The sequence below is a fragment of the Kogia breviceps genome, chromosome 1, assembly GCF_026419965.1.
Source record: "Kogia breviceps isolate mKogBre1 chromosome 1, mKogBre1 haplotype 1, whole genome shotgun sequence".
NCBI lineage: Eukaryota > Metazoa > Chordata > Mammalia > Artiodactyla > Physeteridae > Kogia > Kogia breviceps.
In genome coordinates, this window is record NC_081310.1 from 88,531,010 (window position 1) to 88,651,264 (window position 120,255).

At 37.6% G+C, this 120,255-nt stretch overlaps 3 protein-coding genes and 1 pseudogene across 3 annotated transcripts; 2 read left to right on the top strand and 2 right to left on the bottom strand.

Moving 5' to 3' along the window:
• Positions 1-19,948: 19,948 nt before the first annotated feature.
• LOC131758906 (olfactory receptor 10R2-like) lies at positions 19,949-20,432 on the top strand. Its single transcript, XM_067025236.1, is given in 2 exon segments — positions 19,949-19,984; positions 19,986-20,432. Coding segments are annotated over 2 exon segments (483 nt in total).
• Positions 20,433-24,056: 3,624 nt separating this feature from the next.
• On the top strand, positions 24,057-26,675 carry LOC131758960 (olfactory receptor 10Z1-like). The gene is given in 4 exon segments (XM_067025245.1): positions 24,057-24,201; positions 24,204-24,530; positions 24,533-24,604; positions 26,620-26,675. Coding segments are annotated over 4 exon segments (600 nt in total).
• Positions 26,676-31,072: 4,397 nt separating this feature from the next.
• On the bottom strand, positions 31,073-97,678 carry SPTA1 (spectrin alpha, erythrocytic 1). The gene is made up of 52 exons (XM_059076765.2): positions 97,494-97,678; positions 96,061-96,300; positions 94,850-94,975; positions 93,049-93,189; positions 92,108-92,254; positions 90,137-90,270; positions 89,437-89,581; positions 86,733-86,887; positions 85,656-85,791; positions 85,453-85,554; positions 84,378-84,515; positions 83,672-83,782; positions 82,067-82,144; positions 81,767-81,922; positions 80,211-80,415; positions 78,636-78,817; positions 73,425-73,668; positions 72,008-72,130; positions 70,202-70,419; positions 69,291-69,383; positions 67,437-67,574; positions 66,069-66,220; positions 65,256-65,442; positions 63,970-64,071; positions 59,259-59,350; positions 58,216-58,360; positions 56,337-56,518; positions 54,215-54,314; positions 53,903-54,100; positions 52,911-53,054; positions 52,268-52,371; positions 51,653-51,815; positions 51,259-51,390; positions 50,609-50,746; positions 50,319-50,423; positions 49,066-49,274; positions 47,770-47,890; positions 47,049-47,170; positions 46,423-46,555; positions 45,808-45,906; positions 44,860-45,022; positions 44,180-44,256; positions 42,309-42,518; positions 39,658-39,954; positions 38,718-38,830; positions 37,539-37,556; positions 37,019-37,070; positions 34,412-34,599; positions 33,463-33,516; positions 32,929-33,075; positions 32,001-32,145; positions 31,073-31,462 (listed from the first exon to the last, which is right to left on the bottom strand). The coding sequence occupies exons 2-52, from the start codon at positions 96,295-96,297 to the stop codon at positions 31,337-31,339; spliced, it is 7,227 nt and encodes a 2,408-aa protein (XP_058932748.1). The 5' UTR covers positions 96,298-96,300; positions 97,494-97,678; the 3' UTR covers positions 31,073-31,336.
• Positions 97,679-102,519: 4,841 nt separating this feature from the next.
• LOC136793539 (olfactory receptor 6K2-like) lies at positions 102,520-103,333 on the bottom strand (annotated as a pseudogene).
• Positions 103,334-120,255: the final 16,922 nt, after the last annotated feature.

Below are 120,255 nucleotides of genomic sequence, written 5' to 3' on the forward strand. Positions count from 1 at the left end.
AAAGAACAAAGCTGGAGGTATCACACTCCCTGACTTCATACCATACTACAAAGTTATAGTCATCAAAACAATATGGTACTGGCACAAAAACAGACACATATATCAATGGAATAGAATAGAGATCACAGAAATATAACTATATACCTATAATCAGTTAATCTACAACAATGGAAGCAAGAATATATAATGAACAAAAGACAGCCTCTTCAATTAGTGGCACTGGGAAAACTGGACAGCTACATGTAAAAGAAAGAGATTAGGACATTTTCTCATACCATACCAAAATAAACTCAAAATTGATTAAAAACTAAATATAAGACTGGAAACCATAAACCTTCCAGAAAAAAATATAGGTAGAACATGCTTTGACAGAAGTCATAGCAATATATTTTTTTGGATCTGTCTCCTATAGCAAAAGAAACAAAAGCAAAAATATACAAATGGGACCTAACTAAACATAAAAGCTTTTGCACAGAAAAGGAAACCATTGGCAAAATGTTTTCCCTACTGTATGGGAGAAAATATGTGTAAATGATGTGACCAATAAGAGGTTAATATCAAAAATATATAAACAGCTCACACAACTCAATATAAAAAAAGATTAAAAAATGGGCAGAAAACCTGAATAGACATTTTTCCAAAGAAGACATACAGCTAACAAACAGGCACATGAAAAGTGCTCAACATCGCTAATAATCAGAGAAATGCAAATCAAAACCACGAGAAATCACCTCACACCTGTCAGAATGACTATTATCAAAAAGTCTACAAATAACAAATGTTGGCAAGTATGTGGAAAAAAGGGTACCCCCACACACTGTTTATTGGAATGTAATTGGTGCAGCCACTATGGAAAACACTATCGAGTTTCCTCAGAAAACTAAAAATAAAACTACCACATGATCCAGCAATTCCACCACTTGGCATATATCTGAAGAAAATGAAAACACTAATTCAAAAAGATACATGCACCCCAATGTTCATAGTAGCTTTATTTATAATAAACCAACCTATGGAAGCAACTTATGTGTCCATCAAGAGATGAATAGATAAAGAAGATGTGAGGTATATATATAAATATATATACACACAAGGGAATATTACTGTCACAAAAATAATGACATTTTGCCATTTGCAATAACATGAATGGAACTGGAGGTTATTATGCTTAGTGAAATTAGTCAGACAAAGACAAATATTGTATGTTATATTTATTATGTGGAATCTAAAAAAATAAAACAAACAAGTGATTGTAACAAAACAGAGAGACTCACAGATACAGAGAACAAACTAGTGGTTACCAATGGGGAGAGAGAAGGTAGGATGGGCAAGATGGTGGTAGGAGATTAAGAGATATAACTTACTATGTATAAAATAAATAAGCTATCAGTATATATTGTACAACAAGGAATATAGCCAATATTTTATAATAATTGTAAATGGTGTGTAATCCACAATAAAATGGAATCACTATGTTGTACACCTGAAACTAATATAATATTGTAAATCAAATAAACTTCATTAAAAAAAAGCATGTGTAGGAAATAAAAGTTGATGTTCAAAGATGGCCAAGTGATACATGAAAAGATGCTCAACATCTCTAATTACTAGACAGATGCAAATCAAAACTAAAATGAGGAATCACCTCACTCAGATCAGAATGTCCATCAGCAAAAAGTCTACAAATAATAAATGCTGGAGAGGGTGTTGAGAAAAAGGAGTGCTCCTACACTGTTGCTGGGAATGTAAATTGGTACAGCCACTGTGGAGAACAGTATGGAGATTCCTTGAGATACTAAAAATAGAGCTACCATATGATCCAGCAATCTCACTCCTGGGCATATATCCAGAGAAAAACATGGTTTGAAAGGATATATGCATCCCAATGTTCATTGCAGTGCTGTTTACAATAGCCAAGACATGGAAGCAAACCAAATGTCCATCAACAGATGAATGGATAAAGAAATACATATGGTACTTGTATATTGTGGTACATATATACAATGGAATATTACTTAACCATTAAAAAGAATGAAATAATGCCATATGTAGCAACATGGATGGCCCTGGAGATAATCATACTAAGTGAAGAAAATCAGAAAAAGACAAATATCATATGATATCACTTATATGCAGAATCTAAAAAATATGATACAAATGAACTTATTTACAAAACAGAAACAGCCTCACAGACTTAAAGAATGAACCTATGGTTACCAGGGGTAAGAGTTGGGGGGACGGGATAGATAAGGAATTTTGTATTGACATTTACATACTACTATATTTAAAATAGATAACCAACAAGGACTTACTGTATAGCACAGGGAACACTACTCAATACACTGTAATGGCCTATATGGGAAAAGAATTTGAAAAAGAATAGATACATGTATATGTATAACTGGATCATTTTGCTGTACACCTGAAATTAACACAACATTGTTAATCAACTCTACTCCAATATATAAAAAATAAGTTGAAGTTCCAACAATTAGGAAGTAAAAGCTGACAGGTTCTAGAGACCAGAGTTTATAAACAAATATAGCATCAATTTTGCTATAATCTATTGGAACAAATAGTCATTCAGCCTACTCAGATTAAGGGGAAATGTATAGCTTTCAGATGAATCTTCTCACTGAAAGATTTCCTGAAGATCTAGCCATGGTCCCAATCTGTGACATAACTGAAGGAGAGAGAAGCCACCAAGTCCTAGTCATCAAATTCTTACTTAATACCTTGGAATTTTCTTCTCCTCTTCATGCCTGCAGCATCTCTGATATAATTTATACAAGAGTAGGTCACACGAGCCCCTGAGAGAGACATCTATGAGTGTCTAGTATTTCCCCATTTCTAGCCCAAAGTGTCTGGACTCACTGGCAGAGGGAATAAATATGCAATGTGAAATTAAGAGGTAGACTCCTGAGAAGTCTAAGCTAATACCTAAAACAGGGCACTATGACATCTTACTCCAGAACCCAAATTTTCTTTCTTTATTTATTGAACAAATATCAATCATGCTCATGTTATATTCCAGGAACAAATAAGTTTCTCATGTGTCTGAAAGACCTATGTTGCTTCTGCCCTTCTAATTTTCTGTCTTCTATTCTTTGTATCGTTCTTCCTCTCTTCTAGCTTTCAGAAATGTGAATATGAAATGGATATTTTTCTCAAAACTAAGAATAAAAATTTAGTCATTAGGTAGGGATACTCAAAGGGAGTAATTAACAAATTACCTGTCTGTTTTAACAAATAGGACCAAGAAAACCTCCACCTCTCTAATAAGTCCCCAGAGAATTTCTGGGAGGAAACCAAATAATTTCCACAGTATATTAGAAAGGGCCTTTTCTTTGACCAACTAATTCTCATAGTGTATTACCATAGTTCTACTTGCTAATTGGGGAAATTATGGACAAGCATTGGGCAAAGTGTGGTAATTAGATCCCTATGGAGATAAACATTTCAATTACTAACCAAGACATTGAAGTCATTGTTAATGTAAAAAGGAAGACCATTGTCATATTCATTGAGGACATACCTAAACTATTCAAGGTACAGGTGATATTTTTGTGTGGAGCAATGTAGATAGTTTTCTTATAATGGTCCAGAGTTTGTAGAAAATGGTAGAAGAGCCCTTGGACATTATGACAGTGAAGATAATTTTGGCAAATTTCACCTAGAAACCTTCATAGAAGATTCCAGGATGTGTCCAAGAATAAAGACACCTGCATGTTACTGTGCACTAAATTCTGATTTGCAAAAAATGATATCTTTTTTTTTTGATATCTAAATAAATCTTTTGGAATTTAACATATATATTCTACCCCTAAATGCACCAAAATTACAGCAGGAGTATTAAAAACATAAAAGCACTCATTAAGAAGTCAAACAAGAAAGGACAACACACAGGAGATATTAAAAAATTATAGAAGCAAAAAATTTAGTTCCAAGTAGAAGAGTGAGTGCTGAAAATAGAACAGCACAAGGTGGGAAATAAATGAAAAGCAATAAATTCACAGCACAGAACTGTCTGAACATCCTCCTCTCAACTGAGTTTCTCAGATGACACAAAATGAGGAAGATTGGTTTAATGTCTTCCTAAAGAACACGGCTTCTCAGACAGTGCTTCTTAAATCATCTGTCATGAAGGACCAGTTAGTTTTCTTTTTCCATTTGATCACAAGGCAATACTTCAGCAAAGTGCAATAAAAATTAATTGTTAGAAAAAAGAAATGAAAAACATAACTGTTCTATTCTTTGTTCCAAAAGATGTGTCCGCTGATTAGATGTTTCAATAATACCAAATTCTATAAAAGTTTCTTAATACTTACAATTATTTTGTTTGTTTTTTTCCTTTTATTGAGGTATCTTGGCATACAGTACTGTATAAATTTAATGTGTACAGCAAAATGATTTGGCTAATGAAAAGATTATTATATTAAGTTTAATAAGCATCCATCACCTCGTATACATACAAAGTTAAAGACAGAAAAAGTTTTTTCCTCATAGTGAGAAATCTTAAGATTTACTTTCTTAACTTTCCAATATATCATACAGCAGTGTTAATTATATTTATCATATTGTACCTTAAGTCTCTGTTACTTATTATCTTATGACTTGACTTTTGTAGCTTTTGACCACCTTCATCCAATTCCCCCTCCTCCCACACACCAACTCTGGTAACCACAAATATGATCTCTTTTTGTATGTGTTTGTTTGTTTATTTGTTTTTGAAGTATAAATGACCTACCACACTATGTTAGTTACTGTTACACGACATAGTGATTCAATATTTCTATAAATTTCAAAATGATCACCATGATCATATTATATGACATGAATGATATTACACCATACAAAGATACTACATAAAAATTGACTATATTCCCCACACTGTACACTTTCATACAAATTCTCAGAGGAAGTGTAAAAAAATGCATAGAATAGAAAATATTATAATTAATATACTCATATAAAATATATTGCATCCATGAAAGTATAGTACATTATGTTCACATTTTATGGAAATAAAATACACTGACAGGAAAGCTGACAAATCATGATTGACATATTGATAAATCATCACAAAGTGAACAAGCATGGGTCAAAAAATAGACTATTACAAATACCTCATTACTCATTCACTCTTCTTCAACAGAAACAACAGTCTTGCCTTCTAATATCATGCATTAGTATTTGCCTAGTTTAAAAGTTTATAACAATAGAATTCTAGAGAATGTATCCTCTAGAACTATTTTTATAGTTTTCTCCAGCTTTTTTTCCCCCCTCTCTGACTATCTGCTTTTTTTGTCATGGTTTTGTTCATCATGTTTATTCAATCTTATTTTTCTCCAGGTTTACACTTCATTTATAAAATGGTTTCTCTTTTTCTTTTTGAAATTCCTCCATTTGGTACATTATAGTGATTCACAATTTTTATAGGTTATATTCCATTTAATATTATCAATATTAAAAAATATTGGCTATATTCTCCTATTGTACAATATATTTTTGTAGCTTAATTTATACATAATAGTTTGTACCTCTGAATCTCCTACCCCTATATTGACACTTTCCCTTTCTTCTCCCCACTGGTAACCACTAGTTTGTTCTCTATATCTGTGAGTCTACTTCTTTTTTGTTTTATTCACTAGTTTGTTGTATATTTTAGCTTCCACATATAAATGATGTCAAGCAGTATTTGTCTTTATCTGCCTGACATTTCCCTTAGCAAAATGCCCTCCATGTCCATCCATGTTGTTGTAAATGGCAAAATTATATATATATATATAATATGTATATATATATTTTTATATATATACGTATTATATATATATATATATATATATATATATACACATACACCACATCTTTTTTTCCCCATTCATCTGTTGATGGACATTAGGTTGCTTCTATAACTCGGCAATTCTGAATAATACTGCTATGAATATTGAGGTGCATGTATCTTTTTGAATTAATGTTTTTGTTTTTTCTGGACATACACCCAGTAGTGGAATTCCTGGGTCATATGGTAGTTCTATTTTTAGTTTTTTGAGACACCCCCATACTGTTTTCTATAGTGGCTACACCAACTTACATTCCCTGAAATGCTTTTAATTTCATTCCTATCTGCTTCCTGATGTTTCTCTGTTTCCCAAACTTCTCTTTCTCCAACCACTCATAACTGAATTATTTTGAATTATGATCTTTGTTGTTATTTCACATATTCTATCACTTCTAAATTTCTTTTAGCTTATTTTGAAATATTTGGTTAGTTTTCACCAATTTTATGAGTATATCTTCCCAGCTTTTGCAGGTTGTGTTCCCCAGGAAGCTCACACTGAGAGCCCTTGGCATATAGGATGTCTATTAATAAACGCCTGGGATTAACACCTGTGGAATGAGGGAGATGTATTGGACATGGAGAGAGGCTATACTGAAGGCACTCCTAGTGTCAGCCTCAGCAAGCCCGACAGCAAGCTCTATAGAGGTGTCCTGAGTTGGGTCAAGATGCCCAAGAGTTTAAAAACCTGCATCAGTCAGTGTTTGGGTGTGGGCTGCTACAGAAAAAGACAGTAATTTGGGTGAGGTGTCTATGTTGCTTCCAAAAAGCCTGAAGAGGCAGACGGCTGAAGCCTGCCTACCCACAGCACTGCCATCAGTTGGGGCAACAAGTCCTTTGTTTGCAGGAAAATCTGCACAGTGCATCTTAGTTTTCACTACAGAGGCATAGTTATTTCCTATAGGGATGTTGTTCTGCTGTTTGTTTTTGTTTTCTATAATAACTTTGAATGGGACCTGAGCATGCTCTTTTTCTGGGTTCATGTTTCTGTGAGACTGATTTTCTTGTACTCTTAGAAGGGGAGGCTGGTCTAGCACAGTATTCCTCATTTTGTAACTGTAGGGCTCCCTCTTGTGTTGTCATTAAAATGTATGCAACTCTTAATTGGAGCATGTGCACTTTCCTTGTTTTGACTGATGTTCTCAGATTGGCCAACTGATGTTTAAGCTATTGCCTTTGGATGTTGTTTTTTGTCCTTGTTGTTCTCCTGATATTAGGACTGCCAGAAAAATTGATCTTTTCCTCTGCTTTTTCTTTCATGATTCTTAATACCATATTTTGAGTTCCTTGAGTATATTTTGTTGATTTGTTTTTGAGATGTTGCCTTGGGGGTCTTAATTTACCTTTTGCATTTACATTTTTCCTTATCTTACTTTTAAATTAAGGGATAATTTATGTAAATAAAATTCAGATTTTTTAAGCGTAAGTTATTTGTGAGATTTTACAAATACATTCACCCATTTAACCACCACGCCAACTAACAAATACAAGATTTTTGTCACCCGCAAATTATTTTATGCCATTTCCTAGTTGACTTACCTCAACTAGTTCCCTACCTCAGGAAAACACAGTATTGATTTCTTTTATCCAGCTTTATTGAGATATATTGGCAAATAGCATTGTGGAAGGTTAAGGTGTACAAAATGATGCAAAATGATTACCACAATAAAGTTAGATAACATTACCATTATATCACATAATTATCTCTTTTTTTTTTGGTGAGAACATTTAAGATCTTCTCTCTTAGCAGCTTTGAATTATATAACACAGTATTGTTAACATAGTCACCATACTGTATATTAAATACCCAGAACCTATTCATCTTCTAAATGGAAGCTTGTACCCTTTATTCAATATCTCCCCATTTCTCTCAACCCCAAACCCTGGCAACCATCTTTCTAGTCTGTATGTCTATGAGTTCAACTATTTTGGATTCCACATATAAGTGAGATCCTAGAATATTTGCCTTTCTGACTGACATATTTCACTTAGCATAATGCCTTCAAGATCTATTCATGTTGTTACAAAAAGGCAGGATATCCTTCTCTTAAATAGATGAATAAAAAGAATTTTTACAATATATTTTATAGGGAACTAATATATATATATACATATATTTACTTATAATTTTTTCGATCTTTAGCTCTTTTTAAATCTGTGGTATTTCTTGTGTCTTGTCTAAGAAACACTTTCCTAAACCAAGGTTAAAGAAACATTCCTTTATATTTACTTCTAGAAGTTTTATAGCTTTAGCTTTTAAGTATGCTGTGAGTTTAATTGTTTATGTTTCATCTCTTAACCAAATACATTGAAGCATAATTAAATAGAATAAGACACCCATTTAAAGTATACAGTTTGATGTGTTTTGACGATTCTGTATACCTGTGTAACCACCACCATGATCAGGATACAACACATATCCATCACCCTGAAATTTCCCTTATGCTCCCTCCCTATCAGTCCCCTATATCACCACCAGTCCCAGGAAACCAATGATTGATTACTTTTTGTCACTAAAATTCTGTTTGACAGTACTAGAATTTCTTATGAATAGAATCACATAGTATCTACTTTTTGCTTTTTGGTTTCATTCACTGGAAGTATTTTTGAAATTTATCCATGTTGGGTGTGATGTAGTAGTTCATTCTTTTTGTTTCATTTTATAAGTACACTACACTTTGTTTGTCCAGGCACATGATGATGGACATTCAGTTTTTCTCAATTTACAGGTCTTAGGAATAGAGCTACACAAATATTTGTGTACATGTATTTACATAACTGTATGGAGATACTTTTCATTCTATTAAGCAAATATCTAAGTGTGGAATTGTTTATTTATATAGTAAGCATATGTTAACTTTACAATAGATTGCCAAACAATTAGGCAAAATAGTTTTGCTATCTTACACTCTCAACAGCAATGTATGACTGTTACCAATTACTTGACATACTCAATAAAACTTGCCAGTCTTAATTTCATCCCTCAAGTAGATGCACAGTGTTACTGAATTGTGGTTAGAATTTGAATTTCCTTGATGACTAAAGCTGCTGAACATCTTTTTGTGTGTCAATTGGCCATCTCTGTATTTTCTTTAGTTAAGTGCCTCTCAAATCTTTTATACATTTCCTAATTGGAATGTCTTTCCAGTTTTTAGATTGGATCATTTGTCTGTTTATTGAATTGTAAGGTCTTGTATTTTCTAGGTATAATTTTTTTTGTTACATATAGATTATGCAAATTTTTTTAACATGCTGTGATTTGCTTTTACATATTTTATCAGTGTCTTTTGAAGAGGGAAAGTTTTTTATTTTTAGTTTTGCTAAAGTACATTTTATTGACATTGACTTTTATAGTTCATGTGTTTTGTCTCATATTTAAGAAATATTTGCAAAACCTAAGCTCACTAAAATTTATCCAATGTTATTTTCAAGAAGTTTTATAATATCAGCTCTTGCAGGCAGGATATAATACATTTCCAGTTGATTTCTTTATACAGTGTGAGAAAAGTGCAAGTTTTTTCTCCCCTATCCAAATGCACCATTGTTGGAAAGATTATCCTTTTGAAACTGCAGAACACATTTCGGGACTTAGTATATCATGGGTTCTTCTGTCTCCACACAGAAAGAATTCATTAAGAGGCAGAGTGACAGAGAAAAGAGGAAAGAGTTTATTAGTATAGGACACTTGTGAGAGATACAAGCAGGTGGGCAAGGGACTGCTGCGCCGAAAGCTTAGTGAGCTACATTTTTATAATCAAAGGAAAAGTGGGTAGGGAAAGACCACCTTCTTCCACATTCTTGAGTAGAGGTCAATCTTCCATTATTAGCTCCTCCTCCACATCAGGCAGGGGAGTTTCTTGTCCCTACTTTGTCTCTTTACTCTGTCCCTATCACTTTCACCATTGAATTGCCTTGGCTACCTCATAGAAAATTAATTTACTAAATCAATGTGGATCTATTTCCAGACACCATATTTTGATTTATTTGTCTACATTTATACAAAAAACAAACTGTCTATTTAAATGGAACTTTATAAATAAGTCTTGTATTTCCCGCTGGATTCTGCTCTCTTGGTTCCTGGGGGAAGCCATCTATGAGAGGGTGATATACTTCAAAACTTGCTGTGAAGCCACCCTCTGGGGTCCTGGAAGAAGCCATCCATCCAAAGGTTCTTCAGTATGGAAATCTCTGGGAAATGCCTGTGGGGATGTTACTGCTGAAATTGAGAGGGAGTGCCACTGGGTGTCTCACATGCTGCTAGTCTCCAGGCAGAGGTAAGCACACCAGAATGAGGGAGAGAACTGTCTTCTAACTCTGGAGTCCGTTTATCACCTTCTACTGACAAAACTTAGTATAGTGTCAGCTGGCAAAGGAGAAATCTTACAGGATCCCAGTTAGAGCAATCAAAAGAAATTTGGAACTGAAATGCAATTACATTCTTAATTTTCACAGTCTACTTAGAGTTAATATTGTATGACTATACCTGAAATGTAAAAGCTTTGGAATGACATAGATCCATTTACCCCTATCCTATTCTTTATTCTAAGGTGTATTACATCTCTATACATTAAAAACCCATAAGAAAATGTAATAATTTTTGCTTTATTCATACATATTCTAAAGAAATTAAGAAAAAATAATCTTTTATGTTTACTCAAATATTAATGATTTTAATGCTCATCATTTCTTCTTGATGATAGCTTTTTAATGTCTATACTTATTCATAGTATCCTGAATGTAAAGATGAGGTTTTGGAGCAAGGATAGATTATTATTATTTACAGCAATAACTGAATAGGTTTCTACTGACCTAATCCTGAGGTTATGTGATGAGAGCCAGATGTCAGCCTACACATATGAGGCTCTGCACTATATAATAGAAATCCTGAAATTAGAAAGCTGGAGCCTATGTAGGAATTGAATTGTTGTTAACCTCCCCCATTGAAATATAAACACATAATTATGGGAAGATAAATCTCTCACTAATTATTTAGCTATATTTTAGGTTTCAAAACTTGTCCTTTAAGCTAGATCTCAGGTTTCTTTACTCAGAAAGCCTAACTAAGAGGAAAAATAAAAATGTTCACTTTATGACATCTAACAATTTGTATTTCTGTCTAGTATAATTTCCCTTTTCTTGAATAATTTCCTTTAGTATTTCAGGTAGTACAGATCTGTTGATGACAAATTCTCTTTGTTTTTTAACTATATAAAGCTGTTTTTATTTTGCTTTTATTCTTGAAGAATATTTTTAGTGGAAATATAATCCTGAATTGGTAATTTTTTATTAATTATTTTTCTTTCATCATGTTTAGGATTGTGTTCCACAGTTCTCTCACCCCCGTGTTTTCTGGTGAGAGCCAGCATTAATTTAACTCCTATTTCACTCATTATATGATGCTTGTCCCTCATCTTTTTTTTTTTCTTTTGTACTTTCAAGGTTTTTTTTTTAATCCTTTCTTTTAAGCAGTTTGACTATAATGTGCCTAGGCATGATTTTCTTCATATTTATCCGGCTTGAGATTTGTTGGGATTCTTGAATCTATAAATTCATGTCTTTAAGAAAATTTGTGAAATTTTTGGTCATTATTTTTTTCAGGTAATTTTTCTGCCTTATTATCTATCTCATTCCTTTCTAGAACTCCAATTACATGTGTGTTACACCATTTAACATAGTTTTCCAGGTGCTTGAGGTTCTGTTTGCATTTTTTTCATTGTTTCCCATCTTCTTCACTTTGGATTCCTTCTTCTGATCTATCTTCACATTCACTGTTTCTTTACTCTGTTATCTCCATTCTTCTGCTAATCTCATCCAATAAAGTTTTTTTTCTAGATAATGTATTTCAGTTCTATCTGTTTTTCTTTTTTGTTGTTTTTTTTGTGGTTTCTATTTCTCTTCTAAAATTTCTTATATGCTTATAAGAAAGCACATTTTCCTTTACATCATTGGACATAGTTATCAAAGCAGTTTTAAAGTCTTAGTCTACTAATTTCAAAATTGAATTATATATAATTAGATCTACACTGACTGCTTTATTTCTTGAGAATGGCCATGTACTCCTGGCTCTTTTTATGTGAAACAATTTTGGATTTAAACTACAATCTAGTGAATACTATGTTGTAGCGACTGTTATATTAAGCTGACAATCATTGGTCTTTTTAGTTTTAGCAGGTAAATAGCTTGGTTGGACCAAAACTAAAAAAATTTTCACTTAGGTGGTAGCTCAAATCTCTGTTTATTTCTTTTGTACTTCTGGACTGCTTTGAGTCTTTCTCACGCATGTGTGCTTCAGGAGTCAACCAGAAATTTGGGCAAAATATATACAGAGATTTTGAAATTATCTCTCTGGCTCTCTCTTTCCAGGATTCTCTCCTACCCTTCCAGCAGTTCTAGTTACCCCAGACTCTATTTTCTGGTTCTTCATGCCAGAAAGTCTGTTGGTTTTCATTTAAAATTTTAAGCTTTTGGGCTTCCCTGGTGGCGCAGTGGTTGAGAGTCCGCCTGCCGATGCGGGAGACGCGGGTTCGTGCCCTGGTCCGGGGGGATCCCACATGCCGCGGAGCGGCTGGGCCCGTGAGCCATGGCCGCTGGGCCTGCGTGTCCGGAGCCTGTGCTCCGCGGCGGGAGAGGCCACGGCAGTGAGAGGCCCGCATACCGCAAAAAAAAAAAAAATAAAAAAAAAAAATAAATAAATAAGATAAAATTTTAAGCTTTTCACAAACAGTGGTGAATGTGGTCTTCATTCAAACTAAAACTCTATCAAAGAGAAATCATGCTGTGTACTTACCTTCTTCCAAGTGTTGAATACATTCTAGATCTGTCTGCTTTTATTTATTTATTTATTTTTAATGTTTTATTTTATTTTATTTATTTATTTTATTTTATTTTTTTTGCTGCATTGGGTCTTCGTTGCTGCATGCAGTCTTTCTTTCGTTGAGGCAAGCGGGGCTACTCTTCATTGCAGTGCACTGGCTTCCCACTGCAGTGGTTTCTCGTGTTATGGAACACAGGCTCTAGGCATGCAGTCTTCAGTAGTTGTGTTGCACAGGCTTAGTTGTTCTGTGGCATGTGGGATCTTCCTGGACCAGGGCTCGAACCTGTGTGCCCTGCATTGGCAGGTGGATTCTTAACCACTGCACCACCAGGGAAGCCCCTGCCTGCTTTTATTCTATCTCCAGTGTGTTCAAGTACCTGCTGCTTTTGCTTTTTCAAGAGTTTGTAGTTGTTATCTTCAAGACGTTTGACACACCAAGTACTTAACTCATTCAGACCAGAAGCGAAATTCCTACTTGCCTTTACTTTTATGAAAGTTACACCCCCAAATTTTAATAAAATATTTTATACAATTTAAATATTTTTCTTAATTCCTACAGAATCATTGATTCAGCTGAAAATTAATGCAGGAAATATAAAATTATATAGGTGTTTTAAGAAGAAAATTTAATTTGAGAAATTGTGTGCCTACAAATTATTGGAAAGTTTGATAGAATCAGAAGTCTGTCACTGGAATTATTGATTTAAGAGAACTTGACCATAGCTGAAATCTACAGGTCAAAGAAAAGCTGCTGTAACTTTTTTTTTTTTTTTTTTTTTTTTTTTTGCAGTACACGGGCCTCTCATTGTTGTGGCCTCTTCCGTTGCGGAGCACAGCTCTGGATGCACAGGTTCAGCGGCCATGGCTCACCGGCCCAGCCTCGCCACGGCATATGGGATCTTCCTGGACCCGGCACGAACCCGTGTCCCCCGCATCGGCAGGCGGACTCTCAACCACTGTGCCACAAGGGAAGACCTGCTGTAATATTTTTACTGTCTTCTCACAATACTCACAAAAGTAGGGAGCAGAAACTGAGTCTAACTCCTACAGTATATTCTCAGCACTCAGGTTCTTATTATTTTGCTCCTCTATATAAGCAAGATAAAAGAAAGATGACCTCAGTTTTGCCTTCCATTTTACTACCATGAGGAAAACCGAGAAAAGAATGAAACTGAAATAGAGAAGAAAGAAGAGCTAAGAAAACAAATAAATTGAGCCTGTGACAATGTCATAGCCTATTATTCATAATTTGCCTGCAACTCATCATTTGATGTTCTGATGTTTGTTCAGATATGGGAGTGATGAATTGGATTCCTTTTATCTACTGAGTTTAATATAACTTGGTTTTTCACCTTTTACAATACACAATTAAGTACAATAGACATAAATTATACTGGAACCATTTGAAGTGTATCAGTCAAGGGACAAACCCTACCTCCTCCATCCCTTGCCATATGTTGGGTGAAAAGTCCTGTGAAATCAATCACACATTGCTCCAATTTCTATCTAGAAAGAATATTGATTAAATTCAATAGTTAGTTGTGTGATACTGAAAATCTTTTGAATTGTATGGTTAAGAGTGGAGTTTTAAGAATTTCATCTTCATTTTTTCCCCTGTTATTTGGATAAATCCAGCTTATTGCAAAAGAAATCTAGCACAAAGTGTGAAGCTAAGTAAGTGAAAGACAGAAAAACTATTCATTTATTCAACAAATATTTATTGAATACTTATTATGTATCAGGCAATATCCTAGAGATGAGCCTAAAAAATTTAGCAAAACAGGAAAAAATTTCCCATGGAGGTGGAAAATAGAGATATAAATAAAAAAAAATTTAAATGTACATAAAATTGTGATATATGTTAAAGAGAAAAAGTAAATTATAGATAAGGATGTTTTTCAGAGGTTGACTTCTGAGTCAAGACTCAGTATAATGTTGTAATGCAAGTCTCTGAATTGAGCCATATCTCATGAGATTTGTCTTGAACTTCCCAGTGATTTAAGTTAATAGATTCCCTTTCTTTATGCTGGATTGTATTGTGCTTCATTCACAAGAAATTCAAAGCTACTGATTAACATATGACAGTCTTCATTTTATAATTTTTAAGATTTCTTCTTTACACTTTTCCATTTCCATTTCTATCTATCACTTATGTTCAGAGTACGTTTTGTATATTGGTCTTGGTTCTCCAGAGAAACACAACAAACAGAACCTCTTCATATACATTCTATTCACAAGAATTGGCTCATACAGTTATGGAGGTTATCTTAAGTCCACAATTGTTTCAAGAAGTGATTCTGAAATGTGACTAACTGCAGTATTTTTCAGATTTATTTCTGCTCCAATACCTTAGAGGAACATATTTCTTTAAAGGCTTATGCAGCACCAAGGCTGAGGACTTGGCCAGCGCCCCATGGGGAAATGTTTATTTGGGAAGAAGCACTGAGCAGATCAGCTCTCCAAGAAATCCAGGAATTCAGCAGCTATTAGGAGGGACTGTTGTGCACATCTGAAAATTGCTGGAAGCAGCAGTAGCTACTGTCATATCTCTGTTGGTAGCAGAAAATGGTATAACTGGAAATAAAAAACTGAGTCAGTAATCTTCTCACTTGGGAGTTTCTGCTGTTCTGAGAACAAATGCTGGAGATTGCCAACAGGTACTTCTCTGCCCATAGCCACTGATGAGATCTGCAACAGAGTCAAATGTGAGAAGACCTTGATGCTAAGTGCCTGCAAGCCTTTCTGACCTCTCCCTTTGAATCGCTCATGACTCATGAGGGAGGGTAAATTTTTCTTCATTATCTCTCAGAAGAGGAAGAATAAAGATTTCTAGAAAATTTAAAGATCTCGAAATTGTGTTGGTTGAGACCAGCAACAGAGAGCTTGACTTTAACTTCATTTCAAATACAGGATATGAAAACAGTGACACACAAATGTGGAACAGGCACTTAACTGTTTTTCCTTCAACCCCCACAAACTCTCTCATCTGCTTTTGGTCAGTCCAACAGAGAACTGCAGGAAAGAATGAGGATAATTAGGGGACTAGCCAAGCCCTCTAGGATGCTACTCAAGATTTTTTCATCTTATTCCCTATCCTTGAGGCCAACACTTGATTGGAGGTCTTTTCATCTCCATCAAGCTAGGAAGAAGTGGAGTATCATCCCTGTGACCTGCACCTAAACAGTCCATAACTTTCCTTCAGTTCTCAAACCTGTTCTTTGCCACTGTTCTTCAAGGTCTCAGTTTTGATAGCTAAGATATCGCCCTTCCTCATCGCACACTCTATGCTCCTATGCCCCTATCCTTGGTGCAGAAACTGAATTTGTAGAGTTCAGATGAACCTATACTAAAAAGAAGAACTTTGCTTCTTCTTTCGCAATGATAAAGCACGTTTTATTTGCCCTGGTGAAGTCCAAGGAAGAAAAGGGTTTCTCCCTCACCTAGCAACCTTAGAAAATACAGCCATGTGTTACCTCTTATAATATGGGTTTTCCATATTTACTTCTCTTTTTCTTAATTTGCAACAGCCTTCAGTTTCTAATGAGCTACCAGGCAACCTAGGACTAATTGCCAATTAATTGCCAATGTCAGTTTTCTCCTGTTCCCTTTTTATCTTATTGGACCTGTGAGATTTAAGATCCATGTTGTTTTCTGCATCCTTTTTACTCATTGAAAGGATTGGAACTGTGCCAAAAATACGGTTGCAATAATAGCTCCCTGGAGTTTTGATAAGTATAAATATAAACCAGCATGTTGGTGCTACAACTAATAAGAGACAAAAGAAAAGTTCTTCAATGATGCTTTAGGGGCTACTTCTCAGATTTCTCAGCAGAGGAGGTAGGAATACAGAGTTTGGGGGTATTGAGATGTTAGTAGCAGAAAGAAATAGAATACAGTTATTTCAAAATAGAAATGATAGTAGTAATATTAATTTTTTACTCCGATTTGATTAGATTTCTAGGTTTCACTGACTTCTAATAGCTTTGTGCTAGGGAACTTAGAGAAATCAGCCCTGTTGGGTTATTTTATGTGAAAAATTGAGTAAAGTTAGTGTTTGGGTCTAGTGATAGAGAAGTGCCAGTCACCAATGATAATTTTAGAAATGTTCTAATTATCCCATGAGCTTTAGTCTATCTATTAATGATGGTTAAAAAAGAGCATGTAGGGAGAGCAAGGTACAAATATATATGATAGACTTAGAAGAAGGAGGATAATACAGTGCTTTGAGGTGATAAACAGGGCACCACCAATGAACTGTAGTAGGCACAGGCATGGCTACAAACATGCGTTATGAAATATGCTTCCCAATCCCATGGAACTGATTCCCTCTCTATCAACCATCTCTGAAAGACTGATTCCTTTCGAAAGACTTTCCTGAGTGATTGAAAAAGAAAGGACAGAAACTGCTAATTTCCTATCAAGAGTGAATTTTCTACATTTACTTCATTTAATGTCAATTCTCGAATGTCACATGAAACTATTCTCCGTTGAAAATAGTGTATTAGAAAAGTCTAATAAGCAATGAGGAAGTAGAAGAAGTGAATGCATAATTGAGTTATCTTCCCTTACAGATCTTCTGCTGTTTTCAGACCTCACAATCGTAACGTTCTGTGGACAAATAATCTACTGCATAAGCGTCGTAGATGGAAACTGAGGAGGTAAATAAATTACATTCTTCAGGGAATATCCTGGTGGTTTGTTTTGTTAGCCATCTAGTGATGCATTGAGGTATTTTGAAGAACCAGAATAGTAGTAATAGTAATAATAATAATAATAAAAGCAATGGTAGGGACATTCATGAGAACTTGGGTCTGGTTAATGTTCTACAACTTCTTGGTTGTGTGACACGTTATTATGTAGGTAAAATAATTTTAAGTTTGCAGTATGATCTGGTAGGTTGTGAGCTGAATCTCTGTTCCTAAATAGTTCTTAAGTAGCAATTTGTATTCATATGCTATGGGAAATACAAAACTGCTACCAAGGCATTTACACTCTGGTGTATGAAAAAGTAGAGGCTGGTACTTTCATGATACATTTCATACACAATAGAAAGTAGCTAAATAATTTAAGAGAAGGGAAAGTTGATATCACTCTTATCATTGGAGACCAGAGTAGTCAGAGGTTGCAGCTTCTATTTGGGTGATCAAGAATGAATAGAAAGTGAATAAACGTTTTCCAGGTGAAGGGGAAAAGATGAACAAAAGCACAGAGGCGATTTGCAAGATGAGAAGACATAGTCTTTCCATTTGTTGAAGAAGGCAAGGTGATTTACTATTATTTAAGAATGGGACTTTACTTAACGGTACTTTACTTATACTAAAATAGATATGTATCGGGGATGGGATGAATTGGGAGATTGGGATTGACATATATACTCTAATATGTATAAAATATATAACTAATAAGAACCTGCTGTATAGCACAGGGAACTCCACTGTACAGTAGAAACTAACATAACATTGTAAAACAACTATGCCCCAATAAAAATAATTTAAAAAAATTTTAAAAAGTAAATATGGAGTAAATGGAAATATTATATCAATAAATTAACACATTAATGAATAAATAATTTGATAGAAATAATGACTTGTCTACTCAGAAAACCTGTCAAATCTACCAGTTAACCTAATGGTCACTATGCTCCATTCAGATAGAAAAATGAAACTGATACTTCCGCTTCTCTTGAAAGTGAGGGACCCTGAAGTGAAAACACTCAAAGATGGTCTAGATTAAGAAATATACCTCAAAAACGTAGGATTAACAGTCAGCTGGTTTCTTCAATTGAGCTATTATACATTAGGTAAAAAATTTTATTTTTGTATTCCATTTCTGTGCCTTATGTTTTCCAACTATTAGGCTGCTTTAATTTTTTTTATTACTTTACAAATTCAAACTTGATTTTAGCTGAATTAAAGCAGAAAGGATTTGCTTATCCTTTAGTAAGGAGTAATTGGAGGAGCTGAAACTCCTTGAGGCCAGGTGTGTCCCATGCAATGGTGAGTTCTGTTGGAAATCCAGGGAAAATGTGAAGAGTTGTAATGGTTCATACTGAAGTAAGGTCTGATTGGTTCGATTTATTTCCTTCTGAAGTCTGAAACTACAGTTTCAGCAGAATTCTAAATCAGGTCTATATTCTTGGCAGAATGGTAGGCAGTTAGAAAGATCAATTACCAACCTGACTGTAAGAACTTTGTGTTTCTCTAGAGCTACTTAAAATGAACTAAGGTCCCACCCAACTCCCATCAATTGAGTGAGTCAAATAGATTGTTTGATTAGGGGAAAGGATGAACTAAAATCAACACAATATTATTGTCTCCATAAATAAACACAAATAGGAGTTGGGTTTGCATGTTGGTCCAGTAGTTTTTTGAAAATAAAACAATAGGATTAAAAAATAAAACCTGAAGCAGACGTATGTTTAAAGTATCTCCAAAAGGAAACTTAAGAAAAACTAGCACTACTTCCTGAAAATTAAATAACTTATGTAGCAGAAACTGACATTTACTAGAAGTTCACATGATGCCTGTGCTCTGCTACGTGATTTAATTTTCATAAGAAAACTAGTAAAGAGGTGCTCTTAGTATCTTTATGTTACAAATGAAAAAGCTGAGGCACAGAGGATTACACAGATAATAAATGGTAGAGTTAAGTTGGTATGCAGGAAGTTTTCAGACACTTTCATTCCCTAATTGGTATTTGAAATAGGGAGTGTGAAAATAATTTCCTAGAATTAAACACTATGAGAGATGCAGAAATGTCACCGGGAACATGTAATCTGAGTTTTTGGAAACAATTCCATAAATTGGCATGATTGATAGAGCATTTCCTACTAGCATTAGTCCTTACCCCTTCTCCTATTTAGTATTCTTCAACCCACAGTGGAACTAACTATCTCCACCTCTCATGGTAAAAAAATGTTTCTTCATTCTTGTTCTCTGTAGATGAATATTGGGGAACAAGTCAACCAAACTAATTTCTCCTCTGTCACAGAGTTCCTGTTGCTGGGATTCTCCAACTTTGGAGAAATCCAGCTCATCTTCTTTGCTGTTTTTCTGTGCCTATATCTGATTATCCTGAGTGGAAACATCACCATTTTCACTGTCATTAACCTGGATCACAGCCTCCACATACCTATATACTTCTTCCTAGGGATCCTTTCCATCTCTGAGAGAGGCTACACCTTTGTCATCCTGCCCAAGATGCTTATAAATCTGTTGTCTCTGATGAGAACAATCTCATTTATTAACTGTGACACTCATATGTTTTTCTTCCTTGGCTTTGCTGTCATTAATTGAATGTTACTTGGTGTCATGGGTTATGACCGCTATACCGTCAATCTGTCATCCACTTCGGTACTCTATCCTTATGAGCTCGCAGGTATGTGGAGAACTGGCAGCCACTTGTGTTGTGATTGGTTTTTTGTTCCCACTGATAGGCTCCCTCTTAGTCTTTCAACTACCTTTCTGTGGCCCTAACAAGATTAACCAGTACTTCTGTGACATCTCAGCAGTTATCCAGCTTGCCTGTACTGATACCTACATCAACGAAGTGGTCATCTTCATTGGTGGAGTTCTAGCACTCATGGTCCCCCTGGCTTTCATTTGCATTTCTTTTTTTTTTTTTTTTTTTTTTGTCATTTGCATTTCTTATGGCTTCATTGCTCATACCATCCTGAGGATCCCGTCAGCTGAAGGCAAGTGAAAAGCCTTCTCCGCCTGGGCCTCCCATCTTACTGTAGTCATTGTTCACTATGGCTGTGCCTTCTTTGTCTACCCGTGACCATCATCCAAGTACTCATCCAACAAAGATAGGCTTGTGACAGTAGCGTACACAGTTGTGGCTCCATTGTTGAATCCCCTGATGTATAGCCTCAGGAACAAGGATGTCCAGATGTCCATTCAGAAAATGACTGCCAGAAGAGGATTTTATCCTAAAGCTCTATAATGAGAATACTTCACATACACACAAAAAAAATCTTTTCTGAGGACATATCAATAACTATAAAATGATGATACTGTTGTCTTTCATTTACATAACACTTTAAAACCTCATAGTGAAAGATTCTCCGTGATATTATTTTGATAGTCTTTGTGAAATGCATTCTTAAACTTGGGGTAATACTTAATCAGATGCACATTTCAAAAGCTCTTAAACTTGAACAGGGAGGTATTTTGATTTTTCAGAATACTTAAATTAGAATGATATCGGTCTCTTCCAGGAAGGATAAGTAACACTGTGAATGGTAATTCAGTATAGAAGGTTCAGTCATCACAAATTCTCAATAGTTTAGCAAAACCTTAACAGGACCCTTCACAAAAAATCATGAGAAAATGAAATAAGTCTAGTTGAAAATTATTAACATAACCATGAGCTATTAGTGTTGGAATGGACCCAAGCTTATCACTTCCAACTGTTCTGTCATTGCAGGAATCTCACTTGCAGTATTTCAGCCTCTAGTTTAACCACTGTTAAATATCTCTGTTATAAAGCTCCACTTTTATATAGCTTCTTCCTTTTGGTCCCACTTATTATCTCCAGAGATGCATATCTTGTGTCTCATATTTCACTTACAGAGCAGCAATTCAAATATTTGAAGATGAATGATGTATGCTTTCCTAAAAACACCTTTAACCTAGCTGATGACTCCTTTGATAAATCCTAGTCATCTTTGGATTATTCTCAAGCTACTTTCCATTCTGTTAGTAGCATTCTTCAAAAGAGTCACCAGGAAATGGGTATAATACTCCAGGTAACTTAGGATAATCATTTCCCTTGTCTTGGAAGTCAATTTTATACTAATACAGCCTGAATTTCTTCCCTAACATTTCCCTATAAGCTCTATTGCCTGTGTATCCTTCTCTGACCTCTATGTCTTTTAGACTAAAGGATTTTTTATTATATACCCACATTCCTATCTTTATGAAGCCTATTTTGATTAGTTTAGTTGTATTGTTCTTTATCAATTATCACCAATTATCAATCTTCTGTTCTCTGCAGAAGGTATTGCACATATGCTCACTTCTACTTAAAACAACGATGAACTACTCTCTCCTCCCATAACCCTCTCAGTCACTCCTTCCAAACACAATGTTACCTGATAACATTGCATCATACTTTAGGGAAAATGTAAGGTATCAAACTGAAATCCCCTCTTTTTCTTGTCATTGCATCTGCAAATGTACTTGTACCACAATTATTCTAATATTTTCTTCATTCCTATTACAGCAAAATAGTCCTTTTTAGCTTTCTCAAGTGCCTCTTCCTTTGCAAATTGTCAGCATTTTGTCTGTTTCTTATTTATCAGTGCTCCCTGAGTCCCTTCTCCATGCAATTAAGTTTTCATTTTTTCATTTTAGAAAACAGGGGTTGAGGATTTGAAATTATGTGAGTATATTCAAAATATGAATGTATCTAAAGTTTTTCAGATTGTACACTTTCAGGCTGCTTATACAAGACCATACATGCCCTCCAATATATAGATCTAAAGAAAGCTAGAGGAACTCAAAGGAACTGATCATTTGAGTTGATCAACTCATCCCCTAGTTTAAGACATTTTTACTTCTCTCTGATTTTGTATTAGGGAAGAACAAATCTGCCTCCATATTAGAGCTATTTCTTTTAACCGTTATATCCTATTGCTTTTGCTACAAGTTAATCACCAAAGGGATGTTACCTATAAGCTTAAATTATACATAATGGCCCATCTCTGGGAACCCTGTCTCATATGTAATGAGCTATAAGCTAAAATACCTTTGTTCAGCTCACAGGAAACACCCTAACCAGACCTACCTGTGAATGGCTGCAGGAAGGAAGAAATTAACACATCCTGGAATCAGGACTTTACCCACTTCCGTTTTAGTATAAAACAAGCCTGAATTCTAACTCTGGTAGGATGGTTCTTTGGGACACTAGTCCACCATCTTCTCAGTCTGCTGGTTTTCTGAATAAAGTCACTATTCTTTGCCCCAACAAATCATCTCTCGATTTTATTGACCTGTAGTATAGTGAACAGTACAAGCTTGGACTGGGTAACAGTTTGTCAAGTTTTTTAGGTAGGAAAAAGCAGTTTCAGTATTGATATTGGAAAATGAAGATGTGGGGGGAATCAACTGACTGATATCAATTTAATAAATTGCTAAAGCCAGCTTTCAGTTTCTATAAATTATTTACTCTTTCTTTAACTATTTACTGAGTACTGGTTATATGATGGAAGAAACAAAGGTAAAATAAACATTGTTCCAGTTTAAAAATATTGAATCTACTACATACTTCCCCAAACTCCTCACACAGATAAGAATAGTGGCTCTTTTTTTTTTTTTTTTTTTTTTTTTTTTGCGGTACGCGGGCCTCTCACTGTTGTGGCCTCTCCCGTTGCGGAGCACAGGTTCCGGACGCACAGGCCTAGCGGCCATGGCTCACGGGCTTAGTTGCTCCGCGGCATGTGGGATCTTCCCGGACCAGGGCACGAACCCGTGTCTCCTGCATCGGCAGGCGGATTCTCAACCACTGCGCCACCAGGGAAGCCCTGTGGCTCTTTTTAATTAAATAAAAGCTGCTAATAGTTATATATACATACATATATATATATGTATATATATGGTAAATGATGCTCCCTTTCTCTTTTTCTTTAGTTCCCTTCCTAAACATTTTTAAATTAAAATATCATACATGAAATTTAATAAATATCAACAATAAGGTAAATAACAATAAACCCAGCAGTTTTGGGATTTGATTTTACTGTGATTGAGCCCCTCCTTCCTTCTCACTGTGGCTTCTCCTTTGCCTCTGGATGTAGGGTATCTTTTTCAGTGAGTTCCAGTGTCTTCCTGTCGATGATTATCCAGCAGCTAGTTGTGATTCTGGTGTTCTCGCAAGAGGGAGTGAGAGCACGTCCTTCTACTCTACCATCTTCGTTCCTCCCCTTCTATTTAATTTTTAACATGTCACTCTGCAATGGCTTTTCACTGTGTTTCTTGCTAAACTCCAGAACTCCGTACTCCACAGGCCCTCCTTTCCATGTGCTGCCTCTCCCCTTCCCTGCAGATCCTAACCAGTGCAGAGTTTTGAATGTGTAAAATGTGCATAATTATGTGTGAGTGCTTTGCATGGGTATGCATATATATATGTGCCTGCATATGTGTAGTCATGTATGTATGTGCACATATGTGCATATTGTGTATATTTGTATTCATGTATGCACACATACACATGTGAGAATAGATCCATACATCCTTGTGTCTAATAAGTGTATTTCTGAAGTTTATTGCTGTCTAAAAATGAGCTTTCTCTTTGAGTTAGAACAGGTACAAAGAAATGAGAATCCACCTCATCTTGCCTTCTAAAGAAACAAGGCATATTCTGGCAAGATGGAAAGAATCAAATCTATCAGGGATGTCATTCAGAATGGAGCAGACCAATGCAACTTTCTACAGGGGATTTGTATTCCTGGGCTCCTTCAGCTTTGGGGAACTGCAGCTCCTGCTCTTCGCATTGTTCCTCTCCCTGTATCTTTTCGCCCTGACCAGCAATGTCTTCATTATCATAATCATCGGCTTGACAGCCATCTGCACACCCCCATGTACCTCTTTCTTTCCTTCTTACCTTTCTCTGAGACCTGCTATACCTTGGGCATTATCCCTAGGATGCTTTCCTGCCTGGTCAGGGGTGGGCAGGCCATCTCCTACGTGGGCTGTGCTGTCCAAATGTTCTTCTCTGCTTCGTGGGCCTGTACCACCTGCTTCCTCCTGGCTGTCATGGGCTTTGACAGATATGTAGCCATCTGTGCCTCACTACACTATGCCAGCTGGGTTGGCACCTCCTTCTTGAGTGGGTATCTCTTTGGGCTGGGAATGACACTGGTCATTTTCCACCTCCCATTTGCAGCTCCCATGAGATCCAGCACTTTTTTTGTGACACGCTGCCAGTGCTGAGCCTGGCCTTTGGAGATACAGGTCTGAGTGAGCTAGGGATCCTTATCCTCAGCCTGTTGGTCCTCCTGGTCTCCTTCTCCTTCATCACTATCTCCTACACCTACATCCTGACAGCAATCCTGAGGATCCCCTCCAATGAGGGGAGGAAGAAGCCAGAAGCCCTTCTCTACTTGCCCCTCACACCTCACAGTGGTCATTGTTTTTTTTTTTTTTTTTTTTTTTTTTTTTTTTTGCGGTATGCGGGCCTCTCACTGTTGTGGCCTCTCCCGTTGCAGAACACAGGCTCCGGACGCGCAGGCTCAGCAGCCATGGCTCACGGGCTTAGTTGCTCCACGGCATGTGGGATCTTCCCGGACCAGGGCACGAACCCGTGTCCCCTGCATCGGCAGGCGGATTCTCAACCACTGCGCCACCAGGGAAGCCCCACAGTGGTCATTGTTGACTATGGCTGTGCCTCCTTCATGTACTTGAGACCCAAAGCCAGTTACTCTCTTGAGCAGGACCAGCTTATTGCTGTCACCTATACTGTGGTGACTCCCCTCCTCAATCCCACTGTTTATAGTCTAAGAAATGGGGCTGTGCAGACACCCCTGAGAAATGCTTTCTGAGGGAGATTGCTGGGTAAAAGCTACCCTAATGGGATAGTCTCCTCTATGTAGGCTGGACATACACCAGAAACCCAGGCCAATGGGCCAGATATTCATGGCTTTAGGCCAAAGCTACCCCACCTCCAATTCCCCGAGAGAGCCCCATCCTGTCTCTTGCATGCCCCCCCGGGCTTCTGGGGAATGCAGATGCAGGACTTTCTGCTCTGGTTACTGTGCTTAACTCACACTGATCTCAGAATCTGAATTTTCACTTTCAGCCTCCCATACACCACACTTAGTTCCTGAAACCCAGTTCATTAAGAATTTTCTAACTGAGCTAAACAAGATGAGGGGAGTTTCAAGTGCCCAAGTTCAAAGCAGGGCTGGCTGGGGCCCTGCCAGGGATACTGTAGAGATTTCTAAAATCATTACATAATTAGATTATCTGACCAGTAATGTTCTTCCAAGATCTGAAACTCAGTGACTATCAGGTTGGCAAATCAGTTTGAATGCTTTCCTAAACGAAGAGGTCAGTTATTATTATTTTTTCTCTCCCAAAAGGTGTCTTTAATCTTTTTATGTAGTTGTCTTCTTTATCTCTGGCTCATTATTACTTTTCCCTCTTCTTTTTAATTGGCTCTTCTAGTTGGGTAACTTCTATTTCAGAAAATAGATTTATTCCCTATTTTCCTCAATAATAGTTGTTGCTCTATAATGGCCTCCTAATCTTGGGTGTAAGGACCTCCTAACTTGAGTCACTCCCTAGTATGGATACTACTTTTTAGAATCTATGGTGGAACTCTCTATCCTGCCTATTTTACTTTCCACTCACAATATGTCATGCATGGTACGAGACATTTCTAGGGATAAGTAAAGGTGGAATGAATTCACACAGTTGTCAGGAAGGAGTTTGAAACAGATTCTGCCACTTACAGTGTGACCCTGGGTAAGTTATTTAATCTTTCTCAGCTTCAAAGTCCTCACCTGTAAAATGGTTGTAACTTCGTAGTTTTGTGTTGCTGACTAAACAGGGTCATATGTGTAAATAATTTAGTGGAATAACTGGATCATAATAATCTTCCAATAAATGTCAGCTGCTACTATTAATAATGTGCTAAGCAAAGTGATACTGGTTTTTAGTTTAGGGAGAGGTTATTCTTGGTGGAGGATCAGAGCAGATTTCATGTCTAAGGTAGTACTTGAACTTGTTCTTAAAGAATGAGTAAATTTTGAATGCAGTAAGTGCAAATAAAGTACATATATTCTAAGAAGACAGAACAGAATAACTACAGTCTCAGTGGCAAGACAATATAGGCTTATTACAGAGTGTGGTGAGTTGTCCAGTGGGACAAAAATATCTCACAAATGATGGGTGATGTTAACTTGGGTTAAGATTTCTTTGAGGAGAGCATTGTGAATACCTTGCTTCAGACTTGATGCTTTTGGCAGTGGAAGATAAGACACAGTATACCTTTAAGCAGAGTGGAGTGGAATCTGGAAAGTGATTTAGGAAGATTAATCCAGAAGCAGAGAGGATGATAAATCTCAGCAAGCAGAAAACAGAGGCAAGAAGATCAGTAAGAAATCCATTGCCATCATTTAAAGAAAGGCAAAAAGACCTGAACAAGGATAGAGGTATTGGAAACTGAAAGAAATTGAAACATAAGAGATTCTGAAAATGTAGGATTCGTGTGATTCTTCAATGAGTTAGAAGTGGGACAAGACTTAAGAGAGAGGAAAGAACTTACATTGGGGGGATGTTTTTCAGATAGGAATCCATATTTTTCCATGCTCTCAGGGAAGAAACACATCCTCTAGGGAGAATTAAGTGGAAATCAAATTTGGCAGGAAGAAAGCTAGTCCAAGAGAAGAGAATAGATTGTAGGGAAGTAGGAGATTTAGTTAAATGGCAGAAAGGACTTGGGTTAGGGGAGAAAATCCATGTACTCTAGGCTCCTTTTCACTAGGTCTGGAAGTAATCTCCTTATTGCATTGAGGTATTTGAGCAAATTCATTTCCAAAACGTATTCAGTTCATCTAGCATAATATTCCCTAAATGCACACAGCAATGATGGGTAAAGATGTTCTAAAAATTGCTGTGTAATACTCAAAGGTCAATCTACCTTCCAAATGTGGTAGTCTTAAGTATGAAAGGGTATAAAAATCACATGAGGTATCTTTAAGTATATGTTCCTGGGAGCCATCTCAATAGATCTTGACACAATTGATCTGGGGTGACAGGCAGAAATAGTTTACAAAATGTGCCTAAGTGATTCAAATTCCCTCCCTTGATTACGAATATGGCCATGTGCTTAAAGAGAACAAATCCTCCTCCCAGGTATATACACACATATACACATAGCAAAGCAGAGGTCCCTCTGATGTGAACATGACCACATATGCCCAACTCATGGTTCTTTAAAGAGTCAATTAATTCCATAAAGCTCTGGAGTCAGATTTCCTGAGTTTAAAGCCTAGCTTTGCCACTTTTTAGATGTGTGACCTAGAGGAAGTTTATTAACATTTCTGTGCCTCCATTCTCAATGGCAAAATGAAATTTTAACAGTATCTATTTTGTAGACCTTTTTGTGATGATTAAGATTAAATCTTTAGAACAGAGTCTGCCATACATGAAACACCCAATGTGACCATATTTTATTATTTGGAGTTTCTAGGCAGTATCACTTTAGCCTGGCATATTTGTTACCTAGTTCATTCTGGCAGAAGCCAGCGCCGGCAGTGTACAGCATCTTATATTTCATGATATAGCCAGCCAAAGAAGAGTAAAGTGCTGTTACCTGGCACAGTGTCTGACTGGAGAATGTAGGAAGATGGACCTAGATCCAGAGACCTGAGAAGAGTAGGTACTGGGAAATGGATCTGGCTATAGGAAGAAAGAATCAGATGGCTTCCAGGCAAATGTTTGGCATCAGGGAAGCCCATAAAATGTAAAAGGGAGAGTTCTGTTAAGGTGGAATAGTTTTTGAGTCCCAACCAAGCAGTAGGAATCATAAAAGAAAAATCAAGAATGTAGCCACAGGGCTGGGTCTCAGAGGCAGGCTCCCCTCTATAAATTGTAAAGAAGAGAGTTACCAAGGAGCAGCAGGGATTCCAGTTCAAAGTAAGTAAACAGAAGGTCAAGAAAAGATCACTATGAAATATGAGGAACTTAACCCTGAGATCAAGAGGAAAATTTGATACAAGTTCTAATTGTTATAATATTATAAATTGAATATTTATAGTCCCCAATTAAGTTATGTATGATAATTCCCATATTACCATTTTTTGCTTGAGTGCATGGGTGGTCAGAATCTGATTTCAGAAGATGCTGTATGTAACTCTAACAGTACCATCTTCTTAGGGAATTTTTGTTGATTCTTTAGATAAATACTATCTTCTTTAGCCTCTATATTATTAATCTCTTTTTTTTTTTTTTTTTTTTTTTGTGGTATGCGGGCCTCACTGTTGTGGCCTCTCCCGTTGTGGAGCACAGGCTCCGGACGCGCAGGCTCAGTGGCCATGGCTCACGGGTCCAGCCGCTCCGCGGCACGTGGGATCTTCCTGGACCGGGGCACGAACCCGTGTCCCCTGCATCGGCAGGCGGACATCTCTTTTTATGAGATGGTACTACTGGTCCTTTACCTTAAAGACTCACCACATGCCTAATAATCTGATTAAGGACTTACAGATACTTGGCAGGGTTCAGGAGAAGAATGGAACCATAGTCATCTTTGCCTTTGGTTATTACAAACATACATTTTTTAGATTTTCCATACTCGGGCAGTGTGATATTAAATGATACTGATTTTTTTTTTTTTTTTTTTTTGGTACACGGGCCTCTCACTGTTGTGGCCTCTCCCGTTGCGGAGCACAGGCTCCGGACGCACAGGTCCAGCGGCCATGGCTCACGGGCCCAGCCGCTCCGCGGCACGTGGGATCCCCCCGGACCAGGGCACGAACCCGTGTCCCCTGCATCGGCAGGCGGGCTCTCAACCACTGCGCCACCAGGGAAGTCCAATGATACTGATTTTTGATGGCCTACTGGGCTATGAATATTTTCAACTGTAATCATATTTGGTAACTCATAATTTGGTAACACAATTTAGACATTTATGAACATTTTTTGAAATACTTTTTTATTGTCATATTTCATAGTACCCAATTGTTTAAGCAAAAATCAGTAAAAACACTTATACATTATTAGCAGCAAAGACAGCTTTATAGTTTTAACCAAAATTTATTTAAATGGCTCCTGTGACAGGAATTGTCCCTTAGCAAGGACTAATTTCTATACAAAGAATGGGATTGAGACTTGAAATGGTAACCAAGTGGCAATATACATGGATTGGGAGATGGAAACTGTTCGTGGGGGATACAAAAACAGCTAGGCAGTTTCATACTGAGCAAAGAAATGAGCTAAGTCTTCTCACAAGCAAATGAAACCATAAGTTTTTACAAGTCCGAACAGAATGTCAGTATTCAAACCTGTTCAGATCAAACCTGGTCTGGAAATTATTTGGAAATAGCACCACCTCTTGTTTTTTTCTTTTCTTTTCTTTTTTCTTTTTGAGCTATTGTTTTTATTAGAGTATAATTGCTTTCCAATGTTGTGTTAGTTTCTGCTGTACAATAAAGTGAATCAGCTATATATATACCTATATCCCCTCCCTCTTGGACTTTCTTCCCCCACATCCCACTCGTCTAGGTCACCACAGAGCACCAAGCCGAGCTCCCTGTGCTATACAGCAGGTTCCCACTAGCTGTCTATTTTACACATGGTAGTGTATTTATGTCAAACCTAATCTCCCAATTCATCCCACCCTCCCTTCCCCCTCTGTGTCCACATGTCCATTCTCTACGTCTGTGTCTCTATTCCTGCCCTGCAAATAGGTTCATCTGTACCATTTTTCTAGATTCCACATATATGCGTTAATATACGATCTTTGTTTTTCTCTTTCTGACTTACTTCACTCCGTGGAAGCAACCTAAATATCCATCGAAAGATGAATGGATAAAGAAGATGTGGTACATATATATATATATAAAGGAATATTACTCAGCCATAAATAGGAACAAAATTGGGTCATTTGTTTTTTTCCCTTAATTCTATAAAAATTCTACTGACTCAACACTAATAGGAGATAGAAGTAAATCAAAACAAAGAATTTTTTTATCACATTAAAATTTTGGAGAAAATTCAGGGACATACAGGACAAAAAGAAGACCTGCCATGCTCATATTTTGCTGTTCTGAGAGTAATAACATTCACTCTAATGGGGAAGTATGAAAAACAGACAGATTGAGAAGAAAATGTGTGCTGTGCTGGTCTTCTCTGTGTGATTTCATTTTATAGACTAAAATATTGGAGTTTCCCAGAATATCAAATATCTCCATTTTCAAATGTAAGAATTTAAACACATTTCAAGCTCAAGAAACACTGTTTGTAAGTTATCTTAGATCTTATGTATCTACTGTACCCAAGCACTTATTTACAGTGTAATTAGCTGCCTATATGTAGATGACAGTACAATTCTCAGAAATATAGAAACTCAATTGAGTCAGGAACATTTTACTTCGTATTCTGCTATGAAAAAGAACTTTAAAAAAATGGGATTTTTTCTTTTCTTTTTTGTGGTACACGGGCCTCTCACTGTTGTGGCCTCTCCCATTGTAGAGCACAGGCTCCAGACATACAGGCTCAGTGGCCATGGCTCAAGGGCCCAGCCACGCGGCAGCATGTGGGATCTTCCCGGACCAGGGCACGAACCCGTGTCCCCTGCATTGGCAGGCAGACTCTCAACCACTGCGCCACCAGAGAAGCCCCAAAATGGGCTTTTTTTTAAAAAAGGAAATACTTTATTCTATAATCAGAACAAACACAAAATAATAAGGATAGGTAGAACTCAACAAATGAAAAATAGAGACCTTGTTTAATACCCCTCAGCAGTGACTATTACATATAAAATAAACCCATGGCCTCCTCTCATCCAATTTTGTTAATGCCTTTATCTCCCAAGCTCGAGAATTTTTTCAGGTCCTGCAATAAATGTAAAACACACACACACACACACACACACGACTATCCACCCTCTGTACTCGCCTGTCTCCTTCATACCCCAATACTTCCCACAACACCAAGATTCTCTGACCCAGGAAAAGCTGCTTATCACTTGCCAAAGTAGGAATTGATGAGGCCAACATAATCATAGCCAGCAGGGTGGCTTCGGCCCCGTGGGTCCATGTATTGCTGCATATGTGAGGCACAGAATGACACTTGTTCTGGGGTTAGGGCCTGAAACATAAAAACAAAACAAAACAAATACAGTAAAAAGGATTAAAAATAGCTGGCTCTTTGGGGCTTCTAATATGCCCTAAACTCAGGAAGTGGAGAGACTTTGGAAGAAGAAGCCAGCCCTGGTCCTATCACGTGCTTTTCTTATAGAAAGAAATCTATAATTTCTAATGAATAAGACCAACTCATCTCTTCAACTTAGTTCTTATCCAAAGAGTCCCATCTCACTCTGACTGCACTATTTACACCATTCTCTAAATTTGGCTTATTAAATAAACAGGGTAAATAAATAGCCTTAAAAACCAAGTAGCATGTTTGGGATTGACACTGATAGTCATTAGAGATTGACTGTAGGTTTTTGAGTTGTGTCAAGGCAACATGAGTGGTCAAAGCAAATGATATCCAGTGCATAACACTGAGAAAAAAGTGGGGGAGGGGAATGTGGTTGCCTATGGTAAGTAGGCAGCCAAGCCTGAGATGAGCAAAATGTAGATTATGATGAGAGTGTAATGAGAGTGGATGCAAACTGGAATCTGACCTGCTTCATGTCCTCTTTGGTAATATAGGCCTTGCCCTCTGCCAGGGCTTGGAAAGCATCCTCCAGTTCATCGCTGGACTTGATGTTCTCTGACTCCTTGTCGATCAGGAAGTCGGTATAGTCGGTTTGTGAGATATAGCCCTTTCTGTTGGAGAAATAGATCAGGAATTGTCCCCTCTCAAGACAAAGAGGAAGACAGATCCCTTTCTCATCCTACTAAGTGTCTCAGAGACAGAGAGAAGCTGGATTCTCCAAGTGCCTGTCCCATCTCAGCTCTCTGAGACTATGGGCTATGATCTCTATTTGACCCACATCCTCATGCCCTTACAGCCAAACAAACAGTTTCCTAAGTTCTAGCCTCTGTTTCCACAAGAGTCAGTCCGCCTGACTCTCTAAGTAGAATTTGGGGATTTTCCACAAGCACCAGTCTCTAAGTTATCTCAAGCTCTTCAAGTTGAGTTGAAGACCTCTATTTCTGATCTTCTTTTGTCCTTGGTATAAGAAAGAATTGGTCCCTAATAGTAACATAATCCCTCTATGACTCTGTTTCACCCTCACAAGCACACAATAACCCCATCTGCAGGAGCTGGCCTTTGAATAATCCATGTCTCATTAAGATCTTACACAAGGGAAGAAATTATTCTCTCAAGTTCCTTTCTTAGAACCAGCTGAAATTCATAGATCAAACATAAACCAGGAATTGAACAAATTGCTGAGCTGGTGCCTGAGTTGAAGTTAGTGCCATGAACTTCTGAGCTAATCCTAAAAGGGCAACAAAAGCTGCTCAATTCATTTATGGTAGTCTGTATATTCCTACTATCAAGATGAATTAATTTCATACTTTATGGATCATTTTACTTTCTGTGCTTTCCCCTCCCACCCCAAGCCTCATTCCCTGCTATGGTGTGGCCCTTGGTCTTCCTCCTACCTCCCTGGATCAACAGCATCCAGGAATTTCTCAAACTTGGGCTCAGGTTCACCTTCCTCCACCATGGGCAAGTAGTAATTGAGCCCTCTCAGGCAGGACCGGAAATCTTTGTGACTTAAGCGACCTGTCAAATTCTCATCAAAGTGCCTAAAGAATAAAAACATTTTATCAAGTTCAATAGGAATCAGATTAAAAAAGAAAAGAATAGTTCTTGTTGTACTAGTTGGGGCTTTAGTAACATTCCATAAGCTTATCAGTTGAGTGGAGAGCTTGCCTGTATTTCCACACTTTTAAAAAAAACCTAATGGATGGAGGGAAATGAATAAAATGTTGAACATAAAATAAATGTATTTCCTAAAATCAAGAAATCTCATAGACATACTAAAAGCCAAGACTTGAAGCTAAATAACATGTCTAGATCTTCATTTAAGATCCTAGTAAACCACACTGAGGGAAAAAAAATAATAGTTACTTGGAAATTCATTCTGATTGTTTGGAAAACAAAGAACCAATCAACTATGAAGTTATACTCACCTGAAGGCTGTTTCAAACTCCTGTAGTGTCTCCTCACTCAGACCAGTGATGTCTCTGAAAGAAAAAACAAAAATTAACCCATGAAATAAACAGAGAAATAGAAAAAGACATGCCATAAGAATAAGAGAGGAATTTTAGTGACTATTATGCTAGTCAAGTGATCTAGTTCAGGGGTTGGCAAACTATGGTCTATGGGCCAAATCCAGTCAGTCACTCACTTTTGTATAGTCAATGAACTGAGAATGGTTTTTACATGATTAAAAATAATCAAAAGAAGAAGTCTGTTTCCTTAAACATGAAAAATTGTGAGAAATTCAAATTTCAATGTCCATAAATAAAATTTTATTGGAACATGTCCATGCTCATTCATTTATGAATTATTAATAGATGCTTTCTCTTCACAACAGCAGGTTGAGTAGTTAAACCAGAGGCTATATGTCTCACAAATTGTACGATACTTATTATCAAGATCTTTACAGAAAAAGTTTGCCAATCTCTGATCCAGGTAACTAATGCTGCCAAAAAAGCTAAGGAGAACTAATGCTGCTCTGATATAATTAATTTATTTAGAAAAAAAATGAAATTTTCTCTTCTGCTCCATAATTTGAATATTTATTTCATTCTAGACATTTCAGTGGGAATTTTACAAAAGGGAATGCTTCCTGAAGAGGTCATATAAGATGGTGAATAGACTCAGAGGAATGGATGGTGAGTAGACACAGGGTGATGGGAGCACTGTGTCCCAGTTTATAATAGCCTCCTATAAAAAAGAAATAGTCATTCTGTGGGTCAGTAAAGAGAGAGAGAATATCAGTTCTGGGGACAGTGAGTGTACTATCACTGAAGCAACTCCTGTATACGTACCCCAAACTTTAGCTCTTGGAGCTAAGTTTCTAATACCTAACACCACCCACACCCTTGCCCAGCCCTGGCCACAGGTTCTCCATACCTGGCTTGGATCTGTTGTTCCAGACTGTGTTGCCTTCTCATCCCAAGCTGGTAAAGCTGGTCCCACTGCTGAGCCAGTCCAATGGTGCTGTATTTAATGTCCAGGACCAGAGCCTCTTCTAAGTTTTCCCCCAGGTCCTCAATCTTGGTCAGCTTACGCTTCATTGCTTGGATCTCCTTCTGCTTCCTCTGGAAAAAGACAAAGAAGAGAAGCAGTCACCCAGGGTACCAGGTCCAGCCTAGGGATGATACAGAAGGTAAGAAGCTGATAAGTTTAGACTTCCCTTCATTGTTCCTTTTCAATTATCTTCAGGAATTTTCCTGTCCTCTGTAAAAAATGAACTACTCAGGAAAACCACCTCACTTATATTTGTATTTTTCATGTATAAAGTGGTGGAAAGGTTAAATGATATGGCTTCTATCATTCTGGTAATCTGTAATATATAAATCTAAGTGTCAACAGTTATATACTGCAGATAAAGAAGAGTAGGATTTCCAGCATCCATGCTTCCAGTGATCTGAATCATGAATTATTTGCACTATTGATTGTGGTTGAGCTCTGAGGTCCACTTAAATTTCCCAGTGTTCACACTTCAGTCTCCTTCATTGGCTCGGACAGACTTCAACAAGACACTTCTGTCATTCAGGCATATTATATGCCAAACATCTACGTTTAGGTCATGTTTTCTGAACAGGGGAATGTCGTTTTCTGAACAGGGGAATATCTTTTCCTAAAGAGGGGAGGAGTGAATTGGTTGTGATGAGGGGGGTAGTTATGAAAACATATTACATATTACAATGGCTTGGGGCCCTCCAAAAATCAACCCTGTCTGACATCTTTTTAGCATTAAGTTCTCTCATTAGGGACAAATTAGATTTCATTAGTTAATTTTTTCTTCTGGTGGTGGGGGGAAAGAAAATAAGGTTTAAGGTTAAAAACACTGTTCTAGCCCACTGCTTTTTTTTTCTTGCCATTTTATTTTATTTTTTTAACACTTTATTAGAGTATAATTGCTTTACAATGGTGTGTCAGTTTCTGCTTTATAACAAAGTGAATCAGTAATACATATACATATGTTCTCATATCTCTTCCCTCTTGCGTCTCTCTCCCTCCCACCCTCCCTATCCCACCCCTCTAGGTGGTCACAAAGTACCAAGCTGATCTTCCTGCTCTATGCAGCTGCTTCCCACTAGCTATCTATTTTACATTTGGTAGTGTATATATGTCCATGCCACTCTCTCACTTTGTCCCAGCTTACCCTTCCCCCTCCCCGTATCCTCAAGTCCATTCTCTATTAGGTCTGCATCTTTATTCCCATCTTGCCCCTAGGTTCTTCTGACCATTTTCTTTCTCTCTCTCTTTTTTTTTTTTAGATTCCATATATATGTTAGCATATGGTATTTGTTTTTCTCTTTCTGACCTACTTCACTCTGTATGACAGTCTTTAGGTCCATCCACCTCACTACAAATAACTCAGTTTCGTTCCCCTTTATGGCTGAGTAATATTCGATTGTATATATGTGCCACATCTTCTTTATCCATTCATCTGTTGATGGACACTTAGGTTGCTTCCATGTCCTGGCTATTGTAAATAGAGCTGCAATGAACATTTTGGTACATGACTCTTTTTGAATTACAATTTTCTCAGGGTATATGCCCAGTAGTGGGATTGCTGGGTCATATGGGAGTTCTATTTTTAGTTTTTTAAGGAACCTCCATATTGTTCTTCATAGTGGCTGTATCAATTTACATTCCCAGCAACAGTGCAAGAGTGTTCCCTTTTCTCCACACCCTCTCCAGCATTTATTGCTTCTAGATTTTTTGATGATGGCCATTCTGACTGGGGTGAGATGATATCTCATTGTAGTTTTGATTTGCATTTCTCTAATGATTAATGATGTTGAGCATTTTTTCATGTGTTTGTTGGCAATCTGTACATCTTCTTTGGAGAAGTGTCTATTTAGGTCTTCTGTCCATTTTTGTATTGGGTTGTTTTTTTGATATTGAGCTGCATGAGTTGCTTGTATGTTTTGGAGATTAATCCTTTGTCAGTTGCTTCATTTGCAAATATTTTCCCCAATTCTGAGGGTTGTCTTTTCGTCTTGTTTATGGTTCCCTTTGCTGTGCAAAATCTTTTAAGTTTCATTAGGTCCCATTTGTTTATTTTTGTTTTTATTTCCATTTCTGTAGGAGGTGTAGCCCACTGCTTCACTCAATTATTAAGAGATAATCTAGATTCAATTTTATTTTCTTACCACATCAAATAATAATAGAAATTTGTCAATGTTACAAGTTGTAGGCCAGGAGCTTTTGCATTTGTTCCCTTACTTAATCATTAGAGTAAGTCTGTAATGTAGCTATTATTGACTCCATTGTACAGATACAAAAATTGAAGTTGAGATTTAAGCAAACTGACATCCATGTCCATGAAGTGGTGGCCAAAGGTTAGAATGCAAATTGTTGGCAGGGTTGACACCAGAGCCTTAAGCTTTTGACTTTTGGGTCAGGGGACTTAGCTCAAAGAATCACCAGTTTCCTTTGAGTAATTTTTCTTGCACTCTTTGTAATTCCAGCAATGTTTAGAGCTAATGAATGAACATTACTTACTTTATTTGCTTCCAGCTGGGATTCCAGAGTTCCTGTTTCTTTCAGCAAAGATCTAGTTAAGAATCAGAGGAAAACATTACTTATAATATCAGAGGTCAGCATTTTACACAAACAGACCAACTCAAAACCCCTACACTTCTATAGTTCTTCCAAGATATATGGCTTTTCTGAAATGAATTTTCACAATGCCAAATTTTCACGAGACCAAACCTTCTCTGTTTATTGGCAACCTATGAAAAGGAAAGTAAGGCTGTCCTAGTTCTTCTCTGCCTATGAGAAAGCTTCCATACTTCCCTCCTAGTTATTATTCTCAAATATACCCTTAACCTAATGTAGGCAAGACTTCACTTAGTGGGGTGTAGGCCCAGAATGATACACACTTTGCTTCTCTTTCTTACCCCACATTTTACTAGGGACCATCAGATTGCAATGGGATGAAGATGTTTTAGTACTAAGGCCTCCTTAACTAATTGTTTCAGAATGATACAACAAAACAAACATGATAACATAAAATACTGACCCATCAAGAAAATAATCCCTGGATATGGAGGTCCAGAACAGGAATCAGAAGAGAGAAAAGTGAAATCACATGTTAACATGGTTTACTTAAATGATCTTCTTTCTTCAGATTTATGATACATTCTAAATTCTTTGTACCTAGAAAGTATGAACCTGCTCTACCCACTGTCCCCAAAGTGTCCCCCACACTGACAAGCTCAGAACCTTCTGTGCATCTCTTTACTTTAGGATGAAGGGCTCAGGTGTCAGGTGATATGCTCAGTGTTGGGCACCAGGGCTGCCAGGGGAGGAGGGACCAAAACCAGAGGCAGAGGAGGGTGAGCTGTATATCCTCTGCCTTATGTCAGATGTCTTAGTTAGCCATGATACAGAATTTCTTTTTGTTCATTGTATGATTTATCCTTGTCAACGGGTTTGTAGGAACAGTAGCATGGATTGCCTAAACCAACACTTTAACTCCACAATGCTGACCCACCTGCTGAATACAATCTACCACCTTTGACCATTTACTCATTTATTATACCCTCTAAGTCTCCTCTTTTCCAGGTCATTTGCCCCAGAAGATGTGACAAATGTTATTTTAATGTATAGAAAATTTTGCATTTAATAAAAGCAATTAGGATATATTATCTCACTTGATTCTCTTCACAGTTTTAGTAGTCAAGCAACATAATAATTTCCTATGAAGTATTCACAGTGTACTCTGCTCTAGTTGTGCCAATAAATACATATGTGACCTTGATCAAGCCAATTTATCTAGTGAACTTCTTTCCACATTTGGAAACAGTGGTAATAGGATCAGCTCTGTACACTTTTCAAGGTTGCTCTGAAAGTTGAGATAATGGATCATAGAAATACTTTGTAAAGTACAAAGGGGAAGGTGAACATAAGGGACTGTTATTATTTTTGGACTGTAATTATAGGCAAGAGGGAAAAAATGAGCATATCAAGGAGAGAATACAGAGTGGGCAAAGAGATGAAATTCTCATTTCTCAATTTTGCAATGATTGATTTAGAGTACAGTCGATTCCAAGTACAAAGCACAGACAGGATATGGTGATTTTAGGACAGCATAAATACTGTAAGAGTTCCCCTTCCTTCCCTCAGTTATGTATTTCATCCCTATAGTAAATGGAAAGTATAGCATAGGGATCATGAGTTTGGGGGTATCACAGCACACCTGGTCTGCACGATCCAATCAAGGAAGGCACTGGCATTCTGTTCAAATTCTTGGCACATTTCAAAGTTCTTGACCTGTCTTGCCTCTTCATTTTCCAGCTCCTGCTCCCTTTCCTAAAATCCCAAATCACAGATAGTAATGTGCACATTGCAGACCTTTCTTTGTAATAAAACAACTGTTTCTGAGGCTTACCTGTACATTTCCCTCTTCTAAATCTCACCTATCTTCCAATACTATTGCCTGTGTGCTCACTTTTCTTCCAGCCTACCTCTTCTCATCTCAGAAATGTGAAAGAAGCTTAGCCAACTTCCCATAAGCACTTACAGGTGTTACCAAGCCCAGTAACAAATAAACTAGTAACAAAGGCAAATCTTTCCTCAACTCAATTTTTTTCCAGTTGAAACTTCACTTAAATGAACATAAAAGTAGCTTTAAAGGAAAAGATAATGAGTTGCCAGATGAAATTGGTGATTTTATAGTGAAATTTTTCTTTGTAAACTTTAAAAATACTTTTCATAGCTTCAGTAATGAGCATTACTATAGACAGACAAAAATTAAACACAAACACATTAAAAAGGCACTTTTGGAGATGTGTATAAAATAGAGAATGCCTTGGAGTATATACACTGTAAAGATATATACAAGCCTCATGAACTTCTCATAACCTATTTTTAGAGCCATCTCCTGGAGCTTGTGTTTGCTTCCTTGAATCACCACTCAACACCCAGATGCTTGAGACTCTAACCTATAGGGCATAGGGTTATGCCTGTTGTGAACATATTTCCAATTTTTTTCTTAGATTGCCTCAGTGCATGACTGCTGTCCCAATATAATTATTAATAGTGTTCCTTTCTTTTTCAAAAGTCCCCAAACTTGGAAAATATATCAGGTGATCATGCTCACTATAGCCAAAGGAACTCTCTGCTTTGCCCCAATCTACCTTGATGATGTCAGATAGGTGATTCCAGATCCTTTCTAGCACGTCCACTGTTAACCAGGTATAGGGGCTAGAGGACACATTTAAGGCCTTAATCTGCCGGTCTAGCTCTAGCAAATAGTTGAAGTCTCCTTGGGCCCTTGCCAACGAGGCCAAGAAGGCCTCATGGTCCTTCTGCAGCCGCCGAATTGCATCCAGTGAGACACAGCGTACAGGCTCTGACAGGTCCTCCTCAGCATTCTCACACCAGTTGTTGAAAGCTGAAGCCTTGTGTGCAAATTCCATGAACAGATCCTCGGCCTATAGAGGAAAAAAAAAGACACCTCCATCTTTTCTGATAAAGCTTGTCAGCAGAAAAGAAGACTGAGGATTAAAAAAATGACTGTCTTCAAATATTTTCAGGGCCAACACTCTAAGAGGGCAGAACTAAAACCAATGGAGACCATGTGATCATATGGATGGACATGTAAGTTCAAGGTACAAGCCCTGATCCTATCATTTTCTCTTTTTCTTCCAACACTTACAGATGAAGTTCGATGACTTCTAGGATTATATTAGCTATAAGATTCCAAAAGTGGCAAGGGTAGATTTCAATGATAAAATTTCATGATTTCTTGTTCTGACGTTTGTGTTCCAAGTCTACTTGGCACATAGTAAACATTCACAAATAAGTGTTAAATGAATGCATGGATAATTGATTGAATAAAAAGTATCAATTTGTGGGATAGGCATTTCTTCTTTCTCTCCTCTGATCTTCTGCAGACCACACTTTTTTGATGTCTCTTTGCATATACTGAGTTCTCATCCTACGTTCCTTATAAACCTTGTTCAAGGCTCATCTCATGCCTGAATCCCCTGCTTAAACCCATTTCCTACCCTCTAACCTGTATCCTTATCCATGCAATACTCTTTGGAGTTATTCATATGCTTTGAATAACTTTGAATTTCTAAATGAGAGAAATAGCATGGTTTGTCCCAAACAGTAGGTAATAGAAAAGTTTTAGATTTAAAATGCATCACATAGGGACTTCCCTGTTGAGTTGGTGGTTAAGAATCTCCCTGTCAATGAAGGGGACACTGGTTTGGTCCCTGGTCCGCGAAGATCCCACATGCTGCAGAGCAACTAAGCCTGTACGCCACAACTACTGAGCTTGCACTCTAGAGCCTGCGAACCACAACTACTGAAGCCCATGCACCTAGACCCCGTGCTCCACAACAAGAGAAGCCACTGCAATGAGAAGCCCGTGCACCGCAACAAAGAGTAACCCCCACTCGCCACAACTAGATAAAGCCTGCGTGCAGCAACGAAGACCCAACGCAGCCAAAAATAAATAAATTTATAACAAAAAATGAAATAAAATACATCATATATTTTGGGTCAGCAGATTGTACTTTCAAAGAGATTTATGTTATACAGATATGAAAATCAGTTTACATCTCTAAACATAGGGGTTAAAGAGGAGAAAATTGACCCAAATGGAAGGAGATTGCAAAGCTATTACACCATTACACCTTCTCTGTATTCATTTCAGCAATCTATACACTAAAATAGACCAAACACAGAGAAAACTAATATTGCCCCTACCCAAGGAGAGCATGAAAACCTATAAATAATGTCATATTATTTTCATAATATTATGTATCAACTGAATATTTTATAAAGATTTTAAAATCATAAAATAAAATAACAAAACTCTTTGCAGTTTGAAAATTAAGTAAAATAGAATTAGAACGTGAAGTATCTTCTTATGTAGAATGTGTGTATGTACATATATGTGTGTGTGTATATATATATATAGATATGGATATGCAGTTGCCCATTAATTGCTTTAACTTTTCACTTAAGATTAATTTCTGTAGGTTCCATGTCCTTCAATAGAGTAGAAATTAATTAAGGGTCTGATTTTGTATTTGTGTGTTTTCTGATTCCTGTAACTCCCTACCTTAACTTGTTGCCAGGTACAATACTTCTTATGGTCTAGAAATACTCAGTAATTTCACTGACTATCTTGACTTCCTTTTACTATTAATATTTTTATCATCAATATCCAATACCTTAGCAGCCACCACTAGAAAGAACATTTTAAAACTTATATTCATATAAAACATGGTGGTTTATATTGCATTTTCAGATCTATTATCTCTTTTAATAGTAATAACATAGAACCAGATATGATGGTGATATTACCCTATTTTATAAATAGAGAAATCAAGGTTCAGAAATGTTAAGTGACACATGCAAGGTTTCCCAGCTAGGAAAGATGAGAACACAAGTTATACTTGTCTAATATTCCTTTTATTTGAGTTAAAAAAAAAGACAAGGACAACCTTGACTCCTACATGCCAGTATTAGTTCTTCCATACAGTAAAATCTTCTATCCCTTGTCTCACCTACCTGTTTCTGTTATATGTACCTGGCTTCCATCATAAGTCAGCTGGATAACTGATAAATCAGTCAAAAAAATACTCTCTATCAATCTAAAAAAACAAATTACTTCTTGCTCATAAGAATGTCTTCCTGATTCTTTGCAATGTATTCACTTAAATGTCTATAGTATTCAAACATGGTTTCCAGTATCTATTTCTGGATTTCATGGCTAAGGTACAGATAATCAAGGTCTGATGGTGTTTCATCTTTTTTTTTTTTTTTTTACCTTCTGTAGGGGTAGCTGTTTTTCCAGCAATTCCTGTCTGTGGGCTTCAGAAGCTTCCAGCAGCTGTTCCCAGAGCCTCAGCAGGGCAGCATGGCGCTCCTTAATGGCTTCGGTCTGGCTGTGCTCAGCAGCCACCAGCTGGTCCTTCAGGTCAGTTATCTCAGACAGTCTCTCTTGCTGGAAGCTCTGCAGACTGGCATGCAGTGTGTCCTGAGAAAGACCCATAGAGAAGCTGTGAACGGAAAAATAATGCAGATTCCAAGGGGTCATTCATACCTGAGTTCCACCAGATTGGACCTACACAGGAGTTTAGAGTGATGCCTAAGGAAAATGAAATAAGACTTAGAGACTTCGGTAAACATTTGGGATTGGAATTATAGCTAAATTGCAGTGTTTTAAAATTGGATTTTAGATTAGATACAAAATTAATATTAAGGGAGTATTGGAGGGAGAATGATGTGATATTCCAAATTTTTCCAAAACAAAACTAAATCCTTCTTAAGGCTCACATGCTAAGACTCTTTTATATCACTTATTCGATTTTGCATTCTAATTAGAAGTAGTGCACTACTAGAAATTGTAGAAGTATGCAAACTAACAAAAGACCTTTTACAGGTGCCAGTTATACAAATGATTGTGTGTGTGTGCGAATGATATCAGAATCACAAAATTCAGGATGTTTCACTTCCAGCTTTAACAGGGTGGTATGTATTTGGCCAATTGTCCCTTTGAGAAAAACTTTTAATGCTGGATAAAGTACAAAAAATCAGCTGTTTGAAAGGGATCAGAATGTAACTCAGGTAGGGATGTAACTTGAAGGATCAAAATTCCAGGGAGAAGGAAATAGTAGCAAACTAAGAGTAATACTCTCTGTCACTTTTCCCCTTGAAGTATAAGCTGTATAGGGTGAGGTAGTGGAGGAAGCAGAAGCTCAGATCTTTTGATCAACTCATGGAACTAAAGGGACAAAAATTGGAGTTCTGGGAAACTGAGGCATCCACAGTTTGAGGAAATCATGAAAAGGGAGCTTCAGAAAAGGAGGCTCAATAATCTCCCTGTATGTCCCCCTCAGGGTATATATAGATTCCTAAACACAAGTCCTAGAAGTCAAGCAGAAAACTGTAGCTAAGAATGTAAAATCTAAAGAATCTAAAGTCTAAAGAATCTAAAATCTAAGAATTTTCTGCAGTCACACAGTGCTGAGATCAGGACACATCAAGTAGGAGCAGACTTAGTGAAAGAGGTTTAGTTGAAACCTCTAAAGTCCCTAGGTTTAAGAGCAAACTGAAAAAAGCTAGTCCTCAGGAAAACTGAAATCACATCTTGAATCATTACTGAAAAAAGTGGGGTTGGATTGGGGATAATTTCTAACATAATTATGTTAGAAATAACAGAACATTTTTAATTGAATGATAACAAAAATAGCATATGAAATTTGTGAGATGCAGCTAAGGGTTTACTTAGAGGAAAATGTATATCCTCAAATCAATATACTAGAAAAGAAGAATGGTTAAATATCTAACAACCTCAATATCTATCTTAAAATTTAAAGAAATCAAGTAATATCAAAGGAAGTTAAAAATAATAAAGATATAAAAAGATATTAATGGAATATAGTACAAAGATACAACAGAGAAAAATTATATGCCAGAAATTGGTTCTCTAATAAAAATGAACACCTACTGGAAAGACTGATGAGGGAGAGAAAACTAGCAAATTATCTCTATCACAAAGGAAAGGGGAACAATATTACAGGTCCTACAGACAATAACACCACAAATTTAGGAATGAAATAATCCTGTGTGAAACTTCTGTGCGATGTGGGTCTTGGACTTCATGGGTATCTATCAACAAGGCAACCCTGCTCTCACCTGCTTTGCCAGGAGAGTGAGGAAAGCAGCGAGGTCTGCAGCATTGCCATTGGTCTTCAGACTTGTTTCTTTCTCAGCTGAAGAGCAAAGATAATTAATAAGAAGGGAAATAGAGTTGGTCTTGTATCAGCCATGGTAAGGAGAAAAGGAATATTTACTGTTGGCCACAAGAGAGCCTCCTGACTCTCAAAGCAGATGCTTCATTGGAATATGGGGGATGTAGGGTCTAGTGAATTGTTTTTCTAGACTTATGCAGGATAAAACTGACTGAAACAGAGCTGGAGCCAAGAGGACTTTTGAATGTTTCATAAGGAAAACTGCAGACTAGAGATAAATTAAAAGTAAATCAAACACACAGTTTATTGCCTAGAATGTTTTGCCATGGCCCTATCTTGCTGAATATCACATGTGAAATCACCAGTTTCCAAAAAAGATGTTCTCTGGAATTATAGTACTTAGTTACCCCCTCAGCATGTGTCTCGGTGTGTTTGTGTATGTGGGGGCGTGTGTGTGTTTGCACATGTGTGAGTGTAATTGTAATTGTGTCCAGATGGGATAGGAGTGAGTAATGAAGGGAGTTTCTTTCTTCCCATGGTAAGCAACAGAGCCGCAGGATCCATTCTATAAATGGAATTATCAGCGTTTCTCAAGCTTAAGACCCTGGGCCTCACACATCATACCTATCCAAGCCTCAACAACATCAGCCTTCCAGTTGAACTGCTGAAAGTCATAATCATCTTCCAGTTGTAACTTCCAAGCAGCCATTGCCTTGGACAGAGAAGGGGTCTTTTCTTTTAGAGCCTCTATTTTGGTAGAAATCTTCTCTTTATGCTGACCTTCCTCCTGTAACACCAAGGTCAAAAGGAGGAGAGACAGATATACTGATGAGTGTCCAGGGCCAGAAATGTGAATTCTTTAGTACTATTAAAAAGCTCGCACCTCTCCCCTTCCAAATATATAGCTACTCTCTTCTAGGTCTAGTGAAATTATTCTATTATTCACTTATAAAAGAATAATATCTATTTCACCCAGATGATTATTTCTACCCCAGCATTTGGTCGATCTTCTCATGTTTGTCCATATAAGTGTGATCATCTTAGTTGGCATAAGCATCTTGAAGGTACAGAGTCATCTCTGTTTAGGATTCTTTTGTATTCTTTAGGATTCAGCATTTAGATCACTGAGCCTCCGTTAAAACAGGCAGTTAAACAAAACTGATTCTCAAATTACAAAGAGGTTTCAGTGGGGTCCTCATCTCTAGAGGCATGCAAAGAAATTTCTTCACACTCTTACAATACTCTATGACCAAAGCAAGTCACGTATAAGATATTTTTAAAGGCCATATTCTGCAGAGGATAAGGATAAGGATAAGGATAATCATTTGTCAACAAATGATTTTTTTTTAATCTAAAAAGTTTACCTATAAGAACTTGAAAAAAAACAATTTCCACAAAATAGAAATTGAATAAATAATTGTTTGCTGAAACAATAACAGCAATAACAAAAAGTCAGCTTAGAAGAGATTATCAATGTTCTATGTATGATTTTAGCACTGCTCATGATTCTACATTTGGGCCAATCCCTTTTTGAAAATCCTTTTTTGACCCGGAACCCCTAGCACAGCTCACCTTGCTCAGGATATCTTCTCCTTGAGCACACACATTTTGCACTCGGATCTCGTGGACAGCGAAGTCATTCTCCAAAGCTTCGAGTTTCTTTAGCAAGCTCTGTGTAAATGAGTCAGTGAGAATCAAAACTTCCAAGACTAGACAATCTATCCCACTTACATTCTGATTCCTTTTGATGCCATTCACCAGGGATGATTAAACTAAATTGGCAGACTAGATGAGTGTCCACTTACTCCTGCATAGCTCCACTAAATTCCTCTCCCCAAACTCTTCACTTGCCAGAAAGGCAATCTTACCAGAAAAAGAGCCAAAGGAATACAAATGACATTGTTTCTAACTTACTATGTGACCTTAGACTTTTCTGGATTTGGGAATGAGTGTTGATCAAGGTAATACATAAGGATTTCCCCGCATTGAAATTTATGTAATTCTAGGAAACATTCCATCTAGCAGAAAAATATTAAGTATCAACAACATCGTATACTAAGAACTGACCTGAAAGTTTTCTTCTTCCACAAGAAGAAAGATTCTAATTTTACAGGTGAAAATGTTGACTACTTAAGAAAAGATTCAAATTAAAGAGAAGAAAGTTGATCCATTCAGCCTGTTACTCACCTGAGTAGCAGCCAAAGTGTCTCCAGAATCCCCTCGGGTAACCATAGCTTCCTTTTCACTGATCCAAGCTTCCTCCTCCTCAGCATTCTCCATGAATTCCAAGTATTCTAGGGACTCTCCCAACCGATTCCCTCTGTAAGAGGAAAGTAAACCCCAAAAGATAAGAAAAAAACTAGTAAGCAGTGGGAATGTAGCAGAGTAGAACTATCTTGTAAGATTTTAATTGGCTATAAGACTATACGGTTATAAGGGAGAAAAATATCCCTTCATTCTTTTATTACTAAGCACTGCATGTAATGTTAAAACTGGGGAGATGTATAAAGTAAAATGGGGATGTGGAGGATAATGTGGTATGAAGGATAACACATTTAGGGCAACAATGATAAAAGACAGCTGCAAGTAAGCACAAGAGTAGAGGTATATTTAGAACACAGAGGCAGTGTCATTTCTGCCTGGGGTACATGGGGAAATGTTCATGGAAGACTTGGCATTTGAGCAGGCACTTAGAAATTAGACAGAGATTGGTAGCTGGGGAGAAATGCTGAGCAAGCACTTAAGTATCTTCTTCATACCAACCGAATACCTGCAATCCAAAAAGAGAACTGGGCCTCATAGCCCCAACTCACCGAGCCTTGGTCAACTCTTTGAGTTGGTCCCAGTGCTGAACAAACTGATCCAGCCTCTCCTGGATCTCCTCTCGCCCCACGGCAGCCTTGTCTCCCAGCATCTCCGCCATGTCCAGCACATTCTGAAGAACACACCCCCTCCATGTCACATTACCCCACAACCTCTCCCCATTTATCCACAGTTTCCTGGCAAAGTATCTAGCCCTTCACACCCTCTGGCTCATTTACAAACTGGAGGTACTCGAGGTGGTCCTGACAATCCTGGGAGAATGAAGAAAGCTGCAGTAAGATGTAGTAAGCTAAACTTCACCAAGTATTCGAACAAATACCTTGACGTTTGCATGAGGCTACTTTCCAGGATCTGCTTTATGCATTATTCGTGGTCACAGCGTGACCCTGCTGTCAAGCCAAGACTCAGGGTTGCCCTCTTTCCATACAGCTCAGCTCAGGTACAGCTTTTCCAGATGTCCCTAATTGTAACCTAATTGTCAGCAATTGTGCCCTGGACTAAAAGTGCTCCATCCACGGAAGAGCATGAGTTTCCATGCAGATTCTTCTATTCATAGGAGACAAAATGTGGAGGAGAACACTTGTGAACTCTACGACTAACTCTCTATGTGACCTTGGCATGCCACCTTCACGTTTTGTAGCCTCAACCTATTTATCCATAACATGGACTACTATTAGATTATCCCAGTCTTTTCAGGTTTCATATTCCTACCTGGATGGTGGGTTCATGTGCCACCAACTCCCCTTCTAGGCGTTTGTGCTTCTTCAGTAAGTTCTGAACCCCCTGCAGATCCCTCCCATAATCCTGGGATCGCACTCGTACCAACTTCTCCCTAAAACCAAGGGAAAAAAAAATGTAGACTTTAGACATCTGAGGTCATCCTAAAATGAAGGTTTTCTAAGAGTGTGTGTTTGGCTGGGGGTGAGGTGGGGGTAAATTCTGGAACACTGTGGTGTCATTAATCACAAATTTAATTAGAGGCAGAGGCTTTCAGCAAAATATCTGACTTATGGCAATACAAGTTAAAATAACATACTGATCTCTACCATATGCATAGCTATAACAGCCTTCCCATTACTTCTTTTGCCTGTCTATGTGTGTATCTTCTCTTCTTTGCTCAAGAACTTACAGTAATGTTTCTCTTTCAAAAAATGTGAAAATTAGAGACACACACACCTACATATATACATATACAAACATATATGCATATATGACCTTTGTCATTTTTGTCTATTAATATCAGTAACTAATTTAGGTAGAATAAAGAGGGACATTATAGGAATCATGGCCGTTGGATAGGTTCTGAGCGTAAAATGTTTGAATATCACCATGAAGCAGGGTAAAAGACTTCGTAGACAAGATTATATCATCTTACTATTTCTAAAAAGGTTCAAAAATGTCCTACTAGTTGCCCTATGCACATTTCTTTCCTCTAATTCATTGATTACAGGTAAGAATCAGCAGGTTTGTAGAAGAGGAACATGATGAGGTAGGGTGGAAGTAGGGCAAATAATTTAATTTCTAAGATTTTCCAATCATATTTTTTAACAACAAAAGTAGAATTAGCTATAATACCATAACAGGTACTATGTAACATTTTATGTCAGTGTCAAGTTCAGTGGTGTATTACAATAGATACACAAGATACAGAAAGAATCACGACAAAGATCTCATCAGTCTGGTAAGTTGTAAATGCTCAGCTGTCTCATTCAGAATGAGCATTATACATTCTATGAACTATGCAAAACAAATATATACAGTTTCTTAATTTTCTTCCCAGAATGTATGTGAACTCCCTCCATGCCTGTCTCCCTCTGCCTGCATACAGTGAAAAAATTTGGGAAAAATAAAACCAATATTCACTTTAGGCTAAGGCAGACATGATTAAGAAGTAATGCGAACTGCCAGAAGCAACTATGTATTTCATTTCAGCATCAAATAAGAACATGTTTGGTGGATTATCTATTTTCTTGGACTATCCATGCAATGTGAGCTGGCAGTGCATACTCTATCCAGAATTCCTCATTGTCTAGGTCCTGGAAGAACTGGAACAAGGCATAGGCCTCTTTCAGTTTCTCATGGTGTTCAGCTGCCAATTTCTGGACATTCAGGAAGCGCTCGTTGACATTATCCCTTTTCTCCACAATCTGGTCAGTATTGAAAGTCCCGCTGGATATCAGATCTGTAGCCAACGTATTCAGGTCCTTGAGTGCATCCTAGAAAGCCCAAGTATCCTCAGTGAATAGTATAGTATAGGTATTAAGTAGACCCTGATCTTTAACCACCACTAGTTCAAGTTCAAAGACTGGATCAACTAGATCATTTTTGAAGATAATGAATTTGACCTCATGCTCTTTTAACTCAGATTGGATAAGGGCAAGACCAGAGGCAATATGGATAGCATGGCTACATTATTCGGACTATACATTTGGTCTTCTGATGTTTTCCCCTGTATTTTCTTCCTCTCCCCATATGGAAAATAAGACCTTGGTGAACAATGCTGTGTCTCCAAGCAGAACTATCTTTTCACAGTGCAGAATATGACACAGATTGATAGACTGAAATATTCAAGAAGAAGCTACTCTATTGGTAATATTCTTAGGCCCGTCCCACCCAGAACACAGCCTTCTTCTATGTCTCTTTGCATTCTAAGTCTGCCTCCTAGTGATGTCACAGGTAATATCATCAAGTCCTGAAACTGAACTTAGAAAGCCTTTGACTTCTTGCCCTTTCTGTGTTACCCAATAAAACCGATAACATAAAATGCTCCAGTGTGAAATGAACACCTGTCTGAATGTTTATTACAGCTCCAAGGACACATCTATGCTTGATATTAGGATATAACTCTAATGCTCCATAGAATTTTCAGAGTGTATTTATAGTTCAACTCCATAGCATGTGTCCCCTATTTTTTTTTTCCAGTACTTCTGTAAAATAAACTTCTATTTTCTCTCAAAGACCAGATCAGATATTCAGCTTTGGAAGAGAGTGAGTTTATATGCCTAGGTCATTAAAAAGTAAACAAGATCATTTTTAGGATCTACTTCTTGGAGTCTTAGAATCTATTCAACATAATTTAATGAAAATAGGTTAATGGCTCTGAAGCCCATGGACTTGACCTGATTATAATGACTGATGGATGAGAACACTAAGTTCAGTTTTGCAAGACTATGTTCTCAAATGGACTCCTAAGACAGGAGAGAGAAAAGTCACAAACATTTCCATTCTGGCCAGAGGAGTGGGATTCCAACAATACTTACCTTTCTGGCCAACATCTCTGTTTCTAATAGCTGATGCTTCTTGAGCAAGTTTCCTGCTGAAGCCAAATCCCTGGCGTGATCTTTCATGGACAGCAGTGTCTCTGCCTGGGAATGGAAGGATAAACAAATAAAGCTGCCAGACGCAAGCTGTCTTTAAGGAGCCCAAGGTTAGCAAATACATCCCCAAACTTTTCCCAAGAAGAGTCAAGGAAATTGTTCATGCAAAAGTCTGTTTATCTGACAAGTATTTATTAAGCTCCCATGCCCACACCATTTCCAGGTATAATTACCTCTGAGAGCCAGAACTCAAAGTCCCGGATGCCTGTGTTGAACCTCTGCTGGCGGCTAGCTTCATCGAGCTTCTGTCCTTTGTCAGTTGTTCTCTCAAACAAGTAGTCCCAGTTTTTCTCCAACTCTTCTACTTGACCCTAGCCTCCCAAAATTGAGTGGTCATTATGGTGTTTAGGGTCCTGTGACAACTTGAAAGGATAATGTAGGGAGGCTCTGGAGTTAGGTTCTAATCAAAATCTGCCAGTACTGAATCTTTTATATTGATCTTTTAAATCAGTTATGCTGGTTTAAATCTGGGAAAGCAATGGGAGGTGTTAGAAGAAATTTTGAACAAAGGGTCATGGGCTGATTATGGAGGCTGATGCCTAAATATCAAAGCTCTTGGTAGTAGGGATAGAAAATATAAGGCAAGCATGATAACACATAGGAATTAAGTCTAAAGCTTTCTTGGAGGTCAAGGTACTGAGTATGATGGGAGTGATAAGGTCTGAGCATCACTATTTTCCTCCTCCTTTGTGCAAAAATCAAAGGGAAGGCAATTAACTATGAAACATATTCCATATCCCTACACATGGAAACATTGAAAGAGTATAAAAGATTTCTCTTCATGTGCCTTTGTAGCCCAAAACCCATTGTGAGCAGAACCTACCTTCATGGTCTCTTCATTGCCTTCACAAGCCCTCCTCTCAATCAGAGTGTTCCCCAAGGTGATGACTCCTTTCACCTGCTCAGCTCGGCCATAGACCTCATTTTCAAAGGTCTTGTGCTTCAGATATTTTCTCTGAAGGGAAAGCAGAAACTAAATTACCACCTAATTTAGGAAGCAAGCTGAGATAAATTCCGTTTAAAAGGAAGAGTTAACATTTCTATCATAACAAAGGTGATGATAACTTCTGAAGAATTCACTCCACATTAGAGTAAGAAGTCCCTGAAGGCAGTGAAAGTTCTCTGAACAGTAAGGAAATGTTCAGTATCACAAGGTGACCATTCATCCAACAATCTGAGTATGCTGAAGTTTTCCAAGATTCTTATCTTGAACTTGCCTGAATGTTGGTGGGGTCTTTGTAGGATTCATCACAGGCTATGGGCAGCATCTCACTGATCCATTCTTCTTGGTCCTTGAGGTCATGGTAGAATTGTTTTAGGTCAGCATAGTCTCCAAGTTTCGTTCGCTCAGCAATCAGCTGTTCTTTGAGAGCCTTCCATCTGGAAGTTGAGGCTAGATTACTCTCTGTCCTCTACCCTTCCACCAAGCTTTGATGTCATATTCATGAATCTTCTTATTTGCTTACCTGCCCTTTCTCCTCTCATTAGTTATATATTTATATGTCATATATATAACATAGTTATATATTATTTATTCATATATTTCCTTAAATATTACATATTATATTATATATTATTATATATTAATATGTTATATATAACACAGTCTCATTATTTTCTGATATAAAATAAAGTGATTAAGTCAGGTAATTTCTAAGGTAACTTCCAAGTCTTTCATTCTATGAGTCTAGATCAGAACATTTCCCAAATTTTCAAGATAGTTTTAGGCATTTAGAAATGAGAACTCAGTGTTACCACCATCCTCAATGTTAACAAAGAGGCCACTTTGCTACATCTATCTATAACTCACAAAACAATTGCTTGGGCCTGACCTGTCTAGTACCCGTTGGCGCCGAGCAGCAATCTCTTCCTTGGCATAATGGTCATCAGCTATGAGCTGCTCAGCAAAAAGTTCTAGCTCAGTGATCTTCTTTTCCTAGATAAAAGAAAGAGAAAAAGCCCAGATGCACAGAAATTAGGCCCCTAGTGCAATCCCAGACTCCCTCCTAGAAAAGGACGATGATATCTTTGTGGCTTCACAAAGGGAAACAAAACCAAGGCCAAAAGGTAAATGCCTTATGGGGAGGTGGATTTTAACTCAACAGAGGACAAACAATAATGATACTGAAATGAGCTACTTCCCATCTCAGTATGGTGCTGAGTTCCCTGTAGAAGAGAAACTTCCCATGGCCATTGTAGAAGATGATTCCTACATTGGATGGGATGTTAGACAGTATATAAAATAGCTTCCAGTTTTAAAAGTCAAGTTTTAAAAAGCTGGATTTAAAGTAAAAAGTCCAATGTCACATGTGACTCAGCTAAGACTAAGCCACCATGTACCCTGCCTACTTCAGAGTTTTCTCTAAGAAAAGAATCAAATGGGCATTAAAATAAGTATAAACCACAAACATGTGTAGAATTTCTGTTATTATTACTAATTGCTATTATTGGAATTCTGATGTTAGTTGTTATTACCTGGGCAGTGATTGCTTTGTCCAAATCATCACGTTTCTTCATCAAGGCCTCCAGACTGTCTAAGGAACCCTTATCATCTGACCTTAGGTAATTCTCACGTACCACCATCCAGCTCTCAGCCTGATCACAGTTCCCTCGGAAAAACTATGGGGAATAAAGTTGAATGTATATGATATATTCATTAGATATATTCAATATATTATATTCATTATATTATATATATATGATATATTCATTCCAGGTGGACAGAGGAAATTATCTCCCCAGTCTCCTGTGATATTGATATAAGGGACCCTGTAAGAGGTGCCAATATTCTTCCAAGAAACATTCATACCATAAATCTTAGCTATACTGGACCTTTTACTCTTCCCTGAAAACATGTTTTATGTTCTCATATAAGCTATACTCCATTCTTGGGGTACTATTTCCTATATCCTATACATAAATACTGGCTGGTTATTTCTTTAAGACCCTGGTAAACACTATTTTCAGGGTAGCCTGTGACACTCTCACTCCCTTCCCTCAAAAGTGTTAATCACTCTGTCTGCCATAATCTCAAAACACTCATACATTTTATCAGTAATTATCTTACTGTACAAGAATGACCTGCCTACATGTCTAATTTCATTACTTTTAGAAAAGGAACACTGTCTTACTAATCTTTGTGTTCCCAGGGCCCTGCACACAGTAGGTTCTCAATAAAAATCAATCAAACCCTCAATCAATCAATAAAGTATAATCACCCAATTTTACGCCCTCATGTCCTGGGACATACCCCCATTTTGTTTGGCTTTTTTAACAGGAGTAAAAAGTAAAGAACACCACAATGAACAGTCTACAGAGCAGGAAATACGATGTCAGATAATCAAGAGATGCCCTTATGCTTTCAGCATGGAAGTCCAGTGAAATAAGCACCTGTATTAACCATGTAAAATTGCATAGATGAAACAGTGTGCAGCTAATCCTGCCTAGTGATTGGGAATTTGCAGTACCTGCAATTCAAGACACTGATCTAGCATCTTCTTGCGTTGTTTCCAAGCTTTCTCCAACTCATCTCTCTCCAGTTTGACAGCTTGAAGCTTTTCTTCAATTTCAGGGCTGGCACGATGTCCACTGCTTATAAGATCTGTACCGAAGTCTTCTAAGGCTTGGAAGGTGGGAGCCTCTGCCTCCATTTCAGCAAGATGCTCCTGTGGCAAAAAGAGGGCAGAGACTGGTGAGGCCAGTGATGTCTCACCAAAGTTGTAAAATGAGGAAAGGTCGTGAGGTTATGTGATCAGGGACTACGGCTTTTGTAATCATACCTGGTGTCGCTCTATCATGATCTCTGTGCCAGTTAAATCCTCAGCTAGCTCCTGGGATGATACCATGCCACCAATGCCACTGAGCCAATTCTGTTGGTCCCTAGAGAAAGAGACATATTGAGATTGACAAGAGTACATTGTAACTTGCTATAGAACTGTCTGTCCTTGGGCTTTTTCTCCTCTAGAAAACATTTCCATATCAGGTTTATATAACAGAAACATTATATAACATTATATAACTAGAAAACATTTTCTATCAGATTTATATACTTCACAAATTTTAGATTTGTTGTTTTCACTTTATTACTTAATAATAGCATTCCCTTGCATTTGAAATTTTCTTCACTTATTATCTCTTTTGATTCTTGACATAATTTTGTGTAGAATTCTGGGAATTCTTTTCTTTTCATTTTGGAGATGCAGAAGTTGGCCCAGAGAATGTAAGCAATTTGCCTATGTGCTAAAACTAAAAGAAGACATCTGGAGTAGAACCCAGACACTGGAATCCTGGACTGGTACATATTCCATTACTCCTAACAAGTCCTGTTCCTTTAAAGTGGATAGATCTTAGCTTTAAAGATCTATTTTAGTATAGAATCTCAGGGAAGGCATGTCTTTCTTCTTACTTTTATTCCCAATAGAATCCAGTACATGTTTCTGTCCAACACATACACACACATAGCACCTCCACCCCCTACTCCTGTGCTATTGACGAAATCAGGGCCATTTCCCACTCTTTTAGCAGTCAAGAAATTAGACAAGCAGAGCTCAAGTCCATCTGCTTCAGATGGTAAATGTCAAATAATCATGCATTGACTTAAAAAATTATATATGATGGTCAGATTAAGCATCTCATGAAGAATGCCCTTACTCTTGTTTGCTAAATAAGAATCAGTAGCTTTAGGGCAGAATGGTCTCTTCTTTTGTAAACTTATTTATTCACTTATTTAAACAACTAAGTTTTATTGGGTGTTTACTAAGCACCAAACATTGTGAAAGAGATATATTTGTGCCTTCCAGGAGTTCACACTTTATATTGAAAGAAGAAAAAAAAAGCAAACAAAACATAGACACTAATACATATTTTTTAAAAGTACTAAAAAGCAAGACTGTCCTAAAGAGATAAAATAAGGTGTTAGAGTTGCTCTGAGGGTGGGGATGTTACTTTTGAAATATTGAAGCGTAAGATTTCATAAAGAGAAAGAGGCAGCATTTAACTTGGAATCTGAATTACAGGTAGAACCTCTATATACAGAGATATATGAGCATACATATGATTTGGGGGAATGCGTATGGATGTTATTTATTTATACTGTATGAAAAACTATAGCTTTCCAGAGACCCTGAATTGGGGAGGGGTTTGACAAGGGCAACTGCAATCATTTGCCAAAGTTGTCCCCTTTTTTCTTCAAAAGTGTTACATTGCAAACTACTACTTCCTGAACCCTCAATTCTAAATGATCCTCTCAGCAGACTGATATGATGGGGCAGAATGTGAGAACTGTTCCACAGATAAAGTGTGTATTTGCTAAAACATGATCATGTCTAAAGTCTTTAGCAAGGCAGTGAAACTTCTCCAGGACTTGATTTTAACATTTCTGAGTTTATCTCTTGCTATTTTTCCTTACCCCTGTGACATACAAAACCCAGGCTCTAGCTGTCCCCACATCATGGATATTCTGTACCTTTCTTATTCTCACACTTTTGTTTGCATAGTTCCATCTATTTGTTAGGATGTGTGTTTTGGGCTGTATTATGTTCTACCATGGTTATCTGTATTCTTCTTTGCTTCTCCAGTAGACTAACCGCCCCCCCCCCCCGTATCCTGTAATTCCTGACATAACACCCTATATATAGTATACACTCTATAGAAACTTACTTAATTGGCATAGATAACCTCACATTCTTTCAAACTGAAATATTTCAGTTTGAAGGAATTGGCTTGAAATATTGAAAATGAGAATTTTGTGCCTTACTGGAGGTACAATCTGGACCTAGAGGTACACTCCAAACCCAGCAGTGAAGAGCACCTGTGCATAGACTGCTCCTAGATGCTCCACTCATGGGCCAGACTTGGAAATTGCTCACCCCACCTGGTGGAAGTCTGCCTCTGGAGCTTTACCTGGCCTGGCTGAGGAACAGGAAGAATTTTAGGTCCTCCTGTAGGTTCTCCTTACGTTCCTCTGTAAGCCCCAGCAGGTCATTCCAGGCCTGATTCAGGTCCAGTCGCTGCCTCTGCAGGTCATCGGTGGCATCTGGGTGGGACTCGCTGAGCCGATCTGCTGTCTCCCCCAATACAGCCACCTAGGAAGTCAAGAGTTCTGGCAATCATCATGGAGTCACACCTGAATCCTAGCAAAGGAAGAGTTCCAAGCCCTGGTGATGCTCCTTCCTCAAATAGACTTTAATGAGGTACAAGAACACCTTGCTACTTTATAAAATATTGTACATTTAAGAATAAACCTTTGTAAAAATAAACAAACAAACAAATAAATAAATATATAAGAAGGCTATCAGGCAGGGTGATTGACTCGGTTGGTGGCAAGTGTCTAATTTTTTTTTTTTTTTTTTTTTTTGCGATATGCGGGCCTCTCACTGTTGTGGCCTCTCCCATTGCGGAGCACAGGCTCCAGACGTGCAGGCTCAGCGGCCATGGCTCACGGGCCCAGCTGCTCCGTGACATGTGGGATCCTCCCAGACCAGGGCATGAACCCGTGTCCCCTGCGTCGGCAGGTGGACTCTCAACCACTGCACCACCAGGGAAACCCAAATGTCTAATTTTTAATGTGAAAATCTTTTCAATGTAGACATTTTCTGTGCTTCTTTTTGCTTTACATGATAATGCAAGTTCTATGGTGTCTCTGATTTTTCCAGAGTGTATTTGGCAAGCTCTAGAGTTCAATTTTTGGTCAGAGTAGGATTAAGCTCCTTCAATCCCTTGATAAGGAAACTCTGTACCATACTCAGGCATAGACCTGGCCATTTCCTGTTTATCTGAGGCTGCTGACCTCCAACTAACTTTGGTAAGTTCTGGCCTATTGGAACTCACTAAAGTACTTGCTAGTAGGAAGTTCATTTACAATATATTTTCCCTCAATGTAATTTGGTGCAGCCACTGTGGAAAACAGCGTGGAGGTTCCTCAGAAAACTAAAAATAAAATTACCCTATGATCCAGCAATCCCACCCCTGGGCATATATCCAGACAAAACTATAATTCAAAAGATACATGCACCCCTATGTTCATAGCAGCACCATTTACAATAGCCAAGACACAGAAACAAACTAAATGTCCATCAACAGATGAATGGATAAAGAAGATGTGGTATGTATACAAAAGAATATTACTCAGCCATAAAAAGGAATGAAATAATGTCCTTTGTAGCAACATGGATGCAACTAGAGATTATCATACTAAGTGAAGTAAGTCAGAAAGAGAAAGACAAATACCATATGATATCACTTATATGTGGAATCTAAAATATGACACAAATGAACCTATCTATGAAAAAGAAACAGAATCACAGACATAGAGAACAGACTGGTGGTTGCCAAGGGGGAGGGGGTTGGGGGAGGAATGGAATAGGAGGTTGGGGTTAGCAGATGCAAGCTTTTCTACATAGAATGGATAAACAATAATGTCCTACTGTATAGCACAAAGAACTATATTCAATATCCTATTATAAGCTATAATAGAAAAGAATATAATAAAAGAATGTATATATATATATGTATAACTGAATTACTTTGCTGCACAGCAGTAATTAACACAACATTGTAAATCAACTATAATTTTTAAAAATTTAAAATGTTTTCCCTCCATGTGAATGGTCCTGGGGCATGCCCTCTTAGTGGACTTGCCTTAGGGACAAGGTAAAAGTACAAGTACAAGTATTCTTATTCTATAAGAATAAGAGACTCGACAATAAATCCAAAGAAAAGGACATTAACAGGTATAAATATGAAGATGAACGTGTTGGAAAAGCTTAAAAGCACGTCTCACCTTTTCCTTCAGGGGTATGAGGTCTCTCTCAAAGCCCTCATGCTGTCGCTGAAGGGCCTGAACACTGAACAAGTCTGAGCCAGGGTCAGCAGCACTGAGGGCCTGGGACTTCTTCTCAATCTGTTCCTTGGTGTCATCTGCTTCTCTGGTACATGAAAGTGAAGAGTTTAAGAATAATAGGCATATTAGAGGCACACTAGCTGAGTTCACAAAGAAGTCATCACTATCATCATCATCATCCTTTTTAATGTGTTAGAACTTAGGTGCATTTAATCTTTACAACAACTATTTGAGGCCTAGTTACTATTACCAGTCCCATTTACATATGAGAAAACTAAAGCTTAAGAGGCTAAGCAGAAAAAAAAAAGTTAACTATTCTTTCAAGGTTATATCACTGCCAAATGGTGGAGCCTAACTTTCAACCAGGTAGCCTGATGGCAAAGCTCCATGCTTAACTGTTACGTTTCATAATTTTCCATCTTAAGCCATTCTAAACAAGACCTGTCTGCATTTCAGTTTTCCCTTCTCTGAATACTCAAAAATACATCTATACACAGTAAAGGTGTCTGGTTTTCATTAGGGAAATTCGTTTGTTCATTCGTTGTTCATTCATTTGTTTGCTTACTTAGCTGTGTGTGTTTCTTAGTGTAGACACAGATTTGGAAATCAGACATAAAAAATTGTTGAATCAACAGTTAGAGTCAATGTGATGTTCCTTGCCCTCTACTGTCTACTTCTAGTTCAGAAATGTAATTACTTAAACCTCTTGTTTCAACTTCAATTTTCATTCACTATCATGAAAACATATAAAGACTGCTAATTATGTATGTACCAGGGCCGAAGCCTAGGTACTAGAAAATTGAAGTTCGTTATCTGGGAGTAGCCTATGTGCCAAGTGAGGAATCTATTACTGAAGTGCCTGATTTCTGATTTTCTCCAGGAACAAGGGTTAAATTTATAGCTATGGATCTACTATACTAAGTAAAATTGGCAGTTCTTGAGTGGGTTCTAGAGTAGCACCGCTTTTCAGGTAAAATTCTTACCTGTGAAACATTTGGACAGCATGGGCACTGCCCAAGAGCTGGCGCTGTTCCTCTGCCAGCCTCTGCAAGGACCCCCAGCGGGCATTCAACTCCTGAAAGAGGCAAACAAAGACTTTAGCTACGAAGCTAACTCTGACAGCTCAGTAGTTTCTAAAGACTAGATGGTTGTAGCTAAAACTTCCAAAACTATGTTGAATAATAGTGGTGAGAGTGGGTAACCTTGTCTTTTTCCTGATCTTAGTGGAAATGGTTTCACTTTATCACTATTGAGGACGATGTTGGCTATGGGTTTGTCATATATGGACTTTATTTTGCTGAGGAAAGTTCCCTCTATGCCTACTTTCTGGAGGGTTTTTATCATAAATTGGTGTTGAATTTTGTCGAAAGCTTTCTCTGCATCTACTGAAGTGGTCATATAGTTTGCCTCCTTCAGTTTGTTAATATGATGTATCACGTTGATTGATTTGCATATATTAAAGAATCCTTGCATTCCTGGGATAAATCACACTTGATCATAGTGTATGATCCTTTTAATGTGCTGTTGGATTCTGTTTGCTAGTATTTTGTTGAGGATCTTTCCATCTATGTTCATCAGGGATACTGGCCTGTAGTTTTCTTTCTTTGTGACATCTTTGTCTGGTTTTGGTATCAGGGTGACTGTGGCTTTGTAGAATGAGTTTGGGAGTATTCCTCCCTCTGCTATCTTTTGGAAGAGTTTGAGAAGGATAGGTGTTATCTCTTCTGTAAATGTTTGATAGAATTCACCTGTGAAGCCATCTGGTCCTAGGCTTTTGTTTGTTGGAAGATTTTTAATCACAGTTTTAATGTCAGTGCTTGTGACTGGTCTGTTCATATTTTCTGTTTCTTCGTGGTTCAGTCTCGGAAGGTTGTGCATTTCTAAGAATTTGTCCATTTCTCCCAGGTTGTCCATTTTATTGGCATACGGTTGCTTGTAGTAATCTTTCATGATCCTTTGTATTTCTGCAGTGTCAGTAGTGACTTCTCCTTTTTCATTTCTAATTTGATTGATTTGAGTCTTCTCCCTTTTTTTCTTGATAAGAATGGCTAATGGTTTATCAATTTTGTTTATCTTCTCAAAGAACCAGCATTTAGTTTTATTGACTTTACCATCATTTCCTTCATTTCTTTTTCATTTATTTCTGATCTGATCTTTATGATTTCTTTCCTTCTGCTAACTTTGTTTTTATTGTTTGTTTTTCTTTCTCTAATTGCTTTAGGTGTAAGGTAACATTGTTTATTTGAGATGTTGCTTTTTTCTTAAGGTAGGATTGTATTGCTATAAACTTCCCTATTAGAACTGCTTTTGCTGCATCCCACAGGTTTTGGGTCGTTGTGGTTTCATTGTCATTTGTTTCTAGGTATTTTTTAATTTCCGCTTTAGCCACAGCAATCAGAGAAGAAAAAGAAATAAACGGAATCCAAATTGGAAAAGAAGAAGTAAAGCCATCACTGTTTGAAGATAACATGATACTATACATAGAGAATCCTAAGGATGCTACCAGAAAATGAGTAGAGCTAATCAATGAATTTGGGAAAGTAGCAGGATACAAAATTAATGCACAGAAATCTCTTGCATTCCTATACACTAATGATGAAAAATCTGAAAGTGAAATTAAGAAAACACTCCCATTTACCATTGCAACAAAAATAATAAAATATCTAGGAATAAACCTACCTAAGGAGACAAAAAACCTGTATGGAGAAAATTATGACACTGATGAAAGAAATTAAAGATGATACTAATCAATGGAGAGATATACCATGTCCTTGGATTGGAAGAATCAATATTGTGAAAATGACTCTACTACCCAGAGAAATTTACAGATTCAATGCAATCCCTATCAAATTACCACTGGTATTTTTCACAGAACTAGAACAAAAAATGTCACAATTTGTATGGAAACACAACAGACCCCGAATAGCCAAAGCAATCTTGAGAAAGAAAAACGGAGCTGGAGGAATCAGACTCCCTGACTTCAGACTATACTACAAAGCTACAGTAATCAAGACAGTATGGTAATGGCACAGACACAGAAATATAGATCAATGGAACAGGATAGAAAATCCAGAGATAAACCCATGCACATCTGGTCACCTTATCTTTGATAAAAGGGGCAAGAATATACAGTGGAGAAAAGCCAGCCTCTTCAATAAGTGGTGCTGGGAAAACTGGACAGGTACATGTAAAAGTATGAAGTTGGAACACTCCCTAACACCATACACAAAAATAAACTCAAAATGGATTAAAGACTTAAATGTAAGGCCACACACTATGAAACCCTTAGAGGAAAACATAGGCAGAACGTTCTATGACATAAATCACAGCAAGATCCTTTTTGACCCATCTCCTAGAGAAAGGGATATAAAAACAAAAATAAACAAATGGGACCAAATGAAACTTAAATGCTTTTGTACAGCAAAGGAAACCATAAACAAGATGGAAAGACAACCCTCAGAATGGGAGAAAATATTTGCAAATGAAGCAACTGACAAAGAATTAATCTCCAAAATTTACAAGTGGCTCATGCAACTCAATATCAAAGAAACAAACAACCCAATCCAAAAATGGGCAGAAGACCTAAATAGACATTTCTCAAAGAAGATATACAGATGGGTTTCCGTGGTGGTGCAGTGGTTGAGAGCCTGCCTGCTGCTGCAGGGGACATGGGTTTGTGCCCCAGTCTGGGAGGATCCCACATGCCACGGAGCGATTAGGCCAGTGAGCCATGGTTGCTGAGCCTGCGTGGCCAGAGCCTGTGCTCCGCAACGGGAGAGGCCACAATGGTGAGAGGCCCGCGTACCACACACACAAAAATATATACATATTGCCTACAGACACATGAAAGAATGCTCAACATCATTAATCATTAAAGAAATGAACATGCAAACTACAATGAGATATCATCTCACACTGGTCAGAATGGCCATCATTAAAATATCTACAAAGAAGAAATGCTGGAGATGGTGTGGAGAAAAGGGAACCCTCTTGCACTGTTCATGGGAATATAAATTGATACAGCCACTTTGGAGAGCAGTATGGAGGTTCCTTAAAAAACTAAAAATAGAACTACCATACATCCCAGCAATCCCACCATTGGGCTAGTACCCTGAGAAAACCAAAATTCAAAAAGAGTCATGTACCAAATTGTTCATTGCAGCTCTATTTACAATAACCAGGACATGGAAGCAACCTAAGTGTCCATCAACAGATGAATGGATAAAGAAGATGTGGTACATATATACAATGGAATATTACTCAGCCATAAAGAAGAATGAAACTGAGTTATTTGTAGTGAGGTAGATGGACCTAGAGACTGTCATACAGAGTGAAGTAAGTCAGAAATAGAAAAACAAATACCGTATACTAGCACATATATATAGAATCTAAAAAAAAAAAAAAGGTCATGAAGAGCCTAGGTGCAAGATGGGAATAAAGATGCAGACCTAATACAGCATGGACTTGAAGATACGGGGAAGGGGAAGGGTAAGCTGTGACGAAGTGAGAGAGTGGCATGGACATATATACACTACCAAACATAAAATGGATAGCTAGTGGGAGGCGGCTGCATAGCACAGGGTGATCTGCTTGGTGTTTTGTGACCACCTAGAGGGGTGGGATAAGGAGGGTGGGAGGGAGGAGATGCACGAGGGAAGAGATATGGGGACATATTTATATGTATAACTGATTCACTTTGTTATAAAGCAGAAACTAACAAACCATTGTAAAGCTTAACACACCATTGTAAAGCTATCATACCCCAATAAAGATGTAAAAAAAAAAGACTAGATGGGGCTTAAACCCTGGTTGTTTTCATCTTATCCTCTTTAGAAAATACACAGGTTTCTTTCTTTCTTGGATAGTTTGAACTTGGGTCTCAACTATGCCAATGTAGTTAAGAAAGGAATTAGTTTTCTTCTGAAACTGATGTTCTAGGGTGGAACAATCAACCTTAGAGCAGCAATTGATGTTGGCTGCCACAGAGATATATCACAACCTCTGAAAAATGAGTGGAAAGTGTTGCCTTGGTAGTTAGAAGGTATTACCTTTCTCTATGAGAAATTTAATACCATTCTGCATCTTGAAATGACTAAACCAGGTAGCCTCTTAGAGCCTTATTTTACTGTAGAGAGTAAGCAAATTGTTCCTATGCACTTTCCTTCTCACTCTTACACCAGGTCAATCACCACAAAAGGAGGCAGAGAATTTCTCCTCACTGGTTTATGACAACTCAGAGAACTGGACTAAACATTCTATTAATTCATTACATCTTTTATGGAACCACAAGTCCAAATCTGAGTCAGGTCTAGAATGTCTCCTCCCCCATCTCTACTACCTATATTCTTCTTTCACCAGATTTTATCAATATCCCTTACAGTAAACTTTCTTGATTAACCACTTTCCACTGTCATAGCTCCTTTATCTGCATTTTCTTTGTATTCATGCATTTGATCACTGAATTTCTTGTGGTGATGGGGTGTGTGTGGCAATTTATAGATTTCAGATCAGTTAAAATGGATACATGACTGGACTATCTGAACTATTTCCTTTGACCTTTCCAATAGCTAGCTCCATACTGCCATTATCTTCTGCATGTTCTAGTTGATCTTCAGAATATGAAATTAAGCATTTTTAAATGAAATGAAGATTCCCCAAACCTGGTAGTGAGAAGAAAGAAGAAGCCATAGTTACCTGCTGTATTTGAGCTCCTTCTGGTGTCAGAAGCTCTTCAAATTGAAGATCATCAGCCACCTTGTTGATATCCCTCAGCCGAGGCTCATTGGTCTTCAAATCCTAGGGGTAAAACGTATCCAAAGCAGTATAAATCCCCTTCTCAAGAATCTTTCATACTTACCTGCTCATCTTTGCCCTGACTTGGATACAGGTTAAAACATATTTCTAACCACATTTGGAGTACACAGCAAACTGGCTTCCTCCAATCTGACACAAAGAAGAGTACCTTTAAACTCCCTGATACCCAGTGACTATCAAAAACGTGACAAGAGAGCTGTTATTTATATGGATTATGGAGCACATTAATTTCCCTAGATTTCTCCCTGGATTAAATTATACCATCAAAGGGGTCTATACCTGAGCCACATAATGTTCTTTGCTACCAATACAAATTCCTCCACCTTTTGCAGAATTTCATTGTCTGAGTTGCAATTTGCTTATATTAAGATACATTGTAACAGCTCTAGGGAACTCATCACTATGTCTATGGTGATGACATTGTTTATTTCACTATGCAATGGCCTTTCAATGAGTTTTCTCATGGAAGTCTCATTCTTGGTATTCTTTTATAAATTGTACCCTCTTTTTTCCCCTTTCCCTTTCTTTCACTTCTCTCTCTCTCCATATGTATATATATGTACTTTATCTATCTATCTATCTATCTATCTATCTATCTATAGATCGATAGCTTTGTATAGCTTTGTATTCCAGGTGTAAGGAAAGTATCATATGGAAAAGAAAGAAGGAAGTAGTTTATACTAATCGCTAGTTAAAATAATAGAATGGATCTGAGAGAATAAAGGAGAATGGAAAGATTTTAGGTGGGCAGAAAATTAGAAATTGTCTGGTTGTAAAGTCAGGTTGTTCTTCCCACCTTTCCATCCAAACTTCTGACCCATAATTAGACCTTGCAAGAGTCTCACAACACCCCATCTCAACCTGGGCAGCAGGAAGACAAGACAGTATAGGACAAGTTGTGAAGATTCTGGGAGACCAGCACTTCCAGTAGGATGTGGGAGTGGCAGGAACTGCAGGCTGCAAAGTCAGGGTGATTAGTTTCCTCTGCATTTTCCTTCCAATTGTAATACCCAGAGAAATATTTGAAATGTGGAAATCTCAGTAGTTTTGGGGAGGATATTTAGCAAATATGAAATTAAGGAGTTACAGAGGAGGAGATATGTGGTAAAAAGAAATGATGATAACCCTCATAAAGCTGTCTAGAGGAGTTGGTTCTTCTTTCTCACCATTTGGAACTCATCAAACTTTTTCTGCAGCTCCCAAACATCATCTAATTCCACCCCGCTGTTTTCTGCCTTTTTCTCTCGGATCCAGTCCAGCATGTCTCCTGCCTCATAGGCCAGCAAAAACTCATTGTAACGTTGCAATAGATGACGTCTGCGTTCTTCCGCCCGATCCAGGAGGGAAAGGTACCTGGGTGGAGAAACAAGGAGAATGGGAAATGTAGAATAGGAGATGGAGAAAACACAGAAGAGTAGAGGCAGGGTGAGAAAGGGAGAGAATGAAAGGGACAAAAATGAGAGGGAGGAAAAAATCAAAAGAAAACAGTAAAGAGAAGAGGAAATAAAGATGGAAGGAAAATAGCATTGAGAACAGAGAGACAAAAGTATTCCATAAAAATGTCAATGTTCCAACAGTATGACTGGCAATACGCCTTCCTCATTCTATAGAAGTGAAAAATCTCACATTCCTATTGACAACTGCGTATGAAGTAGCCTGGCATAGTAGACAAAGTTCACATGGAAGTCAGAAGACCTTTTGATAACCTTGAAAGAGTGAGAGATTGCCAGGCAGGGAGTCAGAATACGTGACCCTAATATGTGTCTGACCTCTGGCACTTGACTTAATGGTTCTGGGGTTCCCTTCCCTCATTTAAAAAGTAAAGGGTTTGAATTACCCTGAGTTTGCTTTCAGCTCTTAAAATCTGTGAATTTGGAAAGCATCCTTAATCTAACAGATATAGAATCGTAAGACGTGTTTTTGACAAATCTGGAATGTTTGGCCAAACACTGTTCTATTCTCCAGCTTTCAGAACTTACTGGTTTTCAATCTGTTCCTGACGCTGGGTGATGTTGCCTGGTTCTTCTCGCTTCCGTTGCGGGAGCATAGGAAACTCATCACGGGCAAGTTTCCTGACGTAGACAGCGGGCACAAAGCCCTGGTGATCATCAGCTTCCACTTTCCACCAGTCCTAAAGGGAGAGAAAATCCCCATTTCTTCCTTAGTTCTTGGAAAAGCCACATATAGGAGAAGTTTATAACTAAGTCTCTAGGCAAAGGGACAGGCTGATGGCCAGAAGAAGCAAACCATTGCTTATGGGTAGAATATAATTTTTATATATTACAAAGAACATACATCAGAAGTTGCAGGAATTGCAGAGATAAGCCTCTGAAATCAAGGAATCTGATATTTGATGTTAGATCCTTAACTTTGATGAGGTTTACAAAAACTGACAACCATTCTCTTCATGATGGGGCATTTTGTCCACTAGGAATTCACAGAAAACCCACAGGGCCAGAATCGAACTGGGCTTTTCATGGGTGAAGCACCTGTGTATGACAATATTGTGTAATAACTTCTCACCATCCCTCTCCCAGAGCCCCTAAAAATTGTGTGTTGTCCTGAAATTCACCTATGCGAACACTTTATGCTTAAGTATGACCTTGATCTCCACAGGAGGGTTGCTATACTAACTGCTCTGGAGTTAACATTCTCAGAGAATAATGTGGTGAAATGAAGAAGACTGAGCAAAGAGAAAAGAGGACTAGAATACAGTTTATTTGATAATAAAAATCTTGCTTCTCTAAAAAAATTGCTTGGCTTCAGAGTAACAAATCCCAAGCTCTATTTTTTTCTTCTCAATCATTTTTGGAGATTAATGAAGCATTAGAATATGAAAATATTTCTCATGCTCTTATGAGAAATATATTTAAAATCCTAGACAATACTTTGTCAGTATTCTCACAATCATAAGGGCTAAAGAAAATCTAAGTTGACAAAAGACTTCTCCTTGACCAGGGTCCTCTTAACCCTAGCCATTTTTGTTCCATTACTAGGAACACTGGGTCAGAAGAGGAGCAAGGAAAGATGAGAAGAAAGAGGCAGTTTAATCCTGTAAACATATTACAGAATTGTCACTCATGGCTTACATGTCCTTGGGCTAGTTACTTAAGCTCTTTGAGTCCTCACTTTGTTAACTGTAAAATTGGTATTATAATCTCAAAAGATATGTACAGGATCCTACACAGCACCTGAAGGAAAGATACTGCTCAATAAATTATGATTATTTAAGAGAGAGAGAAATAGAAAAATATTGGCTGGTTAAAATATGGGTATCTGGCAGGGTTGGGAGAGTCGACTGCAAGAGCCACCCTGTTGATGGGGAGAAAGGTAGAAGGGAAAGTCACCTTGTTGATGGAACTGAGCAGTGTTAAGACGTCATCTTTCTTCATGGTGACTTCTCGGGGGCTGCGGGCCTGGAAGTCATATAAGGCCACAACCCTCTCTTCTCGAGCAGCTTCCTCCATGGGTGCAGCCTGTTGTTGCTGAACACAAACAGTAAGCAGAACAAGCCAGTCACCCATGGGAAAGATTTCCCTGTACAGCCTACCCATGGTGGGCTGTCCTTGCACCTTACAGGAGAGAGGAGCCCCTGGCTGAAATCTCTTACATGGCTGCCAGTAACAGAGCTACTGCAATATGCCATCTTCAGAGATATCATTCCATCCTAACACTTCTCAGGGGACAGGCAGGCTGGGAAATATGATCACAGAGTGAGCAAGTAAGAATGTAAGTTTTCAAAAACATATTAAATGCTCTAAACCACCAATTCTTAAGCAGGCAATAAAGGATTGTATGCATCCGTGTTCCAGAAAATTGTTTGAGAAAGTGAAAGACCCAATATCTCTCATCATCTTCTCCATTCCCTGGGTCTTTAAAGCATTATGTCAAGCAACCGTGGACTTTCTTTTTTAGAGATGAGTGATCTACAGCACAGGAAAGGCCACAGAATTTTAAAAATTGAGAACATAAACTGAGATCAAATATCTTGTCTCTCTCTCCTTTTTAACCTGTCCTCTAAGGTATAGTCTTCTCTGATTTTCATTTTTCCTAAATATAATATCTTGAGAGAATGAACAAAATATAATCCCTCTTCATAAGCAATGGCCCACACCTTCTTCAGATTGGAGCTGAAGATGTACTTCCCCTTACATATCCCTCTGATTTTGTATCCTTCAAGTACTGCTTCCTCATAACTTACAATTCATAAATCCACCTGTTTTTGTGTAGGCATCCACTGTGCAGAGCTTGAGGAAGGCACAGCACTGAAGCTCTGTAAACATACATCGACTTGACAGAGTGAGTCTATGTCTTTTCTACTCCCAGTGTATGGATTCAAAGCCCCTCATAAAACAGAATTCCTTGAATGTGAGAAGTGTGTCTCTATTGCTTCCACTATACTAGGAGATACTCATATCATTTAGTGGATTCCAGCTCCCATCACTCTTCAGGACATTTATTTTCACCTTGCAGTCTAGCCATTCTCACATTCTCAATCCTTTGCATTTCCCATTTCCCAAATACACTTGATTATTTTGTGCTTCAGTGCATTTGCTATCATAGCTTATTCACTAGAAGAGTTCTTCTTCTCATTATCTCCATAGTAAACTACCCTTAAAGAAAAATAAACTGGCTTGCCTCAGCCATGAAGATTTTCCTATCCTCCAGCACTCTTATTTCAAGAGAATGAAACACTCCTTTCTTTGAGATTCTTTTTCCTGTTCATATATCTATTATATGCAGTTATTTGTTGAAATTGATGACCTAATAGACTGTAATTTTCCTTCAAGTCAGGATTATTTTTTATTCATGCTTGCACATGGTAGACATTTAATAAGTGTCAGTATAAAAAAAAACTAAGAAAGGGAGGAAATAAATCAGGAGGGAATATAAGAGGAGATATGCAAATAAAAGAAGTAAGAAAAGATGGAGAATGAAAATATAAAATGAAAAAGGAAAGCAAAAAAATAATACACCAGTGAATAAATGATAATACTTACTGAGAAATTCTTATAAACTAAATCTCTGTAGGTGCTACAAAGATACTACAGTGCCTGCCTAAAGATCGCAGGACTTACTATTTTCTATTGCAGTTGCTTCCTGGACTATGTAAAGTAAAACCTGGTAACAAAGAGAATCTCCTAATTCCTTTTCCTCTGTTGTGGAGAATGTGATTCTTGTCATACCTAAGTCTTTCTTACCTGACAGGCTTCTGCCTGATCCCGAAGAGCTTGCATACTGTTTCCAAAAGACTTCAGATCCACTAGAAAGGCCTCATGCTTCTTTAGAAGAGCCTGAATTTGTTGATGGGAAGATCATCAGAAGCAACTACAGGAAGAACACTAAGCATCCTTGGGGAGTGTTTCAAGTATTGTTTTGTGTTATACTTATTGTCCTAATTCCTGGTAAGAGACATTGTCCACATATAATAAATTTTTTAACTCTAAATTTGCAAGTATGAAGAAAATAAGAGTTAAATGAACAACAATATCAATATATTTGCTTTAATCAAAATAAAGTCAAATTGCACAAATGTTTTCTCATTGCACATCACAGCTGAAAGATACTGCTGAAAACATTGCTTTGTAGGATTAAATTCTGGCATGATTTTAGATGCCCATGTCAAGTATTTCTAGTGCATAGGGTTTGTGAAATACTATACTGGCTGACCATAGGGTAATGAGCAAAACAAAGAAATGGATATAAAGGGTAATTATGACCTTTGAAGTTCTTCTTGCCCCAACGTGTCTGTCTGACTTTACTACAATAAAGTAATTAAGTATATGTTAAAACTATAGTTGGTTTGTGAAATCCCAAGCTCAGTCTGGGAAATTTAGGATGGGACAAAGACAAGCATAGATGTCTGGTCATGCCTTTTTGGGCTTAGATAATCTCTAAGAAATATGGATCTCTGTGGGGTTAGGAAAATGTGGTGTATATTTTGGGATTTCTGTTAACTCAGGTTATCCCAGCAGATGAAGACCAAAGGTTATCACTCTGGAAACTCCAAAAAATCTGAGAAAAACTGTAGTTGTCACACAATCTAATCAGGTACTAATTTGGTACTAATTCGGTGAGTATTAGACAATATCCTTCCGTGTGCCCAACTTACCCCAGCTGCTTCTTCATCAGCCCCATAGTTAGTGTTGTCTACTATAGGTTCCCTCTCTCTAATCCATGCTTCTGCTTCATGCAGGTCAGCTAGGTATTGCTGGAACTGGACATTGGCTTCAAGGTCATTCTGCCGTCTAGCAGCTCGAGCCTGGAGAGATTCCATATTCTCATTCAAACTCTTGACCCTAGAGGCCACATCTTCTGCAGCAAAGTGTCCTATGGAGTAGTTATAGAAAAGGAGAGTTTTACCCTCATTAATGTCCACTATACTTTAATCCTTTTGGTGACCTGGGAGAGAGAAAGGGAGCCATGGGAATGATGCTGTATGTAGTCAATGCGACATTTCACCTAAGTTCCTGGGAACTGGGATGTCATAAGTGAGATTAAGCATCAATAGATATAATGGGGGATAGGGTATATGTGTGGTGGTGAATATGGTGGTACAATCTCTGATATACAGGCTGAAAACAAAATACCTATGTGTGGGTACTGCTCAGAGTTCCAAAAATGTGTATTCTCTAGCTTAAGCAGAAAATTCAGCAGATTTTCATTTCTTTTTTTAAAATATCAATGAATTAAAATTCATTCTTAGGATTGTGTTAAGTATGTTTTTTAGAATTTAGTGAACACCTCCACAGGTAAACAAAGAAGAAGATACAGTAAAGTGTTGGCAAAAATCAACAAGCAGATTTTCATTTTTGCCCATAAAAGATTTATTACTATGGGAATTGTTCTCCCATCCTAAACAACTAGAAAACAAGACAGAGTGTAAGAAACAATGATTTTCAGAAGATAGGCAGAGGAGTGTGATTCCTGAGAGAAGGGAAAGAAATGAGCTATGCCTTATGATTGCCACAGTTTATGCCTGGCGCAGTTTGTAGACTGCAATGCTGGGAGGACTAGCCCAAATAGAACTAGTAATCACATCATTCTGAGGAGACAGAGATCAGAGTTGGGGGGAGACAAGACAGCTAGAGCTTGTGGAGCAGGGTACTGAGAAGGATGCTGTACTGGGGATGGAGTTTTGGGGATACACAGAGAGGGCCCGTGAAGTATGTGACTGATTACTCCTTTTCACACATGTGTCAGGAAACTCTTCAAGGGTAAGGAAAAGAAGACTGGAAAGCAGTAGGCCAAAAAACTCCTAAGGTCACATAGGGCTATGAATAATTAAAATTAGCTCCCACCAAAGTGGAAAGATATTAAAATACATGAGGTAGTATCCTCAGAAGGGTTATACCGTAGTAGTGGACTAGTCTCTAAATTAGTTCCAGAATAAAAACTTCCCTGGAAGAACCATAAGAAAACAGATCCAAGAAGCTCAATGATTGCAAAGCTAAAGAAACAAAGATCACTACACCAAGTTATACTGTAAACAAATTGGTGCAAATTGGTGAAAACCAGTGATAAAAGAGTCAGAGGAAAAAAAGACATTACATAAAAAGGAGCAAAGATAGTAATGAGAAGAGACTTCTCACCAGAAACTCTGTAAGCCAGAAGACAGTGCAGCAGAATCTTTAAAATGCTCAAAGAAAGACAATATCAGCCAAGAATTTTATATCCAGTGAAAATGTGTTTCAAAAATGAAAGCAAAAGGAAGTCTTTTAGACCAAAACAAAAACCCAGAGAATTTATTATTAGCAGGACTTCACTACAGGAAATGTTAGAGGAACTTCATGTAGAAGGAAAATTATACAGGTAAAAGTATCAACGTAGATAAAGGAATGAAGCCCTAAAATTGAAAAAAACTTCTCATAAATTTGGCACAGTGATGACAGGTCAATTCAATCTGAATCATACATACCTTCCTCTACCATTTTGTTTCCCCTCTCTGTTATCACTTGGATGCGTGGCTTATGGCTGGCAATATTAGCCTGGATGACTTGGTGTCTGTTCAGAAGATTCTTGGAGGCAATCAGGTCCTTGCCTAGAGATAAAAATAATTTCAAGTCATTGTTGTAGTGCACAGAATAATAAGAAACTACTGTACTTCTTTTTAACTCTTGGACCTACAAGTTCTTCCCATTGAAGTTCATTAAGTGGGCTTCCTAAAATTTATGCTGACTGTCTGAATTAACTCTGCTCAGCTTTGTTCTTCCCCTTGTCTCTTTGTACTAAGAAAATGCATTATTCTACAAAAGACAATGAATAAATCACTCTTCTCTTTGGATGATAGGTAGAAAGGCATGTAACTCTTCAGCTCAAACTTCCAATAATTTCATGCAACCAATTTTCTTTCAACATATTGTGGTATAAAAAGCAGGATTTTCCACTTGCTTATTTCTACGGATGCCAGAAAGTTATTAAGTTCTCTAAACTAAAAATAACTGTGTTGTAGTTTTCTTTGTAAAGATTAGACATAACTTACAAAAAGTGCCTCACTCATTGGTTAACACTAACTAGCACACAATAAATACTATGTACCATTAATTTCCTGCTTCTAAAGTCCCCAGTTCCAGCTGTCTACTTCATCCTCCCTGTCTCCTGTCCACACTTCAACTCTCTTTCCTCCAAAATTTTCTTCCATATAGTTCACACTAAATGTCTCCAGAAACCCTCTATGTCCGTCTCTCCTTCAAAGAGATCTTTTCTCTTCTAGGATGTTTTCCCAGACTAGCCCTTCTGTTGTCATATGGTCCAGCCTCTCACAGATGTACCCAATACATGTATATTAAGTTTGCATTATATTTATGTGCACTTTTTTCTGTATTTCAATGCAAGTGTCCTGGCACTAACAATGGTGGACTGATAGATTCCAAAGAAAAGGAAATCATGTACTTTATCTGCTGCTTCACCCTTTTTATCCTTGTAATAGCTCATACATATCCTTGTGATAGCTCCCCTTATAAAAGGGAGCCACTGACAATATAAACAAAAACACTCGTGACCTCAAACGCTAACCATGACCACTCAGTCAAGTACCTTGGCAATAACTTAGAGCAAGTAGCAAAAAGCTGGTTACTTTAGTTCTTCCTAGAGGCCTTAAATTCATGGCATTCTTCATGTCTGGTTTTAGGAGGTAAATTTCTCAGTATGAATTATTTTAAAAATCTTTTTTTTTTTTTTTTTTTTTTTTTGGAAAGCAGGAATAATGTTCAAGAATCTAAGGGGAAAGACCTGAGGGCAAACTTTGCTACTGTATCCCAGATCCCTCAAACTATCAGAAGACCTTGGTCTTCTCCTTATGGCTCTGCCTGCTCAGACTGTACGGCTGTACTAACCAAGGTAGGTGGAAGCTGCAGAAGGTTCAGTCTCTTGGATCCAGGCCTCCTCATCCTCTGTGTCTCTGCAGATCTGGTGCAGGAGGAGAAGGTCAATGAGCTTATTCTTCCGGTTGGCCAGTCGCTTTTTCAGGTCTTCAAACCGAGACACCAGGGACTCCTGCCTTGCCCGTATGTCCCCAGCATTGGGATGGCCTATTTCTTCAATATATGCTGCCAGGTCTGTGAGGGTGTCCACCTGATCCTGAGGAAAAAATAGAATCAGTGTCAGAAAATCCCATCATTCAGTAGAAAAGGATGAGAGTTTAACATCTGGCATGGAGGGCAGGACGGTGGGTGGGGGTGATGAGGAGAATCAGCTCTATATGTACTCATGTTTAAACTTCTAATCAAATCAGTGAAATAGAGTGGGAAAGTTTGCTACACTAAGAACCAATTCTTCAAGCTAAAGGCTACTTATAAGAAAGTAGTTCTGAAACCATGTGTTAGAAAGGACAAAATATGTATAGAGTGTGCCAAAGAAATCAGGGAAACCAGAACTACAAAGGCTTGTTTGTTTGGGAGTAGTGATAAATTGAGGCCCCAAAGAAAACAGCAGGAGGATTTCTCTATCTCAGTTCCCTTTCCAGCCTCTTTCTCACCCTTTAAAATGAGCTGGAACTGTAAATAACAAGGAAATTTCGGAGGCTTAAGTTTGTTGCATAGCAGGAACCATGCCTATGAGATGAAACGTGACGTTACAAAAACAAATGTCCGAACCTCAGAAAGAGAAATTAAAAGGCCTTTCTTTGGCCACTAACTAGTTGTATGAATTTAAGTAAATAATGGTCCCCATTTGGGTCATATCTGAGAAAGGAGGAAAATAGAAACAGAAGTTTGAAGGATCTTCCTAGAAATAAAATTTAAATCATATTACTATATGGTAAAATAGATACAAGAGATTCATTTCATCTTTATTAATGAGGTCAACTGTAACTGGTCTAGCAGGAGCACAGAACACAGGATTTTTGTTTGCTTGTTTCATTTTGTTGTTGGAATGGGGGTGGTGGTGATAAGAAAAGTTCTTCAGAAAATGGATGAGCAGCAGGTATTGGGGTTTTACTTACTCTATTTTGCCATCCAGTGTTCAACCTACACAGGGTTTGATCTATCTCTTCTTAATTTGGAACAAACCATTGATCATCAATAGCTTCTTAAAATGTATACTCATTTCTCCATAAAGAAATAAAGGCTCCACAAAGAGTTAAAATTAAAATCTCTTACTAGCCAACTGTTCTCATCTCTTAGGACAGTTTAACTTTGAAAAACATATTGTGTAATAGAATGATTTTCAAACATCATAATTGTCATCATGATTATGGTTCCACTGTACTATTTGAAAGCTAATGTAGTGCAAGATGCTTCAGACTAAACAGATAGACTTGGCTGCTAGTCAGTTGCCATTTTATCCAGCTCTTCACCTGTTTTCATAATAGTTTCCTCAACTATATAATAAGGACTTTGGGCTAGAGAATACTCATGATCTTTTCCAGCTTTAATAGTCCATAGCTAAAAATTTGTTTTAAAGCATGATATCTTAGCCACTACTCCAACTAGGAGTGTAACCAAGGAGAATCCTATGGGGCCTTCCCTGGACAGGTCCCTCCCTACCCTCTGTTTTAACTCCTCTCTGAAGTTGCCAGGTAATAGTATCTGATGCATATTTCCTGAGTCTTTCAGATGCTAAAACCAGCACCAAATGGAAGAAATTAACTAGAATACTTGATGATCATGAGCACATAGCCCCCAGACCTTCTGGAATTGAAGGATTAATAATGTTAACTGCCATGTTAGCTCAGCATCAACCGATCAGAGAATTGTGCGTGAGCTGATCACAAACCCCGTGATGCCCCTCCCTCTCCTGGCCTTTAAAAATGCTTTGCTACTCAAAATGGATTAAAGACCTAAATATAAGGCCAGACACTATCAAACTCTTAGAGGAAAACATAGGCAGAACACTCTTTGACATAAATCACAGCAAGATCCTTTTTGACCCACCTCCTAGAGAAATGGAAATAAAACCAAAAATAAACAAATGGGACCTAATGAAACTTAAAAGTTTTTGCACAGCAAAGGAAACCATAAACAAGACGAAAAGACGATCCTCAGAATGGGAGAAAATATCTGCAAATGAAGCAACTGATAAAGAATTAATCTCCAAGATTTACAAGCAGCTCATGCAGCTCAATAACAAAAAACCAAACAGCCCAATCCAAAAAGGGGCAGAAGACCTAAATAGACATTTCTCCAAAGAAGATAAACAGATTGCCAACAAACACATGAAAGAATGCTTAACATCACTAATCATTAGAGAAATGCAAATCAAAACTACAATGAGATATCATCTCACACCAGTCAGAATGGCCATCATCAAAAAATCTAGAAACAATAAATGCTGGAGAGGATGTGGAGAAAAGGGAACACTCTTGCACTGCTTGTGGGAATGTAAATTGATACAGCCACTATGGAGAACAGTATGGAGGTTCCTTAAAAAACTACAAATAGAACTACCATATGACCCAGCAATCCCACTACTGGGCATATACCCTGAGAAAACCATAATTCAAAAAGAGTCATGTACCAAAATGTTCATTGCCGCTTTATTTACAATAGCCAGGACATGGAAGCAACCTAATTGTCTATCATCAGATGAATGGATAAAGAAGATGTGGCACATATAGACAATGGAATATTACTCAGCCATAAAAAGAAACGAAATTGAGTTATTTGTAGTGAGGTGGATGGACCTAGAGTCTGTCATACAGAGTGAAGTAAGTCAGAAAGAGAAAAACAAATAGTGTATGCTAACACATATATATGGAATCTAAGGAAAAAAAAATAGGTCATGAAGTACCTAGGGGTAAGACTGGAATAAAGACACAGATCTACTAGAGAATGGACTTGAGGATATGGGGAGGGGGAAGGGTAAGCTGTGACAAAGTGAGAGAGTGGCATGGACATATATACACTACCAAACGTAAAATGGATAGCTAGTGGGAAGCAGCTGCATAGCACAGGGAGATTAGCTCGATGCTTTGTGACCACCTAGAGGGGTAGGAGGGAGGGATATGCAAGAGGGAAGAGATATGGGATCATATGTATATGTATAACTGATTCACTTTGTTATAAAGCAGAAACTAACACACCATTGTAAAGCAATTATACTCTAATAAAGATGTTAAAAAAATGCTTTGCTGAAACCCTTTGGGGAGTTCTGGTTTTTCTGGGCTCAAGCTGAGGCAGGAGATAGATGGCCCCCAGGCTGAACAGTTTCTCCCCTGTGGAAAGATACTCCAAAATAGCAGGAGAGAGGAGTTGAACCCTGCCTAGGTAAGAGATAAAAAAACCACATATTCCTCATTCTTGAAGTCCAGGAGACCTTCCTAACTACACATGTGATGAAAGCCTCCCTGAAAGTGGAAAGGAAGGGGGCAACACCCCATAGTAGGTGATATCAACCTACACATAGGCCTCTTTGCTAGAATCCATCTTGGCTAAGAGATGTGCACTCACACAAGAGAGAACCCTGAGATATACCAAATATAGACTCAGAACCAGGAAAAGCAAGATGATTAGCCAAAGAAAACCCAGAAGAAATGCCCCATATAAGTGATTCAAACTATCACAAGGGCATGACTCTCTCTCTCTGAGCCCACACATACTCATTTTCCTCCTAATAAACACTTTAGTTGTTTCACTAATTTCTGTCTCTCTGTGGAAATTCATTTCTACACAGCTGATGGGCCAGTGCCTTGTCACTGGCCGCTGGTCCCTGGTTGTCTAGTTGCTAGGATTCAGTTCTCTCACTGCCTCAGTCCGACCTCAATATCTCTCTGGGAACTGAAACCCTGCTCCAAGCTGTTACAGGCTGAGGCCGTCTGAAATCAAATCCACCCATTTTTGCATGGCCCTGAAATAAACCTTTCTCTGCTCCAAACTCTGAGATTTCAGTTTGTTGGGCCTCACTGTGCGTTGGGCACAAGAGCTTGTGTTCCATAACAGGAGAACAAATTCCTGGTGATTGAATTTCCAAAATAAGGTCAAACTTTCCAAAATAGGGTCAAACTTTCCAAAATAGGGTCCTAACTTTCCAAAATAGGGTCAAATATTCCTATTTGTTACATGTTTACATATGCTGTTCCTCTTCTTTGTATGTTTTTATTTACTTTTCACCAAATCTTTTCTTTTTCCTTCTTTGAAAATCTGTTCCAAACTCTCTTCCTCCATGTAGATTTCAAAGCTATCTTTATATGGTTTTCCTAACTCCAGTCTTATACTTCAAGCTCCATCAAGCCATACCTAGAGCTATGTAAGTGACTGGGTTTGTTTTGTTTATTTCTATTTTCTGTAGATTATTCTTTCTTTTCCTTTTAACCAAGAGTAACCAAAGAGCAGATATTCTAAAAGTGTATTTTAACAGGAAAAATCAGTGGGACTTTGTAGGGAACAGCAGAATAAATTTTAAATACAAGCTAGGATTCCTGGGATGAGAGACTGAGTCAGATGGAGGTGGATTTCCGCTGAGTTCTCCAGAAACTCACATACAGTATCGATACTCTAGAAACTTATTGGATAAATTTATTTAAAGTAACAGTCTGGTGGTATTTCAGTGGGTAACTCTGAAACTAAGAGCCTAGACATCTGCTTCTTAGTCCCGGCCCTGCTGTTAATTTTCTCTGTGACATTGGGGAAGTTACTTCACTTCTCTGGGTTTCAATTTTCTTAAAAAAAAAAAATGGTATGATTAAAAATATTTTCAAACTTTGACTTGCAGGATGCCAGAATAGAAAGAGTCAATTTTATATATAAACTTTTATTTTACAGTTGAGGATACAGAGGTGTGAAAAGGTGAAAAGATACACCAAATATCACAGAACTAGTAAGTTATAAAACCCAGGTTTTTGGATTGAGAGTACAGTGTTATATTTAGAAGAGTCAATAAAGTCTTATATCAGCCATGGGGTTCTGACAAAAGATACAAGACACCCAGGAGAAAGGCTGGATTAAAGGAGATATTGGAAAGAGGTAGTTGATCAACTAAAAGTTTTGAATTTTTACCTTTGGTTTCCTGCTCTCTCTCTTTTTTTTTAAACAATAATTACTTATCATCAGTGTGCTCAGAACATATACAGGTGATTTGGCCTATAATTAGCCAAAGAGCTAGCAACAAACCTGACGAGCAGCCATGGCAGACTCCAGGAGGCCATGCTTCCTGAGCAGATTCTGTGTATCAGCCAGACCTTTCCCATAATCCTCAGACCTAGCCTGCCATTCTACCTCCTCCAGCCAGTGCTTCAGGTCTTCTGCATTATTTTCAAATTGCAGCTGCTTGTTAGCTTCATATAACTGGGTCCCTAGGAAAAGACAGCAAGTATAAGATAACTGATAACTGTCATAACTGATGCTCATTACATTCTAATACATGTTACATCAACTTATGGAGCAATATAATATTTTGACCCTCCAGTGGGAAAAAGTATAACTGTCTCACATGTGATTATATAAGAAATTACCATAAATTTGTAGAATTCGGATGGCATTTGTTTTTGAAGACAGTAGTGTTCTCAAAACAAAGATAAACAATTTGTTCATTTCTTGTTGAGGTATAGTGCTGCTATGTTAGATTTTAACTATCTTGGGTATTTCTATGTCACTTGTTACTCTCTATTGAGACCTCCTTTTCAAAGGGATAAACACACTGCATTTTCTGAGAGAAGTATAAAACTTGGGGTTGGCTCAATTTGAAATTTGAAGTGTCTTTTCCTAAATATCTTTCTCAGAACTTTGCTAGGACCTCTCTTAGTCCCTGTCCTTCATCACAAAACATGCCTTACAATTTTCTCTTCCAGAGAATATCTTGATTATCCACATTGTTCTCAGCTAAATTCTTTACTCTATGATCTTATAACAATTATTAGTGTTATTTCTGTGAAGCAATTACTATGAAGTAGAGTGGCAGCAACTTCTTATTGCTACAATCAAGTTGAATTTTTTTTTTCCTAAACCAAAAATCAGGATGACATCCAACAGAGTCAGTATGATGTATCTTTTCTATAACCAGGGCTGAGTCATGTCTATAGATGATGTTTATAACAAGGGGGATATTGACAGAGAAACTTCATCATTTGTGTTAATTATGGCAATTGATTTATTTTCCAAAATAAGAGGTGAAGTTAAATTTAAGTAAAGGCTATTCAAGCAGACATGGGAATTTTCTAAGAGCTTACAACAAAGCTTGAACATACTCAGATAGGTAAAAAAAAGCAACAAGTCATCAAGCCCTATTCATAAGAATAAAATATCATGGGAACATCATATGAGGCACCAACAATATTTTAATGTTTATTTTATACCCTGGGTCAGAAAACCTTGTTTCATCTATAGAACTAAAATATGTATAATCTAACTTAAGGACATTAGTTTTAGGTGCGTAGTCAATACTGAATTCATGGCATCTGAATATTTATTCAAGAGGAAGAAAACAGTGGGGAAAAAAGTGAAGAAAACAAAAGTAATTTCAGTTGAAAAGACCTACATACATGAAGAAAACATAAAATTGTGTTAATATATAGTGTGATGAATTTAGGTTAGACTTTTAAATTTCTTGACCAATAAAGGAAGACACAGGGAAGCAAATGAGTAGCATCCTTTCTTATAGAGGTCACTAGGTAAACTCAAGGTGGTAAAGATGAAGAAGGTGGGTTTCAGAATTTAGGAATTCATTTTCAACAAGACTCTGCTTCTAACCTTTCTGTGCTGTAGCCTCCAGCAATTCCGTCCAGAGTTTGGCAACTTCACTCAAACGAACACCCACACTTTCAGAGGCATAATGATTGCTCTCAATCATCTCCTGGCCAGTTTTCTGTAGGTTATTGAGCTGGATCTCATTAGCTGCCAATTCTTCTTCAAAGACTTGCTGCTTTTGAACCTGGCTCTTCAAGTTCTGTGTATCCTGAGACAAAATGAAAACAATTAAAGAAAACCATTCCGTGAAGAATGAGGGGCAGACATTTTGAGGACAGGAATTTCTTTTCACTATAAATCTAACTGAACTAAGAAGAGGATATAAGGCAGAACTGTCCTAGTACAAGTATAGCGCCAGAAGAGGCTTAGGGAACTGTGTGACCAATCCCGCCTCTATACAAATGACAGACGTGGCTAATCAACCCCTGAATTTATTTCTATTGAGTCTGGATATAGTCTGAAGATCATTTTAAATACAACACCCCATGCAAGCATTAACAATCTATCAGAGCTGTCATGAAAGATGGAGATTATTTTCCATTCCTGTCCTAGTATATGAAACATCCATCCTTTTGTCCCATATACGAAGATCTGTTTACCCTGCATACACTGGAACCAAAACTCCTCAGGAGAACACAAGCACATAGTGCTGAGTTTTACAGAATGAAAGGTACAGATTAGATGCTCAAAGTTCTATAGAAAAGTGTGAGAATAAAAGCATCAGAGGTATACATTTAAGACTAAATGATATCTAGAAAGTAAATACTGTGAATAGATATTGGCCTAGAAATCAGGAGATTAATTCTAGCCCTGATTGTAAATGCAAAAATTTGTGAGTATATATGTGTGTGTGCATAATAGTTTATATTGTGAGTGAAAAATATGTGTTTTACACAAGCAGAAGGTAAAGAAACCTATGTATAGCTCAGAGATAATTCAGACATTTTTCAAAGTCATACAAACTAAGACAGGAGAGGGAGAGAATTCAAGCCCAGTTTTTACCTTCTCCAAAAAGAATTCATGCTTCTACCCCTTATGTTAAGCTGCATTCTAAACATTGATTCTTGGCTAACCTTGGGCAACTCACTTCACAATTCAGATCCTTGGTTTCTTCCTCTGTAAAATAAGGAGTTGTTCCTTTCCAGCTACAAAACGGTGTAAGTCTATATTATATCAAACCATTAGGTTACTTTTGAGTTCCAGGTAGCTTGAATGTACACTATGATTAGACACAACATCTTCCTACTATAAGCGTGCAGAGGGCAACAGAAAGGGGATAAGCAGCTAAATAAGGAGAGTTCCTCCGTTTCTCCGTTCTGTTACGGACCACTGGAAATTGTGCCAGAGAAAAGGGGTGATGGGCAACAGGGTGTAGGAAAACCAGAAACTAGATGTACAGTCTTGGAGGAGTCATTGCCCTTCTCTGAGAATCTGTCTCTCCATCTATAAAATGAGGCTCACCAGCTGAACGCTATTGTCCTTTCAGTTCCAAGACTAATTCCATGAAATTCAGTCCCGATGAGTATGTCCAGGGTCTGCAGTTTGCAAATCCTGCCTACCTTGTAATCTTCATCATCTGCCAACTTTTTCTTCTTGTTGATCCAGTTCTTTAGGTCATCTGAGTCCTGATACAGTCTCTGCAGAAGCAATGAATCCTCCAGCAATCTGCGTCGAGTGGCAGCCCTTTCACGTAAAGCATTCTGTCGTGCCAACAGCTGCAAAAACGTAAACAAACTCACTGTCAGCAAAATCAAATATGGATACATGAGATTCACTGCCCACCAAGGTTATCATGCTCTAACACTTTCCCTGATCCCGTGCATAAGCAGGCAGAGGCACATCTGGGACCTTGGACATACCCCATCCCGGATAGCAGCAATGTTCTCTGAATCGTAATGGTCATTATCAATCAGTTTGGTTGCAGTCTTGTCTAAGGTCTGGAAAAAAAAAAAAAAAGAGTGGTTTTCCCTCAGTGGCCACTGACTGAGTAAGTGGCTACAGTTTGGCTAGCTGTTTAAAAAGGAAGCATGACAATGTTGGAAGTAGACAAGTTTCAGGGTCAGAAGATCTAGCTCCTACTTCTGATTTCTGTTATAAATTGTATTTTAAAATGTATTGTATCTCAGGCAGGTTAATTATCTTCTCTATGTCACAATTTTTTTTAATCTAGTTTACAGTAAATGAATCATGATGTCACTACAAGGTGAATATCTGATCTAGTCTTAAATTTTTAAGAGGAAGCATTATTGATATAGTCATGTCCAGTGCCACCAGTCTCTATCTATCTACCTATCTATCTATCTACCTATCTATCTATCTATTAATCCTTCCATCCATCATATATCATATATACTTTTATCTACATCTATATCTATAGCTACATGGGGAATGGAGTCACAAATTATAGACATGAATTTTTACTCACATTCATTCATGATTCCCCAAATTGCTAGGGCTCAGGATGGATTAATTGATTGGGAATAGGAAAATGATCTAAAATAAACAATAGCATTTTATAAACAGTAATTTAGTTTATTTATAAAATTATTAATTTATAAAATTATTTTATAATTTTATTTTACACGGTTAGCTTTTACCAGTGAAAATCAACTTAACAAGCATATGGACTGGGAATGACAATATTAAGCTCTGTACTGATTGAAGATTAACAGAGAAGACTTGGGATTTTGTTGTTAGTGTGGCTGTTGCTGCTGCTGCAACAATGTATACACGCACCCATACAAGTTTAAAGCCAGCACTGTCCTAGGAAACATACAGTAGATTGGACAAATAAAGTCTTCGTCACACTTCTCTGAGACTTGTTTATGTGTTGACATAAGACACTTTCTGGGACATTGTACTTACAGTTCACAGGAAGACTATTGTAGCATTAAAAGAGAAACACATAGATGAAGATATACAGGATAAAATAGATACTACTTAGACATCTAGATATTACTAAAGAAAACCAAATGGAGATATTATTGGAGGGGAAAAAATATAAAAAGTAAATAATACATTCAAACTTTTAAGTTATGATTCTATGTTGGATATGGATCCAATAGTTTCTACTTATACTGCAGAAAAAATAAGACAAGCATACACTTCGTCAGAAAATATAAATGGCTCAAAATCTTTAAAACTTTCTAAATATGTTTTGTGGAATAGAAATGTATCGATGGGCTTCCCTGGTGGCGCAGTGGTTGAGAATCCGCCTGCAGATGCAGGGGAAACGGGTTTGTGTCCCGGTCCGGGAAGATCCCACATGCCGCGGAGCGGCTGGGCCCGTGAGCCATGGCCGCTGAGCCTGCGCGTCCGGAGCCTGTGCTCCGCAACGGGACAGGCCACAACAGTGAGAGGCCCGCGTACCACAAAAAAAGAAAAGAAAAGAAAAGAAATGTATCGATGAAAAATGGGTATGATTATTTTTCTGGATGTTTTCCAAACCAGGGCCCATTTCTTACTGTGATCTTCTCCTCCTGGGCAGTAAAGGCTTCCTCAAAGTCATCATGTTTCTGAAGAAGGGCTTCAACACTGCCCAAGGAGTTTCCCAAGTCCTCATTTTCCAGGAAGGCCTATAGAAGACAGAAAGATACATCCCAGCTGTACTTCACTGGTGAGAAACATTCCCTTTGGAGTATCTCTGAGAAAGGAGTAAGGAAGGAGGTGAGGGGAATAGAGATCAAGGTGGGAATTAGCACAAAGTAGGAGAGGAGATAGAGGCTAACATTTAGCAGCAGGAGCTTCAGAGTCCCTTCCCAGTCTTCTCATACAACTTTATCACTTTTGTCTCTGTGTCTGAACCAACCAATCTAGGCACTATTCTGAGATCTCAAATACTCAAGAGGACCACTCACCTCCTCCAGGAAATCTCTCATTAACCCTGCTTGACTCATTACATTTTCTCTTGCTGAACTCTTAACAACTAGATATTCATTTCACCTCATGTTCAGTAGAGCTTAAAGACTCTCTGCTTTGTGCTTAGGTATTTTTCTGTGCATTTGTCCATGAGGGAATTTCAAGAGCCTCACAGAGAGGGCCAATCTTTTCTCCTCCTTGTGGCCCATTCTCCAGTTCCCAGGTGAACTGAAGTGGCTGTAAGGGTGTTGATAGTAGTAAATAAGGAGAAGTAGAAATGGCTTCTGGACAATTTCTGGGCCCCTTTGTTACCTCTTGTCTACTCATCCAACTGTCCACTTGCTCACTGTCACGGTAGAAGAGGTGCAGTTCCAGGCACTGCTCATACTGCTGCCAACGCTTGTCCCACAGTTCCAGCAGAGCATCCCAATGGGAGGTAAGTACAGCCATCTTTGGAAAGGAAGAGATAATGTGCCAGGAAGATATTAAATTAATTTACCTTATCCTATATTCACTGAGCATCTAATAAATGCAAGGCTTTTTGAAGAATACAAAAATGAATAGGAAATGGGCTTTTCTCTTAAGGCTGCAACATCTAAGTGAATCACTGTAGTCTAGGAAAAATGGGATAAATACCATAACAGAGGTACACCACACTTAATATGTATAAATAAAGAAGAAAAGATTAATTCCGATTTGAAGAACTAGGGAGTAGAAGTATAGAATGTATTTTATCAAACAAAGATTTGAAGGGCAGGGAGGTGTGGATCAGGATTGTAGGAGGACATAATACCACAAGCAAGTAATTACTCCAAGTAATCATTAGATTATACAAAGTGCTCCAGAGAAAAGTGCAGTCCCTGAAAAAGGTAAACATTTAATGAAATTCAAGTTTATAGGGCACTTAAATGATCAGATTGAGAAGTTTGCATTCTATTCCAAAAGCAAATAAGAACCATCACGGTGAAAGTGACATTCTCAAGCTCAAAAAGCCTTTGTTTCTGCCCAAGCATCTTCCCAAGAAACTCCAGCTTATTAAAACAGCTGCTGTGTTAACTCCATTAAAAAGACAGTAACAATTCTCAGAATCCCAGGGTAATAGGTAAGTTTTCAAGGATTTAGGGTCCCACTATTCCTTTGGCAGGAAATAGTTAAAAATAAAAATCTGTATTATAATTTTCCCATAACTCCTTAGGATGATAACTGAAATAAGATTTGCAGGCTCTTTGCATATCATTAGATTCCAAGCACAGCCCCCAGTGCTATGTGATGAAGGTTGAGATGACCATATTTTCAGTTCATCAATCAGAGATTGTCATATTAGTATGAGATTAAGTGAAGGCTTAATATGTATCAAAATTTCACAAATTCTGTTAAACTAGATTACCTTATCCATGACTTCATCAGATGCTTCATGATTGGCATCCAGCAGGGCTTGACCAGTCTCATTAGCAGATTGAAATCGGTCATCATAAGAGTCAATCTCATGCTGTGACCACGAGACAAAATGTTTTAAAATGCAGCAAGAAACCTTCTGGCATTGTTGGAAAACGCCCTCTTCCTCCTACTGGGGAGGCCTTTCCTCTCTACCTTATGCTGCTGATGTCTGTCCAGTAGGGCTTCCCCACCAGTCACATCTGTGGGCAGCTCATCAGCATTGATCAAAGCAGTCTTCTCCTTCATCCAGCCTGAGAGCTCATCATAGTCAGATAAGAATCGCTGGTACCTGAGGGAAAGGTAAGGGAAAAGACAGGTAGGAGGAACCAGTTACAAATGGACTTTGAACAGAGAGTCAAGGCTGGGTTGGGCTAAGATGTACAACATACGCCTTGCCCTAATCCTACACCTCCCATTCCTCTCATGTACTTCCTATTCCTTTAGCAGTTCAGGTTGTAAATCCTTAACTCCAGGTTGTATATTCCTAGGGCAGTTGCGTCATTGTGTGATGAAGAACTTGGACATGACATCTCCAACATCACAAAGTCACATCCCAGATGCACTTGAAGTAGAATAAAGTACTCACAAGGAGGCCAATAAATAAGGACATAACCAACAGGAAGCCTAAGGGATGACTAGAGTTAGGGTTAGGAGCCCTCATGTATTTTAGTTCACCCTTCACCATATCAGTAAAAACAAAAACTACGAAAAAAAGATTACCTATTCAAAAAAATCAAAAGCTCACCAGTTCATTTAAAATCATATCAATAAGATAAACACTATTTTCTGGTGATTTAATAACTAATCATAAAAATTAACTACTGAAATGATGTCCAGGTTTTTTGTAAGCTGACCTACATTCTGGAAATAATTCTAGATTTATTTTGTGTTCTTCAGTTTGGAAATTAATTCCAGTTCCTTAGCTAGGGCCAGGATTTTGACATGTTTCTTCAGCTAATTTTTCAGTTCCATGGACCACTTCATAGCTTCTTACAACTGTACAAACAGAGGAAGACAGGAAAGGTACAGGTGAAAGGAGGTGTAACACAGAGGATTATATCAGCCTGCAAAGGCCTTCTCCTGGAAAATTAAAATTTCTTTTGCCTCTACTGAGCAGGCAGGAGGGCTGGGTCACTCATTATTTTACTGCTTTCACTCTTTTATTTCTGCTTTTTATGTTATACTTTGACCTAGAGATAGGTAAAGCAATAGAGAAGAAGGATTTCTCACCTATAAGAAGCCTGCAGCTTTTCATATCTGCTGGTAGCCAAGGTGCGAATGTGCCCCCAGTTGGAAACCAGATCCTCTTTCATCTGCTGGATCTGCACTGCATCTGAAGGATGGGAAAGCTTCAACTTGTCTGCTTTGGCACATAACTCCTTTACCTTTGGGATAAAAAAGAAACCTAGTATGTGAAGGTGGGTCAACTGTATGGTGACGGATGGCAACTTTGTAGTATATATGGATATCTAATTATAATGCTGTACATCTGAAACTTATATAATTAAAAAAAAGAAAAAGAAACACAGTGGGAAATCCAAGCATTCTGGTCCTCTTGGCAAAGTTTTATGGGAAGAATGTAACATAATAATCATAAGAATTAGAATAATTTATTAGTGCTTTTATATTAATATATTTATATTAATATACTCATGTAACTATATTAACAATAATAATTTACTGATTACATTTTGTCTCTCATTGTGCTAAGCACTTCATATGCATTTTCTTGTTTTATAGTCTTCCTTTAATAATACTGTGAGGCAAAACTATTCTTGTTCCCCTTGTATGTGGAAACTGAGAGAATGAGTATTTTATTTGCCCAAGGTCATTGAATTAGTCAGTGTCAGAAGCAATGTTTAGACATACATCTGTCCTTCATTACCCTCTATACTAACTCCATAAATATTATTGTAAGAATCAGAAAGACATTTCTGCCAAGGAAAATTTCTGCCAAGAAAATTTCAGTAATGTCAGGCTGTTTTGAGCACAATTCTTGAGGAGCAGGCTTACTAAGGCAAATTCCACATGTTACCATTAGTCTTTCTACAATACCCAACTATAATTAGGTGTTGTCTAGGACTTGAGATTTCATTATCATTATTCATTAAATCATGGCATTTTATCATCCATCATTAGAAAAAAAAAAGACCAAAGAGGAAAAATGAGGAAGAACAAAAGAAGTAGAATGGTGAAATCATTTTCAAAAACTGGACCCAGGGACAGAGCTATGATTAAAGCATAGCAAGTAGGGATCTTCCTGTGGGCTGACTCCACCGTAGAAGCTCAGGCGTAATTAGTTTAAGTTATGGTTAAGTTGTGATGGGAAGAAGTAAGAATGGGAATCATTCAAGAAAACAGGCTTACTCCAATTTCTAGTGTGTCTATACCTACTGTAGGTATAGGAACCGGGGTTTTCCAGTTTCCAGAAGAAAACCCAAAGGTGGGTTTAGTAATATGTGGGGTTTTTTTGTAACATCTTTATTGGAGTATAATTGCTTTACAATGGTGTGTTAGTTTCTGCTTTATAAAAAAGTGAATCAGCTCTACATAAACATATATCTCCTCCCTCTTGCATCTCCCTATCCCACCCCTCTAGGTGGTCACACAGCACAGAGCTGATCTCCCTGTGCTATGCAGCTGCTTCCCACAAGCTGTCTATTTTACATTTGGTAGTGTATATAAGTCCATGCCACTCTCTCACTTTGCCCCAGCTTATCCTTCCCCCTCCCTGTGTCCTCAAGTCCATTCTCAACGTCTGCATCTTTATTCTTGTCCTGCCCCTAGGTTCTTCAGAACCATTTTTTGTGCTTGTTATTGTTTCTTCTTAGATTCCATATATATGTGTTAGCAAACTGTATTTGTTTTTGTCTTTCTGACTTACTTCACTCTGTATGACAGACTCTAGGTCCATTCACCTCACTACAGATAACTCAATTTCATTTCTTTTTATGGCTGAGTAATATTCCATTGTATATATGTGCCAATCTTCTTTATCCATTCATCTGTCGATGGACACTTAGGTTGCTTCCATGTCCTGGCTATTGTAAATAGTGTTACAATGAACATTGTGGTACACGACTCTTTTTGAATTATGGTTTCCTCAGGGTATATGCCCAGTAGTGGGATTGCTGGGTTGTATGGTAGTTCTATTTTAGTTTTTTAAGGAACCTCCATACTGTTCTCCATAATGGCTGTATCAATTTACATTCCCATCAACAGTACAAGAGGGTTCACTTTTCTCCACACCCCCTCCAGCATTTATTGTTTGTATATTTTTTGATGATGGCCATTCTGACTGGTGTGAGGCGATACCTCATTGTAATTTTGATTTGCATTTCTCTAATGATTAGTGATGTTGAGCATCCTTTCATGTGTTTGTTGGCAATCTGTATAACTTCTTTGGAGAAATGTCTATTTAGGTCTTATGCCCACCTTTGGATTGGATTGTTTGTTTTTTTGATATTCTGCTGCATGAGCTAGTAATGTTTTTTAAGTGTCTGAGTTTATTATAAAAGGGGAAGAAGAAACGTACTCCCTTTTTGACTGAGTGAAGGACAAGAAGAAGCAAGGTTCAGCTCCAACAGGAGAAAGTGTAGTTAGATAAAAGAAAAGACTCTCTGGCCGTAGGGTACTGAGTGAGATTAGGATACTATTCTTGAAGCTATCTATTTTGGTTTAAATTATGAAATATATTACAAAAAGCTTGAGCATATGTAAAACATATATGTATATTTAAATAAAAATAATTAAATAAAATAAGAGATATCTAAGATTCATATACAAGTTATAAACTAAAATAAGGAGGTATATTCAAGCGGCACAAAATTTCTCCTTCATTGAAATAGTGAATTTACTGTGTCCTATGGAGATGAGATGAACACCAAATGCCTCTTCTAGCTCAAGGGATTAGCCATTCCTCCAACAGGCTTACCTTGTCATTCATAACTGCAAGGTTCCTTTCAAGTGTCTTGTGACTGTGAAACAGTGCCTCAGAGCTCACAAGGTCTTTGCCATAGTCCTCAGAGGTAACTTGAGGCTCCTTCTCCTTAATCCACTGGATGGCTTCAGTCACATCCCTGTCAGACATCTCCATGAGCTCCAGCAAAGGAAGGAGGCAGGCATTCCAGGACAAACAGCACACAGCAAGGACCAGTCTAGCTCACTCAGTGAGAAATTACCCTATCTTCCCACACACTAGCAAAAAAGTAATGTAAAGTGTTTTTGCTTTTAATGGTTTACATTGAGAGTTAGAGACTTGGGCATCCTGACAACTGAGTCTCCAGATATACTTCCTATACCTGGGTCAGCTCTTCACGAATGTCCTTCTTCTTCCCAACTACGCCCTCCATTCCCTTCCGGTTCTGAATCTGCTTTTCTTGCCTCTGCAGAGCTTCCATCACTAATTTACCAGTGCTATCTGTATTGCTTTAAGCTCCATTAGACACACACTTGGCTATAGAGTGGGTCACAATTTTCTTAACTACTCTCTCCCTTGTTGTCTTAAAGGCAAGCACATGAGTTTCTTTTTTTAGAGGTATTGGCCACTAATTGCTAACAGTAGACAGAGGCTAACACAAATAACAAGCTTGGTGCTATTGCAGTTTCCTACAGTTCAGTGGTAAGATTCCTACCTTTTGAATCGCTGGAGGTCTGCAGAACTGGACAGAATTTTCTGTCGTTGGAGCGCCAGACCATGGAGCCGCTCCCAGGCTGCATTCACTTCCTCCTGCTTTGACTGAATCAAGGGCAGCTCAGGATGCTTTTCCTGTGGGAGAAAGTCAATGCTGGACTAATACAAAAAATCATTTAAACACTTCTTATTTCACATTGGTCTATACTTTGTCAAAAGTGGAGGATGGCCATTTAGCCAGATATTACACTTCACCTTAGCCCTGCTCCCTAACTCTTACTTGATCCACATTACCAAAATCTAGAAAACCAAACTGCCAGATATTGTATCTTCTGCCCACAGCTCCAGACTAGCCTACTAACACAGGTTGCCCAACCTCATTATTTTCAGAACTCCATCATGTTGATGCCTGCTAACTCCCCTCAAGATCCTGGAAACCAAGGAAAAGAAGAGAAAATTCCCTTTGTGAAATCTGACTTAATTTTTCAAAACTCTAATACTGTAGGTCTTGGTTCTTTTGGGGTTCTGATACATTTGAGAATCGAATGAGAACTATTTCCCTCTTTGCAGAATTATACAGACATGTAGATAAACTTAATTTTGCAGAAAACTTCACACATTTTTGCAAACTAACTGAAGCAATGAGATTTATGAATACTAGATTAAGCTAGCAGCATCAGCCCATTTTGATACTTGACAATTTTGAGTACTTCCCAAATATCCAAGTCTCCCTACTCCTCCTATTCCTGTTTATTTCTATTTCCATTTCTATTTTGAAGCCTCATCAGACTGAATTTTCTACTTCTCCTTCCTTGCTTATGAATAGAAATGATATTCTATGAGCCCCATCACTTAGGCATCAAGAGGCCTTTCAGCTTCTGTTCTTACCTTCTTGGAACACATAAAAAAGCATGATCGACTAAAAGATGAGCATATGGAGAAAACCTTCATTTTCCTTGCTAAATCTCCAGACATGGGAGCAAGGCCATTTTAGACCCTCCACCACAACTGACTCATTGTATAACTGCAGTTACTTAAGAATACCAGGTGAGATCATCAAAGTAACCCAGCTGAGCAGCTGAGTCACTGCATCATGAATCAGTGAATCTGATTCACTGAAAATAATAGGTTGTCTGTTGTTTTCAGTTTTGTGGTAGTTTGGTAGACAGTAATAGATAACTTAAAAATCTCCACAATAAGAAAAGGGTGATAGAGTGAGAATATTTGGGGACTGTTGGAAATGTGGCCTGGAAAAAAATTGAGAAATATGTTATTTTTCCCTACTCCAGTACCCGTTCATCCTGAAATCTTGGTTCTATTAACACAGAAACATTCCCATTATAAAGCTGCAGTGATAATGAAACTTTAAATGGAAAAGCACGATAGCCAAGTGTTAGAATTTCTAATTCCTTCATGTACATATAAAATCAGACTGACTTCCCAGTTCTCACATATGTTAGGATTATTTATTCACACACTGAGTTTTTACATGCTCAGAAATTAAAAATTTATTTAAGCACTTTCTTAAAAAAATGAAGGTAAATCTCCCTCCTTTTCCCTTCCCCTCCAAAACACAAAAATATTAGTTTAATTATATCATATATATTATGATAGCCCACCATTATTTTATATTCTTTGGCACTTTATTCTGGTTCTTCTTCATGAAGAAAGAGTGCTTCATAATCTTGAGAAATCAATGTACTGCATGGTGCAGGAGTAACCCCATTGTGGATTGAATTCCTTTATGTAAACACACATACACTCACTCACTCACATCTCCATTTCCGTGGACTGGCAAGGGATACATTCAGAAAGAAGAGGAAACTGCTCTGGGCATGTTGCTCCAGGGACAGGCATACCTCTGCTTTCTCACAATGTCCTATATCTTTCATGTCCCATCTACTAATGGCCAGAGAGTCTTCTTGAAGATCAGACCCTTTCCCTGGCTTGGCTCACTTGTTCCCCACCTCACCTCAGCACACTCAATGGCATATTGGTTCACTCCATTCACTCTCTCCTTTCGAACTGCCAGATCTGCTTGGAAATCTTCAAACTTCTTATGCAGAACCTCTGTGCGCTCCCAGTCTTCACCCAGCTCCACTGATGTCACTATAGCCTCCTGTAGACAGAGAAAACTCTGTCAAGTCACCCGTAAACATTTAGGAATTCCTGCAGGTCAAATGCCCAAAACCCTTGCTCCCATTCCCGGGATAACTCAGAAGGAGATACTGGTGGAACTTGGGAGAACCCTTCAGGAAAGAGCCAGAAGCAGCAGTGTATTTCCTGAGATAGGATTCTGGCCCAGGGAACAGTGGTCTTTGGAGTAATTCTTTGGAGAGACCAGGAACATTGTTGGCAAAAGACCCTGGGAACACCCTTTTGTGCTTTGGAACCTGAAAAATAAATTCATCCTTGTTCTACTCAATTCAACATACTGAGCATTTACAAAAGTATTGTGCTATGCACTTGCTTGTGTAAATGTTCAGTCCTAACCATAGGATTATTCTTTAAGTATGTAGAAAATAAAAACCTCCCTAGTTATAGGTACTGAGAGACAAAGAATTAGGGAAAGAACTGCAATGCTCTAAGCTGGACACAGAGTAAGAGCAAAAATCTAGGAGTGAAGGCTCATGGAAGGTAGAACGGGGACAATCCTAGATCATCTTTCAATGCAGTTTTTATGTAAGTCTTGCCTTCTTCATATTCAGATTCATACATTTAGACTTATCCCCCTACAATGTTAACTACCTCCAGAATACCCCTAAATCTTTGCCAACATTCCTCTTTCTTCCAAGGAACTAAGCCCAGGAAGAGACATCCTGACTTCTTTATGAAAGGCCTGCATTAAATTGCTATGGGATGTCTGGGGCAGATGGATGGGAAGTCCTATATGCATACTGTTTTGTCCTATACCTTGTCTCCAATCCACTCCAAGATGTCAGCACACTCCTGTAAGTACTGCTGAAGCTTCAGGGCCCGCAGCAGCAGGGTGCCCTTCTCTTGAGTCAGCTCCAGCAGCAGGTCCCACAGGTGGCTGAGTTCCTCCAGAAGGACCTATGTGGAAAGTAAAACCACTCAGGCACAGTACCTGCTGTGGAGCAGCAGGTATAGACTCAGATACCTGTGCAGAGAGGGACCTGGATAGAAATCCCTCCCTTCCCATTCACTCATGCATTAATTGATCAACAAATATTTAAAGGAGGAAATAGGACATGTATGTGAATAGCAATTAAACCATATGATCTTCCATAATAGAAAAAAATTAATAATGTTTTGGGGCTTTAGGGGATGAAGTGATTACAGACAATAAGACAGGATGGAATAAGAATTCATGAAAGAGTGCTCATTTGAATTGAACCTTGAGGGATAGGTAGAATTTTGATAGGTAGACCATGGGCAGAGGGTATTCAAAGTACTGAAAAAGGCATAGAAAAAAACAGCATGGACTGTTTGTTGAAAGGATAAGAGTTACAACGTTTTTATGACTTATAAAGGAAATAGTGGCACCAAAGCAATGAGAATTTGAGAGTATATAGTTGAGGGCTCTAATGCCAATTTAGCTTAGAAGACCAGATTTTACATATACTGTAAAATTGAAGGTGTCATATATGTTATGCCTTCAAGATTCTTGTGTTTTTCAACTACTTCATGGCCCTAAGGTAACATGTAGCATGTAGACCACATTTATCTCTGAATCCTGCCGTCGTACAGACTGATATAGCCCCAGTGATTCTGCTGGATGTGAAGATGTTTCAAACATTTCTCAAATATTTTAATTAATGTAAGGGATTGGTTTTTGTATAAATTATACAAAATGATTTCTATTTTATGATAATAAATAAAATTTGAGATTTTCTTGTTACAGAGTCTTCTTTCTAATAAGGTTTATTCTGGTTAATGTCTGTATTGCCTGACCATGTTTTGTTGACAGTAAAGCAAACTAGAATTTGTATGCTAAATAGGGAACTACAGCCCTAATTTTTAAATATAAAACAGATTTGTTTTGAATTTTTAAAAAAAATATTTAAAGAGTAAAAAAAAATTCACTTATACAAAAAAGAACCTGAATTGACTGTATCAACACAAACTTGTTGGAAGAATATATGAATTAAGTCAGAAAAAAAGCTGATACATTAATAATGGGTTCCATAGTGGTGGTGATCTTCAGTCTTCAGGGTTCAGGGAAGACAAGGGATTTTAGGAGGTTTTTTTTTCCCCAAAATGAACAGATGAGAGGGTTTGGAGAACTACAATAGTAGTCATAGTATGTGGGCTGTGAAGAGAAAGAGGCATCATAGACAAAGGGAAAAAGATTTCGGAGAAGATTCAAAGAAAGAGCATCCCTCGTTTAGAGAGTTTAAGGGGCAAGGACTCTGAGGCTAGAAAAATTAAGTAGAAAGGACATTTCAGAAAACCAATTCATTTGGGTTGAAGTGGGTTTGATCTTGAGCCATCTGTACTGTGATGGCATAAGCAGGAATGTGATGCTATTTGATGACAGTTTTGTTATCATAGCTCTTCTCCCCACTCCAAGGAACACTAGGACATCCCATCATTTTTCCTGCCCCAACCCAAGTAAAAGATATAAGATATCTGGCTCCAAGCCAGTTATATCAAGGTTTATACCTGTTGTAATCAATTAAAACTCTGATAACATAATCAACATAATAACTTAATTAGAAACATCTCTCACAGAGCCCTGCCATGAATTTACCTTGGTGTCCTCATGGGCAAAATGGCCCTCAGGAAATCGAACTTTCCTGGTTTCTTCCAGCTCAGGAATAACCCTCGATTTTGCTTGCACCTCTGCTTCAAAGGATTCATGCTTCTGATATTTCCCCTGAAGATTAAAAATCAGAATTTATGGCTAATGCAGCCTGGTCTCTCTGGAAAGGAGGTTCTTTTATTCCTCTTCTTTCTTGTAGTCAGAACTACTTGTTTCCCAACCTAGATCAAGTGATAAATCTATGAGCATACCTAGAGGAGTCCTATCCTGAAAGAAGCAGTGGTGGCACCACTGCACTTAGGTTTTCAAAGGGTCCCAGGCTCAATGTCCAGGACCACAGAGGAAGTTTCTTTTCCAGCCCCCACTGCCTTCAGGGAATTTCCAGTAAATATTATTTTAAACTCTCAATTGCCTTCTGTGGAAATGAAATAATGTAACACAGAGTTTTTCCTCTTCAGAAAAGAGGAACTAAATGTTACGGAAAGTAGTGAACAATGAAGAAGATGATCATGGCAACAATGGCTTTTTTTTTTTAATTGAGAGGTTTTTGCATACCAGATTATGCTTTTTCTGTCATATATAACTTGATGGATCAAGTTAGTAGATAACACTTTGTTCTTGTTCCAGGTGCTTCCTCTACAATATCTATTGCACATTTTAGGCATGCAAGCCTTTCTTCTGATCCTGACTGTGCCTTTTTCTATAACATTGTACAAGTAGGAGGGGGAGCTTCCACCAAAGCTCTCCAACTGACACCTCTCATTTGAACTTAACAAGAGACATGAATAGCCATTTGGGAAAAACCCTGGTTAAATCATATCTTTCTGAGGAGAGCGAAGAGCAGTTGTTTCAGAAACATTGCTGTCTCTTCACCTCAATTCCATCCTTAATGTCACAAAATATTGAAATCACATAGTGTATCATAAATTCTTTGAATTCTCAGTGTTTTGCCCATAGATTAACTTCAGAATGAGTTTATAAAATATTATCTAGAATGAGTTTCCTTTGTAAATAAGACACTGAGGCTTAAGGAGTTGAAGACATGTGCTATTTAAAGACAGAATTACAGTCCCCAAAGTTTAATCTTTCTGTTACATCTTCCCTCTACAGTTTACCAGGTGTACACCTACATTATGAAAATGTTTTCCTCCCTAGAGATCTTAGAGTCTACTCTGGGGAAGTCAATGAAACTAAATGACCTGTATGTTAGTTGGGTCTTCATAGCTTTTATCGTCTGCAATCTTGATTTTCTCCAAGATCCATTTCTCGAGATCATCTGCATCTCGTATGAAAACCTGGTAGTGATAGGAATCTTCAAGCTTCTGACCCCTCTCAGCAACCAGTTCCTTGAACCTCTGGTACCGGGTCAACACCTCCTGACGCCTCTCCTGGATCTCTTCTGCTGTTTCCAGCACCTTTGGCCCACCACTCTCCATAGCCTGCAAGTTAAAAAGCTTCTACCTATTGCTGGCTCTCAGATCTCTAGTATGCTGTCCTTTTATATGTCTCGAGGCCTTTACTCATATTAGACTTATGTTCAGATATCTTTAAGCCTATAAAAGCCTGTTTTTAGAAAGGCTGTAGTACAGTTATATAATTTTAACCATATAAAGCTACAACCTAGGCTAATAATTCTTGATCATTCAGAACACTTTTCCAACTTTTCACATAAGTGTGTGCAAGCATTAATAAATTTAATAAAATTAATAAAGTTTGATAAATGCTTATTATTGGACTAATAATTGAAGACATTTAAATTAGCAAAATCACAGTTTCATATTGATAAAAAAGAAATATAATTTTATTGCTTTCAAAGGCTGAAATGTGTTAACATGTACTGATAATGATGAACTTAATTTAATGAATAAATTAAAATAGCTTGCAATTAACTTGATGAATGATATACCCCAAAGTTTGAAAAGATTGAATTCTTCTTATATATTAGTTATAAAAATATAACTAATATATTGTTTACTCTTTTTATTTGCTATATTTATAAACACTACAAATCAAAAGTTTGGCACATTTGCAACCTAATTATCACAAATTTCAAATTATTAGCATCTCAGTAATTGGCTTTTGCTATATAAAACATTGTATTACTATCAAACAACATAAAATATTATTTTCCTATAGTGGAATCCAACCTATTTGTGACAACATACAGCAAAATCTCCATAGGGTCCACTTTCATTCTTCTGGATATAAGCACAGTTTTCCTAGCCTATCACAATGAAAACATTCAATATAAAGTTTCAATTTTAGTCTCCTTCTGCTATATATAATTGCTATTCTGTGGATGGCCTTTACAAGTTTGGCTATAGAATTAAATCTTTCTATGGAGACTCAAACCTTTACTGTGTGTTACTTTGCTCCAAGTTACTAGGTTGTTCTCCATGTGAACCCATGTAAACAGGTCATTGCTAGATTTTGGTGCTGTATACTTGAAAGCTCAAGGTCATTGTTTAAAGTGAGACATTCATAAAAAGAGTTAAAATTAAACTTCTTTACTTCTTAAGAATCAAGAAACAATTCTTGCTGATGCTGTCAAAGATAGTACAGAAAAGTCAAAGGAGACAGCTTTCTTAATTATATTGGTGACAAATTGTACTGTAAAGAATTCTGTACTCACGGTTTCCTTTGGAAAGTGTTACGCTTTTCCTAAAGGTCAAGAACCTGTCAAAATAAAATGTATCCAAAAGACAGAGAGAGAGACAAAGGGAGAGAAAGAGAAACAATTCACATGTAGTTGTCTAGTCTAATTCAGATAGAGATGAGAGAAACGTTACATATGTGGCAAGACAAAGAAAAAAAATAGCCCTTTACTTGGGCCAGAATCCCGCCAGCTACAATCTACATTATCTTCAGGAGACAGATTCAGCTGAGGCAGCTGCTAACTTTCACAGATGCTGGGTGACTCAGCGGCTTATGGGACTATGGCTCTCAAAATTTCTCAACAGGACTTTATAAAAAATGAAAGCAAAAATTTTAGTTGAAAAATTAGAAAAAAACTAAGTTATAGATGTAAGATAGAGGCAGTGTTAACATGGTGTGTTGTTTCTTTGATTAGTGTTAGATTTTATATCTGAGAATTGTAAATCAGGAAGGAATTCTGAGATGCCCATTCTTCACACTCTGTGAAGAATTACAAGAACTCAGGGTATACATATGTTCTTGTTCTAACCTATCTCTAGGAAATGCAAATCAACGACTCCGTCAAAACCCAGCTACAGATTTTTAGCAGGCTTTAAGCAACAAGACATCCTAATTCTTGCTGTAAAGCCTTTGTTAAAATAGAAAATTTTATTCTTTGCCTCACAGATTGGGTTTTTAAAAGTCTGATTTAGCCTTACCCTTAATCATTTAAATAAAAAGAACAAAGGAAGTAAGATATATGCTTTTTTATTTGTATTTTGTGAAACAAAAATTAGGATACTTCATTTGACAAACTAATGAAGTCATAAAATATTTGAAAATTAGAGTTCTAAACTGTAGGATAAAAGTCATCCTAATTTATGAATTATTTTTAATGGAGAGAAAAGAAACAGAAATCCTTCTCTAAACATATAGTTCTTTTAGGCAACTTTACAAAAATGAAACAAACAAACCAAAAGAAAATAGTGGGATGGTTTCAGACATTCCTAAAAAAACAGTGGGTCTATCCATGCCAAACTTCATTCCAATATAAATCCAATTTGAATAAATTAGCTTTCATGGCCTACTAGGGTAGATCAAGGTTCTACATTTCTAGTTTCCTTTCTTCCTGGGTCATCTCAGCCAAAGAAATTGAGAGAGCTTTAAATTCTCTTCTTGAAGAGAAAGTATAATATTTACTTTTTCACATAGTTTATATTAAAATCAAATTTGGGTGCTAAAGGCATGAACACGAATCTTAAAGAATGCATTATATCACATGAACTAGGGAAACTCTGACTGGAGTTGGTTAGGGAGGAAATATATTTTTAATCTTTATCCAAGAGATAGGAATCAATTTGAATCTACTGTGTGTTAATTTATATATTGATATGATTAATTTACATTAATTTATACTCTTTTGAAGATTCTGTGAAGCAGATATTATCAACCTCATTTTTATATGAGAAAACAAAAGTCATCTCTAAGAGGTAGTCTCATCCCATGGTTGTTTGGTTTGTAAATATTTAAACAAAGGATAAAATCCTTGTGAGTGTGACCATCATACCACTCATCTGTTTTAGACAATCTTCTCTTAGTCCACCAATATTTCTGGTTGACTTATTCCAGGATCTTCTCACCAAGAGTGTCAACCATGTGATAGCATTGTAACCAAAGAAATATTAGGACCCAATTAGCAGGATTGGTCATCATGAAATAGAATTAAAGTGGACCAGAACAATAGTCATTAGAGCAGGTATCAATGTGAAAGTGCACAGGAGACAAGGAAGAGAATTTATACATCAAGACAGAAGTGTTCCTTGAGTTTTCAGTCTGCACCCAGGAGAGATTCATGCTAATAGTTTCTGTGCCAACACCCTGGCTGCCACTCTGGCTGCTGCTGACTTTAAATTCAGTCCCACCTATCTTCTCACTCCCTTTAGATTGACAGAGTTTCTTCAGTCTCTGAGCATGTTTACCATTATTAGTACAAGTATCAGGGTGTCTCCTTGGGATTGATGGAAGGGCATGATGAAAAACTCTTAAACCCTGGTAGCTTAACACGTGGACCTCTGACCTTCTTGCCACTATTATAGTTTTCCAAGAATGCTTATTGGCTCTGAGGACATGGAGGCCTTGAATACAGGGGACACAGGTAAAGAATGTATGAGAGACACTGTGGATGTTTAGAATCATGTATAATCTTTAAAATTGCATGTAGCCATGTACATAAATGAGTGCTAAGAGGTTACAGGGAAAGTGTGAGTTGATCACAGACAGCTTCATTAAAGAGAAGTCTTATATTCAGTTTTACAGGGTGGGAGTAATTTGGAGAGCTGTTTTATTTGATCATGGTTATCAGCTCTGGGCAGAACTGTACTTCACACACTAGTTTTATCAGCACTGCTCAGCTTGCCTGAGTCTCTTCTCAGTTATCAGATCTTCTTTTCCTGGACTCAGAAACTCCAAGAGATGCTTTATATCCCCAAATTCTAAAGTGTCCCCAATTTGCAACACTAAAATTCATATGCTTACTGGGGATATTTTGGAGTTCAACTTTCTTGGCTCATTTACCAACAAGGAAAAATATGTTAACTCTAACATAAAACTAAGTTTTCCCATGGAATAGAAGTCAACATTATTTTATTTTTAAAATTTTATTTTTGTTTCTCTAGAGTTAGTTCTCATTTTAAAAGGTCTCAAATGGTTGGCTCCTAAATGGGTTAAAATATTAAATACTGTCATTCAAAAAAATAGAAAGACCTTTTTGTAGTGAACTGTATCCACTTTAACTCTTATCTCTTCGGGTCCTCTAAAGTTATTTGTCCCTTAACTCTATAAGGAAAATTACATAATTAAAGTTTATAATCCTATAATAAAAAATAAAACTCTTTTTTTCCCTTACCATTATCTTCTCTTACTCTCCCTTACTTATTTTATTATTTTTCTGTTTTATTTATTTGGTATTACTGCGTTGAATAAGAAAAAAACAAAACCCATGATGTCTCCTTTAACAACAAACTATGTAATTATAATTGAAAAAGACCTTGGGATAATGAAAAGTGCCCTGGATTTGAAACTGAAAGCATCTAATCTGAAGACTCAATTCTACCATTTTATAATCAGATGAATATTAGAAACTTGCTTAAATTTTATTAAGTATACAATGGGAATAGTAATGACAAGGCTACTTATTCCAGAGAATTTTTATATGACTTAATTTAGATGGTTGATTAAAAAGCACTTTATTTAAATATACACAAAAAAGAATTTTTATTGTTATGAATAATGCCAAGCACATATATTTCATTTACTTCAAGTCATATATTTTGTTCTGAATCAGAAATCTGAAGTGCTTATCTTTTAAAGAATGATTTGCAATGTATCATTAGAAAATCTTATATAAAATTGATGAATGTTTCCATCCAGTAATAATTATTTCTGAGTACTACAACCCTTAAGGAAAACATATAAGCCTAAATCTTTACAAACTTTATAAAAATGGCATTTTTGGTGACATGGTCCTACTCAGGGAAGAAAGAGCACAACTAAAAAAATTATTTCTTATTAGAATAAAAGAAAGTAGGAGCCAGGACTGAACATTATTTCCTTTATAACCATGACTAAACTATGAAGTTTAATTCTTATATTTAAGGGATTAGATTCCCAAGATATCAATAAAATCCTATTAAACAGGTAAATAAAGGCCAGTCATTGAAATTTAAGTGGATTATCTGTGACATTGCTTCATTTCACTATTAAAAATTACTCTAAGTGTAAATGCACTATGTATTTTATCTTTATTCACTATTGCTGGCTCCCCTGCCATCCTCTGTTGAATGTGTAAATAGCCTGAGTTTTCTATAACATAACTTTTTTATAAATTATAATTTTGTCGGGAGACAAAGAATGCCTCTGTTTATTTACTCTTTTAGTGAACCATTATTGAGCATTTCTCTGGGCAAAGAATTCTAACAGGTATGGGGAACATAGAGATGAACAAAATAAGATACCTACTTTCAAAGAGTTCATGAACTAGAGGGCTCACAGAAGATATGCAAACCATGACACAGGATAGAATAAAAATCATACTAAGTAGAAGCTCAAGAAATGTGTTACAGAAACACAAAACAAAGAATGTTTCTTTCTTGTTTCAGCTAATTATAGTAGGAGATGTTTTGCCAAATCTGGTTCCCTGTGCACCGATGCCAAATAAAAATACAGAGACAGAGAACTGGACGATAAGAAATAGAGAGGCGTTTTATTTTCTTTTCCAAGCAAAGGGAAGGCACAGTAGGCTAACGCCTCAAGAACTGTGGTCACCTCCTTGAGGAACTGGAAAAGATTTTATATGTGGGGCTCATGGTCTGGGGTAGGTGATAAGGATCAAAGTAGTGAAGGTCTTGCATTTCTTTTCTTCTGCAAATTCATGGCCAAAGCTGGCATCAGGCAGCTCAGCAACCTGGTCTGTTGTCACTGAAGTTATGGGTCGCGACCTTCTTTCTTAAATGAAGAGTGTTACAAGGGAGTGTAAGGGAAGAAGAAATGCCACGTGCAAAGGGTAATTCATATGGAGTCAGAGAATAATCAGTTTTGTGAAGGACAAGTCTAACTACAAGTGTTTGTTAGTAGTAACAGCTAAAGAATAACCAAGATTGCTTAACTCTTTCAGGCCTGTTTATGTTGTTTCCCCAGCCTGTTCATTGTTTCCTTATTTTCCTGGTTTATCAGAAAAGTCTCATTTCTATTTTTGCTGCAACAGTGTCAGGACAGAGGTAGAATTTTATGAGTCCTTCTGGATTCAAAGAATAAACGACGGGACTGTGTGAGTCTTCGCCCCCATTTTCTTTGTATTCTATGATTAATCAACCTCTGAGGACATTTCCTAAGTGAACAGAGATTGGATGGATAAATGTCCCACTTAGAGTCAATGCACAGAAAAAATAAACACAACAGCAACACACTGAAAACATAAATACAGATACTGGCATAAATATACTTTTTTAATGGGTATGTCTTTTGTCTTATCTGATAGTAGATAGGCATGTGTGCACTTTTATGGCTTCCTTGATCTCTTTACTCATTAGACTAGATAATTGAGTTAAAGGATGGCCATAACACTGCAAAGAGTAGGCTAATGGCTGTGTCCCAGGAAAAGGAATACTTAGTAGAGAAGCACAGGGATATAAAGGCTACATTTCCAAAAAAATATCAAGAAAATAGCAAGGTGGGAAGCATATGTAGAAAAGGCCTTTGGTTTCAGCCAACAGAGCAGATAATGTAGGATTACTGCAATGATACAAACATAACCCAAAACCACAAGCAGTATAGCCGTGATGATCTCCACAGCATGTACAATTTCTACAACCTTGATTAAAATAATCTATCAGTGTTCATACATGTCAGATTCAGGATGAGATCAAAGTTGCAAAAGATATTTTAAATTTGATTTGGACCACAAAATAATAGTGTAGATATTCAAGCAATCTCAGGAAGTGGCATGAAGAAGCCACAGAAGCAACAGCTTACAGTCAGCTGAGTGTAGGGCTGAGGTGTTATGATCGTGGGGTAATAGAAGGGGTTGCAGATGGCCAGCTATCTGTCTGTAGCCATGGTGGTGAGTTTGCAAATCTCAGAAATGACAAGAGAGTAAAATAAATACATATGCAGGAGGCAGTTAGTCAGAGAAATGAACTTCTGCTCACTGACTTGATTGGAGAGTATCTTGTGGATGATGGTTGTAGTATACCAGATCTCCAGGAAGGACAGGACACTGATGAAGAAATACATAGGAGTGTGGACATGGGAATCCAGTTTGATGAAAAAGAAGAAGACCATAAGGGTCCCAGTGATGATGAACAGGAAAATTAGGAGCAAGAGATAAAAATAAGAGTTCATCTTCCTGCAAATGAAAAAAAAAAATCCAGTGAATATGAATTCAATCACTGCTGTCTGATTTTTACTTAAAATCTTCTCAATGTGGGGCAGAAAAAAAAAATAGAAAGAAAAAAGGAAGTAGTAATTGGATAATCAATTCATTCATTTATTATATTTTTATTTGTTCATTCAAGTATTTGGTCAGAGCTTACTATGTTCCATGTGCTGTGTAATATGATCAAATGAGAGGGATCACTTAAAAAGAACAAATATTCCAAATGCATAAATTGCTGTATTTCTCCTAGCTAGCCACACCATAAGATTCAGCTTATATAGTCAATTGCCTCTGTTACCCAAGAACACAACTTTATAATTAGCAGAATTTTCCCCTTTATATTTCCTTCACTTCTTTCCTCTATAACGGCCCCTCTCCTGCTCAGAATAAGGAATAAATCAGGGTTCAGCTCAAATAATACTTCTCATGAATTATTCTAGTTAGATTAAATTTTTCTCTCTGTGGTACTCCCATAGCAATTAATGTTGCACTTTCTATATCATGGCTAATAATACAATACCTTTTCTGTTTCTCCAATTCCTTTTTATAGTCGATTTTAATCAGATGTTTTACACTAACAAGTGCTCAGTAAACATGTGTGAATGTGGGGAGGCAGGCTTGCTCACCATGACACACCAGTCATGGCTCCAACACGATAGAAAGGCATACACAGCCCACATATAGGAGACATCCTCGTACGCTGTTGGTGAGACTGTAAATTGGTGCAACCATATGGAAAACATTATGGAGATTTCTCAAAAAATTAAGAATAGAACTAGTACATGACCCAGCTATTCCACTCCTGGATACTTAACCAAAGAGCACAAAAACTCTAATTTGAAAATATATTTGCACCCCTGCATTCATGGCAGCATTATCTACAATAAACAAGATATGGAAGCAACCTGTGTCCATTGATGCACAAATGGATAAAGAAGATGTGATACATACACACACACACACACACACACACACACACAAAATGGATTATTAGTCAGCCATAAAAAGATGAAATCCTGCCATTTGCAGCAACCTGAAGGAAACTTAAAAGTGTTATGCTAAATGAAATGAGTCAGATGGAGAAAGACAAATAATATATGATTTCACTCATATATGGAATCTTAAAAAACCAAACACAATAAAGCAAAAAAACAGATACAGAAAACAGATTAGTGGTTAGCAGAGGGGAAGGCTAACCGCTAATTGGGTTAGTTGGGGAGAGGGTAAAATGGTGATGGATGGTAACTAGGCTTGTGGTGGTGATCTCTTTGTAGCGTATACAGATGTTGAATTATAATGCTTTCCACCTGAAACTTACATAACAAAAAATATATGATGGAAATGAATTTTATTGAAAGTGGAGAGGTAAGTAGCATATGGCTGAACAAGTTGAATTCACAACTATGGCAACTTTGACCTGAATTTTGAAAAGTGAGAAAAAGTTTGTCATCTCCCTTTTTCCTCTAGATGAGTGCAATAAATTCAGTTCTTCTCAGTGGGCATGTCCTATGTGGAGCAAACAAATAACATGGAGAAAGAAAATGATGTATGTAATTGGAGTTGGAAAGAGTGTTTGACTACTTGATCTCCAATACTTTTTGGAAGAAGATAGGGAATAAATATATAAATGAAACAAATGCCTTATCCCACTTAATGGAACCTTCATTCTTCCAGTTCTTTAGACCAAATTCTTTGGAGTCTAGCTTGTCTCCTCTCTCAGATCTCATATTCAATCAGTAAGCAAATCAATTAGTGATACCTTCACAATATTTCTAGAATCAACAACTTTAAAAAAAAATTACAACTTCTTTATTATATAGAGTTTTAGTACTTACCTATTGGACAACAGATAACAGTTTAAAGAAAGAAACAACATAAATTATATCCCTCTCCTCAAGAATAGACCTAATATAACTGCTTCAGGAGTCTCTTCACTTTGCATAGCAGATATCCTAAAAGTTTATTGTGATATGATTTGAGATCACTGGTGTTTTGGGCAGAAATTATTTCAGACAGAACCAGAGAGAAGTCACCTTGGCCACTGAAAGTCTTGGGAATGTCACAACAACACTCCTGGTACTGTTGGAGAGAGTCTCCTATAGTCTTGAGATATTATAGTAGTTTGTGAGTCAAGAATTTAGGGACTCAGATTTTAGGAGCTGAGGCAATGCCAAGGGCCCCATGATGCCTGGTGATATTTGAAGGAGTCTGATTCTTAGGACTCAGATGTAATGACCAAATGGACTTCTCATTCTAATTGTCAAAAGAAAGCCAAATTGCTGAATTGCTCTCTTGCTAGTACAGAGAAAAGGACACCACAGTGTATCATGGAACTCCACCAGGTTAGAAGGCTTTATATGTAGCCTATTTTAATGTCGGGTTTAATCCTGGGTTTAAAAACAAAACTCATAAAAAATATTGATTTCATTTACCATCTCCTCTCTTTAGAACCTACTACCCATAGGTGTACGACTTAATGTTTGGAAATGGCAGGCCACAGGATTCATCCTTTTTATTTAAAATAGTGTGTGTGGGGGGGGGTGGGAGGGTGGGTGTGTTTTTTTTTTTTGCATATAACCTATGAACTTCCTCCCATATACTTTATTTTTTTAAACATCTTTACTGGAGTATAATTGCTTTACAAGGTAGTGTTACTTTCTGCTGTATAACAAAGTGAATCAGCTATATGTATACAAAAATCTCCATATCTCCCCTTTTGAGCCTCCTTCCCACTCTCCCTGTCCCATCCCTCTAGGTACTCACACAGTACTGAGTTGATCTCCCTGTGCTATGCAGCTGCTTCTCACTAGCTATCTATTTTAGATTTAGTAGTGTATATATGTCAAGTGCTACTCTCTCACTTCTCTTTTACTTCACTATGTATGACAAAATCTAGGTCTATCCACCTCACTACAAATAACTCAGTTTTTTTTTCTTTTTATGTCTGAGTAATATTCCATTGTATATATGTGCTACATCTTCCTTATCCATTCATCTCTCGATGGACACTTAGGTTGCTTCCATGTCCTGGCTATCATAAATAGAGCTGCAGGGCTTCCCTGGTGGCGCAGTGGTTGAGAGTCCGCCTGCCGATGCAGGAGACACGGGTTCGTGCCCTGGTCCGGGAGGATCCCACATGCCGCGGAGCAACTAAGCCCGTGAGCCATGGCTGCTGAGCCTGTGCGTCCGGAGCCTGTGCTCCGCGGCGGGAGAGACCACAGCAGTGAGAGGCCCGCATACCGCAAAAAAAAAAAATAAATAATAAATAAATAAATAAATAAATAGAGCTGCAATAAACATTTTGGTACATGACTCTTTTTGAATTATGGTTTTCTCAGGGTATATGCCCAGTAGTGGGATTGCTGGGTCATATGGTAGTTCTATTTGTAGTTTTTTAAGGAATCTCCATACTGTTCTCCATAGTGGCTGTATCAATTTACATTCCCACCACAAGTGCAAGAGGGTTCCCTTTCCTCCACACCCTCTCCAGCATTTATTGTTTGTAGATTTTTTGGTGATGGCCATTCTGACTGGTGTGAGGTGATACCACATTGTGGTTTTGATTTGCATTTCTCTAATGATTGGTGATGTTGAGCATCCTTTCATGTGTTTGTCGGCAATCTGTATATCTTCTTTGGAGAAATGTCTATTTAAGTCTTCAGCCCATTTTTGGATTGAGTTGTTTGTTTTTTTGATATTGAGCTGCATGAGCTGCTTGTAAATTTTGGAGATTAATTCTTTGTCAGTTGCTTCATTTGCAAATATTTTCTCCCATTCCGAAGGTTGTCTTTTCATCTTGTTTATGGTTTCCTTTGCTGTGTAAAAGTGTTTAAGTTTCATTAGGTCCCATTTGTTTATTTTTGTTTTTATTTCCATTGCTTCAGGAGGTGAGTAAAAAATGATCTTGCTGTGATTTATGTCATAGAGTATTCTGCCTATGTTTTCCTCTAAGAGTTTTATAGTGTTTGGTCTTACATGTAGGTCTTTAATCCATTTTGAGTTTATTTTTGTGTATGGTGTTAGGGAGTGTTCTAATTTCATTATTTTACATGTAGCTGTCCATTTTTCCCAGCACCACTTATTTTAGAGGCTATCTTTTCTCCGTTGTATGTTGTTGCCTCCTTTAGAACCAACTACTTCTTAAAACATTCATACTGCAACACTGGTCCAAGCCATCAACACTTCCTTGGATTTTGCATAACCTCCAAAAGTGTCTGCTTTTGCCATTGCCCTCTTTCAGTCTATCCTCAGCAGCAAACTAAGATAAATGCTATTAAAAGGTAAATGAAATAATTTTTCTTCTCTGCCAAAAACCCTCCAATGGGTCCCATTTTACTCCAAATGAAAAGCAAAAGCCTTTGCAATGGTCTTTTAGTTCTTATGTAATCTGGCCCAAGAAAACTTTTTCTGACTTCATCATCTATGTCTCCATATCCACTCCAATCACTCTATCCACGTGCCACCTGGAATACCCTTACATTAGAGCCTTTGCAGTTCCATGCCCTCTACCTAGATCATTCTTCCTTGAAATATTCACATGCCTAGAACTTATTTTCTTGTACTTCATTTGGCCATAATTCAAATAATACTTGCTGAGAGATGCCGTTCCTGATTACCCTACTTAAAATGAATCACATTCCAGTCCCAAAACTCCTGATTCGCTAACTGTATCTTATTGTTTTTTCTCCCTACCATCTCTAACTACCATTTAAAATATAATTGCATTTTATTTAGATTATTGTCCACCATCTTTCATATATAGACTCCGTGAGTACAAGGATTTTTTTCTCTTTTTAAAATAGTTTTATATGTAATGCCTAGAACAGCAATTGGTACAAGTTGGCATATAATTCCCTCTTTAGAATTATATGATATATACTCTTTCTATTCCTCTCAGGTTGCTGTTACATACAAAGCAAGTTTCTTGAAATGCCTACGACAGAGATAGTTCAAAGTCCCTATGGCTGATGGAAAAGATATAATTAGGTAACCATACTCATATTACAGAGGAAAAGTGGTGAAAGTGTTAATTGCATCAGGCTATGAATATGTGCAAATGAATAGGTTAGAATAGTGATGGGAGGAGAAATTCTGAACGTATAAGTAAAATATCTAAGAAATTGTTTCCTAGCTGTATAATGATCAACATTTTAAAACCTTCAGCCTGAAATTAAGTTTTAGATTGTTCATACCTACTTGCCGTAAGGTAAATGAATTTAAAAGAGTAACAAACACTCTCTTTTTCTAGGAATCTAGATGCTCTGTTTCAATAGACAAACCTCTGAAAATCTATTATTCAAACTGCAGGAAAGTTAACAAGAGCAAAATAATGTCAGCAACGGAACCGTAACTCATAGCATCTCCTCCTTTTTGCCCTCTTCATAGATGTGACAGTACAGAAAATCAGAAGGCATGAAGCAATTTAATAGTCATTTATTGAGGCCATTATGGAGAGCCCAGTACTAGGTACAGGGAGCAATGCACATATGAACCAATGACACAGTGCTTCAAGCCGGATATATTAATGATAATTCAAGGTAGAAAGCAAGCAGTGTCATAAGAGCAGTACAGATAAAGTACTCTGAAACTTCAGAGAAGTTACTGCCCATTGTCTCTGGAGTCAGAGTGTTGGGATTCCTGTCCTTGTTTGACTACTTTTATGGATAAATTACTTACCTGCTCTTTGTCTCAGTATTTTCAACTGCAAATTAGAAATGATGAGATGACTCATATTGTAAGTATTAAATAAAGTAAGAGATGTGAAACACTATGTGCTTGGCACATAGAGAAAATAAATGTTAGTTATAATCTAAATAATTATTTATTATCATTTTTTAAAGGGATGAATAAGTTAAAATATGCTTATTAAGAGAGTTTAAGAACAGCACAGTCAGTAATGCTGAGACAATACTATTAAGTATTGCTGTGGTGAGAAAAGCATGGCAGTTTGAAGTCTGGACTCATTTTTATTACTTGCTCTATTAGCCAACTATGTGAACTTAAAAAGTCTGTTTGCTTCAATGTTTTTTTTATCTGCACAATGGATGTGATAATATCAACTGCATGAGTTTGTTATGAGGATTAAGTGAGTTAATCCAGTTAAAACTTGGTTTATAGGCCATAGTTCTTATTAAAACCAGCCTCAAGTCCTCAAGCCCATGTTGGTTTGTATCAAAAACTCTTCCTAAATTAAATGCAAGTAGAGTTCTAAAGGTATATAAATAAAGATTAAAATATAACGGTAAGTATATAATACATATTCTTCATGTCTCAGAACAAATACAATTTCTCTTTGCAATTTTTCTTGATTTTCCAGCACAGTTACTACTTCTGCTATGATTTTATGAATTCTGTTGTTATTACTTTTTTTTTCTTAAATTTTTTTAAACATCTTTATTTGAGTATAACTGTTTTACAATAGTGTGTTAGTTTCGCCTTTGCAACAAAGTGAATCAGTTATACATATACATATGTTCCCATATCTCTTCCCTCGTACATAACCCTCCCTCCCACCCTGCCTATTCCACCCCTCTAGGTGGTCACAGAGCACAGAGGTGATCTCCCTGTGCTATGCGGCTACTTCCCACTAGCTATCTAATTTACATTTGGTAGTGTGTATATGTCCCTGCCACTCTCTCACATCATCACAGCTTACCCTTCCCCTTCTCCATATCCTTAAGTCCATGCTCTAGTAGGTCTGTGTTTTATTCCCGTCCTACCACTAATCTCTTCATGACATTTTTTTTTCTTAGATTCCACATATATGTGTTAGCATACGGTATTTTTTTTTTTTATCCTTCTGACTTACTTCACTCTGTATGACAGACTCCAGGTCTATCCACATCATTACAAATAACTCAGTTTCATTTCCTTTTATGGCTGAGTAATATTCCATTGTATATATGTGCCACATCTTCTTTATCCATTCATCTGTTGAGGGACACTTAGGTTGCATCCATGTCTTGGCTATCGTAAATAGAGCTGCAATGAACATTTTGGTACATGACTCTTTTTGAATTATGGTTTTCTCAGGGTAAATTCCCAGTAGTGGGATTGCTGGGTCGTATGGTAGTTCTATTTGTAGTTTTTTAAGGAACCTCCATACTGTTCTCCAGTGGCTGTATCAATTTACATTCCCACCAGCAGTGCAAGAGTGTTCCCTTTTCTCCACATCCTCTCCAGCATTTATTGTTTCTAGATTTTTTTGATGATGGCCATTCTGACTGGTGTGAGATGATATCTCATTGTAGTTTTGATTTGCATTTCTCTAATGATTAGTGATGTTGAGCATTCTTTCATGTGTCTGTCGGCAATCTGTATATCTTCTTTGGAGAAATGTCTATTTAGGTCTTCTGCCCCTTTTTGGATTGGGTTGTTTGTTTTTTTGTTATTGAGCTGCATGAGTTGCTTATAAATTTTGGAGATTAATCCTTTGTCAGTTGCTTCATTTGCAAATATTCTCTTCCATTCCGAAAGTTGTCTTTTCATCTTGTTTATGGTTTCCTTTGCTGTGTAAAAGCTTTTAAGTTTCATTAGGTCCCATTTGTTTATTTTTGCTTTTATTTCCATTTCTCTAAGAGGTGGGTCAAAAAGGATCTTGCTGTGACTTATGTCATAGAGTGTTCTGCCTATGTTTTCCTCTAAGAGTTTGAAACTATCTGGCCTTACATGTAGGTCTTTAACCCATTTTGATTTTATTTTTGTGTATGGTGTTAGGGAGTGTTCTAAATTCATACTTTTACATGTAGCTGTCCAGTTTTCCCAGCATCACTTATTGAAGAGGCTGTCTTTTCTCCACTGTATGTTCTTGCCTCCTTTATCAAAAATAAGGTGACCATATGTGTGTGGGTTTATCTCTCGGCTTTCTATCCTGTTCCATAGGTCTATATTTCTGTTTTTGTGCCAGTACCTTACTGTCTTGATTACTGTAGCCTTGTAGTATAGTCTGAAGTCAGGGTGCCTGATTCCTCCAGCTCCATCTTTCGTTCTCAAGATTTCATTGGCTATTTGGGGTCTTTTGTGTTTCCATACAAATTGTGAAATTTTTGTTCTAGTTCTGTAAAAATTGCCAGTGGTAGTTTGATAGGGATTGCATTGAATCTGTAGATTGCTTTGGGTAGTAGAGTCATTTTCACAATGTTGATTCTTCCAATCCAAGAACATGGTATATTTCTCCACCTATTTGTATCATCTTTAATTTCTTTCATCAGTGTCATAATTTTCTGCATAAGATCTTTTGTCTCCTTAGGTAGGTTTTTTCCTAGATACTTTATTCTTTTTGTTGCAATGGTAAATGGGAGTGTTTTCTTAATTTCACTCTCAGATGTTTCATCATTAATGTATAAGAATGCCAGAGATTTCTGTGCATTAATTTTGTATCCTGCTACTTTACCAAATTCATTGATTAGCTCTACTCGTTTTCTGGTAGCATCCTAGGATTCTCTATGTATAGTATCATGTCATCTGCAAAGAGTGACAGCTTTTCTTCTTCTTTTCCGATTTGGATTCCTTTTATTTCTTTTTCTTCTCTGATTGCTGTGGCCAGAACTTCCAAAACTATGTTGAATTAGAGTGATGACAGTGGGCAACATTGTCTTGTTCCTGATCTTAGTGGAAATGGTTTCAGTTTTTCACCATTGAGGATGATGTTGGCTGTGCGTTTGTCATATATGGCCTTTATTATGTTGAGGAAAGTTCCCTCTGTGCCTACTTTCTGCAGGGTTTTTTATCATAAATGGGTGTTGAATTTTGTCAAAAGCTTTCTCTGCATCTATTGAGATGATCATGTGGTTTTTCTCCTTCAGTTTGTTGATATGGTGTATCATGTTGATTGATTTGCATATATTGAAGAATCCTTGCATTCCTGGAACAAACCCCACTTGATCATGTTGTATGATCCTTTTAATGTGTTATTGGATTCTGTTTGCTAGTATTTTGTTGAGGATTCTTCCATCTATGTTCATCAGGGTTACTGGCTTGTAGTTTTATTTCTTTGTGACACCTTTGTCTGGATTTGGTATCAGGGTGATTGTGGCTTCGTAGAATGAGTTTGGGAGTGTTCCTCCCTCTGCTATCTTTTGGAAGAGTTTGAGAAAGACAGGTGTTAGCTCTTCTCTAAATGTTTGATAGAATTCACCTGTGAAGCCATACAGTCCTGCGCTTTTGTTTGTTGGAAGATTTTTAATCACAGTTTCAATTTCAGTGCTTGTGATTGGTCTGTTCATATTTTCTATTTCTTCATGGTTCAGTCTTGGCAGGTTGTGAATTTCTAAGAATTTGTCCATTTCTTCCAGGTTGTCCATTTTATTGGCATACAGTTGCTTGTAGTAATCTCTAATAATCTTTTGTATTTCTGCAGTGTCCATTGTTACTTCTCCTTTTAAATTTCTAATTCGATTGATTTGAGTCTTCTCCCTTTCTTTCTTGATGAGTCTGGCTAATGGCTTATCAATTTTGTTTATCTCCTCAAAGAACCAGCTTTTACTTTTATTGATCTTTGCTATAATTTCCTTCATTTCTTTTTCATTTATTTCTGATCTGATCTTTATGATTTCTTTCCTTCTGCTAAATTTGGGGTTTTTTTGTTCTTCTTTCTCTAATTGCTTTAGGTGCAAAGTTAGGTTGTTTATTCGAGATGTTTCCTGTTTCTTAAGGTAGGATTGTATTGCTATAAACTTCCCTCTTAGAACTGCTTTTGCTGCATCCTATAGGTTTTGGGTCGTCGTGTCTCCATTGTCATTTCTTTCTAAGTATTTTTTGATTTCCTCTTTGATTTCTTCAGCGATCACTTCGTTCGTAAGTAGTGTATTGTTTAGCCTCCACATGTTTGTATTTTTTACAGATCTTTTCCTGTAATTGATATCTAGTCTCATAGCATTGTGGTCAGAAAAGGTACTTGATATGATTTTAATTTTCTTAAATTTACCAAGGCTAGATTTGTGACCCAAGATATGATCTATCCTGGAGAATGTTCCATGACCACTTGAGAAAAATGTGTATTCTGTTGTTTTTGGATGGAATGTCCTATAAATATCAATTAAGTCCATCTTGTTTAATGTATCATTTAAAACTTGTGTTTCCTTATTTATTTTCATTTTGGGTGATCTGTCCATTGGTGAAAGTGGGGTGTTAAAATCCCCTACTATGATTGGGTTACTTTTGATTTCCCCTTTTATGGCTGTTAGTATTTGCCGTATGTATTGAGGTACTCCTATGTTGAGTGCATAAATATTTACATTTGTTATATCTTCTTCATGGATCGGTCCCTTGATCATTATGTAGTGTCCTTCTTTGTCTCTTGTAATAGTCTTATTTTAAAGTCTATTTTGTCTGATATGAGAATTGCTACTCCAGCTTCCTTTTGATCTCCATTTGCATGGAATATCTTTTTCCATCCCCTCACTTTCAGTCTGTGTGTCCCTAGGTCTGAAGTTGGTCTCTTGTAGACAGCATATATATTCATCTTGTTTTTGTACCCATTCAGCTAGTCTATGTCTTTTGGTTGGAACATTTATTCCATTTACATTTAAGGTAATTATCAATATGTGTGTTTTTATTACCATTTACTTAATTGTTTCGAGTTTGTTCTTGTAGGTCTTTCCCTTCTCTTGTGTTTCCTGCCTAGAGAAGTTCCTTTAGCATTTGTTGTAAAGCTGGTTTGGTGGTGCTGAACTCTCTCAGCTTTTGCTTGTCTGTAAAGGTTTTAATTTCTCCATCAAATCTGAATGAGATCCTTGCTGGGTAGAGTAATTTTGGTTGTAGGTTTTTCTCCTTCATCACTTTACATATGTCCTGCCACTCCCTTCTGGCTTGCAGAGTTTCTGCTGAAAGATTAGCTCTTAACCTCATGGGGATTCCCTTTTGTGTAATTTCTTGGTTTTCCCTTGCTGCTTTTAATATGTTTTATTTGTATTTAATTTTTGATAGTTTGATTAATATGTGTCTTGGCATGTTTCTCCTTGGATTTATCCTGTATGGGACTCTCTGTGCTTCCTGGACTTGATTAACTATCTCCTTTCCCATATTAGGGAAGTTTTCAACTATAATCTTTTCAAATATTTTCTTAGTCTGTTTCTTTTTCTCTTCTTCTTCTGGGAATACTATAATTCAATGTTGGTGCATTTAATGTTGTCCTAGAGGTCTCTGAGACTGTCCTCAGTTTTTTTCATTCTTTTTTTAAAAATTCTGCTCTGTAGTAGTTATTTCCACTATTTTATCTTCCAGGTCACTTATCCGTTCTTCTGCCTCAGTTATTCTACTATTGATCCCTTCTAGATTATTCTTAATTTCATTTGTTGTGTTGCTCATCGTTGCTTGCTTCCTCTTTATTTCTTCTAGGTCCTTATTAAATGTTTCTTGCATTTTGTCTGTTCTATTTCCAAGATTTTGGATCATCTTTACTATCACTATTCTGAATTTTTTTTCAGGTAGACTGCCTATTTCCTCTTCATTTGTTAGGTATGGTGGGTTTTTGCATTTTTCCTTCATCTGCTGTGTGTTTTTCTATCTTCTCATTTTGCTTAACTTGCTGTGTATGGGGTCTCCTTTTTGCAGGCTGCAGGTTTGTAGTTCCCGTTGCTTTGGGTGCCTGTCCCCAGTGGCTAAGGTTGGTTCAGTGGGTTGCATAGGTTTCCTGGTTGAGGGGACTAGTGCCTGTGTTTTAGTAGATGAGGCTGGATCTTGTCTTTCTGGTGGGCAGGTCCACGTCTGGTGGTGTGTTTTGGGGTGTTGGTAGCCTTATTATGATTTTAGGCAGCCACTCTGCTAATGGATGGGGCTGTAGTCCTGTCTTGCTAGTTGTTGGGCATAGGGTGTCCGACACTGTAGCTTGTGGTCATTAAGTGAAGCTGGGTCCTGGTGTTGAGATGGAGATATCTGGGAGATTTTCACTGTTTGATATTATGTGGAGCTGGGAGGTCTCTTGTGGACCATTGTTCTGAAGTTGTTTCTCCCACCTCAGAGACACAGCCCTGATGCCTGGCTGGAGGACCAAGAGCCTTTAATCCACACGGATTAAAATAAAAGGGAGAAAAAATAGAAAGGAAAGGAAGGAAGGAAGGAAGGAAGGAAGATAAGAAAGAAGGAAAGAAGCAAGGAAGGAAGGAAGAAAGGAAGAAAGGGAGGAAGGAAGGAAGGAAAGAAGGAAGGAAGGGAGAGAAGAAGGGAGAGAGGAAGGGAGGAAGAAAGGGAGGAAAAAAGGAAGGAAGGAAGAAAGAATGGAAGAAAGGAAGAAAGATGATAAAATAAGGTAGGATAAAATAAAGTTATTAAAATAAAACATAATTATTAAGAAGAAAAATTTTAAGAAGTAAAAAACAAACAAACAAAAAATGGGATGGTCAGAACCCTAGGACAAATGGTGAAAGCAAAGCTATACAGACAAAATCTCACAGAGTAGCATACACACTCACAAAAAGAGAAAAAGGGGAAAATAATAATATATCTTGCTCCCAAAGTCCACCTCCTCAACCTGGGATGATTCGCTGTCTATTCAGGTATTCCACAGTTGCAGGGCACTTCAAGTTGATTGTGGAGATTTAATCCGCTGCTTCTGAGGCCGCTGGGAGAGACCTCCCCCTCTCCTCTTTGTTCCCACAGCTCCTAGGGTTCAGCTTTGGATTTGGCCCCGCCTCTGTGCGTAGGTCGCCTGAGGGCATCCGCTCTTCGCTCAGACAGGAGAGGGTTAAAGGAGCAGCTGATTTGGGGGCTCTGGCTCAGGCCGGGGGGAGGGAGGGGAACGTATGCGGGGCGAGCCTGCGGCGGCAGATGCCAGTGTGACGTTGCACAGCCTGAGGTACCCGCGTGTTCTCCCCGGGAAATTGTCCCTGGATCCCAGGACCCTGGCAGTGGCGGGCTGCACAGCGTCCCGGGATGGGAGGTGTGGACAGTGACCTGTGCTCACACGCAGGCTTCTTGGTGGCAGCAGCAGCAGCCCTAGTGTCTCATGCCCGTCTCTGCAGTCCGCACTGATAGCCGTGGCTCGCGCCTGTTTCTGGAGCTCCTTTACACGGTGCGTTTAATCCCCTCTCCTCGTGCCCCAGGAAACAAAGAGGCAAGAAAAGGTCTCTTGCCTCTTCGGCAGCTCCAGACTTCTCCCGGACTCCCTCCCGGCTAGCCGTGGTGCACTAGCCCCTTCAGGCTGTGTTCACGCCTCCAGTCCTCTCCCTGGGATCCAACCGAAGCCCGAGGCTCAGCTCCCAGCCCCCGCCCGCCCCGGCGGGTGAGCAGACAAGCGTCTCGGGCTGATGAGTGCCCGTCGGCACCGATCCTCTGCAGGAATCTCTCCACTTTGCCCTCCGCACCCCTGTGGCTGTGCTTCCTTCGTGGCTCTCTGCCACCCGCAGTCTCCACCCGCGAAGGGGCTTCTAGTGTGTGGGAACCTTTCCTCTTTCACAGCTCCCTCCCACTGGTGCAGGTCCCGTCCCTATTCTTTTGTCTCTGTTTTTTCTTTTTTCTTTTGCCCTACCCAGGTACGTGGGGAGTTTCTTGCCTTTTGGGAGGTCTGAGGTCTTCTGCCAGTGTTCGGTGGGTGTTCTATAGGAGCAGTTCCACGTGTAGATGTATTTCTGACGTATCTGTGGGGAGGAAGGTGATCTCTGCATCTTACACTTCTTCCGCCATCTTCACTCGCCCCCCACCAAAGACTTTCTGATTGAAAATTCAATGGCCTCCCTCTGTCTTTGTTGCCACTAACCTTTGAAGGTCAATCACCCAATCCTTGGAAGTCTTTCCTTCTTTTGCCTATTCCACACTACATTATACAGGTTTACCTCATTGGCTATTCTTTCTTCCACCTCCCAAGTTTATGGAAATAACACAAAATTCTATCTTTGTTCTTTGTTTCTCATTCCATATTTCCTTCTTCAGAGACAACTCATTTATTCAAGATTATTGATCAACTCCTTAGGTTCTCAACTCTCATTAATTAATGTGACTCCAGAATTCCTTGTTTTGTATCTCAGTCCTGAGCCCCACATTTTCTTTAGGACTCTCCCACTTAGATGCATCACCTTGACCCAAAGTTGCCACCTCCACCTGTTATGGAGTGAATTGGGTCCTTCCCTCAAAATTCATATGTTGAAATTCTAACCCTAATACCTCAAAATGTGACTGTATTCATAGATAGGGTCTGTAAAGAGTTAATTAAATTAAAATGAGGTTAATAGGTTGGGCCCTAATCTGATATGACCAGTGTCATAAGAAGAGGAAATTTGGACACAGTTTCAGAAGGAGGCTGATAGGAAAATTCAAGGAAAGGCAGCCATCTACAAGCCAAGGAGAAAGGCTTTGGAAGAAATCAACTCTGTCAAAACCTTGATCTCAGACTTCTAGCTTCCAGAGCTGTGAGAAAATAAATTCTTGTTCAAGCCATTCAGTCTGATACTTTGTTATAGCAGCCCTAGTAAATTAATACACCATCCTTACCCCCAACACTCAACCAATTTTCCTTGCTTATTTTCTTATTTTTGTTCTTCTAGATACAAATTTACACATTTTTGCATCTATTGTCCCATCATGTCTCAAACCTAATTAATCATCAAAGTCTGCTTAACTTTTTTTTTTGCTGTATTTCCAATATCTTTTATTTCCATTGTCTTACCCCTAATTCAATGTCTAGTCAAAATGTGTACACTATTATAATGGGTTTCCAAATGTTTCTGCTTCCAGTATTACTTTTCTCATACAAGCCTTCATTCCCTCAAGATTAATCTTGTTAGAGCATCAGTTTACTCAGGTGACTCCCCTTCCACACCTATACTTAAGTTTTACGTTCTCATCATTTTCTTCCTCTAAATTGTCCCCTTTTTAAAAAGGAAACAAACAAACAAAAGGAAACAATCTCAAATCCTCTAGGATAACACTTTTCTAATCACTGAGATAGGAAAAAATAAGCTCCCTTTTTGTCTGTTATTGATTAATAACCTTGTGTTGTGTGTGCATTAGGAAAGGGCACTTTATTAATGGTCTATTATTTATATTAGCTATAGATATATTTGTACATTGATTATGTGATTAAGTCCCATCAAACTCCCAACTACATCATCTTTCTTTAATATTGCACTGAAACGATTTTTTGTTATTTCAGCAGAAAACAAAGCCATCTTATCTACTTCTGCTGTAAAAATTATTCATTACCAATCCAGTTTAGTAAACCTGTTATTAATCCAAACATGTCACTTTCATTTTCTGGTCTCTGAATATTCCTGAAAGAAATCTTTCTTGCCTGAAATATCCTCTTGTTCTTTCCAAGCTCTGCCTCCTTTTTATTTTCTTATTCTTTTGAATTTTATTTATTTTTTTATACAGCAGGTTCTTATTAGTTATCCATTTTATACATATTAGTGTATATATGTCAATCCCAGTCTCCCAATATGCCTCCTTTTTAAACTAACCAAATTCTAAACGTGTCTTTTCTAGTTTTAACAAGCTAATCCCACATCTCTAATCACTCTATTTCCTGTAATATTTATATACCTATATATCTTTTCCTCTTAAAATAATTTTCCCTTTTAAGTGTTCTTGATTTTTCATATGCATATCTTATCTTTCCCATAAGTCTTGATGTCCTCTATAGTAGTCACCACATCTTGTGACTATGGTCCTATGAACTAAACTGGTCTACAGTTCAAGAAAGTGCCCCTGAGCAGACCCAGGTCTAATTCCCTATTCTATTGAAGAGATGTGACCTAGCCAAAGAAAATGTAAGGAAAATAGAAACCAAAAAGAAAAACTATTAGACTTTCCCCAGTGAACACTCTATCTTTAGCCAAAGCTCAGTAAAGTTAGGTCTAGTACAATTGTCAATGACATTAATGCCTACCAGTGAACTGGAAATCTCACTTGATTCCTGAAACACTGATTCCTGAAACATTTCAGAAATCAATCACAATGTTCATTTGTTGTTTCAAAGCCATCCCATGAGCTTTGACCCCCTTTGTATCCCACCCATTTCTTGGGAAATTTAGTAACTGAAATCATTTTTCTTTGTACTAACTTGCCTTATAACAATCTTTCCTGATTTCCCCTTGCCCAGCCTTCCCAACAGTTACTCACAGTATCTACATTCATACTAGGGCTGTCTATTGTCATGTGTGAATACTTTTCTGGATATCTACCATTCCCCCAAATTAGTTAATTTAGTGATCTTGTTGCTTTTGGGTTCCAAAGTTGGAATAAACATGGGTGAAGACTCTTTCTCTACCCTGATGTGGTCAACCATGTAAAGCTACTGAGCCAAGAGACAAGCATCTTTTTCTCTTCTGCTATGTTTCTACCCTGAGCTCTCCATCTAAACTATTTTTCCTTCATCAGTCAGTGATTAAAAAGATTTGACTTTCCTGTAGAGCTCTCTCCCTCTCCCCCACACCTTTGTGTGTACAAGTATATATTTTCCTAAGCCTAACTAGAAAGAGAAGATGGACTCTTGGGAATTCTACACAAGTGAGTTAAGATAAGTAGGAAAACAATCATTCATGTAATGGTTCCAATTAGGAAAAAAGTTCAGGCCTGTAATTAGGAGAACCCCAATCTGAGGCAACTCCAATCCAGGAAAAATGAGAAAATTCAGGAACTTGAGTCATTGAAATAAATGTTTGTTTGTTTTCTTTGACTTCCTTTTCTATGGCACTTCTGATTGGATTAGCTTTTAACTAAATCAAAAGCTGAAATTCCAAGAGTCAGATTTGAAGAATGTTAATGAAGTAGAGGGGAGGAGATTGGTGGAACAATAAAAAGAGTGATCTGGGCTTGCATCTACTTACTTATTTCTAAGACATTCAGCCAAATTTAAGAAAAATAATTGGCCTTCCATATGCTCCACCTATTAGTT

What these genes read in the sequence shown, in the direction of transcription:
- SPTA1 (XM_059076765.2), bottom strand. Translation starts at nt 96,297, where the DNA reads ATGGAGAGTGGTGGGCCAAAGGTGCTGGAAACAGCAGAAGAGATCCAG. An exon ending in CTGATGAAGTCATGGATAAG is followed by an intron (nt 84,516 to 85,452) that starts GTAATCTAGTTT and finishes TCCTTTCCAAAG; the next exon opens with ATGGCTGTACTTACCTCCCA. An exon ending in GTTGGATGAGTAGACAAGAG is followed by an intron (nt 83,783 to 84,377) that starts GTAACAAAGGGG and finishes TGTCTTCTATAG; the next exon opens with GCCTTCCTGGAAAATGAGGA.